The 144,179-nt window shown below is 45.7% G+C and overlaps 2 long non-coding RNA genes across 2 annotated transcripts; one reads left to right on the forward strand and one right to left on the reverse strand.

The window, feature by feature from the left end:
- The first annotated feature begins 1,001 nt into the window (after positions 1-1,001).
- Positions 1,002-66,786, forward strand: LOC141056200 (uncharacterized). The gene is made up of 3 exons (XR_012221593.1): positions 1,002-1,180; positions 60,504-60,631; positions 66,715-66,786. It is a non-coding gene; the product is annotated as an uncharacterized lncRNA (long non-coding RNA).
- Positions 66,787-128,530: 61,744 nt separating this feature from the next.
- LOC141056199 (uncharacterized) lies at positions 128,531-137,012 on the reverse strand. The gene is made up of 2 exons (XR_012221592.1): positions 131,173-137,012; positions 128,531-130,565 (listed from the first exon to the last, which is right to left on the reverse strand). It is a non-coding gene; the product is annotated as an uncharacterized lncRNA (long non-coding RNA).
- Between the last annotated feature and the right edge of the window lie 7,167 nt (positions 137,013-144,179).

Consider the following 144,179-nt stretch of genomic DNA (forward strand, 5'->3'; position numbering starts at 1 on the left):
ATCCAAGAGAGTAATACAAAACAATGGTGTAAAGCTACTTACTAAAGCATGATACTTACATACACACTTATATTTTTGCAGAATCTAAAGGCTTTTTTCAAGATTTGGGTGAATAAAGACAAAAAAAATTGAAAAAAAAGACTATGTCACTGATTCTCTGTTTGTAGCATGGCAGTTTGACTTTGTGTATGTCCTCAGGTCGGTATTCCAATTGGTCACCACCATGTGTCACAAACAACATCACTTTAGACAGCACTGTTAACTGAGGAAATTCATGAGTAGGTATATAAAGTTTTTTTCTGCCCTATTTTCAGTCAGAGTAACAGGTCCTATCAGAGGCCATGTTATTGAGGCTTTCTTCACTAAGGAAAATGCCTTTAAAAAAAGAAACTATCATATATGGATTTACTAAGGACCTTAAAATCACTGCTCACCTTTTAACACAAAATCACTCTTAGATTGAAAATTGTCAACTTAATGTCGTAATATCTTTACATTTTTTGATACAGTGATCAACATGTCTGCATAGCCATAGAATTGAAAGCTATGAACACCTTTAACATGTAAGAAAATGACTTTTCCATATGTTAGTGGTTGCATTTAGTTCTGTAAAATATTGCACAAATTTCAGTCTGCCATCTTCATTCCTTAATTGATGATATTTAGACACATTCAGTTTTCAGCTTGATCCAAGTTTAAGACCTTTCCTTTTCCTATCTAATGCACAAGATTTGGATATTTGCATAAATTTACAATAAGAAATATAATAAGGACAAAATTTTGGACTTGTATGTTCATTCATTCATTGCATTCACATTAAGCTTATTTTTCCTGGGCCACAAAGATACACTTTAAATAATCCTTCTACCATTATTTTTGACACCGTTCTTAGAATTCGTGCATGAGGAATGAGAAGTCCGACCCCTTTTCTAAATCGTAAAACCACGGAGGAAGTAGTGTTACAAAACAATTTGCGCACAAGTATGTATGAGACAGTTTCTTAGCTATTTAGGATCTCCACAATCTCCATCTAGTTGAGCCCATCAATATCATTGCATCTTTAGTTCATTTTGAAGGCTCACTTGAGCAGCCAATACAATAATTTCCTTGTAATTGGTGGCATCGATACTCTGCCTTAAGAAGAATTTCATCAGCCAAGATCAGCCAAGATCACATGAAGGTAATTTGTGTATTTGTTGTGGCGAGAATTGTACATGTTTGGGTTCATAAATATATATTAACTGCTGCAGAGAAAATGTTCAATACTTAGAATGATGCTGGACATAAATGTTGGTATATTAGTTAGTGGCCCAATCCTTTTATGAATGTTTCCTGATCCTGAATTGATTGGTTGGAACAATTAGATTGTGCTCATCACAACTTTTTTTTTAATTTTGGATTTGCAGAAAAAAATAAAAATCCACAAAAATTAGCACTTGTATTGTTCTTGCAGAATGCAAGTATAAAAGCCACATATTACCCTCATTGAATGGGGGCACTCCTTGTGAGCAACGAGCGATACATCAACTGGACATCCATGGCAGAAACCTAAGAAGATCTCTGCTGTGGATCCTCCAATAAACACACATTGGGTTCACCACAAGCAAATGCAATCATCTTGTCTGTTCTGTTTAGCAATCTTACTTTTTATTTTCATCACCCATGAAAAATGAATATAGTATGACATTTTATTCCATAAGAATAAGATAAAGAGAGAAAAGCGCTCCAGGTGTGTTACCCTCAATATAGGACACAGCGAGCAAAGGACTGTATACACTCACCTGACTGGGTTGTGACCTGGCACAAATCCGTAAGAATGAATGGCTTCTGCTCCGACCACTGACCCACATTAACAGTGGACAGAGCTCTTATTTCTGTTTGATTTAAATAAGAATAAGAGATTTCTTTCTTTGTCTTTGCCTGCTTTCTAAGAATCCACAGTTGTTGATGTATTGTTTTAGTCAATGGGAGTAATTTAGTTCTAAACGAAGCAATTTAAATTTAAAACTGTTTCTCTAGGAAAAGGTATACACAATAGATCACAAAGTCAGCTGAATCACTGAATTTTGGAGGCACCAGTTTGCCAATTTAATTCATATGAGAGTGTGCTTATGTCAGGGACGAGGTGAGATAAATTACCACCACCGATCCTTTTGTCTGTCAGGACAATAAGGCACTACATTGCTTAAGGCCCCCATACACAGAGGGGAAAATAAGCATTTGATACACTGCCGATTTTGCAATTTTTCACACCTACAAAAAATGTTGAGGTCTAATTTTTATTGCAGGTACACTTCAACTGTGAGACAGAATTTAAAAATGAAAAAAAAAAAAAAAACAGAAAATCACATTGTACAATTTTTAAATAATTAAATTGCATTTTATTTCATGAAATAAGTATTTCATCACCTACCAACCAGCAAAAATTCTAGCTCTCACAGACCTGTTAGTTTTTCTTTAAGAAGCCTCCTACTCTGCACTCATTACCTGTATTAATTGGACCTGCTTCGCAGAATCATAGAATGGTAGAGTTGGAAGGGACCTCCTGGGTCGTCTGGTCCAACCCCCTGCTCAAAGCAGGATTCGCTAAATCATCCCAGACAGATGTCTGTTCAGCCGCTGTTTGAAGACTTCCATTGAAGGAGACCTCATCACCTCTAGTGACAGCCTGTTCCACTCATTAATCATAACCTAACTGTCAAAAAGTTTTTTTCTAATATCTAATCTGTGTCTCCTCCCATTCAGTTTCATCCCATTGGTTCTAGTCTTTCCTTGTGCAAATGAGAATAAAGATGATCCATCTACAATGTGACAACCTTTGAGATATCTGTAGACAGCTATTAAGTCTCCTCTCTGTCTTCTTTTTTGCAAGCTAAACATTCCCAAATCCTGTAACCGTTCCTCATAGGATTTGGTTTGCAGACCAGTCACCATTCTGGTTGCTCTTCTCTGAACTTGCTCCAGTTTGTTGATGTCTTTTTTAAAATGTGGTGCCCAAAACGGGACACAGTATTCCAGATGAGGTCTGACCAAAGAGGAGTAGAGGACAATAATGACTTCATGTGATCTAGACTGTATGCTTCTGTTAATACATCCCAGAATTGTATTTGCCTTTTTTGCTGCTGCATCACACTGTTGACTCATATTCAGTCTGTGATCTATTAGTATACCCAAGTCTTTTTCACATGTGCTGTGGCTTAGCCCTATTCCTCCCATTCTGTATATGCTTTTTTCATTTTTTATTGCCCAGATGTAGTACTTTGCATTTTTCCCAGTTAAAAACCATTCTGTTAGTTGCTGCCCACTGCTCCAGTTTATTTATATAAACTCTTCTCTCTTCTCTAACACGTTTGAACGTGTTACCTGCATAAAAGACACCTTCCCACACACTCAGTCAATTACACTCCACCGTGACAAAGGAGAAATGTGGCACACCAAAAAGTAAAAATAATAAACTTTATTCGGCAATTAAGCCATGGTTAAAAGCATACAGAACCTGACGTGTTTCAGGTGCAAGAAGACGCACCCTTACTCATAGGATACAAAAGTAAAACAATAGTCACAATATATAAAAGGAAACAACCAATCAAAAATCATTAGTGATTACAAGAATATGCAAGAACATATGTAAAAGCACAACAATTGGAAAGCGCATTCAGTAGATGTAAAACAAATTGTTTCTTGAATTAACGCCTTTAGGAAACCTTGTGTCCAACTTCAGAATCCAATAGGCTTCTTTTGTAATGAAAATTTTCTGTTTATTACCCCCCCGTGTGGGACTGCAAATTTTTTCAAAAGCATAGAAAGAAATGTTAGTGACATCACCATGATGGACACTAACAAAATGCTTGGACGCACCTGAATAAAACGCATTTATATACTGAATATTAGAGATGTTCAGCAGTGCGTTTTTTGATTTTTCTTGTAGTGCACCCAATATACTGCATCTGACAAGGAACACAGCAAATGCAGAATATCACGTACTGAGTGTCACAATTCAAAAAGGAATTAATTGTTGCAGAAAAACCTCCAAAGAACTAACAAATTTAGTTTTGTCCATAGCAAAAATGCAAGCGTTACAACGATTATTGGCCCACTTAAAAAAACCTTTTACTGATAACCAAGTTCCAAGAACAGGCTGTCGTTTCAAAAGGCTCGGAGACAACGCATTGCCTAAAATATAATCTCTTCTAGCAACAAAATTGCAGCCATCAGAAACAATCATACGCAATTTTTCATCCTGGTTGACAATAGGAAGATATTTTTTCATGATATTTGTGATACGATTAAACTGCGGACTATAAGGAGTTGAAAAAACTAATGGAGAATGCCTGTTGGACAAAGACAATTTATTCTTTCCAATAGATCCAAAACGCGGCTCTTTTGAAACCTTATTAAAAGCAGCATCAATGTCGTACCGACTGTACCCGCTATCCAACAGACCTTGGCGAACAATTGTACTTTCTTTTATGAAAGAATCCCGTTTAGAGCATAGTTTATTCACAAAATATCAAGAAAGGGAATTTGATTACCAGAACCACTGATGATAAAAGATAAATTTAAATCGTTATGATTTAAATAATGATGGAAATCTTGCAACTTAGAAAGAGGACCCTGCCAGATAAAAATCAGGTCGTCTATGTATCTACCAAACCAAAAAATATCCTGTAAAAAGGGATTGACATCAGAAAAAAGAAATAATTCCTCCCACCATGCCATATAAATGATAGCGAGAGATGGAGAAAAATTAGAACCCATCGGTGCTCCAAGTACCTGCAAAAAATAAGAATTATCAAGCATGAAAAAATTATGCTTGAGTAGATATGTGAGCGACCTGATAATAAACTGTTTGAGCAAGTTGGAATAGTTGCTGTAACGATTCAAATGGTGATTAATAGCCTTAATTGCCAATGAGTGGGGAATAGAGGAGTACAGGTTGACAACATCACATGTACAAAAATGGTAATGTTCCAACGGACATTTTCCAAAGACATTAGAACAGAATTCTTGAGCCTCAGATTTGTGGATTGAACTGTTTTTAAGCACAACTTTTTGGTCATTGCTTTTTTCTTATTGCTGCATTATGTCCTCGTCGATAGACTCCAGGATGGCCAGGTTGGCCCAAGTATTTAATGATCCAGTGGACAATGTTACAGATGAATTTTCTAATGCCAAAAATCTATTTAAGAAACTTGACAAAATGTTGGGCAGGAATTACGGACATGGTGGGACCAAAATTCTTTAAAAAAATATTTAGAAAAAGAAATGATCCCACGAGGCTTACGCCTAACAAAGTGCCCACATACATTTTTTCTGATGAATTTCTTCTTAAAAGGAAATCCATTTTCTCGCAATGTTCCTTCAAATTAATGGAACTGATTATTTCCTATGAGGAGACTCATCTTGAGGAATTGAAAAATGAAATTGATGGCATTAATTTGGATTTAAATGGTTATAAAGTATGGTCTGAATATGATCTTAATATTAAAAAGATTCAGGATAATATTAAGAGCTTGGAAGATGTCATCAAGACAAAAAAATCCAAAACTGTGAGAGACACCCTTGATTATAAAAATAACAGGGTACACATAATTGGAATAGGGCATCGTTGCACAAATCTATTTTGAAAGATAAATCTTTTGACCTTCAAAATGCGCAACGACAGAATAAATCTGTGTCTTTTTCCTGTTCGGAGTTTCACAGTTCAGGAATGGACTCTGACAATTCTATGGGTGCACAAATGAACCATCCTAATGACCCCCGACACCTGTCCTCTACACCGGCAAAAAACGCAGGAGATGCAGGAGAGGAGGTAGGAGGAAGGAGTCATTTCACATGGAAAAGATGTCCAGTGATAAACAGACATATGAAGAATTAGCTTCTCCCTCGAATGTCATTGTTTTGTCTCCTGTAATCCCGTCTCAAAATCAATTGTATGTCCTACAAAAAGGACTTAATTTTGTGCCGACAAGAAAATTTTATTTTTTTCAAACTCTAAAAGACGTTAATAAATTCACCCAATTGTTAACTGTTAAAAGACATTTTTTTTCTGAATATTCTGTTTTGCCTCTTGGTAATCCTTCTCATTCTGCTATTACTAAATATTCAGCAACGTTCTTTTCCTTTAGGGAACAAAAAGCTATACTGGAATTATCTTCTTTACAGGATCATAGTCATGACCCGTTAGTTGTTTCTGATGGAGATATAGTGGTAGTACCCAAGAACCCTTCCTACTACCCCTTGCAATCTAGAGCTGCATCTTTGTACATTTTCGAATCATTAGTTGAAAATGATTTAAAATTGTTGGATCAGGAAACAAGTCAAGTCAATGGTTATTGTAATTTATCTGCTGGTCAATCTTTGGCTGTTAGTCTATTGCAGAAAAATTCAAATATTGTGATTAGACAGATAAAGCCGGCTGTACTGTTGTAATGAATACTTTATTGTATGTTGGTCTTGTTCATGCTGTTTCACATGACTCTACTATGTATTTACCGCTCAAATCTGACACCCACTTTGTCATACAAATTGGAGCTTTTTTCTGTCATTCAGGAGGGTATCTCAGTCGGTGTTCTTGATCCTAAAATTGGAAGATGGTTGATTCCGGACCATCCCGTAGTATATATTTTTCATGGTTTACCAAAAACCCACAAAAATGTTTTTCCTCCTCCTTTGCGGCCAATTTTTTCCAGTATAGGATCACTGAAAGAGAAACTTAGCTCGTGGGTCAATGATCATTTATATCCTTTAGTCTCCAGGGTTCCTGGATATTGAAAGGATTCTTCTTCTGTTCTAATGTCTTTGGAAAATGTCCGTTGGGAAGATAATTTTCATTTTTTTACATGTGATATTGTCAACCTGTACTCTATGCCCCACTCATTGGCAATTAAGGCTATTAATCACCATTTGAATCGCTACAGCAACTATTCTAACTTGCTCAAACAGTTTATTATCAGGTCGCTCACATATCTACGCAAGCATAATTTTTTCATGTTTGATCATTCTTATTTTTTCAGGTGCTTGGAGCACCGATGGGTTCTAATTTTTCTCCATCTCTCGCTATCCTTTATATGGCATGGTGGGAGGAATTATTTCTTTTTCTGATGTCAATCCCTTTTTACAGGATATATTTTGGTTTGGTAGATACGTGGACGACCTGATTTTTATCTGGCAGGGTCCTCTTTCTAAGCTGCAGGATTTCCATCATTATTTAAATCATAATGATTAAAATGTATCTTTTATCATCTTTGGTTCTGGTATTTAAATTCCCTTTCTTGATATTTTGTTGACTGGTGATGTTATTTTGCATAAAATTCATACTTCAGTTTATAGGAAGGATGTTGCCGGCAATTCCTTATTGCTGTCTTCCTCTTCCCAAGCCAAACACACTACTAAATCAATTCTACATGGTGAATTCAATAGAGTGAATAAACTATGCTCTAAACGGGATTCTTTCATAAAAGAAAGTACAATTGTTCGCCAACGTCTGTTGGATAGCGGGTTGCTTTTAATAAGGTTTCAAAAGAGCCGCGTTTTGGATCTATTGGAAACAATAAATTGTCTTTGTCCACCAGGGATTCTCCATTAGTTTTTTCAACTCCTTATAGTCCACAGTTTAATCGTATCACAAATATCAAGAAAAAATATCTTCCTATTGTCAACCAAGATGAAAAATTGCATATGATTGTTTCTGATGGCTGCAATTTTGTTGCTGGAAGAGGTTATATCTTAGGCAATGCGTTGTCTCCGAGCCTGTTGAAATGACAGCCTGTTCCTGGAACTTGGCTATCGACAAAAGGTTTTTTTTTAAGTGTGCCAATAATTGGCGTAACGCATGCATTTTTACTATGGACAAAGCTAAATTTGTTAGTTCTTTTGGAGGTTTTTCTGTAACAATTATTTCCTCTTTGAATTGTGACACTCAGTACGTGATATACTGCAATTGCTGTGTTCCTTGTCAGATGCAGTATATTGGGTGCACTATAAGAAAAATAAAAAAACACATTGCTGAACATATCTCTAATATTCAGTATAGAAATGCATCTTATTCAGGTGCGTCCAAGCATTTTGTTAATGTCCATCATGGTGATGTCACTAACTTTTCTTTCTATGCTTTTGAAAAAAATTGCAGTCTCATACGGGGGGGGGGTAATAAACAGAAAATTCTCACTACAAGAGAAGCCTATTGGATTCTGAAGTTGGACACAAGGTTTCCTAAAGGCATGAATTCAAGAAACGATTTGTTTTACATCTACTGAATGCGCTTTCCAATTGTTGTGCTTTTACACATGTTCATGCATATTCTTGTAATCACTAGTGATTTTTGATTGGTTGTTCCTTGTTATATATTGTGACTATTGTTTTACTTTTGTATCCTATGAGTAAGGGTGCGTCTTTTTGCACCTGAAATGCATCAGGTTCTGTATGCGTTTAACCATGGCTTAATTGCCGAAAAAAGTTTTTTATTTTTACTTTTTGGTGTGCCACTTTTCTCCTTTGTCTTGAAATGCTGTGCTTTCCAGCCTTTGTGTTCACCTACCTGCTCTGTTGATTTGGCTCTAACCTATGTGGTTTTCTATCTGGATCCCGTGGAAGCTTGCACACTTCTCTCTCCTACACTCCACCGTGGTCAAGACCAAAGGGCTGTCATCGGACATCAGGGGCAAAATTGTAGACATGAACAAGGCTGAGATGGGCTACAGGAAAATAGGCAAGAAGCTTGGTGAGAGGACAACTGTTGGCACAGTTATTAGAAAATGGAAGAAACATAAGATGACTGCCAATCTTTTTTGGCCTGTCGCTCCAAGCAAGTTCTCGCCTCATGGGGTTAAGGATGATTCTGAGAAAGGTGAGGAATCAGTTCAGAACTGTTAGCGTGGGTGGTCTGGAGCCGGAAACTCCGGGAGTGGACCCTCTGGACCGTGGCACTGAGGGGCCCCGGGCGAGCTGCCAGGTGGAACCGACCCCTATACAGGGACCGTTAGGAGCAGGCCCAGGGGTTCAAGTACCATGGTAGTGAGAGGGGCGGCTTAGGATGGACCAGAGTAGGACTGTGAGACTGAAGTATAGAATGACAGAACAGAGCTGGAACCAGGAGGCAGGAATGGAGTAAGACAGTAGACTGGAACGAGGAGGGATGACAGAAGTAGGAACACAGGAGAAAGGATGGGAGGAGGATGGAAGGACTGAAGCTGGATGGAACTGGAACACCGGAGGCAGGACTGGAGTAGGATGGTAGGACTGGAGCAGGATGAAGCAGGAACACTGAAGGCAGGACTGGAGTGGGACGGCAGGACTGGAGCAGGATGGAACAAGAACACTGGAGGCAGGACTGGAGTAGGACGGCAGGACTTGAGTAGGATGGAACCAGAACACTGGAGGCAGGACTGGAGTAGGACGGTAGGACTGGAGCAGGATGGAACAGGAACACTGGAGGCAGGACTGGAGTAGGATGGAACAGGAACACTGGAGGCAGGACTGGAGTAGGACAGCAGGAATACCGGAGGCAGGACTGCGGAAGAGAGCAAGGGACACGGGTAGCAGGACTGAGAGGCTGCAGCGGAGAGCAGACCAGAACGGAACTGCAGGAGCAGAGAGCACACAATGAAGCAAGGCCAGAATGCTAGGAAACACAACGATCAGGCACCTCCCTCAAGGGGAAGTGGCCTGATATGGCCCCATCTGGCCAGCCATTGGTCCGAAGGTGCTTCCGGGTCAGGGCACAGCCGGAGCATAAGAAGCAGGAGGGAGGCGCGGCCGCGGCCTATGGTGCATGTGCATTGCATGCAGGGATGGCATCGGCCGCGAGCCCGTCACAGGTGACCGCCGTGGCCGTCGGATGGGGAGAGGCTGCGGCGTGGGAGCAGAGGCCGACTGCGGCATGGGAACGGAGGCCGGGTGAGTATGATGGAGCGTTGTAACAAGAACTACATAGGACCTGGTCAATGACCTGAAAAGTGCTCGGACCACAATCTCAAACACAGTCATAGATTAAAATCCTGCAGGACACAAAAGGTCCCCAGGCTCACACCAGCACATGTCCATCTGGATGATCCAGAGGAGGCATGGGACAAGGTCATGTGGTCGGATGAGACCAAAATAAAAATTTTGGACATTAACTCCACTTGCTTTTTTTCAAGGAAGAATTAGGAGTACTACCTCAAGAACACCGTCCCAACCGGGAAGAAAGATGGGGTAAAAATTGTATTTTGGGTGTACTTTTCTGCAAGATGACTGCACTGTATTGAAGGGAGGATGGATGGGGTCACGTATCGCTAGATTTTGGCCAACAACCTCCTTCCCTCAGTAAGAGCACCTAAGATGGGCTGTGGCTGGTTCTTCTAGCATGACAATGACCCGAAACACACAGCCAGGGCAACTAAAGAGTGGCTTCGTAAGAAGTATTTCAAGGTCCTGGAGTAGCCAAGCCTGTCTCCAGACCTGAATCAAACAGAAAATCTTTGGAGGGAGCTGAAACTCGATGTTGCCCAATAGCAGCTCCGAAACCTGAAAGATATGAAGATCTGTATGGAGGAGGGGACCAAAATACCTACTGCAGTGTTTGCAAACTTGGTCAAGAACTACCTCTGTCATTTCAAACAAACGTTTCTGTACCAAGTATTATGTTCTGTTTTTCTATTGTATCAAATACTTATTTCATGCAATAAATTGCAAATTAATTTAAAAAAAAGTGCAATGTGATTTTCTGGATTTTTTTAAGATTCTGTGTCGCACAGTTGAAGTGTACCTACGATAAAAATTATAGACCTCTCTATTCTTTGTAGGTGGGAAAATCGTCAGTTTATCAAATACTTATTTTCCCCACTGTACATTTGACTAATGTCGTCTGAACCCACCAATATTGTCAATTTCAGCTAACAGTGTAATGTTTATGGTGGATCCTGACAACAGATGTTGCCGGGGGAAATAAAGAATCATAGAATCATAGAATCATAGAATCGTAGAGTTGGAAGGGACCTCCTGGGCCATCTGGTCCAACCCCCTGCTCAAAGCAGGATTCGCTAAATCATCCCAGTCAGATGTCTGTCCAGCCTCTGTTTGAAGACTTCCATTGAAGGAGAACTCACCACTTCTCGTGGCAGCCTGTTCCACTCATTGATCACTCTAACTGTCAAAAAGTTTTTTCTAATATCTAATCTGTGTCTCCTCCCATTCAGTTTCATCCCATTGCTTCTAGTCTTTCCTTGTGCAAATGAGAATAAAGTTGATCCTTCTACAATGTGACAGCCCTTTAGATATTTGTAGACAGCTATTAAGTCTCCTCTCAGTCTTCTCTTTTGCAAACTAAACATTCCCAAATCCTGCAACCTTTCCTCATAAGACAGGGTTTGCAGACCGGTCACCATTCTGGTCGCTCTTTTCTGAACTTGCTCCAGTTTGTTGATGTCTTTTTTAAAATGTGGTGCCCAAAACTGGACACAATATTCCAGATGAGGTCTGACCAAAGAGGAGTAGAGGGAAATAATGACTTCACGTGATCTAGACTGTATGCTTCTGTTAATACATCCTAGAATTGCATTTGCCTTTTTTGCTGCTGCATCACACTGTTGACTCATATTCAGTCTGTGATCTATTAGTATACCCAAGTCTTTTTCACATGTGCTGTCACTTAGCCCTATTCCTCCCATTCTGTATATGCTTTTTTCATTTTTATTGCCCAGATGTAGTACTTTGCATTTCTCCCTGTTAAAAACCATTCTGTTAGTTGCTGCCCACTTCTCCAGTTTATTTAAATCTTTTTGAATCCTCTCTCTCTCTTCTCTAGTATTAGCTATCCCTCCTAGCTTTGTGTCATCAGCAAATTTAATCACTTTACCCTCAATTCCTTCATCTAAATCGTTGATAAAGATGTTGAACAATACAGGGCCCAGGACAGAGCCCTGTGGTACCCCACTTGAGACATTCTTCCACTGGATGTGCAGCCATTTACGACCACTCTTTGGGTCCGATCACTAAGCCAGTTATGAATCCGCCTAACAGTTGCCTTGTCCATTCCATACTTAATCATTTTTCCAATAAGGATTGTATGAGAGACTTTGTCAAATGCTTTGCTGAAGTCAAGATATACTATATCTACAGCATTTCCTTGATCCACCCAATCAGTGATACCGTCATAGAAGGAAATTAAGTTAGTCTGACATGACTTATTAGTTACAAACCCATGCTGACTCTGTTTAATCACTTCATTCTTATCCAGGTATTGACATACATGCTGTTTAATAATTTGTTCAAAGATCTTCCCTGGTATAGAAGTCAGACTCACCGGCCTATAGTTGCCTGGGTCCACCTTCTTCCCCTTTTTGAAGATAGGAACAACATTTGCTCTTCTCCAGTCTTCTGGCACTTCTCCTGTTCTCCAAGAATTTTCAAAGATTATGGAGAGGTGTTCAAAAATTTCTTCTGCTATCTCCTTCAGTACTCTGGGGTGTAATTCATCTGAACCTGGAGACTTGAATTCATTTAGGTTAGCTAAGTGTTTCCTCACTATCTTTCTGTTTATAGATATCCTGGATTCTTCTATTCCCTTAATAGGACAGTGAAGAACAGTTGATGTTACATTTCCTTTCTGAGAGAAAACAGATGCAAAATAGGAATTTAAAAGTTCAGCCTTCTCAACATCCTGTCTTACCATTTCATCATTTTCATCCTGTAAAAATCCTATCGCATCTTTGACTTTTCTTTAACTTTTGACATATCCCCAAAATCCTTTATTATTGCTTTTGACAGCTCTTGCAAGCCTCAATTCATTTTCAGCTTTAGATAATCTGATTTGTGCCCTGCAGATCCAGTTTGTCCAGTTTCAGACTGCTGATCATCTCTGTTACATAGTTGCATAGGTTGGAAATAATACCTTGGTCCATCAAGTTCAACCTTTCTCCACCAATTGTACTTTTTGTCACTAATTTAATCTCACCCAGCCGCCTCCAATACTTCTCCCAAACTGCCCCTATTCTCTGGAATTCTTTACCCCAACAAGTCTGACTATCAACCACATTTGGATCCTTCAGACAGAACCTGAAAACCCACCTCTTCAAGAAAGCCTACAGCCTGCAATGACCCCGCTACCTCCTTCTCTCTCACCACTACCAGTGATATCACCTCAACCAACACCGGAACTGCTGCAACCCACCAACCTACTGTCTCCTTCCCTACCATCCTGTAGCATGTAAGCCCGAAAGGGCAGGGGGCTCTCTCCCCTCTGTATCAGTCTGGCATTGTTAGTTTGTTTACTGTAAGTGATATCTGTAATTTGTATGTAACCCCCTCTTCTCATGTACAGCACCATGGAATCAATGGTGCTATATAAATAAATAATAATAATAATTTACCTATAACCCACAATGTTATTTGTATCGAGAAAATCATCCAGCCCTTTTTTAAAAACTGTTATAGTGTCTGCCATTACTACCTCTTGTGATCAGTATTCCACAGCCTGACTGCTCTAACTGTAAAGAACATTTTCCTATTTAGCTGCCGGAATCGCCTTTCTTCCACCCATAATGAGTGTCCCCTGGTCCTTAACAGAGTCTTTGGAAGGAATAAGTCATGTGCTGTCCTCTGTACTGACCACACATAACATTATACATGTAAATGAGATCTCCTCTAAGGCATCTTTTTTCTAAGCTAAACCACCACAAATTTTCCAACTACTCATCATACAAGAGGCCTCCATTCCTTGTAACATAGGAGCAGCCTCCATCCCGTGTAATAATATAGTTGCAGCCTTTGAACTGATTTTAACTTCTGAATATTCTTTTCAAAATGTGGAGGCCAAAACTGGATCCCGTATTCTAGATGTGGCCTCACCAGTGATTTATAAAAGGGTAAGAGTACATTAAGATCACGTGATTTTATCTTTTTTTTTTTTTTCAAACATTTTATTGGATTTTTAGTAGAATAACAGGGGATAGGAAAAGGGGAGGGAAGGAAAATGAAAGAAAGGGAATAATAAAGGGAAACCAGGGCAAAAGGGCTAAGGGGATAAAAAATAGAGAACTCAAGTCTATTTGACCATACCTTACTAGTACATGAATATACAAAATTAAGTTATAGTAACCGCATACACAATGTATATATTTGAAGTCAAGCTAGCGATTTCAAACCAGACCAAATATGATTAAACGTTGCAAAATTTAGTATTCCAAACCTTCCATTTGTTGGAGCATTTGCTTATTCCGTCATTTACAATGACGTCATTTACAAGGAAATCTCTTTCACCTGTTTTGGAGTTGCCCAAAGATTAAAGATCTTTGGAACAGTGTGTCGCTGCATATTACTTCCTTTTACCAAAATTTCAAAATTACACCTCAAAGAGCTCTGTTATCTCTTGACCTGGAGCTAGTTGATCCATCTGGCAAATTTGTTATCATACATATTTTTCTAGTTATTAAAAATACAAATGCCTTTTGGTGGAAGAAACCCGACCCACCATTATTTTCTGAAATTCTGGATAAAATCCATCAGCACAGCTCCATAGAAAAGAGATTCGCAATTGTAAATGACTTTATTTCTTTTTAAACATCCTAAGTCTTGTTTGTTTTTTCTGCTGCCACTTGACATTGAGTGCTGCTGCTCAGCTTTCTTGTAACAAGAATCTCCCATCCTTGTCCTGTTTTGTATTCCAGAGTATACTCCTATTTAATGCAGCAATAGGTTTTCTCCGTCCTCGGTGCATTACTCTACATTTATCTATATTAAATCTCATTTGCTAACTGTTTTCCCATTCATCTTATCCAAATCATTTGCAATATTGTAATCTCAAGGTTAGATTTTAATATTCTACATAGTTTGGTGCCATCAGCAAAGGCTGACATTTTACTCTCAATCCCATCCACAATGTCATTAATAAAGAGGTTAAATAGAATTGGTCCCAGCACAGATCCCTGCGGGCCACAATGCTCCCAGTACAGATCCCTGCAGTACCCACTACTCCCAGTACTGATCCTTGTTGTTCCCACTGCTCCTAGTACAGATCCCTGTGGTCCCCACTGCTCCCAGTACAGATTCCTGCAGTACCCCACTGCTCCAAGTACTGATCCTTGTGGTCCCCAATGCTCCCAGTACAGATCCCTGCAGTACACACTACTCCCAGTACTGATCCTAGTTTATTGTGAGCTCATTTTCGGGTTTGCCTCTGGCTTCTGGTGAGGGTTATGGAGCTAGCTGTGCTGACAGAGGAGTAGTGAGTTCTCTATCTGGACTCCCTCTGTTGGTGAAGGGAGGTAATGAAGCTGATCTAAATGGCAGAGACCGGCCACCTGGGAGGAGGACTGCGATTGGATCAGGAGCTTCTGATTGGATTTAAGGCAGCCGACTCCCTAGTTTCTTGCTGGTGATTTTTCCTGACTGTGGCTCCTGGTTTCCAGTTTGGTTCCTGCCTTCCTAAAGCTAAGTTTTCTCTGCTATTGTTCATATGAGTTTTTGTCTGGTTTGCTTAGTTTTTGTGTTCAGCCAGCCCTGGCTGGGACTGGGCTGAATCCCCATTTTGTCTCTTTTGCTCTGTCTTCAGAATATACCTGAGTGCTGATATAGTGATTTGAAGTCTAGCGACTTCAGGGCCTTTTTCTATCAGACGTGTTTGACATTTTTTTTGGCAGGGTTTTTTGCGTGAATGCGGACAGCAGCTTTTCTTTCCTGTCCTTTCTAGTTAGCGAGGGCCCTATCGTTTGCTCAGCCTATGTTTCTACCTGTGTCTGTGTTTTCATCTTGCTTCAATGGGATGAAACTGAACGGGAGGAGACACAGATTAGATATTAGAAAAAACTTTTTGACAGTTAGAGTGATCAATGAGTGGAACAGGCTGCCACGAGAAGTGGTGAGTTCTCCTTCAATGGAAGTCTTCAAACAGAGGCTGGACAGACATCTGACTGGGATGATTTAGCGATCCTGCTTTGAGCAGGGGGTTGGACCAGATGGCCCAGGAGGTCCCTTCCAACTCTACGATTCTATGATTCTATGATTCTATGATTCACCGACAATAGATGTTGGGGGCTGTCTATTGCTTTGGGGTCTGCTCTGGGGCAGTTTAGATTTTCCCTTTCTTTCTTTAGGCTTATTTAGTTCTCCGGCCATGACGAGGCGTCTAGGACCACCGTAGGCACGCTCCACGGCTACTGCTAGTTGTTGTGGATAGGATCAGGGGTCTGCAATCCGCTAGTTACCAACCTCTCCGGTTTTCTAGGCTTAGCTTGCTTTTTGTTTTTTTCCTCCTCGGTGACTCATTCATAACAGAATCACCAGCCATACCGCAGATTCTAGGGTACTCAAAAGCAGGAGAGAATTGTAAAAAAAAAAAAAAATTTTTTTTTTATATATGTATATTTTCTCCTCTTTTTCTCTGGGGCCATAGGAGGATTCTTTTTTTTTTATTTTATTTTTCTCCTTGATGGAGATTAAGCAATTGTCTGATCGTGTGGAGCAGCTCTCTGGTAAAGTGAGGGGAATTTCCGCCTATCTCACTCATTCACATGCTGTTGAACCAAGGATCCCTGCTCCTGATGTGTTTTCTGGGGATCAGTCTAAATTTTTGAATTTTAAGAATAATTGTAAATTATTTCTTGCCTTGAAGCCTAACTCATCGGGGAGCTCTGCGCAGCAGGTTAAAATTGTTATCTCCTTGCTGCGCGGCGATCCCCAGGATTGGGCGTTTTCTTTGACACCTGAAGATCCTGTTTTGACTAATGTGGATGCATTTTTTCAAGCCTTGGGGTTGTTATATGATGAACCTAATGCTATAGATAAAGCTGAGAGAGCCCTATTGGCATTGAACCAGGGTCAGGATCCTGCAGAGCTATGCTGTCAGAAATTCCAAAAGTGGGCGGTCCTTAGTGCATGGAATGATAGTGCATTGGCAGCTCTCTATTGGAAGGGTTTGTCTGAGACTTTAAAAGATACTATGGTGGGATTTCCTGTTCCCTCTGGTCTTGACGATTCTATGTCATTAGCCATTCAAGTTGATCGGCGTTTACGTGAACGCAAGACTACATGGGAGGCGCTGCCACATTTTGAACAAATGTCTGAACCTATGCAATGTGATGGAGTTTTGTCTAGGGCGCAACGTCAGGAGTTTAGAAGGCGTAATAAGCTGTGTTTTTTCTGTGTAGATGCCTCTCATGTTATTTCTGTCTGCCCTAAACGAGAGAAACGTTTTGCACACACATTTGCTGTGGGTGGTGTACAACCTAAGTTTCTATTGGCAATTACTCTGATCTGCTCCTTATCCACATTTTCCGCGAAGGCTTTTGTGGATTCCGGAGCGGCCTTGAATCTAATGGACTTGGATTTTGCTTAACTTTGTGGTTTTCCTATGACACCTCTGCGGACGCCTATTCCTTTGAGGGGTATTGATGCTACTCCTTTGGCGAAGAATAAACCTCAGTTTTGGACCCAGGTGATAATGCGGGTCGCCCCAGACCACCAAGAAAATTGCAGATTTTTGGTGTTGCATAATTTACATGATACCATTGTTCTGGGTTTTCCCTGGTTGCAAATCCATAATCCGGTTTTGGATTGGAAATTGTGTCTGTGGTGAGTTGGGGTTGTCGGTATGCTCTTTGTGACACTCCTGTTTTCTCCACCTCTCCCCAGTCGCATGATGTTCCTGACTATTTGGCTGATTTTTATGATGTATTCAGTGAGAGCAAGTCTGCGTCTTTGCCTCCTCATAGGAGTTATGACTGTGCAATTGAGTTGAGACCTGGATGTAAATTTCCCAAGGGTCGACTTTTCAATTTATCTGTACCCGAACACGAGGCTATGCAATCTTATATTAAGGAGTCGCTGGAGAAGGGTCATATTAGACCATCCTCTTCACCCTTAGGTGCTGGGTTTTTTTTCATGGCCAAGAAGGATGGTTCACTAAGGCCTTGTATTGACTATCGTTCCCTCAACAAAATTACGGTTAATTTTCAGTATCCGTTACCCCTGATTTCTGATTTATTCTCCAGAGTTAAAGGTGCTTGCTGGTTTACTAAGCTTGACCTCAGGGGAGAGTATAATCTTATTCGCATCAAGCATGGGGATGAATGGAAGACGGTGTTTAATACTCCGGAGGGACATTTTGAGTACCTGGTGATGCCTTTTGGGCTCACTAATGCCCCTTCTGTCTTCCAATCCTTCATGAATGATATTTTCCGGGACTTTGTGGATAAGTTTTTGATCATCTATCTGGATGATAGTTTGATCTTTTCCAGGGATTGGGATTCTGATGTGGAACATGTTCGGACTGTGTTCCAGATTTTGAGGGAGAATTCCTTGTATGTTAAGGGATCGAAGTGCCTTTTTGGTGTACAGAGGATTTCATTTTTGGGATTTATTTTGTCTCCGTCAACTATTGAAATGGACCCGGCCAAGGTGCAGGCCATTTATGATTGGGTTCAACCCACTTCTTTGAAGGCTCTCAAGAAGTTTTTGGGTTTTGCTAATTTTTATCGTAAATTTGTAGCTAATTTTTCTGGTATTGCTAAACCACTGACTGATTTAACTAAGAAGGGTGCTGATGTGCTGAATTGGTCTTCAGAGGCTGTTTCGGCCTTTCAGGAGCTGAAGCGGAGGTTTACTTCTGCTCCGGTTTTGCGGCAACCTGATGTCTCACTTCCTTTTCAGGTGGAGGTAGATGCTTCAGAGATTGGTGCAGGAGCTGTTTTGTCCCAAAAAGATCCGGTGACGTCTAAAATGAATCCCTGTGCCTTCTTTTCCCGAAAGTTCTCCCCATCTGAACCCAACTATAATGTGGGGAATCGGGAATTGTTAGCCATGAAATAGGCATTTGAGGAGTGGAGACATTGGTTGGAGGGAGCTAGACATCAAGTTGTGGTCCTCACTGACCACAAGAATTTGATTTACCTTGAGTCGGCCAAACGCTTGAATCCTAGACAGGCTAGGTGGGCCTTGTTTTTTACACGTTTTGATTTTGTGGTCTCCTTTCTTCCAGGCACTAAGAATGTTAAGGCAGATGCCCTTTCTAGGAGTTTTTTTGCTGATTCTCCTATTGTGACCAGGCCTACTACCATCCTAGGTGAGGGGGTAGTTCTTTCTGCCATCTTGCCCGATTTGAGACGTGCCCAGGAAGAATTCCAGGAGGACAAACCTGAGCGTTGTCCTATGGGAAAATTGTATGTTCCTGACCAGTGGAGGAAGAGAGTGATGTCTGAAGTTCATTGCTCTGCATTTGCTGGTCATCCAGGTATTTTTGGTACCACAGATTTGGTGAGTCGGTCTTTTTGGTGGCCCGCCTTATCTCTTGATGTCAGGAATTTTGTGCAGTCCTGTGGGACTTGTTCCCGGTCTAAACCCTGTTCTCGCTCTAGTGGGTTGTTGATGCCCTTGCCGGTGCCTAAGAGGCCATGGACCCATATTTCAATGGATTTTATTTCTGATCTTCCTGTCTCTCAGAGAATGACTGTTATATGGGTGATTTGTGATAGATTCTCTAAGATGGTCCATCAAGTACCACTCCCAAAGTTGTCATCTTCCTCAGAGTTGGTACCCTTGTTTTTACAACAGGTGGTTCGGTTGCATGGGATTCCTGAGAACATTGTATCGGACAGAGGAGTTCAGTTTGATTCCAAATTCTGGAAAGCCTTTTGTTCCAAGCTGGGAATTCAGTTGTCCTTCCCTGCGTTTCACCCTCAGACCAATGGGCACATGGAGAGAACAAACCAGACTTTGGAGTCTTATTTGAGATGTTTTATATCTGCTGATCAGGATGATTGGGTTTCATTTTTGCCCTTGGCCGAATTCGCTTTAAAAAATAGAGCTAGTTCTGCCACCTTGATGTCGCCCTTTTTCTGTAACTTTTGGTTTCATCCTCGATTTTCTTCAGGGCAAGTGGAATCTTCAGCCTGCCCAGGTGTTGACACTGTGGTAGAGAGAATGCAGCAGATTTGGGACCAAGTAGTGGATAAGTTGTCTCTCTCCCAGGAAAAGGCCCAGCGTTTTTCTAACCGGCATAGGACCATTGGTCCCCGGTTTAAAGTGGGTGATATGGTTTGGCTGCCATCAAAGAATATCTCTATGAAGGTGGCTTCTCCAAAGTTCAAGCCAAGATTTATCGGACCTTACAAGATTTTGGAGATTCTTAATCCGGTTTCTTTTCGATTGACTCTTCCTGTTACGTTTAAGATCCATAACGTGTTTCATAAGTCGCTGTTGAAGAGATATGTTGAGCCAGTAGTTCCTATGGCTGCACCTCCTGACCCTGTATTGGTTGAAGGTACTGTGGAATATGAGGTAGAGAAAATACTGGATTCTCGTCTGGCTAGACGGAGACTCCAGTATTTGGTCAAGTGGAAGGGTTATGGCCTGGAGGACAATTCTTGGGTCTCTGACTCTGATATTCATGCCGATAGATTGGTTCGTTGTTTTCATCGGGCCCATCCTGATCGGCCCGGTGGCGTGGATGAGGGTTCGGTGACCCCTCCTCAAGGGGGGTACTGTTGTGAGCTCATTTTCGGGTTTGCCTCTGGCTTCTGGTGAGGGTTATGGAGCTAGCTGTGCTGACAGAGGAGTAGTGAGTTCTCTATCTGGACTCCCTCTGTTGGTGAAGGGAGGTAATGAAGCTGATCTAAATGGCAGAGACCGGCCACCTGAGGAAGAGGACTGCGATTGGACATCAGGAGTTTCTGATTGGATTTAAGACAGCTGACTCCCTAGTTTCTTGCTGGTGATTTTTCCTGACTGTGGCTCCTTGTTTCCAGTTTGGTTCCTGCCTTCCTAAAGCTAAGTTTTCTCTGCTATTGTTCATATGAGGTTTTGTCTGGTTTACTTAGTTTTTGTGTTCAGCCAGCCCTGGCTGGGACTGGGCTGAATCCCCATTTTGTCTCTGATCAGTTGATCTTTTTTGCTCTGTCTTCAGAATATACCTGAGTGCTGATATAGTGATTTGAAGTCTAGAAACTTCAGGGCCTTTTTCTATCAGACATGTTGGACATTCTTTTTGGCAGGATTTTTTGCATGATTGCAGACAGCAGCTTTTCTTTCCTGTCCTTTCTAGTTAGCGAGGGCCCCATCGTTTGCCCAGCCTATCTTTCTACCTGTGTCTGTGTTTTCATCTTGTTTCACCGACAATACATGTTAGGGGCTGTCTATTGCTTTGGGGTCTGCTCTGGGGCATTTTAGATTTTCCCTTTCTTTGTTTAGGCTTATTTAGTTCTACGGCCTTGACGAGGCATCTAGGACCACCGTAGGCACGCTCCATGGCTACTGCAAGTTGTTGTGGATAGGATCAGGGGTCTGCAATCCGCTAGTTACCAACCTCTCCGGTTTTCTGGGCTCAGCTTGCTTTTTGATTTTTCCTCCTCGGTGACTCATTCTTAACACTTGTTGTTCCCACTGCTCCCAGTACAGATTCCTGCAGTACCCCACTGCTCCGAGTACTGATCCTTGTGGTTCCCACTGCTCCCAGTACAGATTCCTGCAGTACCCCACTGCTCCGAGTACTGATCCTTGTGGTTCCCACTGCTCCCAGTATAGATCCCTGCGGTCCCCACTGTTGACTACATCCCATTTAGAGAATGTACCATTTATGACGACTAGAGTTGAGCGACTTTTGGTTTTTTAGGGTCGCGTTTCGTTTCGTGAAACCCGACTTTTCCAAAAGTCGGGTCGAGCAAGATCGTCCGATTATAGGGAAAAGTCGGGGTCGTCCCGAAACACGAAACCCAATGTAAGTCAATGGGGAATAAAAGTCGGCAGTGAGAGGAGGACAGGAAACACACCAACAGTGCTCATTTGAATGCCAAAAGCATCAATTCTTCTTACTTAAGCTTGTCAACCTTAATTAACTTCATAATACAAGTTACGCACTGAAAAATGGGGGTTATTTGGCTACAGACTGTGGGGGGGGAGGGCTGGCTTCAGGTTTTCATGTGCCCTGGGTGAAAGAGCGCCCCTATAACACATACCACAACTCATCATGCTCCGATACGGCAGAGAAATAGCGGTATAGTACAATGAAAAATACCTCACTTTTTACATCTCATGACGAGGCCCATCTATTTCTCCATACAGAATCATTGGTCCCATATAATGTTTGAAACAGTATATGATGAGCTCCACATAATGCTACAGTATATGTTGGTCCCCATGGTTGAAGCTCTACTGTCTTATGGGCCCAAATAATGCTCCAAACATAATGGGCCCCATTTCTAATGCTCTAGTGTATAATGGGCCCTGTAAATGCTGCTCCAGTGTCTGATGTCCACCTTTGGAATGTTCCAGTGTATGGTGGGCCCCATCTATCATTCTCAGACGGTGTTAGGCCCAGTATGGATTGCACGTGATTGCACAAAGGTTAGAAAGGGTACCGTATCCCCAGATAACATGTATGGATAGCGTACACATTCAAAATATATGTCTCAGGAGGCAGGCTCAGATGGTGTTAGGCCCAGTATGGATTGCACGTGATTGCACAAAGGTTAGAAAGGGTACCGTATCCCCGGATAACATGTATGGATAGCGTACACATTCAAAATATATGTCTCAGGAGGCAGGCTCAGACGGTGTTAGGCCCAGTATGGATTGCACGTGATTGCACAAAGGTTAGAAAGGGTACCGTATCCCCAGATAACATGTATGGATAGCGTACACATTCAAAATATATGTCTCAGGAGGCAGGCTCAGACGGTGTTAGGCCCAGTATGGATTGCACGTGATTGCACAAAGGTTAGAAAGGGTACCGTATCCCTGGATAACATGTATGGATAGCGTACACATTCAAAATATATGTCTCAGGAGGCAGGCCCAGATGGTGTTAGGCCCAGTATGGATTGAACGTGATTGCACAAAGGTTAGAAAGGGTACCGTATCCCCGGATAACATGTATGGATAGCGTACACATTCAAAATATATGTCTATACATCAGGAGGCAGGCTCAGACGGTGTCAGGCACAGTATGGATTTGACGGCCCAGATTACACAGCGGAGGAGCAGGGAGAGGTAAAGATTGCAAATGCTGGGGCCCTGCCCAAGCAAGGGGGACCCACTCGTGGGCGTCGGTACTGGCACTGGGCCCCTCATAGTACAGCGGTGTGTCTGATGGCGGGTGTGCACCACCACCGTCAGAGACACTTGATTGCACTATGAGGGACCCTGTGCCAGTGCCCGCGCCCAAGAGTCGGCCTACCCACCTGTCCAGGGCAACGGCACTCGCACGGTGTCGTGCGCTAGGTGGTGACCCCGGCCATGGGGGGGAGGCAGCACAGTTAGGGAGTTTTAGAAAGTGGCATATGTTGATGTTGGACATTCAGCTGATGCAAAAGGCAAAATAGGTGAAGTACCAGGAAGAGGTGGACCAAAGCAAGCCATTTTTCTGTCACCCTATGTGTCATCAGGGGAAGGTGGGACAAAATCCTTGGAAACCCATGCGTGGTTCATTTTAATGAAGGTTAGATCATCCACATTTTGGGTTGACAGACGGGTCCTTTTTTCTGTCAGGATTGATCCAGCTGCACTGAAGACTCTTTCCGATAGCACACTTGCAGCTGGGCAAGCGAGCTCCTGTAAAGCATATTGTGCCAATTCAGGCCAGGTGTCCAGTTTAGTGGCCCAATAGTCAAAGGGGAATGACCTGTGTGGGAGAACATCGATATGGGAGGAAAAGTAGTTTGTAACCATAGTTGACAACTGCTGTCTCCTGTCACTTTCCATCGATGCAGTATTACCAGTTGTGTGAGCGGTATTTGAAAAATCAGTCCACAACATTGTCATGAAACCCCTGTCTCCAACGCCACTTCTGCTGTGTGCACCACGAACACCTCTGCCAAGCTGCCCCCGGCCCGTACGGCTCGTGTGAGAACCATCACCGCTGCTGTGTGCTGGGAATGCCTCAAGCAACCGATTTACCAGAGTTGCTTGTTTATTAGCCAATATTAGGTCAAGGTTCTCCTGTGGCATGATGTTTTGTAATTTGCCTTTATAGCGTGGATCCAGGATGCTGGCCAACCAGTAGTCGTCATCGTTCATCATTTTGGCAATGCGGGGGTCCCTTTTTAGGATCCGCAAGGCATAATCTGACATGTGGGCCAAGGTTCCCGGTGTCAATGATGCACTGCGAGTGCTGGGTGGAGGAGCACTTTCTGGCAAATACACATCCCTCCAGTCACGCACAAACCCTGTACCAGACCTTGCCACGCCAACATTTTCACTTGCCCCACGAGATACATCCTCCTCCCCTAAGTAATCATCCCCATCATCATCCTCCTCCTCCTCTTCTTCCTCCACCTCGTCCAGGAGAGGTCCCTGAGCAGACAATGGCTGAATGTCATCAAGGATTCCCTCCTCCTCTTCCTCCTGATCAACATTGGCTGCAGACGCCTGCTCCTTAAGGTGCGTCAAAGTTTGCATGAGCAGACGCATAAGTGGGATGCTCATGCTTAGGATGGCGTCGTCTGCGCTTACCAGCCGTGTGCATTCCTCAAAACACTGAAGGACTTTACAGAGGTCTTTCAGCTTCGACCACTGCACACCTGTCAACTCCATGTCTGCTCTCAAAGTGCCTGGCCGTGTATCCTCCCACAAATGCATTATGGCCTGCCTCTGCTCGCACAGCCGCTCCACCATGTGCAGGGTGGAGTTCCACCTTGTTGCAATGTCGATAATGAGGCGGTGGTTGGGAAGGTGGAGCAATCGCTGCAGCTTCTGCATACGAACGGAGTGTACAGGCGACCGGCGGATGTGCGCGCACAGTCTTCGCACCTTCTGGAGCAGGGCTGTTAACTCCGGATAATTTTTGAGGAAGCACTGCACCACCAGGTTCAAGGTGTGAGCCAAGCAAGGTATGTGGCTGAGTTTTGAAAGGGCTATGGCTGCCACAAAATTACGGCCGTTATCACTAACTACCTTGCCTGCCTCAAGATGTACACTGCCCAGCCATGACTCAGTTTGTCGCTTCAAGTACTCGGCCAGCACCTCGGCGGTGTGTCTGTCGCCCAAACACATCATCTGCAACACAGCCTGCTGACGCTTTCCACTAGCTGCTCGATAGGGGGACACATCGTGTGCAACAGTGGCAGCTGCAGATGGAGTGCTCGTACGACTGCGCTCTGTGGACGAGCTTTCGCTTCTGGAGGAGGAGGAGGAGGAGGAGGGTCGAACGCCTACAGCCAACTGTTTCCTATACCGTGGGCTAGGCAGCACTGTCCCACCACCGCTGTCCCCTGTGGACCCTGCATCCACCACATTAACCCAGTGCGCAGTGATGGACACGTAACGGCCCTGGTCATGCCGACTGGACCATGCATCAGTTGTGAGGTGCACCTTTCCGCTCACTGACTGCTTGAGTGCATGGACAATGCGGTCTTTCACATGATGGTGGAGGGCTGGGATGGCTTTGCGAGAGAAGAAGTGGCGACTGGGTAGGTCATAGCGTGGTACTGCATAGGCCATGAGTTCGCAGAAAGCTGTGCTTTCCACCAACCGAAAGGGCATCATCTCAAACGAGATTAGTTTGGCAATGTGGGCGTTCAAACCAGTGTACGTGGATGAGAGACTGAGTACTTTCTTGACCTACTCATAGTGTCTGGGAGGGTGAGCTGGACTTGAGAGCTGCATATGGTGGAAGTAGCGGTGGACAGGGCGGACTGAGAGAGGGTTGATGATGGTGATGGAGTTGGTGTTCTTTCTGATGGCCTAGAATCAGTCTTTCGTTGATATAACAGTGGGATTCCCTGACTGCTGTGGTCTTGCAACGACACCTCAACATTTGCTGCTGTGCTAACCGGTGGGCTTACAGTGGGGGAAACAATGTAGCATTGCTGACTACCTTCGTTGTGATCAGTTGCACATGTGGCACTTGAGGTTTGGTGTTGTGTCCACGCTTGCAAGTGCATGCTGGTTAAATGTCTAAGCATGCAACTGGTATTCAAATTTTTCCCTCGGCTAAAGGTCTTTGCGCACTTCTTACAGATAACCTTGGCCTGATCATGAGGATTTTGTTCAAAAAAGTGCCACACTGCACTCTTCCTACTTTGGCAGACATTTTGCGGCCTAGCACGCTGTGATCTTTTGACCCTCTGGACAAGCTGTCCAGCAACTCTTTTGATGTTTGGAACCTGTCTTTGGAGTGCTCCGGGCCTGCCAGATAACAGCTGTTGCGATGTCGATGTCTGCTGTGGATGCTCCTCATCTGAGCTATTGGAAGCAGCACCCTCTTCCCCCAATGGATGCCAATCTGGGTCAACAACTGGGTCATCCATCACCTCCTCTTCTATGTCATGTGCACCTTCCTCTGTGTCACCGTGTATGGTGGTATAGTGTGCGGGAAGGGGCACCTGAGTCTCATCAGGGTCAGAATCTGGCTCTGTACACTGTGAGGACAATGTAGTGCTCTGAGTGAATGTACCAGCAGAATCATCCATCAGCGGCTGTGCATCAGTGCACTCCATGTCAGATTCATCTTGGCCTGGGTAATTCACCATTTCACTTGATAATCAAGGCATGGTATGTGAAAACAGCTCCATGGAGTAATCAGTAGTATGGCATGCGTCATCCTTCAATCTTGGTTGGGGTGAAGGACACAAGGAAAGGTGTGGTTCATGAACATGAGCCTCCAATGACGACTCAGTGCTTTTACTTTTTACAACTGAAGAAGAGGAGGCGATAGAGCTGGAGGCTGAGTCAGCAATGTAAGACAAAACTTTTTCCTGATGCTCTGGCTTTAAAAGCGGTTTGCCAACTCCTAGAAAACTAAGCGTTCGAGGCCTTATGTAGCCAGACGATGACGCAGGGTCAGCACCTCCTGCATTCGGTCCTATTTTGCTCTTGCCACTACCATCAGATCCACCACCAACACCATCATTACCAGCTGCCAACCCCCGCCCAATTCCACGGCCTCTTCCACCAGCCTTCCTCATTTTTGGTAGAAATGTAGACAAAATCCAACAAACTATATAGTAATGTAAAACAAGGTACAAGGTGTCTATAGGACAGGGGAGATTTTGAATTTCTGCAGACACTTGTGGACACTGAACACTTTTGGATTGTGTGAGGCCCACTGATATCTGAGCGCTATGTGACAGGCTCGATGGCACAGCTGTGACCAAAGTGACTAGAGGATAAGGGAGATTTTGAATCTCTGCACACACTTTTGGACACTGGACACTTTTGGATTGTGTGAGGCCCAATGAATACCTGAGCGCTATGTGACAGGCTCGATGGCACAGCTGTGACAAAAGTGACTAGAGGATAAGGGAGATTGGATTGCTTTTAAAAAAGCAGTTTGCGGAGCAGTGGGTAAACAGCAATGCAGGAATGTCAGGAAGCCTTAGAAGGCAGCCCAACAACCAACACCACTGATACACCACTATATAGCCTCCCCTTGCACTGCACACACAGTGACTGGTGTGTTGTGCAGGCCAAATTGCTAGCAGCAGAAGCAATTTTTTTGTCTTCTCAGCAGGACAAAAAAAAAAATTGGGATTGCTTTTAAAAAAGCAGTTTGCGGAGCAGTGGGTAAACAGCAATGCAGGAATGTCAGGAAGCCTTAGAAGGCAGCCCAACAACCAACACCACTGATACACCACTATATAGCCTCCCCTTGCACTGCACACACAGTGACTGGTGTGTTGTGCAGGCCAAATCGCTAGCAGCAGAAGCAGTTTTTTTGTCTTCTTCCCTGCCTAACGCTCTCCCTACAGAATCAGCAGCAACCTCTCCCTATACTAAGATCGGCAGAAGTAAGATGGCGGTCGGCGTGCACGCCCTTTTATACCCCCTGTGACGCCCACCAAAGCAAGCCAATCACTTGCATGCCCTTCTGAAAGATGGTGGTGACCCGTGCCTATGTCATCACGTTGCCCACAATGTCCGTGGATCCTGATTGGCTGAAAAAGAGCGCAAAACAAACTTTTGAAACGCGACTTTGGCGCGTAAGTCGCCGACCTCGTGGCCGACCTCATCCTAGGGTCGGGTTTCGTTTCATGAAACCCGACTTTGCCAAAAGTCGGCGACTTTTGAAATTTTTCGACCCGTTTCGCTCAACTCTAATGACGACTCTTTGTTTCCTATCATCTACCCAATTCCTTACCTAGTCCTTGCTTCTGTAGCTTCAGTATAAGTCTGTTATGTGGTACAGGATTAAATGCCTTTGTAACATCCAAATAAATCACATCAGCCACATTACCAACATCGAGATTTGCACTCGCCTCCTCCTAGAAGCCCAGCATGATAGACACTACCTATCTTTCATGAATCCACGCTGGTTGCCAGTTATTATATTATTCTCTGTAATATATTTCTTCAGGTTATCTCTTATAATGCCCTTGAAAACCTTGCACACTACTGATGTCAGACTTACCAGTTACCTAGATCCCAAAAAGGTTGACGTGTTATAGATCCTTAAGTAAAATCCAAACTTTATTCATTCCATGTAAAATGACATGCAGATGCTCCAGAGTCACATTTGCATAGGGGGAAAATAGCAACGCGTTTTGATCTCAGCTGTGATTTTTATCAAAGCTAATTCCCTTTAGTTTCCACAAAGATTTAATATATACTTGGACCAATCAAATGATCACATAACACCTGTCAGGTCCTGCATAACATGCAGACAAACTAAAATCAATTGTAGACACAATAAAATTACAAAATTTGCTTTGACCTTAGCTTCCCCCTCGCAAAGGCTTTGTTGATATGTTATATGCTGCATTTTTGTAATGATGCAATGCTACATGAGTGGTGAGTAATAAAGTGTTTTGCTGCTGCTGATATGTTACGATTTGCATTTGTGATATTTGAAATGTCATATAGATGCTCAGATATGCGTGTTTTAAGCTTCCATGAGATGCATCCCACATATGCTCTATTGCATACAGAGCAGTCAGTTTTTTATACAACATTAGTTGAGTTGCAGATAATAAATTGTTTTATATTGAAAAGAGGAGAATTATCAGAATTATTAAATGTTTTGGAATTTGCAGCCTGTTTACATGTTCTGCTATTAATATTACCACTAGAGATGAGCGACTTTGCCTTTTTTCGGGTCGAGCTCCACATAATGCTACAGTATATGTTGGTCCCCATGGATGAAGCTCCACTGTCTTATGGGCCCAAATAATGCTCCATACATAATGGGCCCCATTTCTAATGCTCTAGTGTATAATGGGCCCTGTAAATCCTGCTCCAGTGTCTGATGTCCACTTTTGGAATGTTCCAGTGTATGGTGGGCCCCATCTATCATTCTCCAGATTATAGTGCTCCCCAAAAATTGCTGTTCCAACATTGAAAACAATGAAATAAGTCTCCTCGCTAGGGAATCCCTGTACTAGTCTGGACTCCTCGTCGACCCATCTTCCATCTCACTGCACTTGGCTGTTTAGGCAGAGGGCGTACAGACGTGATGTCATTATGCTCTCTGATCAGAATATCAGTGTCAGGAAACGCGGAAGACGTCATGGTGGTGGAGCAGGGAGAGGTAAGTATTTCAACCTTGCAAGTGCTGTGATCCTGATCAAGCAGGGGGGCCCACTCGTTGGCGACGGCACTGGCACAGTTCCCCTGATAGTACGGCAGTGTGTCTGACGGCGGGTGGGCCGAAACTGCACTTTCATCTGCAGCTTCCTCTTTGTCACCGTGTAAGGTGGAACAGTATATGGGAAGGGTAACCTGAGTTTCATCAGGGTCAGATTCAGGCTGTGTAGAGTGCGAGGGGAAGGTAGTGGTCTGGGTCAATGTACCAGCAGGATCATCGAGCAGTGGCTGGGCATCAGTGCACTTATGGCGCCCCCAGGAGTACGGTCGCCACAGTGGCATTACCTTCCTCCTAGGGAGTGTGATGTCATGCTCGGGAGCAACGAAGGATCTCTCTAGCAGGTTAACTGATTGGGCGGCGTTATTCCCACGAGTCACGACCCTCCAAACAGCGTCCATGAAGGCAAAGTGTTTGTTTTACGTGGGCAGTATGGTTGCAAAGCTGAACATTAAAGGAATGTCCAGAATGGCACCACCAGGAGTGGAGCCTGTGGCGTAATTGGACTCAACACGGGCAACCTCAACCATCCAGCCACCGAAAAGATGCACACATTGCAAGCTTAATTCCGTTAATGAACGAGACTCCGTCATGCCCCCGCGGTCCGCGTCCAGCTTACTAGAGGGGCACACGAGATTGGCCAATAACTGGTGTGTCAAGGCCTTACATGTCGGTGTCTGCATGCGCGCTACACTGAAAGGGCCAGCGTGTGTCGCTTACAGGTGCAGATAACCCGCTGAATACCGTTAATGATGGGGATCTGGGATTACAATTATTACCCGCGAACAATGATTTCCCAGTAAGTGCAGGTCAAGCGCAGTTCCGCAATTAGGCCTAACCGTCATTCCTGAAAAAATGAAAAACTTACGTGTGCAAACCACAGGTGCTGTAGCTTGCTTAACAGCTTGCCAGCCGTTCTCAGGCCCAGTATGGGTTACACGTGATTGCACAAAGGTGAGAAAAGGTACCATATCACCGGATAACATGTATGGATAGCATAGTTTACACATTAAAAATATATGTCTATAGATCAGGAGGCAGGCTCAGACGGTGTCAGGCCCAGTATGGATTTGACAGCCCAGACTACACAGCAGAGGAGCATGGAGAGGTAAAGACTGCAAATGCTGGGGCCCTGCCCAAGCAAGGGGGGCCCACTCGTGGGCGTCGGTACTGGCACTGGGCCCCTCATAGTACGGCGGTGTGTCTGACGGTGGGATTGCACCCCCACCGTCAGAGACAGTTGATTGCACTATGAGAGACCCTGTGCCAGTGCCCGCGCCCAAGAGTAGGCCTACCCACCTGTCCAGGGCAACGGCACTCGCACGGTTGCTTGCGCTAGGTGGTGACCCCAGCCATGGGGGGGGGGCAGCCCAGTTAGGGAGGTTTACAAAGTGGCATATGTTGATGTTGGACATTCAGCTGATGCAAAAGGCAAAATTGGTCAAGTCCCAGGAAGAGGAGGACCAAAGCAAGCCATTTTTCTGTCAACCTATGTGTCATCAGGGGAAGGTGGGACAAAATCCTTGGAAGCCCATGCATGGTTCATTTTAATGAAGGTTAGATCATCCACATTTTGGGTCGACAGACGGGTCCTTTTTTCTGTCAGGATTGATCCAGCAGCACTGAAGACTCTTTCACACTTGCACACTTGCAGCTGGGCAAGCAAGCTCCTGTAATGCATATTGTGCCAATTCAGGCCAGGTGTCCAGTTTAGCGGCCCAATAGTCAAAGGGGAATGACCTGTGAGGGAGAACATCGACTTGGGATAAAAAGTAGTTTGTTACCATAGTTGTTTACAAGGGACCGTTCCTGTCAGACTAATCTGATAAGCTTTTATGAAGGGGTAAGTTCCGGACTGGACCAAGGGAATGCAGTGGACGTGGTGTACATGGACTTTTCAAAAGCTTTTGATACGGTGCCACACAAAAGGTTGATACATAAAATGAGAACAATGGGGATAGGGGAAAATATGTGTAGGTGGGTTAAGAGCTGGCTCAGGGATAGGAAACAAAGTGTGGTTATTAATGGAGCACACTCGGACTGGGTCACAGTGGGGTACCACAGGGGTCAGTTTTGGGCCCGCTTCTTTTTAACATATTTATTAATGACCTTGTAGGGGGCATAGAGAGTAGAATTTCAATATTTGCAGATGACACTAAACTCTGCAGGGTAATCAATACAGAGGAGGACAATTTTATATTACAGGAGGATTTATGTAAACTAGAAGCTTGGGCTGATAAATGGCAAATGAGCTTTAATGGGGATAAATGTAAGGTCATGCACTTGGGTAGAACGAAAAAGATGTATAATTATGTGCTTAATTGTAAAACACTGGGCAAAACTGTCACTGAAAAAGACCTGGGTGTATGGGTGGACGACAAACTCACATTTAGCAGCCAGTGTCAGGCAGCTGCTGCAAAGGCAAATAAAATAATGGGATGCATTAAAAGAGGCAAAGATGCTCATGAGGAGAACATAATTTTACCTCTATATACAGTAAGTCACTAGTGCGACCACACTTAGAATATTGTGTACAGTTCTGGTGTATAAGAAAGACATAGCTGAACTGGAGCGGGTGCAGAGAAGAGCGACCAAGGTTATTAGGGAACTAGGGGGTCTGCAATACCAAGACAGGTTATTACACTTGGGGTTATTTAGTTTGGAGAATCGAAGGCTTAGGGGTGATCTTATTACAATGTATAAATATATGCGGGGACAATACCAAGACCTTTCTAATGATCTTTTTACTCTTAGACCTGTGACGGGGACAAGGGGGCATCCTCTACGTCTGGAGGAAAGAAGGTTTAAGCATACTCACAGATGCGGATTCTTTACTGTAAGAGCAGTGAGACTATGGAACTCTCTCCCATATGATGTTGTAATGAGTGATTCCCTACTAAAATTTAAGAAGGGACTGGATGCCTTTCTTGGAAAGTATAATATTACAGGGTATATACACTAATTACCTTAATATTGCGTTGATCCAGGGAGCTAGTCTGATTGCCGTATGTGGAGTCGGGAAGGAATTTTTTTCCCCAATGTGAAGCATACTGTTGCCACATGGGTTTTTTTTGCCTTCCTCTGGATCAACATGTTAGGGCAAGTTAGGATAGGATATGGGTTGAACTAGATGGACTTAAAGTCTCCCTTCAACCTTAATAACTATGATAAGTGCTGTCTCCTGTCACTTTCCATCGACGCAGTATTACCAGTCGTTTGAGCGGGACTTGAAAAATCAGTCCACAACATGGTCATGAAACACCTTTCTCCAACGCCACTTCTGATGTGTGCACCACGAACACCTCTTCCAAGCTGCCCCCGGCCCCTACGGCTCGTGTGAGAACCATCACCGCTGCTGTGTGCTGGGAATGCCTCAACCAACCTGTTTACCAGAGTTGCTTGTTTGTTAGCCAATATTAGGTCAAGGTTCTCCTGTGGCATGATGTTTTGGAATTTGCCTTTATAGCATGGATCCAGGATGCTGGCCAACCAGTAGTCGTCATCGTTCATAATTTTGGCAATGCGGGGGTCCCTTTTTAGGATCTGCAAGGCATAATCTGACATGTGGGCCAATGTTCCCGGTGTCAATGATGCTGTAAAGCAAACTGACGGGGGCACCACCGAAATATTAAAAGGGGATCCAACCCTGGCCTACAAACTACATATGACCATCAAGAACAGAAAAGAATAGGCCATAAAACGGGGATCACCCTGAATAGGAATTAGCAAAAATATTATAATTTTTATTTTATTAAATTGAGCACAGCAAACAACAACAACAACACATTAAAAACATTTTAAAAATGGTCACACATGTGACACAGTCAAAAGATGTACATATCTCATAATAGAGAACCAGACCTGACAACCACTACCACTTGTTGGCGGAGAAAATGTCTTATACCCAAGGTCCATGTAAACTTATCCAATTAGAAGGTTTTGAAAACACACTAACACATTGTAGTAATCACAAATGAATCAGATATCAATAATGTGGATATAAATTAAGTGGATACTATCACAAGGTCAAATAATGTCCTGAGACAGTGCATACAATTATATAGCTCTGGCATACTCCTATTCACTATGCAGTACATAAAAAACAAAAGTTCCTGGAATGTATTGAATAAACCTCATTTGGAAATACCTCAGCCTGAAATCAGGCTCCAAGAGCAGAGTAGGTCGTCCAGACCAGTAATGGACTATAAGGAGTGCAAATAGCCAAAGGACATCTGCATGTCCACCTTCAAATGATATACACAGATACACAGAACCAAATACATCACATATAAAATGGAGTGGAGTGGGGCAGGCTGGACCAATGACCCGACACGTGTCGCCACTTTTGAAGGTGCGCCGTGTGCGCCAAAATGCAACATGCTGCGTTCGGCGCGCACGGCGCACCTTCAAAAGTGCGCAACGCACGCTGCATTCATACTTGCGCATGGCCTGCGCACCCTATGCTAAAGATAGGGTGCGCAGAATGCATGCAGCCCTGTGCGCTAGTAGTTGGCGATGACCGGAAGGGGCGGGCAGGGAGCCGGCAGGGGGCGTGGCTTAGTGGCGCCGAGTGCTGCGTCGAATAAACGCTAGTGTGAAACTAGCCTAAGCATGCAACTGGTATTCAAATTTTTCAGATTTTTCCCTCGGCTAAAGGTCTTTGCGCACTTCTTAGGCCTCTTTCACACATCAGGTTTTCGCCGTCAGGCGCGATCCGGCGCTTTTGACAGAAACCGGATCCGGCGAAATGCAATGCCGGATCCGGTTTCCCCCCCCATTGACTTGCATTTGCACCGGATCGCGACGTATGGCCATGCGTTTCATCCGGTTTTCGCCGGATCCGGCAATGTGTCGCGATCTGGCGTCTGGAAAAAACGGCTACTGTAACGTTTTTTGTCTCCGGCGAAAAAGCCGGACACGCCGGATCCGGCGTGTCCGGCTTTTTCATACAATGAAAGCCTATGAGCGCCGCAATGCGCCGGATCCGGCGGCCGGATCCGGTTTCTTTGGTCTGAGCATGCTCAGTAGCTCTGCCCACAAGACATATATAAAAGCAAGACAGTGGGACCCACAGCCACACCCAACATGCCACCCAAGAAAGCAACCAAGCGAAGCAGGAGAAGGCAGGAGACCACTGCAGCACCATCAGCACCACCACCACCCCAAATGGAGCAGCAAATGGAACATGCTGAGGAGGGGAGGCCAGCAGCAGATGAGAGACGGTAATTATCAAATCCCCCATTCCTCCAAACTAGGGCTATTGAATATCAAGATATTCATTGGCCCTTTGTTTCTCTTTATTCAACAGCCGCCCAATAGATGCAGCAGCAGCAGCAGCAATGGCAGCAGCTGGAACACCACCCACAGGCATGGAGTGTTGCCACCAGGAAGACAGCACATCATCCTCTGGGAGCCCTCCCTCGCATCGTCAGCGTTTGACGGTAAGTTTTTATTTCCAAAATCCATCATCTCTGTAATATATGTCTATTCATTGCCTTTTATTTCAAAACAGGATTCCCAAGATGAAGAGGAGCTCCCAGAAGAAGAAGGAAGGGGTGGACAGACACTTGGAGTGGGCTCACAATTGGTAAGTTTTTTGCATCAAACGCAGAAACACAACATCACACTACACACAACACATAGAAAACAATGTTCTGCAGACCACACACAGCAAACAAATGCCTACATCCAAAGACATAACATTTTTTGTTTTCTTCTCTAGTCTTCCCAATATGGTGCTCGGCCAAGAGGTCCTCGCAGTGCCTCCCAGGGTCGTCGGCGACACCAACGCGGCGGTCAACAGCATGTAAGTATAAATATTTTTGCTTTGTTTTTTTGCACTTTTTATTTCATTTCTTTTGTGGAGGCTAATTATGTTATTTTTGTCTTTTTCTTTAACAGCCTTCACAGCGTGCTCCCGACTCTGACGGTGAGGATGGAGGACTCGATGTGGACCACCTCATCGATCTCGTCAGAGAAAGGGAGCCGCTCTGGAATATGGCTGACCGCCGCCACGCTGACCTTATCGTTACCCGACGACTCTGGGAGGAAATCTGTTCGCTCCTTGTGGGCCGCTGGGAGGACCTCGATGTTCGGGACCAGATTAAAGAGCGAAAGTATATACAGTACCGGTTGCTTGATGTAAACCAGTGTTTCCCGAACTCCAGTCCTCGTGGTCCCCACGGATCATGTGTTCAGGATTTCTATTTACTATGGAAATCCTGAAAACATGACCCCTGGGGACCATGAGGACTGGAGTTTGGGAAACACTGATGTTGTATACTAACCACTTTGTCCTTTCTCGTTTCAGGGAACAGAATTGTGAATCGGTGGCGGTCTGTGAGGGATCGTTTCAAGAAGGAGTTCAATAAAGAGATGCGGGCCCCGAGTGGATCTGGAGGACGCAGGAGCAAGTACAAGTACACAGAAGCCCTGTCGTTCCTCCGGGAAACAATGGTCACTAGAAGGTAAATATTACACACCACATGTGAAAAAAAATGTTAGATGTAAATTTTTTTTTTCAGCCAGGGCCATACCATGTCAGTATTTTAATTGTTTTTTTTTTTTTCTATTTATTCCACAGCACGGTGAGCAGCACTCGGGAGCCTGCACGATTGGACCCTTCTGAGGCGATCCCTGAGGAGACCGGCACCGAGGGACACTTCGACCGCCCCGGTACATCTGCACCTTCCCAGCCTTCCCACACATTCGACCCATCTGTCCCATCCACCAGCACAGGAGCATTGTGGCCGCCTACATTACATGAAGCTGCTGGTGAAGAGATCGCTTTCCCTTTACCCCACCCTTCTGCCCCTGCCACCTCTAGTACACCTGCGGGTACTGGGCGGCAGCGGCAGAGGGGTCAGGAAAAGACTTATGCGCCAGAGTTCTTGCATCTGAATGCATCTTTCCAGAACTGTCTAAAAGTCTTGTCAGAGCAAATTTCCGCAGGCTATCAGCAGATCAACTCCAGCATTCTGGAGGTGAAGACACTTCTGCAAACCATGCATTCAGAAGCAAGATCTTCGCCAAACCACACCTTTTTCAGGTCTGTTGTGGAGCGCATGGAAACGCTCTCTCCTGCCCAGCAGATGCATGTAATGCATTCATGCCACGCTGCTCTCCAGCAAGTTACCTCCCAACCTCCTCCTCCCACCACAGTAGTTCCTCCACCTGCACCCCCTCCAGCCACTTTCCATCCTCCCCCTCCTATTACATCTACACCCCCTCCAGCCACTTTCCATCCTCCCCCTCCTATTACATCTACACCCCCTCCAGCCACTTTTCATCCTCCCCCTCCTATTACATACCATCCACCTCCCCAGCACCATCCACCTCCCCAGCACCATCCACCTCCCCAGCACCAGCAACCTCCCCAGCACCAGCAACCTCCCCAGCACCAGCAACCTCCCCAGTACCAGCAACCTCCCCAGTACCAGCAACCTCCCCAGTACCAGCAACCTCCCCAGTACCTGAAAACTCCCCAGTACCAGCAACCTCCCCAGTACCAGACATCTCCCCACTTCCAGCAACCTGCCCCGTACCAGACATCTCCCCACTTCCAGCAACCTGCCCCGTACCAGACATCTCCCCACTTCCAGCAACCTGCCCCGTACCAGACATCTCCCCACTTCCAGCAACCTGCCCCGTACCAAACTCCTTCCCCATACAACTTGCCATCAACATCATCTGCTCCTACAGTCCCTGCCCAACCCTCCACTCCACCACCCACCACCTCTTCTGCTTCCCACATGTCCACCCATTCTGTAGTTTTTTCCACACCTTCACCTCTAACTGTTCCTTCCCCACCACGATCCCAGTCCTCTCTCCACACTCCCAGTGTCGAAGTGTCCCGCAGCCCCTACAGCAGTATTTCCACCACACACTACACAGATTTATAATGTGTGTATTTAAATAAAAATGACCAGTTTTATGGTTTCAGTTTTATAGTTTCAAACAAGTTTATTAAAATTTTAAAAAAGTTTACTAAAAAAAACATTTTTCAATAAAAGTTAAATTATTTTACACTGGTTGTCTGTCATTTCTTTCTGCGGCGAAAAAAATTAAATACAGGGTATTTAAAATGTGAAATGGTATTCAAAACTAGGTATATAACTGTGGGTAAATTTTAGCTTTTTGCCACAGTTGTGTTCCTGGTTGTGTTTGAAGCAAAGTATTTCACCTAAAAAGTTGTGTTTATTGTTGGTGATTTCCTAACAATGTACACAACTTTTGTTAAAAGGTGAAATACTTTGCATAAAACACAACCAGGTACACACCTGTGGCCTAAAGCTAAAAATAGAGACCATGACAAGATAGCCAACTTTGGTTGGCAAAGGTATATACTGTTGGTACAGAAGGTACACAAGTTTGGTTGGGCACAAATCTTTCACACTCTGTCATCCTGCCAGTGTACTCTGCCTTGAGGTGACATAAAGTATAGTGCAAAATTGTCCCTCATTACTGAAACCGTCACAGAACTTCTAGTGGTAATGTCATGGTAATCTTGCAAGGTGGTTTCTTCAGAGGTGTCCTCAATGGAAATGGGTTCCTTGCAGATAACAAAATTGTGGAGTACCACGCACGCTTTGATCACCTCGTCCACAGTTTCTGTCTTGAGGTTGATCGCAGTCAATAGGACCCGCCATTTGGCTGTCAGAATACCAAAGGTACATTCAACCATTCTTCTTGCTCTTGTGAGGCGGTAATTAAAAATGCATTTTGGTCTTGTCAATCCTCTGCTAGAGTACGGTTTCAAAAGGTGTTCTGACAGCTGGAAGGCTTCATCCCCTACACAGACAAATGGCATAGGTGGATCAGATGTTTGCGGCAGCGGTCTAGGTGGTGGGAACTGGAAGGTGTTTCCATACAGTTTACGCCCCATGGCAGACAGTTTGAAAACTTGAGAGTCATTGGAGCGGCCATAGGCCCCAATATCAACCGCAATAAATTTGTATTCCGCGTCAGCGATGGCCATGAGGACAATTGAAAAATATTTCTTGCAATTGAAATATTCCGATCCCGATCCAGCTGGCTTTACAATGCGGATTTGTTTCCCGTCCACAGCGCCCAAGCAGTTTGGAAACTGACATATCTGTTGAAACTTGTCAGCAATTTCAATCCACCTCTCTGTTGTGGGCTCTGGTAAAAACTCTTCAGCTAAGGAGTCCCACAGTGCACGGCATGTGTACTTCACAATTCCAGATATGGTGGAAATCCCGAGTCTGTACTGGAAATGCAGTGACGAAAGGGATTCTCCAGTTGCAAGAAATCTGTGGGGAATTAAAAAACAATAAATTAGTTTTAAATCGCAGCATTACATACCAAAACTGACCTATAACACTTGGAGATACAAACTACCACCAACAAGATTGCAGTGAAAGTGTGCTCTGATGCGAGCATATCCAATAAATGTGGCTTACCTTAAAGTCACCATCAGACGCTCTGCGGGTGAAACAGAGAAGCGGCAATAGGTGTCCGCTTTTCTTATGAGGTGTGCAATGCGCTCCACCAAGTAATCAAAATTCTCCATTTTCATCCGCACATATCCAAAAAATTTATCCGGGTTTCGTCTAAGGTCCATGCAGACTGTAGAATAGACCCCACGCGTCATTCTCTTGGCTGTGATGGGGTGGATCCACAAACGTCGTCTACGATGCCTGATGCGCTGCTGTCTCGCTCTCTCCTTCTCCAGAACAATCACCCTCAAACGATTCGCCTCCGCTATAAAATCCGCCAAATTCTTCAAAATATTTCCAATGACAACATCCATCTTCGCCAGTAACTTGCTCTTCTCTCCAACCTGCACTTTCTCCTCTACAACCTGTCAAAGAAGGGCTGTAGGAACATGCTATATATAGTTTTCCAGTAGCCAATCCCGTTTGGAAGGCCACAAGGGTCAATTTTAAAAACCGGATCCGGCGTAATCCGTCGAAAAACGGATAGAAAAACGGATGAACCGGATGAGACGGATCCGGTTTTGTCTGTCAAGAAAAAGACGGATCCGGCAGAAAACCGGATCCGTCACATCCGGTTTTACGAAACATTTGCCGGATCCGGCGTTGCGGCACGACGCCGGATCGCGCCTGACGCCGAAAACCTGATGTGTGAAAGTAGCCTTACAGATAACCTTGGCCCGATCATTAGGATTTTGTTAAAAAAAGTGCCACACTGCACTCTTCCTACTATGGAAGAAATTTTGCGTCCTTGCACGCTGTGCTATTTTGACTGTCTTGCCAAGCAGTCCAGCAACTTTTTGGTTTTTTGTAACCCGGTTTTGGACTGCTCCGTGCCTGCCAGATAACAGCTGTTGCGATGTCGATGCCTGCTGCGGATGCTCCTCCTCCTCTTCTGAGCTATTGGCAGTGGCACCCTCTTCCCCCAATGGATGCCAATCTGGGTCAACAACTGGGTCATCCATCACCTCCTCTTCAATGTCATGTGCACCTTCCTCTGTGTCACCGTGTACGGTGGTATAGTATGCGGGAAGGGGCACCTGAGTTTCATCAGGGTCAGGATCTGGCTCAGTACACTGCGAGGACAATGTCGTGCTCTGAGTGAATGTACCAGCAGAATCATCTATCAGTGGCAGTGCATCAGTGCACTCCATGTAAGATTCATCTTGGCCTGGGTAATTCATCATTTCACTTGATAACCCAGGCATGGTATGTGAAAATAGCTCCATGGAGTAATCTGTAGTGTGGCCTGCCGCATCCTTCAATTTTGGTTGAGGTGAAGGACACAAAGAAATGTGTGGTTCATGACCATGAGCCTCCAAAGACGACTCAGTGCTTTTATTTTTTAAAAGTTCAGAGGCGATAGAGCTGGAGGCCGAGTCAGCAATGTAGGCCAAAACTTGTTCCTGATGCTCCGGCTTTAAAAGCGGTTTACCTACTCCCAGAAAAGGGAGCCTTCGAGGCCTTGTGGAGCCAGACGATGACGCAGGCTCAACACCTCCTGCATTAGGTGTTATTTTGCTTTTGCCACTACCAGCAGATCCAACTCCAACACCATCATTACCAGCTGGCAACCGCCGCCCACTAACACGGCCTCTTACACCACACGTCCTCATTTTTTTGAAAAATGTACTCACAAATCCACCAACGATATGGAACTGTAAAACAGGGTGCAAGGTGTATATAGAACAGGGGAGAATTTAATTCTCCTACCACTTCTGGACACTGATGTATTGTTTCAGGCCCAGTGTATATCACACCGCTGTATCACAGGCTGAATTTGGCTGGTGTGAAAAATGTTATATAGGACGGGAGAAATGTTATGTCATTACACACTTCTGGACACTGATGTATTGTGTCAGGCCCAGTGTATATCACACCGCTGTGTCACAGGCTGAATTTGGCTGGTGTGAAAAATGTTATATAGGTTGGGAGAAATGGAATGTCCTTACACACTTCTGGGCACTGATGTATTGTATCAGGCCCAGTGTATATCACACCGCTGTATCACAGGCTGAATTTGGCTGGTGTGAAAAATGTTATATAGGACAGGGCAGGATTGGAATCTCCCTAGAGTGTAGGTCTGTAAGAACGGAACAACTCCTCGACTTATCCTTACAGAGTCACACACAGATAGCTTCACTGTGGCCGTGATAACAGCCGTTACACGGTACTGAGAGAGGAGCGTGCACGTACACCGCTGTCGGTGTATGTAAAATTGTCAAGCTCCGTGTTTTAGTATACGGACTGACACATGCTGTCTCTCTATAGTTTTGAATGTAATCAAACAGCAAATATACTAAACTGTTTGAAAACCAGACAAAACTATAAGGTGGATGTCATGATCTGAATTTGATCTGACAGTCTTAAAAGCACAGAGTGAACTTTTTTCCTTTTGGCAAGTTGCCAAAGTTACTTGACTGTCCCCGGTGGTGGTTAGTGGTATCGCACCTTAGGTTTTCAGTTTAAAGTTCTCTGTAATTATGATTCAGGTGTGGGGCTCTATAAAGGAGTCTCAGGGTGTGTAATCACTGCTGGTGATACTGATTCATTCATTGATTCTGAGTTGGTGAGAGCCTGGTGGAAGGATGGAGCTGACGAGGAGTCCTGCGCAGCTTAGCCAGGGGGGACGTGTGTCAGCTATGGTGTCTGGACGAAGGGCTGGCATGGCGTGGTGGGGTCGCAGTGATGGTGTCGGCAGGAAGTGTCTGCATGGACTGGTGGAGTGGCGACTAGGGAGAGTGGCACTCACCATGTGGGACTTGGCTGCTGAGCTGGACTCAAGCATGCTTGCCTTCGTGGCAGAAGCTGAACTCATCTTTGGGACTCTGTTACTAAGCAGCAGCAACTGGTGGTGGACTCTGCTCCAAGGCTGCACTATGGTGAAGGGTCCTGTTATGGTGATGGATCCGGGTGGAGGAGAAGACGCACGCAGGTGGAGGGCTCTGTTGCAGGAGCATAAGCACAGAGCATAAAGCTAAGTGGTGTCCCCCTGTATTGTCTCTTTCCCTCATGTGTGTTATTAGTGCAGTGGTGGGATTAGTCTCCGCACCGCCCAATTCCCTAGTGAGGGTTTAGGGTCAGGGCGAGCAAGGGCTTTTCAGGTTCGCGTGCGGCGACAGGTGCGGAGTCTGTATAGGGAATGTGAGGAGTGCAGGGCCACTGGCTCAGGGGAGTGCAGGAGGTCTCCATGTCCCCATTCCCTATCGCAGGGCCCACCATTGTTAATGTTTCCCAGGTTCCCCCTTATTATTTAAATTCGCCGTACTGGAGGCGGGGTTTCCAGAATTTATATTAACGTGTAATACCTAAATTCGCCAGGTGGAGGCGGTGTATCCATCTGCACGTTTTATTATTTAAATTCGCCCCACTGGAGGCGCTGTATCCAGGGTCACGTGTGTTATGGGTTTGCCTTGCGGAAGCATCTGCGTCCAGACACGCGTGACCGTGACATTATCACCAGCCATACTTTTTTTCTGGTGAGCCTTGGCCATGTGGAGACCTGTGAGTAATTGCTGCCGGGCCTCACTGAGGTGAGTGAGGAGCGGCATGGTGTGTTAGAGCCGCTGCAGCAGCAGTTATCAGGGTCTGGGGCCTCTGCTCAGATAACCAGGAAATCAAAATGGCGGCTGTGGTCTGGCAAAAAGCCCCTAGAGTCGCTGCTGGGGAGCGGGACTTGTTCATACAGGCGGTCGTAACCAGACAGGTGGGTGGAGTTGGTGATCCCCATGGTGCTGTCTGGGGTTCCCCGATGGGGGTACGTCCCTGTAGTGAGCAGACTGGTGTTATAGTCCGCGGGGCTGACGCCAAATCTTCTATACCACCGAAGAGGCCGCCCCCCTCCTGGTCGTTTGGAGGAAGGCGACCAGCGAGTGTATATTTCCTCCATATTCCTGTCCCCTTCTCCTTCAGGTGTGAGCGGCAGGTGTGCTGCAGGGGAGTAGGGAAAAGTCTCACCCCTCGCCATTAGCCAACCCTGGGAGGGCAGACCTCATGGTGAAAGGGTTGGAGGGTGGTGTCCCTTGGTGAATAGCGGGGGTGTGAGTGTGGACACAGGGGGACGCCTCTATTGTCGAGTCCAGAATGAGTTCACCAAAATATGACAAACGAATGTGTGGCAATAAACGTTCAGGTCCGGACCTGTGTGTGAACGAGCATGTATGGGTGGCCACCAAAAAAACATCTTGTGGAAGTGTGTTGTGGAGCCTGATCAGCTCATAACAAACAAACATACACATACATAAACTCGTTCCCCAGGCCGGCACTGTGGAGATGAGTTCTGCCTCCAAAATGAACTGTATTGCCAATACCAGCGGTGCGTTTGTCATAAACCTGAGTTCAGGTAGTGGTGGAGTGAATTCAGGATCTGGGCATCCCCGCTGTAGGTGTTTCCCTAATGAGGGGTGGTCTTGAGGGTCCAGAGGCCCCTCATTAAGGAGGGGGTACTGTCATGATCTGAATTTGATCTGACAGTTTTAAAAGCACAGAGTGAACTTTTTTCCTTTTGGCAAGTTGCCAAAGTTACTTGACTGTCCCCGGTGGTGGTTAGTGGTATCGCACCTTAGGTTTTCAGTTTAAAGTTCTCTGTAATTATGAATCAGGTGTGGGGCTCTATAAAGGAGTCTCAGGGTGTGTAATCACTGCTGGTGATACTGATTCATTCATTGATTCTGAGTTGGTGAGAGCCTGGTGGAAGGATGGAGCTGACGAGGAGTCCTGCGCAGCTTAGCCAGGGGGGACGTGTGTCAGCTATGGTGTCTGGACGAAGGGCTGGCATGACGTGGTGGGGTCGCAGTGATGGTGTCGGCAGGAAGTGTCTGCATGGACTGGTGGAGTGGCGACTAGGGAGAGTGGCACTCACCATGTGGGACTTGGCTGCTGAGCTGGACTCAAGCATGCTTGCCTTCGTGGCAGAAGCTGAACTCATCTTTGGGACTCTGTTACTAAGCAGCAGCAACTGGTGGTGGACTCTGCTCCAAGGCTGCACTATGGTGAAGGGTCCTGTTATGGTGATGGATCCGGGTGGAGGAGAAGACGCACACAGGTGGAGGGCTCTGTTGCAGGAGCATAAGCACAGAGCATAAAGCTAAGTGGTGTCCCCCTGTATTGTCTCTTTCCCTCATGTGTGTTATTAGTGCAGTGGTGGGATTAGTCTCCGCACCGCCCAATTCCCTAGTGAGGGTTTAGGGTCAGGGCGAGCAAGGGCTTTTCAGGTTCGCGTGCGGCGACAGGTGCGGAGCCTGTATAGGGAATGTGAGGAGTGCAGGGCCACTGGCTCAGGGGAGTGCAGGAGGTCTCCATGTCCCCATTCCCTATCACAGGGCCCACCATTGTTAATGTTTCCCAGGTTCCCCCTTATTATTTAAATTCGCCCCACTGGAGGCGCTGTATCCAGGGTCACGTGTGTTATGGGTTCGCCTTGCGGAAACATCTGCGTCCAGACACGCGTGACCGTGACAGTGGAGGTCTGTAAGAACGGAACAACTCCTCGACTTATCCTTACAGAGACACACACAGATAGCTTCACTGTGGCCTTGATAACAGCCATTACACGGTACTGAGAGAGGAGCGTGCACGTACACCGCTGTCCGGCGTATTTAAAATTGTCAAGCTCCGTGTTTTAGTATACGGATTGACACACGCTGTCTCTCTATAGTTTTGAATGTAATCAAACAGCAAATATACTAAACTGTTTGAAAACCAGACAAAACTATAAGGTGGAGGTCTGTAAGAACGGAACAACTCCTCGACTTATCCTTACAGAGTCACACACAGATAGCTTCACTGTGGCCGTGATAACAGCCATTACACGTTACTGAGAGAGGAGCGTACTCCGCTGTACGGTGTGTGAAAAATGAACGCTCAGTAACTCACAAGGACAAAACAATAAAATCTTAAAAGGCAGCCTAATAACCAACAGAGCTGATGCACCAAAATATAGCCTCCCCTTGCACTGCATAGTGACTGGTGTGTTGTACAGGCAAAATCGCTAGCAGCAGAATCAGTTTTTATTATCTTCTTCCCTGCCTAACGCTCTCCCTACAGAATCATCATCAGCAGCAGCTCTCCCTATTCTGAGATCAGCATGAGTAACATGGCGGTCGGCGTCCCCACCCTTTTATACCCCCTGTGACGCCCCACAAAGCAAGCCAATCACTTGCATGCCCTTCTCCAAGATGGTGGTGACCCCTGCCTATGTCATCACGTTGCCCACAGTGTCCATTCTTCCTGATTGGCTGCAAAAAGGGCACTCAAGCATCTTTTGAAACGCGACTTTGGTGCTAAAGTCGCCGACCTCGTGGCCGACCTCACGCTAAGGTCGGGTTTCGTTTCATGAAACCCGACTTTGGCGAAAGTCGTCGACTTTTGAATTTTTTCGACCTGTTTCGCTCAACTCTAATTACCACACCATAAAAACCCTTGCATTCTAACAAGGTTTTCTGCGTTGTTTTGGGGGAGTGTTGTGAGTTTATTTTCCCCTTCACTACTGAGGCCCGAGGAACTCCCTCTTCTGGTGAAGAAAGGTAGTGAGCCTGATTGTCAAACACCTGGGGCTGATGATGATGAGTGGCTGAGTGGAGTTAATGACCGGATATAAGGCTGCCGACTCCCTTCTGGCCTGCACGTGATTTCTCTGTGGACTTCTAGGAAACCAGTCTGATTCCTGCTCATCTAAAGCTAAGATTTCTGCTTTGTCTTTTTGCATTAGTGTTTTGTTTTCCTTGCTTTTCTGGATTCTGCCATTCCCTGCTGGGGGGAGCTGAATCTCCTTTTGCCTGTTGCTCTGTCTTCAGAATATTCCTGAGTACTGACATAGCTTTTTTTGAAGCCTAGCGTCTTCAGGGCCTTTTTTACTGTCAGTTGTTGGCTCTTATTTTCATAGGGTTTTTCACAGATTGCAGACAGCAGCCTTCCTGTCCTTTCCTATCTAAGCTAGCTGGGGCCCCATCTTTGCTCAGTCTACCTTTCTGTCTGTGTTTTGTTCTTTCTTCACCGTCATTATATGTGGGGGGCTGCCTTTTGCTTTGGGGTCTGCTCTGGGGCAGTTTAGATTTCCCTTTCTGTCTTTAGGCAATGTAGTCCTCCGGCTGTGATCGAGGGGCCTAGGGCATCGTAGGAGCCCCCCATGGCTACTGCTAGTTGTGTTGATAGGTTCAGGGGTCTGCAATCCGATAGCTGCCAACTACTCTGGTTTTCTGGACTTAGCTAGCATTTCTATTTTTGCCTCCTACGGTGACTCAATCATAACAGAATCACCCGCCACACCGCAGATCCTAGGGTACTCAATTGCAGGAAAGAATTGTATAAAAAAAAAAAAAAAGTGTGTATATTTTTTCCTCTATATCTCTGAGGCCGTAGGGGGAATTTTTTTTTCTCTCAATGGAGATAAAGCAATTGTCTGATCGTGTGGAGCAGCTCGCTGCGGAAGTGTGGGGAATTTCCGCCTACCTTGCTCATTCACATGCTGCTGAACCAAAGATTCCTACACCTGATGTATTTTTTGGGGATCGGTCTAAATTTTTGAATTTCAAAAATAATTGTAAATTATTTTTTGCCTTGAAGCCTAACTCGTCAGGGAGCTCCGCGCAGCAGGTTAAAATTGTCATCTCTTTGCTGCATGGCGATCCCCAGGATTGGGCGTTTTCTTTGAAACCAGATGATCCTATTCTGACTAATGTGAACGCATTTTTTCAGGCCTTGGGGTTGTTGTATGACGAACCTAATGCCATTGATCAGGCTGAAAAGACCCTGCTGGCATTGAACCAGGGTCGTGATTCTGCAGAATTGTACTGTCAAAAATTCCGAAAGTGGGCAGTACTTACTACCTGGAATGATAATGCCTTGGCTGCTCTCTTTCGGAAGGGGTTGTCAGAAGCCGTAAAAGATACTATGGTGGGATTTCCTGTTCCCTCTGGTCTTGACGATTCTATGTCTTTAGCCATTCAGGTTGATCGGCGTTTGCGCGAACGCAGAGCTGCACGAGAGGTGTTGCCACCTGTTGAACAGATGACTGAACCTATGCAATGTGATAGAGTTTTTTCCAGAGAGCAGCGTCAGGAGTTCAGAAGGCGTAATAAGTAGAGTTGAGCGAAACGGGTCGAAAAAATTCAAAAGTCGCCGACTTTTGGCAAAGTCGGGTTTCATGAAACGAAACCCGACCCTAGGATGAGGTCGGCCACGAGGTCGGCGACTTACGCGCCAAAGTCGCGTTTCAAAAGTTTGTTTTGCGCTCTTTTTCAGCCAATCAGGATCCACGGACACTGTGGGCAACGTGATGACATAGGCACGGGTCACCACCATCTTTCAGAAGGGCATGCAAGTGATTGGCTTGCTTTGGTGGGCGTCACAGGGGGTATAAAAGGGCATGCACGCCGACCGCCATCTTACTTCTGACGATCTTAGTATAGGGAGAGGTTGCTGCTGATTCTGTAGGGAGAGCGTTAGGCAGGGAAGAAGACAAAAAAACTGCTTCTGCTGCTAGCGATTTGGCCTGCACAACACACCAGTCACTGTGTGTGCAGTGCAAGGGGAGGCTATATAGTGGTGTATCAGTGGTGTTGGTTGTTGGGCTGCCTTCTAAGGCTTCCTGACATTCCTGCATTGCTGTTTACCCACTGCTCCGCAAACTGCTATTTTAAAAGCAATCCAATCTCCCTTATCCTGTGCCATCGAGCCTGTCACATAGCGCTCAGATATCAGTGGGCCTCACACAATCCAAAAGTGTCCAGTGTCCAAAAGTGTGTGCAGAGATTCAAAATCTCCCTTATCCTCTAGTCACTTTTGTCACAGCTGTGCCATCGAGCCTGTCACATAGCGCTCAGATATTCATTGGGCCTCACACAATCCAAAAGTGTCCAGTGTCCAAAAGTGTGTGCAGAGATTCAAAATCTCCCTTATCCTCTAGTCACTTTTGTCACAGCTGTGCCATCGAGCCTGTCACATAGCGCTCAGAAATCAGTGGGCCTCACACAATCCAAAAGTGTCCAGTGTCCAAAAGTGTGTGCAGAAATTCAAAATCTCCCCTGTCCTATAGACACCTTGTACCTTGTTTTACATTACTATATAGTTTGTTGGATTTTGTCTACATTTCTACCAAAAATGAGGAAGGCTGGTGGAAGAGGCCGTGGAATTGGGCGGGGGTTGGCAGCTGGTAATGATGGTGTTGGTGGTGGATCTGATGGTAGTGGCAAGAGCAAAATAGGACCGAATGCAGGAGGTGCTGACCCTGCGTCATCGTCTGGCTACATAAGGCCTCAAACGCTTAGTTTTCTAGGAGTTGGCAAACCGCTTTTAAAGGCAGAGCATCAGGAAAAAGTTTTGTCTTACATTGCTGACTCAGCCTCCAGCTCTATCGCCTCCTCTTCTTCAGTTGTAAAAAGTAAAAGCACTGAGTCGTCATTGGAGGCTCATGTTCATGAACCACACCTTTCCTTGTGTCCTTCACCCCAACCAAGATTGAAGGATGACGCAGGCCATACTACTGATTACTCCATGGAGCTGTTTTCACATACCATGCCTGGATTATCAAGTGAAATGGTGAATTACCCAGGCCAAGATGAATCTGACATGGAGTGCACTGATGCACAGCCGCTGATGGATGATTCTGCTGGTACATTCACTCAGAGCACTACATTGTCCTCGCAGTGTACAGAGCCAGATTCTGACCCTGATGAGACTCAGGTGCCCCTTCCTGCACACTATACCACCATACACGGTGACACAGAGGAAGGTGCACATGACATAGAAGAGGAGGTGATGGATGACCCAGTTGTTGACCCAGATTGGCATCCATTGGGGAAGAGGGTGCTGCTTCCAATAGCTCAGATGAGGAGCATCCACAGCAGACATCGACATCGCAACAGCTGTTATCTGGCAGGCCCGGAGCACTCCAAAGACAGGTTCCAAACATCAAAAGAGTTGCTGGACAGCTTGTCCAGAGGGTCAAAAGATCACAGCGTGCTAGGCCGCAAAATGTCTGCCAAAGTAGGAAGAGTGCAGTGTGGCACTTTTTTGAACAAAATCCTCATGATCAGGCCAAGGTTATCTGTAAGAAGTGCGCAAAGACCTTTAGCCAAGGGAAAAATCTGAAAAATTTGAATACCAGTTGCATGCTTAGACATTTAACCAGCATGCACTTGCAAGCGTGGACACAACACCAAACCTCAAGTGCCACATGTGCAACTGATCACAACGAAGGTAGTCAGCAATGCTACATTGTTTCCCCCACTGTAAGCCCACCGGTTAGCACAGCAGCAAATGTTGAGGTGTCGTTGCAAGACCACAGCAGTCAGGGAATCCCACTGTTATATCAACGAAAGACTGATTCTAGGCCATCAGAAAGAACACCAACTCCATCACCATCATCAACCCTCTCTCAGTCCGCCCTGTCCACCGCTACTTCCACCATATGCAGCTCTCAAGTCCAGCTCACCCTCCCAGACACTATGAGTAGGTCAAGAAAGTACTCAGTCTCTCATCCGCGTACACTGGGTTTGAACGCCCACATTGCCAAACTAATCTCGTTTGAGATGATGCCCTTTCGGTTGGTGGAAAGCACAGCTTTCCGCGAACTCATGGCCTATGCAGTACCACGCTATGACCTACCCAGTCGCCACTTCTTCTCTCGCAAAGCCATCCCAGCCCTCCACCATCATGTGAAAGACCGCATTGTCCATGCACTCAAGCAGTCAGTGAGCGGAAAGGTGCACCTCACAACTGATGCATGGTCCAGTCGGCATGGCCAGGGCCGTTACGTGTCCATCACTGTGCACTGGGTTAATGTGGTGGATGCAGGGTCCACAGGGGACAGCGGTGGTGGGACAGTGCTGCCTAGCCCACGGTATAGGAAACAGTTGGCTGTAGGCGTTCGACCCTCCTCCTCCTGCTCCTCCTCCAGAAGCGAAAGCTCGTCCACAGAGCGCAGTCGTACGAGCACTCCATCTGCAGCTGCCACTGTTGCACACGATGTGTCCCCCTATCGAGCAGCTAGTGGAAAGCGTCAGCAGGCTGTGTTGCAGATGATGTGTTTGGGCGACAGACACACCGCCGAGGTGCTGGCCGAGTACTTGAAGCGACAAACTGAGTCATGGCTGGGCAGTGTACATCTTGAGGCAGGCAAGGTAGTTAGTGATAACGGCCGTAATTTTGTGGCAGCCATAGCCCTTTCAAAACTCAGCCACATACCTTGCTTGGCTCACACCTTGAACCTGGTGGTGCAGTGCTTCCTCAAAAATTATCCGGAGTTAACAACCCTGCTCCAGAAGGTGCGAAGACTGCTTGGCAGAGGTGTTCGTGGTGCACACAGCAGAAGTGGCGTTGGAGACAGGGGTTCCATGACAATGTTGTGGACTGATTTTTCAAATACTGCTCACACAACTGGTAATACTGCATCGATGGAAAGTGACAGGAGACAGCAGTTGTCAACTATGGTTACAAACTACTTTTCCTCCCATATCGATGTTCTCCCACACAGGTCATTCCCCTTTGACTATTGGGCCGCTAAACTGGACACCTGGCCTGAATTGGCACAATATGCCTTACAGGAGCTCGCTTGCCCAGCTGCAAGTGTGCTATCGGAAAGAGTCTTCAGTGCAGCTGGATCAATCCTGACAGAAAAAACGACCCGTCTGTCAACCCAAAATGTGGATGATCTAACCTTCATTAAAATGAACCACGCATGGGTTTCCAAGGATTTTGTCCCACCTTCCCCTGATGACACATAGGGTGACAGAAAAATGGCTTGCTTTGGTCCACCTCTTCCTGGTACTTCACCTATTTTGCCTTTTGCATCAGCTGAATGTCCAACATCAACATATGCCACTTTCTAAAACTCCCTAACTGTGCTGCCTCCCCCCCCATGGCCGGGGTCACCACCTACCGCACGACACCGTGTGAGTGCCGTTGCCCTGGACAGGTGGGTAGGCCGACTCTTGGGCGCGGGCACTGGCACAGGGTCCCTCATAGTGCAATCAAGTGTCTCTGACGGTGGTGGTGCACACCCGCCGTCAGACACACCGCTGTACTATGAGGGGCCCAGTGCCAGTACCGACGCCCACGAGTGGGCCCCCCTTGCTTGGGCAGGGCCCCAGCATTTGCAATCTTTACCTCTCCCTGCTCCTCCGCTGTGTAATCTGGGCCGTCAAATCCATACTGTGCCTGACACCGTCTGAGCCTGCCTCCTGAGACATATTTTGAATGTGTACGCTATCCATACATGTTATCCAGGGATACGGTACCCTTTCTAACCTTTGTGCAATCACGTGCAATCCATACTGGGCCTAACACCGTCTGAGCCTGCCTCATGCTGTATAGACATATATTTTGAATGTGTACGCTATCCATACATGTTATCCAGGGATACGGTACCCTTTCTAACCTTTGTGCAATCACGTGCAATCCATACTGGGCCTAACACCGTCTGAGCCTGCCTCCTGAGACATATATTTTGAATGTGTACGCTATCCATACATGTTATCCAGGGATACGGTACCCTTTCTAACCTTTGTGCAATCATGTGCAATCCATACTGGGCCTAACACCGTCTGAGCCTGCCTCCTGAGACATATATTTTGAATGTGTACGCTATCCATACATGTTATCCAGGGATACGGTACCCTTTCTAACCTTTGTGCAATCACGTGCAATCCATACTGGGCCTAACACCGTCTGAGCCTGCCTCATGCTGTATAGACATATATTTTGAATGTGTACGCTATCCATACATGTTATCCAGGGATACGGTACCCTTTCTAACCTTTGTGCAATCACGTGCAATCCATACTGGGCCTAACACCGTCTGAGCCTGCCTCCTGAGACATATATTTTGAATGTGTACGCTATCCATACATGTTATCCAGGGATACGGTACCCTTTCTAACCTTTGTGCAATCACGTGCAATCCATACTGGGCCTAACACCGTCTGAGCCTGCCTCCTGAGACATATATTTTGAATGTGTACGCTATCCATACATGTTATCCAGGGATACGGTACCCTTTCTAACCTTTGTGAAATCACGTGCAATCCATACTGGGCCTAACACCGTCTGAGCCTGCCTCATGCTGTATAGACATATATTTTGAATGTGTACGCTATCCATACATGTTATCCAGGGATACGGTACCCTTTCTAACCTTTGTGCAATCACGTGCAATCCATACTGGGCCTAACACCGTCTGAGCCTGCCTCCTGAGACATATATTTTGAATGTGTACGCTATCCATACATGTTATCCAGGGATACGGTACCCTTTCTAACCTTTGTGCAATCACGTGCAATCCATACTGGGCCTAACACCGTCTGAGCCTGCCTCCTGAGACGTATATTTTGAATGTGTACGCTATCCATACATGTTATCCGGGGATACGGTACCCTTTCTAACCTTTGTGCAATCACGTGCAATCCATACTGGGCCTAACACCGTCTGAGCCTGCCTCATGCTGTATAGACATATATTTTGAATGTGTACGCTATCCATACATGTTATCCAGGGATACGGTACCCTTTCTAACCTTTGTGCAATCACGTGCAATCCATACTGGGCCTAACTCCGTCTGAGCCTGCCTCCTGAGACATATATTTTGAATGTGTACGCTATCCATACATGTTATCCAGGGATACGGTACCCTTTCTAACCTTTGTGCAATCACGTGCAATCCATACTGGGCCTAACACCGTCTGAGCCTGCCTCCTGAGACATATATTTTGAATGTGTACGCTATCCATACATGTTATCCAGGGATACGGTACCCTTTCTAACCTTTGTGCAATCACGTGCAATCCATACTGGGCCTAACACCGTCTGAGCCTGCCTCCTGAGACATATATTTTGAATGTGTACGCTATCCATACATGTTATCTGTGGATACGGTACCCTTTCTCACCTTTGTGCAATCACGTGTAATCCATACTGGGCGTGAGAACGGCTGGCGAGCTGTTAAGCAAGCTACAGCACCTGTCCAGACAAGTACAGGGATTCCCTAGCGAGGAGACTTATTTGATTGTTTTCAATGTTGGGACAGCAATTTTTGGGGAGCACTATACTCTGGAGAATGATAGATGGGGCCCACCATACACTGGAACATTCCAAAGGTGGACATCAGGCACTGGAGCAGCATTTACAGGGCCCATTATACACTAGAGCATTAGAAATGGGGCCCATTATGTTTGGAGCATTATTTGGGCCCATAAGACAGTGGAGCTTCATCCATGGGGACCAACATATACTGTAGCATTATGTGGAGCTCATCATATACTGTTTCAAACATTATATGGGACCAATGATTCTGTATGGAGAAATAGATGGGCCTCGTCATGAGATGTAAAAAGTGAGGTATTTTTCATTGTACTATACCGCTATTTCTCTGCCGTATCGGAGCATGATGAGTTGTGGTATGTGTTAAAGGGGCGCTCTTTCGCCCAGGGCACATGAAAACCTGCAGCCAGCCCTCCCCCCCCACAACTTTAGCCAAATAACCCCCATTTTTCAGTGCGTAACTTGTATTATGAAGTTAATTAAGGTTGACAAGCTTAAGAAAGAAGAATTGATGCTTTTGGCATTCAAATGGGCACTGTAGGTGTGTTTCCTGTCCTCCTCTCACTGCCGACTTTTATTCCCCATTGACTTACATTGGGTTTCGTGTTTCGGGACGACCCCGACTTTTCCCCATAATCGGACGATCTTGCTCGACCCGACTTTTGGAAAAGTCGGGTTTCACGAAACGAAACGCGACCCTAAAAAACCAAAAGTTGCTCAACTCTAGTAATAAGTTGTGTTTTTTCTGTGGAGATGCCTCGCATATTATTTCTGTCTGTCCTAAACGCGAGAAACACCTTGCACACACGTTTTCTGTTGGTGGTGTTCAACCTAAGTTTCTTCTGGCTATTACTCTGATCTGCTCCCTGTCCACATTTTCCGCCAAGGCTTTTGTGGATTCGGGAGCAGCTCTAAACCTAATGGACTTGGATTTTGCTAAAAGTTTTGGATTTCCGATGACACCTCTGCAGACGCCTATCCCTTTGAGGGGGATTGATGCTTCTCCTTTGGCTAAAAATAAACCTCAGTTTTGGACCCAGGTGGCAATGTGGGTCGCCCCAGACCATCAAGAAAATTGCAGGTTTTTGGTGTTACATAATCTGCATGATACTATTGTTCTGGGGTTTCCCTGGTTACAAATTCATAATCCAGTTTTGGATTGGAAATCTGTGTCTGTGGTGAGTTGGGGTTGTCGGTGTGCCTTTAGTGAGGCTCCGGTGTTTTCCACCTCTCCTCAGTCGCATGATGTTCCTGATTATTTGGCGGACTTTTATGATGTATTTAGTGAGAATGAGTCTGCGTCTCTGCCTCCTCATAGGAGTTATGACTGTGCAATTGAACTGAGCCCGGGGTGTAAATTTCCCAAGGGTCAGCTCTTCAATTTATCTGTACCCGAGCACGAGGCTATGCGATCCTATATTAAGGAGGCATTGGAGAAGGGTCATATTAGACCATCCTCGTCACCCTTAGGTGCCGGTTTTTTTTTTGTAGCCAAAAAGGATGGATCATTAAGACCTTGTATTGATTATCGTGCTCTCAACAAAATTACTGTTAAATATCAGTATCCGTTACCCCTGATTTCTGATCTATTCTCCAGAGTTAAAGGTGCTTACTGGTTTACCAAGCTTGACCTCAGGGGGGCATATAATCTTATTCGCATTAAGCATGGGGATGAATGGAAGACGGCGTTTAATACTCCGGAGGGACATTTTGAGTACCTGGTGATGCCTTTTGGGCTCACTAATGCCCCTTCTGTCTTCCAGTGCTTCATGAACGATATTTTCCGAGATTTTGTCGATAAATTTTTGATTATCTATCTGGATGATATTTTGATCTTCTCCAAGGATTGGGATTCTCATGTGGAACATATTCGGACTGTGTTCCGGATCTTGAGGGAGAATTCCCTGTATGTCAAAGGATCTAAATGCCTTTTTGGAGTACAGAGGATTTCTTTTTTGGGATTTATTTTGTCCCCGTCAACTATTGAAATGGACCCGGCCAAGGTACAGGCCATTTACGATTGGGTTCAGCCCACTTCTTTGAAGGCCCTCAAGAAGTTTTTGGGTTTTGCTAATTTTTATCGGAAATTTATAGCAAAATTTTCTAGTATTACCAAGCCATTGACTGATTTGACTAAGAAGGGTGCTGATGTGTTAAATTGGTCTCCGAAGGCTGTTTCTTCCTTTCAGGAGCTGAAGCGAAGATTCACCTCCGCCCCGGTTTTGCGGCAACCTGATGTCTCACTTCCGTTCCAGGTAGAGGTGGATGCTTCTGAGATTGGTGCAGGAGCTGTTTTGTCCCAAAAGGATCCTGTAACATCTAAAATGAATCCCTGTGCTTTCTTTTCCCGAAAGTTCTCTCCATCTGAACGTAACTATGATGTGGGGAATCGGGAACTGTTAGCCATGAAATGGGCATTTGAGGAGTGGAGACGTTGGTTGGACGGAGCTAAACACCAAGTCGTGGTCCTCACTGACCACATGAATTTGATTTACCTAGAGTCGGCTAAGCGCTTGAACCCTAGACAGGCTAGGTGGGCCTTGTTTTTTACACGTTTTGATTTTGTGGTTTCTTTTCTTCCTGGAACTAAGAATGTCAAGGCTGACGCCCTCTCTAGGAGCTTCTTTGCTGATTCTCCTGTGGTGACCAAGCCTGCTACCATCTTAGGCGAAGGGGTAGTTCTTTCTGCCATCTCGCCCGATTTGAGACGTGCTCTGGAAGAGTTCCAGGAGGACAAACCTGAGCGTTGTCCCAGTGGAAAGTTGTATGTTCCTGACCAGTGGAAGAAGAGAGTGATGTCTGAAGTTCATTGCTCTGCTTTGGCTGGTCATCCAGGTATTTTTGGTACTAGAGATCTGGTGAGTCGGTCTTTTTGGTGGCCCTCCTTGTCTCGTGATGTCAGGAATTTTGTGCAGTCCTGTGGGACATGCTCCCGGTTTAAATCGTGTTCTCGCTCTAGTGGGTTGTTGATGCCTTTGCCTGTCCCCAAGAGGCCATGGACCCATATTTCAATGGATTTCATCTCTGATATGCCTGTCTCTCAAAGGATGACTATTATTTGGGTGATTTGTGATAGGTTCTCTAAGATGGTTCATCTTGTACCACTCCCTAAGTTGCCGTCTTCCTCTGAATTGGTGCCCTTGTTTTTACAACAGGTGGTTCGCTTGCACGGGATTCCTGAGAACATTGTATCTGACAGAGGAGTCCAGTTTGTGTCTAGATTTTGGAGAACTTTCTGTTCCAAGTTGGGAATTCAGTTGTCCTTCTCCTCTGCTTTTCACCCTCAGACCAATGGGCAGACAGAGAGAACAAACCAGACCTTGTAGTCATATTTGAGATGTTTTATTTCTGCTGATCAGGATGATTGGGTTTCATTTTTGCCCTTGGCCGAATTTGCTTTAAATAATAGAGCTAGTTCTTCCACTTTGATGTCACCTTTTTTTTGTAACTTTGGGTTTCATCCTCGATTTTCTTCAGGGCAGGTGGAGCCCTCTGCCTGCCCAGGTGTTGACACTGTGGTGGAGAGAATGCACCAGATCTGGGACCAAGTGGTGGATAAGTTATCTCTCTCCCAGGAAAAGGCCCAGCGGTTTTCCAACCGACATAGGACCATTGGTCCCCAGTTTAAGGTTGGTGATATGGTGTGGTTATCATCAAAAAATATTGCTATGAAGGTGGCTTCTCCTAAGTTTAAGCCTAGATTTATTGGACCTTACAAGATTTTGGAGATTATTAATCCGGTCTCTTTTCGTTTGGCTCTTCCTGTCACATTTAAAATCCATAATGTGTTCCATAAATCTTTGTTGAAGAGGTTTGTTGAACCTGTTGTTCCGGGAGTTGCACCTCCAGACCCTGTATTGGTTGAAGGTAACATGGAATATGAGGTAGAGAAAGTACTGGATTCCCGTCTGGCTAGACGGAGACTCCAGTATTTGGTTAAGTGGAAGGGTTATGGTCAGGAGGATAATTCCTGGGTCTCTGCCTCTGATATTCATGCCAAAAGATTGGTGCGTGCCTTTCATCGGGCTCACCCTGATCGCCCTGGTGGCATGGTTGAGGGTTCGGTGACCCCTCCTCAAGGGGGAGGTACTGTTGTGAGTTCATTTTCCCCTTCACTACTGAGGCCCGAGGGACTCCCTCTTCTGGTGAAGAAAGGTAGTGAGCCTGATTGTCAAACACCTGGGGCTGATGATGATGAGTGGCTGAGTGGAGTTAATGACTGGATATAAGGCTGCCGACGCCCTTCTGGCCTGCGGGTGATTTCTCTGTGGACTTCTAGGAAACCAGTCTGATTCCTGCTCATCTAAAGCTAAGATTTCTGCTTTGCCTTTTTGCATTAGTGTTTTGTTTTCCTTGCTTTTCTGGATTCTGCCATTCCCTGCTGGGGTGAGCTGAATCTCCTTTTGCCTGTTGCTCTGTCTTCAGAATATTCCTGAGTACTGAAATAGCCTTTTTTGAAGCCTAGCGTCTTCAGGGCCTTTTTTACTGTCAGTTGTTGGCTCTTATTTTCATAGGGTTTTTCACGGATTGCAGACAGCAGCCTTCCTGTCCTTTCCTATCTAAGCTAGCTGGGGCCCCATCTTTGCTCACTCTATCTTTCTGTCTGTGTTTTGTTTTTTCTTCTTGCTTCACCGTCATTATATGTGGGGGGCTGCCTTTTGCTTTGGGGTCTGCTCTGGGGCAGTTTAGATTTCCCTTTCTGTCTTTAGGCTATGTAGTCCTCTGGCTGTGATCGAGGGGCTTAGGGCTTCGTAGGAGCCCCCCACGGCTACTGCTAGTTGTGTTGATAGGTTCAGGGGTCTGCAATCCGATAGCTGCCAACTTCTCTGGTTTTCTGGACTTAGCTAGCATTTCTATTTTTGCCTCCTACGGTGACTCAATCATAACAGGGGAGAAAACTATATTGTATCCAAACTGTAAGACTGAGACTACAGTTTGATCCTCATGTAAGATTTGCAAAAAATTGTCAATGGAGTGTTTGATTTTAAAAAATTGTGGACTATAGTGAAGTCAAACAAAGCATTTTTGTTTAAATTATTGCTTTATGTTTGTATTTGCCTTTGTGCTTTTTGTGTTACAATATTTAGTACTCTGTTTAATGTCCAATTGGGATACTGCCCATCTTTTGGTTTCTTAGAGGACGGACGTAATTCTGCATTCAGATCCTCAATATTACTGCACTTCCTCTTAAGCCTTGTAAATTCCCCAACAGGGATCTCCCTAATAGTATTTTTTCGGTGGCTACTGTTGGCAAAGAGTATTGTATTGTCACAAGACAGTTTACAGTATGTTTTAGTAGATATTATTTTGGTCATGTAAACCACATAGATCCAAATACAAGCAGGATATATGTGCAGAATCATGTTTGTAAGTCAATCTGATAATATAACAAGATAATCCTTTAATCGTCCCACCATGGGGAAATTCAGAGCATTACAGCAGCAAGGCAGGAACAAGTACAGATACAGATGCATAAAGGCATTACATTGACAGTAGGTAGGTACATATACGAAAAAAAAAAAAAACTGCATGAAGTCTGGTATGGCAGATACATCATCACTCCAAATAATGAGGATGTCATCAATGTATTTGCCATACTACACATTAGATAATGCAAAGATGTTGGATGCAGAGAACATGTACTCAAATTCCCAAAAAGCCACTACCAAGTTTGCTAGCGATGGTTAAGTTTATTATGTCTATAATTGATTTTACTTTGTCAGAGTGATATGAATTTATGCATATATGCATGTCACATGCAGGACCTGACAGGTGTCAGATGATCTTATGTGATCATTGTTCCATGTGTATATTAAATCTTTGTGGAAACTAAAGTGATTTAGCTTTCAGAGATATCGCCGCTGCGATTGAAATGTGTTGCTTTTTTTCCCCTGTCCAAATGTGATTCTGGAGCATCTGTATTACATTTTATATGGATTGAATAAAGTTCGGATTTTACTTAAGGATCTGGAACACTTCAACCTTTTTTTGCATTGCTTATGACGTGTCATATGGACGGAGTTCCGTGATCCTGTGGTGGCTGTCGGCAAGCTAGCTTTTTCACTCTTTTCAGTTATCTGGATCCAGTTATTCTAAGAATATGAGATACAGTGGTCTGTCAATTACTGAACTCAACTCCCTCAATATCCATGGATTAATGCCATTTGGGCTGGGGGATTTGTCAATGTTTAATTTACTCATATGCAAGCATACTTATTTTTATGTTTAACTAGTTATGTCAGGTGGTGAACATGGATGAAAAGTGCCTGCTTAAGGCTAGTTTCACACTAGCATTTGGCAGAGCTGTGGAAGGGCTGGGGAGTTCCTCCGTGAAGCTCCACCCACGGCCTCACCTCCTCTGTTCAACTCCGCATACATCCACACGGACTGCGTACCTAATGTTAAAGATAGACGCATGCGGAGCTGACCGGAGGAGGTGCGGCAGTGGGCAGAGCTTCACGGAGGAAGTCCGTAGCCCTCCGCAGCTCTGCAGAACGCTAGTGTGAAACTATCTCAGCCTTTTCCTTGTCCTCTATAATTATCCAGTTATTCTCGTCTTTTAAAGGGCCAATGCCATCTGTTTTTTTTACTTTCGGCACTGGTGCATTTATGAATATTTATGGAATTCATTTTAATGTCGCTGGTGTTTTGTTTCTCTGTAGATATCTTTGCTAGCTTGATTTCTTTTTTACATTTCTTATATAGATCTTTTTACTCCTGAAATGCTATTTCTCTTTCCTCAGCCTTCAGGATTTTGAAGGTCCTTTAGTTTAATTTCAAGTTTTTTTAAGTTGCCAATTGGTATCCTAAAATAAATGCATGTGTTTACAGTTCATGTTTGTACAGTTATGGAGACACCAAATATAGGGGTTACATAAGTGTATTTGCATTCTATATTAAATATAGGGGTAATTTACAATACTTTGTATTTTTTCACTTTTTTAAATTTTGCTTTAACTTTGTTTAAATCATTTTTAGTGATATACTGCAACAATTTTGTATTGCAATGTACTGTAAAACTAATGATTTGTCAAAATTACTTGTCTGTGGGTCAGAAAACACAAAAAGCAGACATAGATGCAGTCAGTAGGCTACTATCACAACCCATAACTGCACTTACTCATATGTATTGGTTTTATAACAGAGCCAACATCTGCAATGTACCCATGAGCTCAGGAAGCCTTCGCTATATACTCTCTACCAATATGTGATCTCCAATATACTTTATGTAGGGTTTAATTATGATGATTATTTGTGTGGCAAAAGTGGAAAATGCATTGATATTGATATGCTGCTCATGTCCTAAAATATTTCAGCTTATAAAAATATACAACAAAAATTTCCATTCTCTTTAAGCGAGTGGATATCTGGAAAACAGCTCCAAATAATGGCACATACTAGAGTATATTTCAAAGTAGCATAGACTACCATCAGAAGATAATATGAGAATAGGCAAGTTTATTAGTCATTCGTTATATCTAGCTTGCTTGCATCAATTTGTTAATGAACAATATCTGTTCTGTTTTTTTTAGAAACCATACTGTCACATCTATAAAGTGCATACTAACACTCGGGAAAAATATGGAGCAGGTTACCTATTCCAAACTAAACCTCAAGAAAGGTCATGGACATCCACCCAAGACATGTTCTGCTGAGGAAGGTAAGATGTGGAAATATATAGTGACAGGTGATATAGTAAGTATCAAGGACGAGGGGTGTCATTAAGCAGGATCCCTGAATTCAGTTTTCCCATTCATGGGCAGTTTCCTTTCCTTAACTAATCAAGTATAAATTCTACAAGAATAAAGGGAATCTGTCAGCAGATTTTTTTAATGTAATCCACGAGAAACATGACGTAGGGGAAGAGAGCCTGATTCCAATGAGTTACTTACTAGGCTGTGTTTTACTGGGTCTATACAATCACTGTTTTATCAGCAGGAGATTATCACTACATGCTTTGTGCCTTTTTGTCCTTCTGCTCTGTTTAACCCCCACCCCACCACAGTTTTGCAGCTTTCTGTCAATGTACAGTGTACACAGAAAGTTGCCAGTCAGTGATGTGGGCAGGGCCATATGCAGATCAGCATTTCGAGCACTGCAATATCTGCAGCAGAGAACACTCTTGGTGGTCACTAACCTCCAGTGCAAGAACTCTGACAAACTACTCCTCCTATCTCAGTTTCCTGAACCCCTGTGAGCGTTACACTATAATAAATAGCTAGTTACAGATTTATAATTTCACATTATGATTTTCCTCATTTCACATATCTTATGGTTATATCAAAATGTGTTATAAATTATTTTGCCAGTGCAAATGCAAACAAAATTCAACTCTATTGTATTTTAACATGGTTCAGTATTAGAGCTCATTCAGACATATGTTTTTTCGTACAAGTCCTATCCATGTTTTTCACAGATGCAACTCATACCCAGGGCCTGTTTTATGCAAAGTGGGGCACTAGGCAAAAGTTTAAAATGGGGCCCCAAATGCTAACATATTGCACATCACACAGAAGCATTTCTGTTGTATTTACGTGCACTGAGTTCAGGACGCTAAATGAGTGTGATCGACAATATTGAAGTTGTTCGACGTTTGTTTCCCGGGCTCTTTACACCAACTATAGTATAATACAATCCCCATAGTCCTCCATATAGTATAATACACTCCCCATAATCCTCCATATAGTATAATACACTCCCCATAGTCCTCCATATAGTATAATACACTCCCTATAGTCCTCCATATATTAAAATACACTCCTCAGTCCTCCATATAGTATAATACACTCCTCATAGCCCTCCATTTATTAAAATACATTGCTCAGTCTTCCATATAGTATAATACACTCCTCAATGTTCCATATAGTATAATGCACAGCCATAGTCATCCATGTAGTACAATTCATTTCCCATAGTATAATGCACCCCATAGTTCTTCATCTAGTATAATGTATTTCCCATAGTCCTCGATACAGTATAGTGTAGCCCACATATACTGTAGTATAATGCAGCCACCCCACAGAGTATAATGCAGCCACTGCACAGAGTATAATGCAGCCACCCCACAGAATATAAAGTAGCCCCCTGAGAGTATAATGCAGCCCCGCCATACAATATAATGTAACCTCTATAGAATATAATTCAGCCCCACTCATAGTATAAGGGAGCCCCTCCATAGAATATATGGTAGCCCTCCACAGAATATAATACAGCTCCTCCATAGAATATAATGCAGCCTCCTTATATAGTATAATGTAGCCCTTCCATAGAATACAATGTAGCCCTCCTCATATAGTATAATACAGTCCCCCATAGAATACATTGTAGCCCTCCTCATATAGTATAATACAGTCCCCCATAGAATATAATGTAGCCTCCTCATAGAACATAATGAAGCCCCCATCTATAATAATAAATGCCCTAACCAGCTTCCGGTTGTAACAACTTCCGTCCAGTTGTAACCGGTGACGTCACCACACACACACACACACGCACATATTAACCCTCAACACACCACACCGCCTCAACACACACTCCTCTCACCTTTCACCTCCACTCATGTCCACTCACTCTTTCACTCCACATACGTTCCTTTCTCTCACTCCGTTTCTCATACTCACACCGTCATCGTCGCTGCCCCGACATCTTCCTCCGCCGCCGCGATCCAGGATCCAGACGTTCTCCAGGCCGCCGACATGTTCTTGCGGGACGCCATCTTGGATGTCGTGAAATCCCGCGAGATTCAAGATGGCGTCGCCGCAACAATATGTCGCTGGCGTGGACGACATCGGGATCCAAAAAGATGGCGTCGGCGAAATCTCGCGAGATTACGCTGACGCCATTTTGGATCCCGATGTCGCCCATGCCAGCGACATGTTGTTGCGGCGACGCCATCTTGAATATTGCGGGACTTCACGACATCCAAGATGGCGTCCCGCAAGAATATGGCGTTCCGCAAGAATATGTCGCTGGCGTGGGCGACATCGGGATCCAAAATGGCGTCGGCGTAATCTCGCGAGATTTCGCCGACGCCATCTTTTTGGATCCCGATGTCGTCCACGCCAGCGACATGTTGTTGCGGCGACGCTATCTTGAATATCGCGGGATTTCACGAAATCCAAGATGGCCTCCCGCAAGAACATGTCGGCGGCCTGGAGAACGTCTGGATCCTGGATCGCGGCGGCGGAGGAAGATGTCGGGGCAGCGACGATGACGGTGTGAGTATGAGAAACGGAGTGAGAGAAAGGAACGTATGTGGAGTGAAAGAGTGAGTGGACATGAGTGGAGGTGAAAGGTGAGAGGAGTGTGTGTTGAGGCGGTGTGGTGTGTTGAGGGTTAACATGGCAAGAGGTGTTAACGACGTCCGCCGACGCCATCTTGCATTCGTGAAATTGCGTCATTTACCTCACGCCGACTTGCTGTGCGGATGCTTGGCATTGCCTGTACCACCATAACTACTGCTGCCTTGGTCCTATGCCTGTTTACTGCCGGTGTCTAATTACTGGACCAATTTGCCTGTACCGCCATAACTACTGCTGCCTTTGTCCTCTGCCGGTGTCTAATTACAGGGCCAATTTGCCTCTATCGCCATAACTACTGCTGCCTTGCTCCTCTGCCGGTGTCTAATTACAGGGCTAATTTGCCTCTACCGCCATAACTACTGCTGCCTTGCTCCTCTGCCGGTGTCTAATTACAGAGCTAATTTGCCTCTACCGCCATAACTACTGCTGCCTTGCTCCTCTGCCGGTGTCTAATTACAGGGCTAATTTGCCTCTACCGCCATAACTACTGCTGCCTTGCTCCTCTGCCGGTGTCTAATTACAGGATCAATTTGCCTCTACCGCCATAAGTACTGCTGCCTTGCTCCTCTGACTGTTCACTGCCTGTGTCTAATTACAGGGCCAATTTGCCTCTACCGCCGTAAGTACTGCTGCCTTGCTCCTCTGACTGTTCACTGCCTGTGTCTAATTACAGGGCCAATTTGCCTCTACCGCCATAACTACTGCTGCCTTGCTCCTCTGCTGGTGTCTAATTACAGGGCCAATTTGCCTCTACCGCCATAACTACTGCTGCCTTGCTCCTCTGCCGGTGTCTAATTACAGGGCCAATTTGCCTCTACCGCCATAACTACTGCTGCCTTGCTCCTCTGCCGGTGTCTAATTTCAGGGCCAATTTGCCTCTACCGCCATAACTACTGCTGCCTTGCTCCTCTGCCGGTGTCTAACTACAGGGCCAATTTGCCACTACCACTTCATAACTACTGCTGGGCAATTACAGGGTCAATTAGTATCTGTTTACTCTACAATACTCCAGGACGCCTTCTTCACTGCCAGATAACTGCCAAATAGACTCCTTTACCTGTGCCAACATGAGTCATAACAAAAAGTATGCCAATGCCAGTGAAAGGAAAGCAGCTTTAGCACTACGACAAAAACAACGCCGTGCTAATGAGACTCCTGAGGAAAAACAGCATCGACTTGACAAGATTAAGGCTTATAAACGCCGTCGTCTCACACACGAATCCCCTAACTCTAAATCTATTACATTGGCTGAAGAAGCCTCTACACGCCATCACCGCCAACAACAGACGGCCTCTTCCTCATCATCTATAATAATAAATGCCCTAACCAGCTTCCGGTTGTAACAACTTCCGTCCAGTTGTAACCGGTGACGTCACCACACACACACGCACGTTAACCCTCAACACACCACACCGCCTCAACACACACTCCTCTCACCTTTCACCTCCACTCACGTCCACTCACTCTTTCACTCCACATACGTTCCTTTCTCTCACTCCGTTTCTCATACTCACACCGTCATCGTCGCTGCCCCGACATCTTCCTCCGCCGCCGCGATCCTGGATCCAGACGTTCTCCAGGCCGCCGACATGTTCTTGCGGTGACGCCATCTTGGATTTCGTGAAATCCCGCGAGATTCAAGATGGCGTTGCCGCAAGAACATGTCGCTGGCGTGGACGACTCGGGATCCAAAAAGATGGCGTCGGCGAAATCTCGCGAGATTACGCCGACGCCATTTTGGATCCCGAAGTCGTCCACGCCGGCGACATGTTCTTGCGGCGACGCCATTTTGGATCGGCGAAATCCCGCGATAGTCAAGATGGCGTCGCCGCAAGAACATGTCGCCGGCGAGGACGACGTCGGGATCCAAAATGGCGTCGCCGAAAACTCGCGAGATTTCGCAGACGCCATTTTGGATCCCGACGTCGTCCACGCCGGCGACATGTTCTTCCGGCGACGCTATCTTGACTATCGCGGGATTTCACGATACTCAAGATGGCGTCGCCGCAAGAACATGTCGCCGGCGTGGACAACGTCTGTATCCAGGATGGCGCCGGCGGAAGAAGATGTCGGGGATCGTGGAGCAGCGGCGATGACGGCGTGAGTATGAGAGACGGAGTGAGAGAAGGTGTCGTATGTGGAGTGAAAGAGTGAGTGGAGATGGTGAAAGATGAGAGGAGTGTGTGTTGAGGAGTGTGTGTGTTGAGGGTTAACATGGCAAGAGGTGTGATGCTATCGCATCCTCCCGATGCGATAGCATCGGGCCATAATCTAGTACAATATAATCTAGTCCCCCATAGAATATAATGTAGCCTCCATATAGAGTATGATGCAATTACCCCCATAGAATATAATAAATATAATACAGCCCCCACAGAATATAATGTAGCCTCCATAGAATATAATACAGCCCACCTCCCCATAGCATATAATGTAGCCCTATCAAAGAGTATGATGCAATCCTCTCTCATAGAATATAATACAGCCCCCATAGAATATAATGTAGCCCCCAATAAAATATAATACAGTCCACCTCCCCATAGAAAATAATGCAGCCCATCAAAGAGTATGATGCAATCCTCCATCATAGAGCATAATACAGCCCCCATAGAATATAATATAGCCCCCCATAGAATATAATACAGCCCACCTCCCCATAGAATATAATGTACCCTCCGTGAATGACTCCACAGTCCAGTACTCACTGATATATTAAAAAAAACAAAAAAAAACCCACAATCCTCACCTCTCCTCGTGCCCTGTGCTGCGCTGCTCCAGGCTCTCCTCCGGACTCAGCGGTTGCACTGCCCGGGCCCGGCACACAGCGGGTGCACGATGAAGTGACATCATCGCGCACCCGCAGTGTCAGAGGCAGAGGGGAATGATGGGAGAGGGAGCGTCATCTGACGCTCTCTCCTCCATCATTGCTTTGGTATAGTTCAATGCGGCGGCGGGGGGAGTCGGCGCAAGCAGCAGGCGGGCCCCTCTGACCACAGGCACGCCACTGGTTGGGGGACCCTGGGGAAGTGGGAGCCCTAGGTAGCTGCCTGGTCTGCCTGCTGCTAACGCCTTCCCTGCTCATACCTTGTATAGTCTATGGGCTGATCACATGTCTGATTTCAATTTATGGTCACTTGTCCAATATTGACACGAGTTTTGGATCAAAATTGGTAATGCAAGTCTACGGGTCTGTGAAAAAATTGCCACCTGAGTACTGTTCGTTTTTCACGGACTGCTGAATAGGAGAAGGTATAAAAACTTCCATTTTTCCTCATGTGAGAAAAACTGATGAAACTCGGATGACACTCCAATGATGGTAAATGTAGGATCATTTTTACAGCATGGGAATAAATGCAGTGTAGAACACTCAGTCTTTGCCTACAGCACCTCAAATTCGCAAATGGTAATGTTCTGATAACCATTGACCATTAACTTTACACAGATGTCCCCAGTGTTGTTTATGCTGATATTAGGACAGCTGCATCCCAGAGTCATTTACCAGCTGAGGACCCAGTACCAGGTAAGATCATATACGCAGTATTGATTCTGGTGGAGCACCATCTTTAGAAGGTTGGTAAGGCATTACTTTAAGTAAATGATCCTTTAGAGAACAAAAATTATTTTTTCGCTAAATATGTTCCAACTTCTCTATCCCTTGCTGATTTCTGGTTTGACATGTACTGTATGTCTGATTAACTTGTAATATAGACTTATAACACTTTTCAGCTGCATAGGATTTGGAAAGATGCAAATACTTGTGAAATTTTAGGACCAAGCATTAAACACTAGATAACTGTACTATTAATGAAACCACTGGAACATTAGGAATATAATATTTAAAGAATTAGAAAAAATGGATTTCTTAAAAAATTAGAACCCATGAGAACACCTCTAGCCATCCCAGATCCAGCAGATCAATTTCAGATTTAGGCCTCTTTCAGTTTTTTGCCGTCAGGCGCGATCCGGCTTTTTTTTGTAAAACCGGATCCGGCAAAATGCAATGCCGGATCCAGTTTTTCCCCATTGACTTGCATTAGCGCTGGATCGCGCCGGATGGCATTGCGTTTCATCCGTTTTTTGCCGGATCCGGCTACTTGTCTCATTCCGGCGTCTGGAAAAAACGGCTACTGTAACGTTTTTTGTCTCCGGCGAAAAAGCCGGAAGCGCCGGATCCGGCGCTTCCGGCTTTTTGCTACAATGAAAGTCTATGGGCGCCGGATCCAGAAAAAGACGGATCCAGCCACCGGATCCGTTTTTTTAAGTCTGCGCATGCTCAGATCCAATTGGCCAGCCCCCAGGAAACAGATATAACCTGCTAGACGGATCCAGCAAAAAAACGGATCCGTTTCTACAGTTCTCCAAAATTTATGCCGGATCCGTTTTTTCTAAAAATAGCCGGATCCTGCCTGACGGCAAAAAACTGATGTGTGAAAGTAGCCTTAGGGAGCTGTCCTGTAGTTGCAGAAGGCCCAGGGTGTCTCCCAACTTCAACTTTACCTGTGTCCTCAGGACTAAGACAAAGTTGAATATAATGATGGAGCAGGGAGTGATCACATCCTTGCTTCACTATTCCGTGTAGGTAGAGCCTGAAGGACATTTAAGTCACGTGACATTTACAGGTCATGTCACTGGCAGCAGATCCCTCAGTAACAGAGGAGCAGGACATAAAAGTGGGTGGTCATCATGATGATATTCCCCAAAGTGTCCCCAATACTTGGTCTGAAGGAATGTACTGTGAACACCTCATACTGTGTGTGAGGGTATGTACTGTAAATACATCATACTGTGTGTGGGGTGAATGTACTATGCAGATATTATTCTGTGTGTGGTGGAATGTACTGTGGGGACATCATACTGAGTGTGAGGAATGTACTGTGAGTACATTTTACTGTGTGGGGGGAATGTACTGTGTGGTCGTCATACTGTATTGGGGAGAATGTACTGTGTGGTCATCATACTATATGTGGGGGAATGCACAGTGGAAACATCCTACTATGTGTGGGTGAATATACTGCAGAGACATCATACTGCATGTGGGAACAATGTACTGCAGGGGCATTATACAGTGGGTGGGGTAATGTATTAAATGGCCATTATACTGTGTCTGCAGGAGTGCAGTGTGATAACACCCTACTATGTGTGGGGGAATGTACCATGGAGACATCGTACTGTTTGTGAGGGAATTTACTGTAGGGACATCATATTGTGTGGAGGGAATGTACTTTGGGGACATTATGCTGTGTGTGAATTTACTGTAGGGACATCATATTGCGTGTGGGAGAATGTACTGTGGGGACAATATACTGTGTGTGGGGGAATGTACTATGAGGACTTCAAACTGTGTCTGGAAGAATGTACTGTGGGGACAATATACTGTGTGTGGGGGAATGTACTAGGTGACCATCATACTGTGTATGTGGGAATGCACTGTGGAAATAACATACTATGTGTGGGGGAATGAAACATGGAGACATCATACTGTGTGTGTGTGTGTATTTACTGTTGGAACATCATACTGTGTGTGGGGTGAATGTACGGTCGGGATATACTGTGTGTGGAGAAATGTAGTGTGTTGATATCATACTGTGTGTGGGGGAATGTACTGTGATTACATCATTCTGCATGTGGAGGAATGTATGGTATGGACATTAAATTGTGTGTGGGGGAATATACTGTGGTGGCATCACACTGTGTGGTGGTGATGTACTGTGGGGACATTATGAGCAGGTTGTTGGATGCAGTAACGAACAGGAGACAAAGCAAGAGCTAACATAACGTAATTTACTTGAACAGGAGTGTACTCCATAAAGGGAGGAGACAGGGCAAACAGGGGTATAACAGTTGGTATACAGGATGAGGTAAAGAATATAATGGAGATAGCAACAGTTCTCAAGGGTTAACTTATCAGTCTGACAGCTACCTGACTGGAGACTCCACGGTGTGAAGAGTGGCGCCAACACAGTCAGAGCATGGTAGATCCGGTGTCATCCTGAAGGCGTCGTTGAGCCGTTTTCCGACGGCAGCGATTTGTCCTCGACGTCTTTGTTCTGCCTTCTTACACGTTAACGCAGTGTGCACTCTAGCATACAGCATATACCACCTTCTATCTTCCAAAATAAGATATCCAACAAAAAAATATATATATGTATGTATGATTAAAATTTAATAATAAGGGGAGGCCAATGCCGAAACGCGCGTCGGGGCTGGCACATCCTGGGGACAGAAGCAGCTGAAAGGTATCTACACTGTGTTCACAATTCTGGTTTATTATTTTTATGCTATAAGCACTGATTTACTGCATCATTGCGGCACATTGCACTTTATTTGTGGCAGCTTATTTATTATTAATTATCTCAGCACTTTGTTTGTGATTTCACATATATGTGTATATATATATATTTATATAGAAACTTTTTTGCACACGTTTTTTGTCCACATCATTGTGGCACCTTGCACTTTATTTGTGGTAATATATTTATTATTAATTATCTCAGTATTTTATTTTGGTTTTTATATATATATATATATATATATATATATATATATATTCTTATTTTTTACACAGTTCTTTCTTGCCTGCACTTGTTATATGTAGTTTTGCACTTAATATATTATATTAGCACCAGTATCTTTTATATATGTTTTTATATATATTTTTTATTTATTTTTTACTTTTTGTTTTCACTTGACATTGTGTGATATTATTGCGGGTGCATCTAATTGAGCGATTATTGCTGTCCCCAGGCTGTGCCTTTATTTTGGCATTAGAATGAAACTAAGGAAAGAAAAAGCGCAATAGGGTCTTATCTGGGTGGAAAGTAGAATAAATTCAGATGGAATCTACTCACCTTTTCCAGAAGGGATAAAAGCATGTAAATCAATGTCAGCCTGCTGCACGCCTGAAGGTTCACGACCGTGACCGCCAATATAACTCCTTTTTGGATAAATTAGGCTTACTGTGCGCTGCTGAAACCAGGATGAAATCACCACATGAGAAGTTTAACTATTTATTCCCAACGCGTTTCAAAGTGTAGAACCACTTCTTCCTCAGGGGATGACATGTAGTCTACATGTCATCCCCTGAGGAAGAAGTGGTTCTACACTTTGAAACGCGTTGGGAATAAATAGTTAAACTTCTCATGTGGTGATTTCATCCTGGTTTCAGCAGCGCACAGTAAGCCTAATTTATCCAAAAAGGAGTTTTATTTTGGCATTGGCCTCCCCTTATTATTAAATTTTAATCATACATACATATATATATTTTTTTTTGTTGGATATCTAATAAAATAAAGACATTTCTATTATTGGACATTGTCCTCGGTTCTTTTCGTCTGTTTTATCTTATTTGTCCGAGTTGTCTCCTTATATATATTTTTCCATGGGTGCATAATTATGATTGCTAGGTGAATTTTATACTGCACTTTCCTTGAGTTATCTCATTTTAATCTTCCAAAATAAGCAGACTGTTCTGTGTAGTCTAACTTGTTTATTGGTGAAGAGTATAGAACATGCGGTAAAACTAGAAAGAATACAAACATCACGGGTAAGTATTGGGCAGATGATCACACAGCTAACACAATTACAGGAAGTATACTGTGTGATGCAAACTTTACATGGAATACACAGGTGTCTAATTACATCTACTGAGCACTGGCTGCCATACAGTCAATAACATCTCTGTACAACACTGCATTGCAAGAAAAGATATTAATCTTACCAGATATGCTTTACCAGGATAACGAACTCAAATAGTGGAATTACAGGAGGACAAATAAACACATGCATCCCATGAAATACACAGAAGAAAATGGCATCTTCCTCATCCCAGATACATTGCTTCAATCCCACAATGCAACACTCTGTTAAAGACACAGGCTGTAAATGCTATTAAAGACACAGCTACAAATTCAGCCACAACTAGATGGTGCTAAACCAGCACATAATACAAACATATTTACCCTATATTCAGGGGGCAAAACAGTCTTTAACAGGTTCCTTGGTCCAGGGTTTGCTGTGTGGGGTGAGGTACAGTCCACAACACATGGGAACCTAACGTGGCATGACAGATGTACACTGGGGAGTAAGAGCACAGTTCACGGTGAGTCACCAGGTCCTTCTTAAACGGTATGCGCGCATTACTTGCGGGCCCGGAGCGTCTGGCACGTCGCGTTGCAGGAGACAGTGAGCATGTGGCAGGATACTGGTTACAGTCTCTGTGAGTTGTCACAGGAAAGCTCGAGCGCGGACCTGTGCTATTCTGGTGCTCAAGAGACGGCGCACTAACCATGCACTGCTGCGCGTTGCTAGTTCCTGCCAAGTCTGTCTGCTTCCATGCGCTGTGGCCTTCCTAGCTTAGCCACACCCCCTGCTGTACAGTGCAAAGGTCGATCTGGGTCCCTAAGCTTTCCCCCGGACAACAGAGGAGACAGCCCCAACAGTTCCGGACTCGGCGCAAGACAGGTACCCCCGGTCCGGTCTTTCTTCTTACAACATCATAGAGTGTGCAGGGGAATGTACTCTGGGGACATCATACTGTGTGTGGGGGAACGTACTGTGTTGGGCATTATGCTACGTGTAGGGAAATATACTGTAGGGACATCATGCTGTATGTGTGGTAATGTACTGTGAGTACATCATACTGTGTGTGGGAGAATGCATTGTGGGGGGCATTATACTTTGTGAGGGGAAATGTACTGTTTTCAAGTGGAGACTGCATCAGGAAACGTTCCTTCATTTGGGAATATCATGGTTATGTCTGATGTATGTCAATCATTCTGTTCTGAAAACCTTCTGTATATGTAACTTCTTCTTGCACCTAGATATAATAATATATTAAGGGCCTATGTTTTGTTACATCAAGGTAAGGACGTCTTAATACACATTAGCTACAACTGTCATTATTATTATTATTATTTATTGTTATAGCGCCATTTATTCCATGGCGCTTTACATGTGAGGAGGGGTATACATAAAAACAAGTACAATAATCTTAAACAATACAAGTCATAACTGGTACAGGAGGAGAGAGGACCCTGCCCGCGAGGGCTCACAATCTTCAAGGGATGGGTGATAATACAGTAGGCGAGGGTAGAGCTGGTCGTGCAGCGGTTTGGTCGATCGGTGGTTACTGCAGGTTATAGGCTTGTCGGAAGAGGTGGGTCTTCAGGCTCTTTTTGAAGGTTTCGATGGTAGGTGAGAGTCTGATATGTTGTGGTAGAGAGTTCCAGAGTAGGGGTGATGCGCGAGAGAAATCTTGTATGCGATTGTGGGAAGAGGAGATAAGAGGGGAGTAAAGAAGGAGATCTTGTGAGGATCGGAGGTTGCGTGCAGGAAAGTACCGGGAGACGAGGTCACAGATGTATGGAGGAGACAGGTTGTGGATTGCTTTGTATGTCATGGTTAGGGTTTTGTAATGGAGTCTCTGGGCAATTGGGAGCCAGTGAAGGGATTGACAGAGGGGAGAAGCTGGGGAATAGCGGGGGGACAGGTGGATTAGTCGGGCAGCAGAGTTTAGAATAGATTGGAGGGGTGCGAGAGTGTTTGAGGGGAGGCCACAGAGCATGAGGTTGCAGTAGTCAAGGCGAGAGATGATGAGGGCATGGACTAGGGTTTTTGCAGATTCTTGGGTGAGGAATGAACGGATGCGTGAAATATTTTTGAGTTGAAGTCGGCAGGAAGTGGAAAGGGTTTGGATATGTGGTTTGAAGGAGAGATCAGCGTCAAGGATTACTCCGAGGCAGCGAGCTTGTGGGACTGGGGAGAGTGGGCAGTCATTTACTGTAATTGATAGGTTTGTAGGGGGGGTCACGTGAGATGGGGGAAAGATGATGAATTCTGTTTTGTCCATGTTGAGTTTCAGATATCTAGTGGAGAAGAAGGATGAAATAGTGGACAGACATTGAGGGATTCTGGTTAGTAGGGAGGTGATATCTGGTCCAGAGATGTAGATCTGTGTGTCATCAGCATAAAGATGATACTGAAAGCCATGAGATTCTATGAGCTGTCCCAGGCCAAAGGTGTAAATAGAGAACAGCAGGGGCCCAAGGACTGAACCTTGTGGGACTCCGACAGATAGGGGGCGAGGTGAGGAGGTGGTGTGTGAGTGGGAGACGCTGAATGTCCGGTCTGTTAGGTATGATGAGATCCAGGAGAGGGCCAAGTCTGTGATGCCGAGGGATGAGAGGGTCTGTAATAATAGGGAATGGTCCACTGTGTCAAAGGCAGCCGACAGGTCCAGGAGGAGGAGGACAGAGTAGTGTCGCTTGCTCTTGGCAGTTAAGAGGTCATTGGTGACCTTAGTAAGGGCAGTTTCAGTGGAGTGGTGTGACCGGAAGCCAGATTGTAAGCGGTCGAAGAGGGAGCAAGAAGAGAGATGGGAGGACAGTTCAAGGTAGACGTGTTGTTCCAGTAGCTTGGAGGCGTATGGGAGAAGTGATATAGGGCGATAGCTAGATACAGAGGATGGGTCAAGAGAGGGCTTTTTGAGGATAGGTGTGATGGAGGCATGTTTAAAGCTTGAGGGGAAAACACCAGTTGTTAGTGACAGGTTGAAGAGATGGGTTAGGGTTGGGATGAAGACTGTGGTGAGGTTTGGGATGAAGTGGGATGGGATCGGGTCGAGTGCACAGGTGGTGAGATGTGATCTTGAGAGTAGAGTGGAGAGTCGATCTTCTGTAATGGTGGAGAAGTTGGTTTTGAAGGTGGAGGGCTGGGAAGTCGGGAGGAAGGGCTCTGGGGGTTGTTGACCAAAACTGTCCCTGATGTTATCAATTTTCTGCTTGAAAAATGAGGCAAAGTCTTCAGCTGAGATGAGTGGGGAGGGAGGAGGTGCTGGGGGGCGGAGGAGAGAATTGAAGGTGTTGAATAACTGTTTAGGGTTGTGAGACAGGGAGGATATGAGAGATGAGAAGTAGGTTTGTTTAGCTGTGGCGAGTGTGGTCTTGAAAGTAGTGAGGGACTGTTTGAATGCGATGAAGTGCTTGTTGGAGTGGGATCTTTTCCATCTGCGCTCAGCAGCCCTGGAAGCTCGCCTCAGCTCTTTGGTCAGGCTGGTGTGCCAGGGCTGTCTGTTGATTTTGCGAGTTTTGGTATGTGTAAGTGGGGCAGCGGATTCCAAAGCTACAGCTATTGTGGTGTTATATAGAGCGGCAGCGTCATCCGCATTGTGTAAGGAACTTATATCTGTAAGAGGGAGGAGGGATTCAGAGAATGAGTGTAGGTCAAGGTGTTTAAGATTCCTGCGAGGGTGTGAAAGTTTGTGGGGTGGGGATTGTAGACATGGAGTGAAGAGGGAAGAGAATGTGAGCAGGTTGTGGTCAGAGAGAGGAAGAGGTGAGTTAGAGAGGTTAGATAGGGAGCAGAGGCGGGTGAAGATGAGGTCCAGTGTGTGGCCATCTTTGTGGGTGGCTGTAGAAGACCATTGAGTGAGGCCGAAGGAGGAAGTGAGAGATAGAAGTTTAGTGGCAGCTGAGAGGGAAGTGTCGATGGGGATGTTGAAGTCGCCCATGATGATAGTAGGGATGTCCGCGGAAAGGAAATGAAGTAACCAGGTGGTGAAGTGGTCAAAGAAGGTGGTGGCTGGCCCTGGGGGGCGATAGATGACAGCCAGTTGGAGGTTGGAGGGGGAGTAGATGCGCACAGAGTGCACCTCAAAGGAAGGGAGGGTAACAGAGGGTGGCAGTGGGATTGGGGTGAAGGAGCAGGTATCTGACAGGAGAAAACCAACTCCTCCACCATGTTTGCTGCTGGGGCGGGGGGTGTGAGAAAAGTGGAAGCCGCCATACGAAAGTGCAGCAGGAGAGGCTGTGTCAGAAGGGGTGAGCCAGGTTCATTCAACCCCCTTGTGGTACATTTTGAAATTACTTTTCACATAAAAAAAAAAAAGACCCCATATTGCTGCGTTGATGCAAAAATAAAAAGTTAGTTATTACTTCTGGGCTAAATCAACATAAACATCAATGTCCTTCAAATGTGCACACTTAATTGCCAGTATACAAGCTAATTAGATATTGATAGAGATATGAATGTACACAAGATCTCTACAGATGAATGTCTTTACAATGTCCCAGTAGTGCATTTCAAATTTTTTTTTAAATAGCTTCTCCTTTGTGAAAAGAATCTTCCATTTAATGTCTTCAAGATTAGCCTGCAGCGTCTTATCACTATTGCTGTTTTAGTATGTGCGGATTTCTAACACCTTCTTCTATATTTATTTACAGAAGTTCAGAAAAAAATTCTGAAGAGATGCGATCACAAAACTCTCATCATAGTTCTCCTCATTGTCCTCCTTTGTTGCGCTGTTGGATACATTGGTACGCAATATTATACATAGATCGTGTAAAATTGTTGCATGTGAATACCAAAGAAATTAGCCATGTCTCAATGTGCACAATGTCAGGGCTTAGCCCAGTACTAATAGATTTACTATGAGACACAATGCAAAGCATAAATGAATGAAGTAAATAATGGAGATGAGCAAATCACTTTGATGTGAATGGTCTTCAGCTCCAGTTTAAATCATCAGAATTTGATATATAGACTTTTTTTTGTGATTTGCATTTTGCAGGATTCAGAAAGAACGGGAAGGGTTAGAATTATTTAAAAATTAAAACTCAACTCTCTAAGGCCATTACCTTGTTCGCACAGATCTCCACTTGGTCCTTCTGGTCCGGTCTTCATTCACAGGATTCCTGTTTTCTTCACGTCACGGGTCCCATCAGGACACCATATCGCTACTAGTGGGCGATGAAGGCTCTGAAGACACAATGGGTCCTGTAGCGTGAAGAACACCAGTGGACAGCGAATTATGTTAGACCAGAATGTCCATGCAGGAAATCAAATGAACTAAGTTAGAGGAGAGATGAGTATTCATATTTTTTAACCCCTATGTTTATTACACTCCAGGGTCTGCAGAGAAGTCATAGCATGATAACACACAAACAACTCACATTGAATAAATCTATTGCAAATTGAATTTCCTGGTCAAAGTCAAGTGAATCTGCTGAATTTGAATTTCATCAGATTCACTCATCATTATGGCTCATACCCATATGTGTGAAACACAAGTCCTAAGTCCTGATTTTGGTCCAGAAAAGAAGGACTAGTACCATGCAAGTGTCATGCGATTTTCATGCAAGTACAATCCAATTTTTCAGACCTAGCATCCGATTTACATCCAAATGCAATGCGATTTTTAACATGAGCTTTTACATAGAGCAATTCTCTATGTCATTTACACATAGTTTTCAAATTAAATATTCTTCCAAACACATAGATAGATAGATAGATAGATAGATAGATAATAGATGGATAATCCTATATAATAATTGTCTAATTCTGTCTGTTTGTAACGGAAATCCCGTGGCACTGATTGGTCGCGCCCAGCCGGCTGCGGCCAATCAACGCATTTGAACGACGCACGCCTCCGTCGGGAGGTGTGCGGGGGGGTGAGAGAGAGAATAAAACAAAACTACATACATATTCTAGAATACTAGATCGATACGTTGCACAATGGGCCATTAAAAAGAGCCTTTTTGCAATAAAGGAATGGTGTGCTGTTTCCTCATTTTTACTCTGTATTATTCAAGGACTGGAATGTACCGATGAAGCTTTGCACCCTATTATTTTTTCAAGTGATGTTCCTTTTTTGTTTCTTTTTCTAGATAGCTAGATAAATAGCCGGCAAATCAGCAACCACGGACAGTAAATTCACAGTGTGACCCGACAGGATAGAATAGATGGATTACATACAGTATATACACATGCAACAGATAGATATACAGATGTCAGTGACATATATAATTAGTAAAGTGTGTGTGCAGCTTACTGTACATGTATTTAATTATTAAAAGATTATTCTGGCGCTTAGCCGTCACTCTTCCCACTTGCCCTGCCACTGTACAACATGAACTATACTGCTGTCACGAAACGACACGGTTAACCTACGGCAGACGGCACAACAAATACAACAACGGGATGGAATGAGAAGAGGAAGGCCCTCACAGTAGGGAACAAGGGATGGGGCACCTCTTGAGCTCCAACCTCTGCCTGTCCCTAAACTCCCCTAACGCCCTAAGTGGGTCCTTCCCCCCGCCGCCGTCACATGCTTAGTGCCTGATTGTCACCTAAATACTGCCTGGCTGTCAGGAACACCGCAATGCACTTGCTCACTTAGCCAGTGCGGGTGTCCTGAGTACAAAGACTGTACTCAAAGATACCTGTGGAGCAGGGCAGCAGCGGTGACCATGCATGCTTCAGAGTATCAGGACCTGAAGCACATGACTGCTGGGGGCGTGGCCTAAGCTCCACAGATCTAGGAGCTGCAGGGAAACTCCTAGAAAGGTAACTATGGGACAATGTTACCAAGGGGCATAGACAGAGACAGAAACCAGACGAAGCCAGGGTCAAAGCACCAGATAGCAATACAGTACCACAGGGTTTAGACAGAAAGGATAGTCAGGACGTAGCAATAGGTCAGAAAACCAGAACATGCAATAGACGGTACAATCGGGACAAACTGTAACGGAGTAACGATAGCCAAGCCAGGAGGTCAGAACCGGAGAAGACAGTAGTACCAAAGTGAGAGACGGAGTACAGAGTGATGGAACAGGCTGGGTCATACACGGGAAGCAAACAAGCAAAGCAGAATACATGCACACCAGGGGTCAGACACACCAGAACAACAGTATAGCTGACAGAGAACCCTGGTAAAGAGTGAGTAAAAATACCCCTCCCAGATCCAGAAAGAGGCCACGAACACTTAATCCTGCAAGTGCAGGGCAAGAACCCTGCTCAAACCATGACACTGGCTAGTGCACTGGCCAGCAAGGACGCTAGCTTCATCACTGCAGATAGTGAACAAAACAGGGAGAGGGACAACAACAAGGCAAACAAAAAAGGGGAAATAGTACATAACTTTGTCCCTGAGGTAAAGCACCACACAACAGAGGATAAGGCACCCGGACCACGAACTCCAAAAACACAGCAGAAGCACCACTGAAACCAGAGCGCTCTTTATTCCAGGCTTGATCAACATGGCAAACTCGATCACCGACAGTCAGCTGATGGTGTCACGGTCACGTGTGTCTGGACGCAGCGGTTACCGCAAGGCGAACCCATATGACACATGTGACGCTGGATACACCGCCTGCAGTGGGGCGAATTTAAATAATAAGACGTGCAGCTGGTTACGCCACCTCCAACTGGCGAATTTCAATAATAAACGTATATATATAATAGTCAGGAAACCCCGCCTCCAGTAAGGCGAATTTAAATAATAAAGGGGAACCTGGGTAACATTAACAATGGTGGGCCCTGCGATTGGAAATAGGGACGTGGAGACCTCCTGTGCTCCCCTGAGCCAGTGTCCCTGCACTCCTAATGTTCCCTATGACGGTTCCGCACCGGGCGACGCACAGGAACCTAATAACCCTAGCTCGCCCTGCACCTAACCCCTCACTAGGGAATGGGTCAGTGCAGAAACTAATCCCACCACTGCACTAAAACACACATGAGGAAAGAAGATGAAACAGGGGAAACACCACTTAGCTTTGCTCTGTTGCGTACGCTCCTAGCAACAGAGCCCACCACCTGCGTGCTTCTTCTCCTCCACCCGGATCCATCACCATAACCGGATCCATCACCATAGTGCAGCCTTGGAGCAGAGTCCACCACCAGTTGCAGCTGCCCAGTAAACAGAGTCCCAAGAATGAGTCCAGCTTCTGCCAAAAAGTCCAGCATGCTCGAGTCCAAGTTTTCTGCCAAGAAGTCAAGCATGCTTGAGTCCAGCTTTCAGCAACCAAGTTCAGCATGCTGAGTGCAACTCTCACCATAGCCGCCACTCCACCAAGCCATGCAAGCACTTCCTGCCGACACCATAAACTGTGACTCCACCACGCCATGCCAGCCCTTCTTGCAGACACCAACGATGAACTCCACCAATCCATGCCAGCACTCCTTGCAGACTCCATAGCTGACTCAACCCCTCTGGCTGCGCTGCACAGGACTCATGTTCAGCTCCTTCCTTCACCCAGGCTTACTTGAAAATGACTCACAATCAATATCACCAACAATCATTGAACACCCCTGAGACTCATTTATAGAGCCTAACACCTGATTTATAATTGCGTGCATATTAAACCTAAAGTGTGATACCACTCACCACCACCGGGGCAACTGAATGAAACACCACGTGTAATAATTCCAATGGCCACCGGGGGCAATCACACCACTTTGGCACCAAGCCAAAGGAAAAAAAGTTCATTTTGTGCATTTAAAACTGTCAGATCCACTTTGAATCATGACAGATGGGTTATATGTTGGAATGTTGGAAGTGGTCACCACCCACATCAGCTGACTAGCAACAAAACAGCTGCCAGCAAGGAAAACAGACATTAACCTTTGCTGGCCCGAAAAGGAAAAAAGCTACATTTAAATTACAGTGGAACCAGAGCTGCCACGAATCCAAAAATGAATTGTGACAACTACTCTCTAACCGTACAATATGCACTGTACTGCTCACTACCTGTACTATATGTACTGTACTTTTTTCTAACTGTACAGCATGCAATTTACTACTCTAACTGTACATGAACCGTACTGCTCTCTAACTGTATTACATGTAATGTACTGCTCCCTACCTGTACTATATATACTGTACTACTCTCTAACTGTACTACATTTACTATATGGATTTTTGATTACTGCTTTTCATCTGTGCTACATGTACTCCAGTACTATATACCTGTGCTAAAGGTTTTCTATATTTATTATATATACTGTACAGCTCTCTACCTGCAATACATGTTCTGTACTACATAGTACCACTGCTGCATATACTGTATTGCTGTCTACTTGTAATACATCTATATTACTGATCTCAATCAAAATTACTTGCACAGTACGAATCGTCGCTAAAGATGATCAAAAAGATTCAAAGAATCCAGTTGGTAGTCCACGGTCTCCAGACCATGGCTCTGTGAATCTTCTACCTGTAGACATTCTTAGCTCTTTGATTAGTCAGCCCCTTTGATATTATGTAACGGGATCCTGCAAATCTTTTTTTCTGTAATATTACCAGATGTACGGCAGCTACAATACTTTCCACTCCTCCTTGTCCAGTAGATACTTAATAACTATTATCACTTATTCATATGAATTGGACATTTGCGGAGATTTCTGCAGCAAATCTGCTTCTTGAAAATATATCTGTACGATGTTTGAGAACCAGACCTTTTTTCACTCCTTTTCATTTAGATGAACTTTGTTTCTTTCAGGTTGTAAATATACAAATGACGAAAGCAAACAAAAAATCAATCAACTAAGCCAAGAACTCTGTATTAACAAGACTGACAATTCTTCAGGTGGGAAAATAATTATCTCTGTGATAGCTTTTAAATATTCATAATAAGGTAGTTGGCCGGCCATTGAAAATATATAGAAAAAATACCTTTGAAGGTCATAAAATAAACAATTTATACTCACCTTACTGATCCATCATTGCTCTGGATCCAATGCTTCTTATGTTTCTGCTTTCAGCATAGTCTTACATCATGCCATTACATTGGACGTGACACACGTTATTGACACTACTGCTCGTCAGTTAAACTGCACAAGCCACTGAGCTCAGTGATTGGCTACAGCGGTGATGTGAGCTTTCAAAGTGATGTCACCACTGCAACTAAAACACAGAGCCCTGCGCAGCAGTGGAGAGACAGCACCAACCTATCCCGTGCAAGCAGGATCTATATTAGGAAGCTCCACTCACTACTCTAGTCCCGAATATTGGTTCCTAGTCAGTTTGTCTGTTAGTGTCCTGCTCGTGCATATCTGTATTTGATTTCTCCTGTTATTGACCCAGCTTGTATACCTGTCCTGTCTGACCTTTCCGCTCCTGACCTGGGGTACATATCCTGAACCTGTGATGCCTGTTCCGATTTCTTACCATCTGACTTTGTCTTTTTCTTCGCCCTCCTGTACTTGATACCCACGCCTCTGACCCTCCAGTTAGCTGCTGCAGTCCTGAGGTACCTGATGTCTACCGGCATCACATCCTATCCTCACCAACAGAAGTGTTATGAGCTCATTTTCTCCTTCACCTCTGATGTCCGATGAACTCCCTCTGCTGGTGAAGGGAGGTAGTAAAACTGATCTGGATGGGAGAGACTTGTCATCGGATCAGGTGGAGTGTGATTGGACATCCGGAATCTCTGAGTGGATATAGGGCTGCCGATGCCCTGCTGGGTTGCTGGTGATACTTCTCTGTTCAGAGCTCTGGCCTCCAGTTTATTCCAGTCTGCTAAAGCTAAGTTTTGCTTTTCTGTTTTTTCCATGAGATTTTGTCTGTTTGCTTAGTGTATGTGTTCAGCCTGCCCTGGCTAGGACTGGCTGAACTCCATTTTTGTCTCTGATCAGTTGCTCTCTTTTGCTCTGTTTTTCAGAATATACCTGATTGCTGATATAGTGATTTTGAAGTCTAGTGACTTCAGGGCCTGTTTTTATCAGATGTGTTGGACATTATTTTTGACAGGGTTTTTCGCGTGATTGCAGACAGCAGCTTTTCTGTCCTGTCCTATCTAGTTAGTGAGGGCCCCATCGTTTGCTCAGCTTGTCTTTCTGTCTGTGTTTGTGCTTTCATCTGTTTTCACTGTCAATACATGTTGGGGGCTGCCTATTGCTTTGGGGTCTGCTCTGGGGCAGTTTAGATTTCCCCTTTCCTTCTTTAGGTTTATTTAGATCTCCGGCTGTGATCGAGGGGTCTAGGACCACCGTAGGAACCCCCCACGGCTACTGTTAGTTGTGGTGTATAGGATCAGGGGTCTGCAATCCGCTAGCTACCAACCTCTCAGTTTTCTGGACTTAGCTTGTATTTTTGTTTTTTCCTCCTCCGGTGACCCATTCATAACAGAATCACCAGCCATACTGCAGATTCTAGGGTACTCAATAGCAGGAAAAAATTGTGTAAAAAAAAAAAAAAAGAAAAAGTGTCAGAATTTTTTTTTTTGTATATTTTTTCCTCTTTTTCTCTGGGGCCGTAGGAGGAATTTTTCTTAATGGAGATTAAGCAATTGTCTGATCGTGTGGAGCAGCTGACTGCTGAAGTGCAGGGAATTTCCGCCTATCTTGCTCATTCACACGCTGCTGAACCAAAGATTCCTACTCCTGATGTGTTTTTTGGGGATCGGTCTAAATTTTTGAATTTGAAGAATAATTGTAAATTATTTTTTGCCTTGAAGTCTAACTCATCGGGGAGCTCTGCGCAGCAGGTTAAGATTGTCATCTCTTTGCTGCGCGGCGATCCCCAGGATTGGGCGTTTTCTTTGACACCTGATGATCCTATTCTAACTAATGTGGATGCATTTTTTTGAGTCTTGGGGTTGTTGAACCTAATGCTATTGATCAAGCTGAGAAAGCCCTGTTGGCATTGAGCCAGGGTCAGGATTCTGCAGAGATATACTGTCAAAAATTCTGAAAGTGGGCGGTCCTTACGACCTGGAATGATGGTGCCTTGGCAGCTCTCTTTCAGAGGGGGTTGTCAGAAACCGTAAAAGATACTATGGCGGGATTTCCTGTTCCCTCTGGTCGTGACGATTCTATGTCATTAGCCATTCAGGTTGATCGGTGTCTACGTGAATGTAAAAATACACGAGAAATGTTGCCACCTGTTGAACAAATGTCTGAACCTATGCATTGTGATAGAGTTTTGTCTAGGGCGCAACGTCAGGAGTTTAGAAGGCGTAATAAGCTGTGTTTTTTCTGTGGAGATGCCTCTCATATGATTTCTGTCTGCACACACATTTGCTGTGGGTGGTGTTCAACCTAAGTTTCTTCTGGCAATTACTCTGATCTGCTCCCTGTCCACATTTTCCGCTAAGGCTTTTGTGGATTCGGGAGCGGCTCTGAACCTGATGGACTTGGATTTTGCTAAACATTGTGGGTTTCCTATTACACCTCTGCGGACACCTATCCCTTTGAGGGGTATTGATGCTACTCCTTTGGCGAAAAATAAACCTCAGTTTTGGACCCAGGTGGTGATGTGGGTCGCCCCAGACCATCAAGAGAATTGCAGATTTTTGGAGTTGCATAATTTGCATGATACCATTGTTCTGGGATTTCCCTGGTTGCAAATTCATAATCCAGTTTTGGATTGGAAATCTGTGTCTGTGGTGAGTTGGGGTTGTCGGTGTGCTATTGGTGACGCTCCTGTCTTCTCCACCTCTCCCCAGTCGCATTATTTTCCTGACTATTTGGCTGATTTTTATGATGCATTTAGTGAGAATAAGTCTGCGTCTTTGCCTCCTCATAGGAGTTATGACAATTGAGTTGAGCCCTGGGTGTAAATTTCCCAAGGGTCGACTTTTCAATTTATCTGTACCCGAGCACGAGGCTATGCGATCTTATGTTAAGGAGTCATTGGAGAAGGGTCATATTAGACCATCCTCTTCACCCTTGGGTGCTGTTTTTTTTTTCGTGGCCAAGAAAGATGATTCATTAAGGCCTTGTATTGACTATCGTTCCCTCAACAAAATTACTGTTAAATATCAGTATCCGTTACCCCTGATATCTGATCTATTCTCCAGAGTTAAAGGTGCTTGCTGGTTTACCAAGCTTGACCTCAGAGGGGCGTATAATCTTATTCGCATTAAGCAGGGGGATGAATGGAAGACGGCGTTTAATACTCCGGAGGGACATTTTGAGTACCTGGTGATGCCTTTTGGGCTCACTAATGCCCCTTCTGTCTTCCAGTGCTTCATGAATGATATTTTCCGGGACTTTGTGGATAAATTTCTGATCATCTATCTGGATGATATTTTGATCTTTTCCAGGGATTGGGACTCTCATGTGGAACATGTTTGGACTGTGTTCCGGATTTTGAGGGAGAATTCCCTGTGTGTTAAGGGATCGAAATGCCTTTTTGGTGTACAGAGGATTTCATTTTTGGGATTTATTTTGTCTCCGTCAACTATTGAAATGGACCCTGCCAAGGTACAGGCTATTTATGATTGGGTTCAGCCCACTTCTTTGAAGGCCCTCCAGAAGTTTTTGGGTTTTGCTAAATTTTATCATAAATTTATAGCTAATTTTTCTGGTATTGCCAAACCATTGACTGATTTGACTAAGAAGGGTGCTGATGTACTGAATTGGTCTCCAGAGGCTGTTTCTTCCTTTCAGGAGTTGAAGCAGAGGTTCACTTCTGCTCCGGTTTTGCGGCAACCTGATGTCTCACTCCCGTTTCAGGTAGAGGTGGACGCTTCTGAGATTGGTGCAGGAGCTGTTTTGTCCCAAAAGGATCCGGTGACATCTAAAATGAATCCCTGTGCTTTCTTTTCCCGAAAGTTCTCCCCATCCGAACGCAACTATGATGTGGGGAATCGGGAACTATTAGCCATGAAATGGGCATTTGAGGAGTGGAGACATTGGTTGGAGGGAGCTAAACATCAAGTCGTGGTCCTTACTGACCACAAAAATTTGATTTACCTTGAGTCGGCCAAACGCTTGAATCCTAGACAGGCGAGGTGGGCCTTGTTTTTCACACGTTTTGATTTTGTGGTCTCTTTCCTTCCGGGCACTAAGAATGTCAAGGCAGACGCCCTCTCTAGGAGTTTCTTTGCTGATTCTCCTGTTGTGACCAAGCCTGCTACCATCTTAGGTGAGGGGGTAGTTCTTTCTGCCATCTCGCCCGATTTGAGACGTGCTCTGGAAGAGTTTCAGGAGGACAAACCTGAGCGTTGTCCCATTGGAAAATTGTATGTTCCTGACCAGTGGAGGAAGAGAGTAATGTCTGAAGTTCATTGCTCCGCATTGGCTGGTCATCCCGGTATTTTTGGTACTAGAGATTTGGTGAGTCGGTCTTTTTGGTGGCCCGCCTTGTCTCGCGATGTCAGGAATTTTGTGCAGTCCTGTGGGACTTGCTCCCGGTCTAAACCTTGCTCTCATTCTAGTGGGATGTTGATGCCTTTGCCGGTGCCCAGGAGGCCATGGACCCATATTTCAATGGATTTTATTTCTGATATGCCTGTCTCTCAGAGAATGACTGCTATTTGGGTGATTTGCGATAGCTTCTCTAAGATGGTCCATCTTGTACCACTCCCTAAGTTGCCATCTTCCTCAGAGTTGGTGCCCTTGTTTTTGCAGCAGGTGGTTCGCTTGCATGGGATTCCTGAGAACATTGTATCTGACAGAGGAGTTCAGTTTGTTTCTAGATTTTGGAGGACTTTTTGTTCCAAGCTGGGAATTCAGTTGTCCTTCTCCTCTGCGTTTCACCCTCAGACCAATGGGCAGACGGAGAGAACAAACCAGACTTTGGAGTCTTATTTGAGATGTTTTATTTCTGCTGATCAGGATGATTGGGTTTCATTTTTGCCCTTGGCCGAATTTGCTTTAAATAATAGAGCTAGTTCTGCCACTTTGACGTCACCTTTTTTTTGTAACTATGGATTTCATCCTCGATTCTCTTCAGGGCAGGTGGAGTCTTCTGCCTGCCCAGGTGTTGACACTGTGGTGGAGAGAATGCACCAGATCTGGGACCAAGTGGTGGATAAGTTGTCTCTCTCCCAGGAAAAGGCCCAGCGGTTTTCCAACCGGCATAGGACCATTGGTCCCCGGTTTAAGGTGGGTGATATGGTTTGGTTGTCATCAAAGAATATCTCTATGAAGGTGGCTTCTCCAAAGTTTAAACCTAGATTTATTGGACCTTACAAGATTTTGGAGATTCTTAATCCGGTCTCTTTTCGATTGGCTCTTCCTGTTACATTTAAGGTCTATAACGTGTTTCATAAGTCTCTGTTAAAGAGGTTTGTTGAGCCAGTGGTTCCTGTGGTGGCATCTCCTGACCCTGTATTGGTTGATGGTAATATGGAATACGAGGTTGAGAAGATACTGGATTCTCGTCTGGCTAGACGGAGACTCCAGTATTTGGTTAAGTGGAAGGGTTATGGCCAGGAGGATAATTCTTGGGTCTCTGCATCCAATATTCATGCCGAAAGATTGGTTCGTGCTTTTCATCGGGCCCATCCTGATCGCCCTGGTGGTGTGGATGAGGGTTCGGTGATCCCTCCTCAAGGGTGAGGTACTGTTATGAGCTCATTTTCTCCTTCACCTCTGATGTCCGATGAACTCCCTCTGCTGGTGAAGGGAGGTAGTAAAACTGATCTGGATGGGAGAGACCTGTCATCGGATCAGGTGGAGTGTGATTGGACATCCGGAATCTCTGAGTGGATATAAGGCTGCCGACGCCCTGCTGGGTTGCTGGTGATTCCTCTCTGCTCAGAGCTCTGGCCTCCAGTTTATTCCAGTCCTCTAAAGCTAAGTTTTGCTCTTCTGTTGTTCCATGAGATTTTGTCTGTTTGCTTAGTGTATGTGTTCAGCCAGCCCTGGCTAGGACTGGCTGAACTCCATTTTTGTCTCTGATCAGTTGCTCTCTTTTGCTCTGTTTTCAGAATATACCTGAGTGCTGATATAGTGATTTTGAAGTCTAGTGACTTCAGGGCCTTTTCTATCAGACGCGTTGGACATTATTTTTGGCAGGGTTTTTGCGTGATTGCAGACAGCAGCTTTTCTGTCCTGTCCTATCTAGTTAGTGAGGGCCCCATCGTTTGCTCAGCCTGTCTTTCTATCTGTGTTTGTGTTTTCATCTGTTTTCACCGTCAATACATGTTGGGGGCTGCCTATTGCTTTGGGGGTCTGCTCTGGGGCAGTTTAGATTTCCCCTTTCTTTCTTTACGTTTATTTAGCTCTCTGGCTGTGATCGAGGGGTCTAGGACCACCGTAGGAAACCCCCACGGCTACTGTTAGTTGTGGTGTATAGGATCAGGGGTCTGCAATCCGCTAGCTACCAACCTCTCAGTTTTCTGGACTTAGCTTGTATTTTTGTTTTTTTCCTCCTCCGGTGACCCATTCATAACAGTTGGGTATGGTCAACCCAGTAGTGTTCTTAGTGAACACCTTTCTTAAGGCCAATATTTCCAACCTCTGGCTAGGGAGGGCTCCTCCATGGGTATTCAGGGGTTGGTTTTGGCCCTTCTTCCAGGAATGGGAGACAGGAGGGCAAGTGAAGACCCTCCGTACACCTCATGGACATCTCCCGGCTTACACTACCCCGGTTCTGAAGGTGATCCGCCGGTGGGGTCTGGGAATGTGGGAAATCAGGACCATGTCGATGCAATGCCTTGACAGGAGGGTTCTGTTCACCCATTTCCAGAAGCACCTGGTCCTCAAGGATTGCCCAGGCTGGGATCTGGAGGTGGGGCTCGTGCTTTAAATTCGAAGCGGATCCCCACGAAGTTTTGGGACTTGACCTGGCGCTGCTTTCATTGGAGACTGTATGTAAGGGACAACCTGAAGTACAGGAACTCCAATGATCGGGGTTGTCCCCGTGAGGAATGCGGCGACATGCTGGAAAGCATGGAGCACTTCCTCCTTCGGTGTCCCTTTAATACAGAGGTTTCCAAAGGGTGGGTGCTTCCATACGTTGGCCGCGGCTGGCGTCCTTTTCCTACGCCAAGTGGGTCTATGGGGCCTTCAGATCTCTGGGTGGCCGAGAACGGAGCACTTTATTCCTAGTTAGCTTAGTGGTCAGGTTTTACACGTGGAATGCACGGTGTTTAGTTTCGACCCAAAAGAAAGCCCTCCCCCGGGACGAGGTGTTAGTAACATCTTGGGTGACCTGGGGAAGGTGCGTTCTTTGGAGTTCGAGAGGCTGGGTGCGAGGAGGGCCTCTTGGCTTTGGAGGGGTCTCTCCTTTTAAAAATGAACTCTAGGGGGAGCTGGTAGTATGTGTGAATGTGGGTAGGGACAGCATAAGGTGGTGTGGGTGTTGAGGGAAAGAAGTAGGGGCAGATAGGGACAGGGAGGGACAGATTTGAGGGACAGATAGAGAGTTAGCAAAGTTAAGTTGGGTAGAGCAGGGACAGGTAGGGATAGGTAAGGACAGCTTCTTTAGGGACAGAAGTAGGGACAGCTTTAGTTGATGAGGGACAGGGTGAATGTGTTGGAGGTGAGGGATGGGGCCTCTTAGGACTCCAGTCTCGTGGTGGTGGGCTAATGCATGACACTTGTAGCTTTTTGTTTTGGAAGAATCGGAAGATATGGATATTGGGCTTGCAGGCACTGAACTTGGGCCTTGCAAGTTATGTTGGAAGCACTGGTCTAGTAGTTAACATGGTAGGATATGTGTTAGGTATAAGTTAGTGATAATGAAATATTGTATATGTATTGTATGTATTATATGCATTGTGTGTATTATTAGTAGTATATATATGTATGTTAGGAGTGTTTGATAGGATTGTATGTAGTCATAATGGATGAGCAGTATAAATGTCATATGTATATTATGTAAATTGTTAGTAATTGGGGGGGTACAGTTAGGTTGGGTGGGGGTTTTCAGGGGGGAGGGAAATAAAAAGGACCCTGGAAAAGGCAAGGGCCAAAGGACCGGTGGCCAAGGAACGGACCAAGGGCCACTTGGAGGAAAGGCAGGCCATAAACTTTTGTGGACCCTGGTTTGTTGTGATTTTGGGAGGGCCATAAACTTTCATGGACCCGAACTTGGGTTGCTAAGAAAGGCTATGAACTTGTGGACCTGTGGTGTGGGGGTGGGAAAAGGCTACGAACTTGTGGACCTGTGTGGTGGCGGAAAAAAAAAAATTTCTGGTGTGGTTATAGTTAAGTATTTTTGGCCAAGGAGGCCTCTGTTTTTGGTTTTGGGCAGAAGGGGCCAGATTTTTGTTCCTTTTTTATGTAAATAAACAGACGTGAGTGAGGCGTGAGTGGGTGTGAGTGGGTGTGAATGGGGATAAATGTGTGAGTTATTTTCTTTTTAAGTTGCGGTGAGTTCCTGCTGGGGGTTTCTGAAGAGCTGAAAAGCTCAAAAATTGACTCAAGGACATCAGAGACTCTACTGGGAAGCAGCCTAAAGGCCCCTTTACACTTAGCGATGCACCAGCGATCCCAACAACGATACGACCCGGTCAAGATCGCTGGTGCATCGCTAAATGGTCGCTAGTGAACTGCCACACAGATCTCACAGCGATGTAGCGACGCAGCAGCGGTCGTTACTTACCTTTCAGACGCGGCGATCCTGACGTCCTCCGGCCAGCGTCCACGCGTCGCTCTTCGGCGCCAGCAGGAAGCCCAGCAGGAAGCGCCCGACAAGAAATGGAGCTGCACGATCTTGCGCGATCAGCAACAGACAGTGGGGGAGGCGGTCGGAGGTAGGTATCACAAATAGCTAGCGATATCGCTGCTGCTGTGTCACAAAATTGGTGACGCTTTAGCGATATCGCTAGCGAGGCCCCTTTACACTTTGGTTGCTATTTTGTTAATTTACAGTCTTATGATTTATGCAATGTTTTATTCCATGTAATGTCTGTGTTTTAAATTTTTTACAATAAAAGAGTTCCAGTCTAGGGGTAATTGTAAATTTCCGTCTACACTTCCGGAGTCAGACGCAGACACTCACAGGCTCAGTATGTATTACACCAGAATTTAAAAAGTAGAAAAAGGGAAAGGTATTTGAGGCATACACCAGTATACAGTGTTGTGGTACTTTTAAATCTTCGTATATATTTCAATCTCAGTAAGCCAGTCCAGACTCTCCGCTACTGAAAAGTACATGGATAAAAGTACAGACGGAAAGTCGAGTGTTTGCAGAAATTTGGGAATTACTCATCGCGGGAAAACCTTCCGGTAGATGTTGCAGAGGCGATGCAGACCCTCAATTACTGTGTCTGTGGAGACAGCGAAAACGGCTCTTTGTGAAGAAAGGATTGCTTTATCGCAGTAGCGTGGATCACATCACCGTTACTCGTCTGAAATCAAATTGTGATCACAGGAAGAGATGTAGACATGGTCCTCACTGCCTATCATGATGTGTCTGGTCATTTTGGAGGGCAAAAGACAGAAGCCACAGGCCGTAGGCGATTCTATTGGATTGGCATGAGAGGAAACATTGAAAAGTTGTGGCAGGAATGTCACACGCCTGTGACTATCACAACTTGAAATGGGTCAACTGTGAAAGGTGATCATAAAGCACCACTGCATCCGCTTGTAAGTTGACGTCCATTACAAATGGTAGCCATTGATCATCTGAAGGTAGAGGCCAGCAGGACAGGCCATAGCTGCATCTTAACCATCATCGATCAATACACCAAATTTCTAGTGGCCGTCCCTGTGAAGGATTTAACTGCCCAGACTACACAGCAGTGGAGCACGGAGAGGTAAGTATTGCAACTTGCAAGTGCTGTGGCCATGACCAAGCAGGGGGGGCAAACTCGTGAGCGACGGTACTGGCACAGGGCCCCTCATAGTACGCTGGTGTGTCTGACGGCGAGTGGGCCCCCCACTGTCAGAGACACTGTGTTGTACTATGAGGGGCCCTGTGCCATTGCAGTCGACCATCAGTGGGCCCATCCACCTGTTCAGAGCAACGGCACTTGCCTGGGTGGGCCAGGTGTTGACCCCAGCCATTGGGGGGGGCAGCCCAGTTAGGGAGGTTTAAAAAATGGCATATGTTGATGTGTAGGCTGGACATTCAGCAGCTGTAAATGGCGGAATTGGGCAAGTCTGAGGAAGAGGAGAACAAAAGCGAGGCAGTTTTCTGGCAACATATGTGTCATCAGGGGAAGGTGGGACAAAATCCTTTGAAACCCATGCATGGTTCATTTTAACCCCTTAAGCCCCAAGGGTGGTTTGCAGGTTCATGGCCGGGCCAATTTTTACAATTCTGACCACTGTCCCTTTATGAGGTTATAACTCTGAAACGCTTCCATGGATCCCGGTGATTCTGACAATGTTTTCTCGTGACATATTGTACTTCATGTTAGTGGTAACATTTCATTCATATAACTTGCGTTTATTTGTGAAAAAAACGGAAATTTGGCGAAAATTTGGAAAATTTCTCCATTTTTCAAATTTGAATTTTTATGCCCTTAAATCACAGAAATACGGCACACAAAAAACTTAATAACATTTCCCACATGTTTACTTTACATCAGCACAATTTTGGAACCAAAATTTTTTTTTGTTAGGAAGTTATAAGGGTTAAAAATTGACCAGCGATTTCTCATTTTTGCAACACCATTTTATTTTTACGGACCACATCACATTTGAAGCCACTTTGAGGGGTCTATATGATAGAAAATACCCAAAAGTGACACCATTCTAAAAACTGCACCCCTTAATGTGCTCAAAACCACATTCAAGAAGTTTATTAACCCTTTAGGTGTGTGACAGGAATTTTTTGAATATTTAAAAAAAAATGAACATTTAACTTTTTTTCACAAAAAAAATACTTCAGGTTCAATTTTTTTATTTTACCAAGGGTAACAGGAGAAATTGGACCGCAAATGTTATTGTGCAATTTGTCCTGAGTTCGCTGATATCTGATATGTGGGGGGAACCACTGTTTCGGCGCATGGCAGACCTCAGAAGGGAAGGAGCGCCGTTTGACTTTTTCAGTGCAAAATTGGCTGGAATTGAGATCGGACGCCATGTCGCGTTTGGAGAGCCCCTGATGTACCTAAACAGTGGAAACCCCCCACAAGTGACCCCATTTTGGAAACTAGACCCCCCATGGAACTTATCTAGATATGTGGTGAGAACATTGAACCCACAAGGGCTTCACAGAAGTTTATAACGTACAGCGGTACAATTAAAAAATCATATTTTTTCCACAAAAATGATCTTTTCACCCCCAATTTTTATTTTTCCAAGGGTAACAGGACCCTAAAAGATATTGTGCAATTTGTCCTGAGTACGCTGATACCCCACATGTGGGTGTAAATGACTATTTGGGTGCATGGCAGAGCTCGGAAGGGAAGCAGCGCCATTTGACGTTTTTGGCTGGAATTGAGATCAGACACCATGTTGCTTCACAGAAGTTTATAATGACCGGGCGTGAAAATAAAAATATCGTATTTTTTCAACAAACATCATCATTTAGTCCCCATTTTTTTTTTTTCCCAAGGGTAACAGGAGAAATTGGACCCCAAAAGTTGTTGTCCAATTTGTCCTGAGTACGCTGACACCCCATATGTGGGAGAAAACTACTGTATGGGCACATGTCGGGGCTCGGAAGGGAAGTAGTGACGTTTTGGAATGCAGACTTTGGTAGAATGGTCTGCAGGTGTCATGTTGCCTTTGGAGAGCCCCTAATGTACCTAAACAGTGGGAACCCCCACAAATGACCCCATTTTGGAAGCTAGACCCCCTAAGGAACTTATCTAGATGTGTGGTGAGCACTTTGAACCCCCAAGGGCTTCACAGAAGTTTATAATGCCCAGACATGAAAATAAAAAAATCGTATTTTTTCCACAAACATGATCAATAAGTCTCCAATTTTTTTATTTTCCCAGGGGTAACAGGAGAAATTGGACCCCAAAAGTTGTTGTCCAATTTGTCCTGAGTACTCTGAAACCTCATATGTGGGAGAAAACTACTGTATGGGGACACGTCGGGGCTCGGAAGGGAAGTAGTGACGTTTTGGAATGCAGACTTTGATGGATTGGTCTGCGGGTGTCATGTGCGTTTGGAGAGCCCCTGATGTACCTAAACTATTGAAACTCCCCACAAGTGACCCCATTTTGGAAACTAGACTCCCCACGGAACTTATCTAGATGTGTGGTGAGCACTTTGAACCCCCAAGTGCTTCCACAAAAATGATATTTTTGCCCCCAATTTTTTATTTTCCTAAGGGTAACAGGAGAAATTGGACCCCAAAAGTTGTTTTGCAATTTGTCCTGAGTATGCTGATACCCTATATGTAGGGGTAAAACACTGTTTGGGTGCATGGCAGAGCTTGGAAGGGAAGGGGCAACATTTGACTTTTTCAACGCAGAATTGGCTGGAATTGAGATCAGACGCCTTGTTGCATTTGGAGAGTCCTTGATGTGCCCAAACAGTGGAAACCCCCAATTCTAACTCCAACCCTAACCCCAACACACCCCTAACCCTAATCTCAGCCCTAACCCTAGTCCTAGCCCTAACCCTAGCCCTAACCCTAATGGGAAAATGGAAATAAATACATTTTTTTTATTTTATTATTTTTCCCTAACTAAGGGGGTGATAACGGGGGGTTTGATTTACTATTTATGTCACAGATCACTGTGACAGATCAGCGATCAACAATCAACTGACACCCGGCCGCGATCAGCGGCGCTTACCACGTGGGCGCCGCTGATCTTTATGACGTACTATCCCGTCCCTGGGAATTAAGTCCCAGGGCACATGGACAGGATAGTACGTCTAATGGCAGAAAAGGGTTAATGAAGGCTAGATCATCAACATTTTGGGTCGACAGACGGGTCCTTTTTTCTGTCAGGATTGATCCAGCAGCACTGAAGACTCTTTCAGATAACACACTAGCAGCAGGGCAAGCGAGCTCCTGTAAGGCATATTGTGCCAATTCAGGCCAGGTGTCCAGTTTAGAGAAAATGGGCTAAAAAAGCCCTAGCCAGCTCAGCAGCCACAGGAACAGCATGGAACCTCGTCTGCACCAAACGATAGTTGATAGTAGACAAAACATAAGGGGCGTTCCAGCTGATAAAATTTTCTTGCTTTATTGAAAAAATTAAAATGGTACAGCGGCTAACTCCTCAAAAATACATGGATGTGCTGTGAGGCACTAGAATAACAGCTGCGCGTTTCGACCCTACATGGGCCAATTTTCTGAAGATGCTACAGATGTAAAGAAACTAGGGGTTACCATATCACCAATAGTGGGGGCTCATCTGGCAAAAGCATTGGTACCAGCATCTAATATTCTTGCTAATGTTTCATCCTCATAGAGGTTTGGTAGGCATTTGAAAAAAAAACGTTCTTCATTTTGTCAAATTGCAGACTATATTCAAGACTGACAAATATTTTTTTATTCACATCTTTCTTTTTTTTATAGTTCACATTAGTTTTTGGTTCCAATAAGTCTTTTCTATCCCTATTGTCTGCCCTGATTTTAGCTCTTTCCAACATCCAATTTGCATAGCCTCGTATTTTCAATTTTTTGTGCAGCGCATCAAATTCTTTGTTTTTCACCTGTTCCTCCGTACAATTTTTTTTTAACCTTATGTGTTTCCCAATGGAAATAGATTTAATTACATGCCTAGGATATCCACTTCAGGCATGCGATATGGTGTTCCCTGTAATAGGTTTACAGTGAATATTAGATATAATTTCCTGTCCTACATTTCCCCGTAGTTCTAGATCTAAAAATGATATTTGAGTTTTATTGAATTTGTGAGTAAATCTGATATTGTAAGTATTAGAATTAATGTAATCCACAAATGCTGGTATGGTAGATACATCACCCTCCCAAATAATGAGGGTATCATCGATGTATCTACCATACCAGTGGATACACTGCACATAAGGATTATTCACTGAATAAATGAATTGTTTTTCCCAAAATGCCATTGTCAAATTAGCCAAGGATGGGGAATATTTAGCTCCCATTGGGACGCCAGACCTCTGTAAATAAATAGTACCATCAAATGCAAAAAAATTGTGTTTAAGAAGAAAAAACACAACCTGCAGCAAAAAATTGATCACATCTTCTGAATATTCATTGTAACTCCGTAAGAAATACTCCAGAGCTTCCATAGCCAGATTGTGCGGGATGCATGTATATAGTGATATAACATCACAACTCAGCCATACAAAGTTTTCTCGCCATGTTTTATCAGAAAAAGTGGCTAAAACATCCCTAGAATCTTTAAGGTAGCCTGGTAGGCTCCGTACCACTGGCTGAAGAAGAGAATCAGCCCATTCACAAAGATGCTCATTTGAAGACCCAATACCCGATACAACCTCAATAAACCTCATTGTCAGATAAAAGTTTTAACATTTGATTTTTATAATCTTCAGCGTCAAGGACTACCACTATACCTCCCTTATCACTGTTTTTAATTACTATATCTGTCATGTTTTTCAGGTCTGTCAGTGCAGCTTTTTGTTTTTTACTGAAGTTTTTCTTGACACGAGTGTCAACAAAAATTTCATTTTTCAGTTGTTTTACTTCTCTCTCTAGAACGTCCTGAAATTTATCCATGCACTCCCCTCTACTTTGTATCGGATAAAAATAAGGATTTTTTACATTTAACTGTTGAGACTGATTAACTTTATTCATATCACCAGCACCATTCTCAGATTCTAGAGCAGGGTTTCCCAACTCCAGTCCTCAAGGCACACCAACAGATCATGTTTTCAGGATTTCCTTTGTATTGCACAGGTGAAGCAATTATCACCTGAGCAATACTAAGGAAATCCTGAAAACATGATCTGTTGGTGTGCCTTGAGGACTGGAGTTGGGAAACCCTGTTCTAGAGACTGTAAATTTAGAATAGATAACTGTTCTCTATAGTCTAATTTCCGATAAATATTTGTTTCCTGTGAAATTTCACATTCTTTTATTTCTTCTTTATCAGTCTCAGCAAAAAAATGATTTTTAATTGTCAGATTTCTAATAAATTTATTGAAATCTAAAATTGTCAAAAAAGGTCAAAATTTTGATCAGGTGCATAATTAAGTCCCAAAGCCAGAATGTCCAGATGATCTTGTGTAAGAGCCCGTGAAGATAGATTCAGCACATTTAATACTTCATTTTTTTTTCCCTGTGCCTGGTAATTGCTCCTTGCGATTCTCCGGAGTTTCCTACCGTCGCGCCTCCTACGTTTTTTGAATGTCCCAAAAAATTGTTTTCGTTTCTATTTGCACTGTTACCAGAGCATATCAGAGATGTAGAGAATAATAGTAGTAGTACACGCAATATTTCTATGGTGTCCAAACATTTTCTAATGCAGCATAATAGGGATTTGGAGGCGATGTCAGTTGCAGGAATTGAATGGGTTAAAAATTCAAAGCGTGGTGGGGATGGAAAAAGACATCTTCTTACAAGAGAGGCTTTTTGGATATTCTGTCTGGGGTCTAGATATCCAAATGGGTTAAATAAGAGAACAGAGATCATGTATCACTATTGATGGTTATTGCTATATTTCAACATATTTTAAATATTTGTATATATGTTTATCAATTAGTTTTTATGTGGTATTATTTTGCAAACCCAGAGAGTGTGGAGTTTTGTACACAGGACTTTTCTATTAGAACATATGATAGAATGTGATAACGTCATTGGTCTATATGGAACTTAGGCATCTAGCAATGCTCACAGGACCTTTGGCTTGCTCATGTGATTCACATTGCATTTCTCATTGGTTAACATGAAGTATAAGGTTTACAGTATGTCAGTAATTTGCAGCTGTGATAAAGACCCATGTAGGGTCGAAACGCGTAGCTATTATTCCAGTGCCTCACAGCACATCCAAGTTAGCCGCTATACCATTTTAATTTTTTCAATAAAGCAAGAAAATTTTATCAGCTGGAACGCCCCTTATGTTTTGTCCAGTTTAGAGGCCCAATAGTCAAAGGGGAATGACCTGTGAGGAAGAACATCGATATGGGAGGAGAAGAAGATTGTAACCATAGTTGCCAACTGCTGTCTCCTGTCACTTTTAATCGATGCAGTATTAGCAGTCGTGTGAGCGGTACTTGAGGAATCAGTCGACAACATGGTCATGAAACCCCTGTCTCAAACGCCACTTCGGCTGTGTGCACCAGGAACACCTCTTCCATTGTGCCCACTACGGTTCGTGGGAGAAACAGCACCGCTGCTGTGTTCTGGGAAAGCCTCAAACAAACGGTTTACCAGAGTTGCTTGTTTGTTAGCCAATATTATCTCTAGGTTCTCCTGTGGCACGATGTTGTGTAATTTGCCTTTGTAGCATAGATCAAGGATGCTGGCCAGCCAGTAGTCGTCATCCTTCATCATTTTGGCAATGCGGGGGTCCCTTTTTAGGATCCACAAGGCATAATCGCACATGTGGGCCAATGTTCCAGGTGTCAATAATACACTGCCACTGCTGGGTGGAGGAGCACTTTCTGGCAAATCCACATCCCTACAGCCACGCGCAAACCCTGTACCTGATCTTGGAACACCAACATTTTCTCTTGCCCCCTGAGAAGCATCCTCCTGCCCAAAATAACATCCTTCTCTTCCTCATCCTCCTCCTCTTCCTCTTCTTCCTCCACCTTGTCCAGTACAGTTCCCTGAACAGACAATGGCTGACTGTCAGCATGGCTTCCCTCCTTCTCCTCCTCCTCCTGCTCCTCCTCCGCTGCAGATGGCATCATCTGCGCTTACCAGCCATGTGCATTCCTCAAAGCACTGAAGGACTTTACAGAGGTCTTTCAGCTTTGACCACTGCACACCCAACAATTTCATGTCTGCCCTCAAACTGCCTGCCCATGTATCCTCCCACAAATGCATTACAGCCTGCCTCTGCTCACACAGCCTCTCAACCATGTGCAGGGTGGAGTTCCACCTTGTTGCAACCTCTATAATTAGGCGGTGCTTGGGAAGGTGGAGCAATCGCTGCAGCTTCTGCATATGACTGGAGTGTACGGCCGAGCGACGGATGTGCGAGCACAGTCTTCGCACCTTATGGAGCAGGGATGTTAACTCAGGATAATTATTAAGGAAGCACTGCACCACCTGGTTCAAAGTGTGAGCCAGGCAAGGTATGTGTGTGAGTTTTGCAAGGCCTATGGCTGCCACAAAATTACGGCCGTTATCAATAACTACCTTGCCTGGCTCAAGATGTAGACTGCCCAGCCATGACTCAGTTTGTCGCTGCACGTAGTCGGCCAGTACCTCCGCGGTGTGTCTGTTGTCGCCCAAAGACATCATCTTTAACACAGCCTGCTGACGCTTACCACTAGCTGTTCGATAGTGGGACACCTCGTGTGCAACACTGCCAGCTGTGGATGGAGTGCTCGCGCGACTGCGCTCTGTGGACGAGCTTTCACTTGAGGAGGAGGAGGAGGGTCGAAAGCCTACAGGCAACTGTTTTCTATACCGTGGGCTAGGCAGCACTGTTCCACCTCCGCTGTCCCCTGTGGAGCCTGCATCCACCACATTAACCCAGTGCGCAGTGATGGACACGTAACGGCCCTGGCCATGCCTACTGGACCATGCATCTGTTGTGAGGTGCACTTTTCCACTCACTGATTGCTTGAGTGCATGGACAATGCGGTCTTTCACATGCAGGTGGAGGGCTGGGATGGCTTTTCGAGAAAAGAAGTGCCGACTGGGTAGGTCATAGCGTGGGACTGCGTAGGCCATGAGCTCGCGGAAAGCTTCGCTTTCAACCAAACGGTAGGGCATCGTCTCTAATGAGATTAGTTTGGCAACAGAGATGAGCGACTTTGCCTTTTTTCGGGTCGAGTCAGGTTTCGCGAAACCCGACTTTCGCACAAGTCGGGTCGAACGAAATCGGCCGACTATAGGGAAAAGTCGGGGGTCGTTCCGACTGAAACACGAAACCCAATGTAAGTCAATGGGGAAGAAAAGTCGGCAGTGAGAAGAGGACAGGAAACACACTTACAGTGCCCATTTGAATGCCAAAAGCATAAATTCTTATTACTGAAGCTTGTCACCCTTTATTTACTTCATAATACTAGTTATGCATTGAAAAATGGGGGTTATTTGGCTAAAGTTGTGGGGGGGTAGGGCTGGCTCCAGGTTTTCATGTGCCCTGGGCCAAAGAGCGCCCCTTTAACACATACCACAACTCATGATGCTCCGATACGGCAGAGAAATAGTGGTATACTACAATGAAAAATACTTCACTTGTTACATCTCATGACTGACATCCATTTTAAATTCTCCAATAGCTCCAACAGTATATTACTCCATACAGTATTATGGCCAACGCATAGTGCGCTATACAGAGTAATGAGGCCCATCTATTTCTCCATACAGAATCATTGGTCCCATATAATGTTTGAAACAGTATATGATGAGCTCCACATAATGCTACAGTATATGTTGGTCCCCATGGATGAAGCTCCACTGTCTTATGGGCCCAAATAATGCTCCATACATAATGGGCCCCATTTCTAATGCTCTAGTGTATAATGGGCCCTGTAAATGCTGCTCCAGTGTCTGATGTCCACCTTTGGAATGTTCCAGGGTATGATGGGCCCCATCTATCATTCTCCAGAGTATAGTGCTCCCCAAAAATTGCTGTCCCAACATTGAAAAGAATGAAATAAGTCTCCTCGCTAGGGAATTCCTGTACTAATCTGGACTCCTCGTCATCCCCATCTTCTATCTCACTGTACTTGGCTGTTTAGGCAGAGGGCGTACAGACGTGATGTCATTGCGTTCTCTGATCAGAATATCAGTGTAAGGAAATGCGGAAGTCGTCATGGCGGTGGAGCAGGGAGAGGTAAGTATTTCAACCTTGCAAGTGCTGTGATCCTGAGCAAGCAGGGGGGCCCACTCGTTGGCAACGGCACTGGCACAGGGCCCCTGATAGTATGGCGGTGTGTCTGACGGCGGGTGGGCCGAACCTGCACTTTCATCTGCAGCTTCCTCTTTGTCGTGTAAGGTGGAACAGTATATGGGAAGGGTAACCTGAGTTTCATCAGGGTCAGATTCAGGCTGTGTAGAGTGCAAGGGGAATGTAGTGGTCTGGGTCAATGTACCAGCAGAATCATCGAGCAGTGGCTGGGCATCAGTGCACTTGTGGTGCCCCCAGGAGTACGGTCGCCACAGTGGCATTACCTTCCTCCTAGGGAGTGTGATGTCATGCTTGGGAGCAACGAAGGATCTCTCTAGCAGGTTAACTGATTGGGCGGCATTATTCCCACGAGTCACGACCCTCTAAACAGCGTCCTTGAAGGCTAAGTGTTTGTTTTACGTGGGCAGTATGGTTGCAAAGCTGAACCTTAAAGGAATGTCCAGAAGGGCACCACCAGGAGTGGAGCCTGCGGCGTAATTGGACTCAACACGGGGAACCTCAACCATCCAGCCACCGAAAAGATGCACACATTGGAAGCTTAATTCCGTTAACGAACGAGACTCCGTCATGCCCCCACAGTCCGCGTCCAGCTTACTAGAGGGACACGCGAGGCTCTGGCACACGAGATTGGCCAATAACTGGTGTGTCAAGGCCTTACATGTCCGTGGCTGCATGAGCGCTACACTGAAAGGGCCAGCGTGTGTCGCTTACAGGTGCAGATAACCCGCTGAACACCATTAGTGATGGGGATCTGGGATTACAATTATTACCCGCGAACGATGATTTCCCAGTAAGTGCAGGTCAACCGCAGTTCTGGAATTAGGCCTAACCGTCTTTCCTGAAAAAATGAAAAACTTACGTGTGCAAAGCACAGGTGCTGTAGCTTGCTTAACAGCTCACCAGCCGTTCTCAGGCCCAGTATGGATTACACGTAATTGCACAAAGGTGAGAAAGGGTACCGTATCACCGGATAACATGTATGGATAGCATAGTTTACACATTAAAAATATATGTCTATAGATCAGGAGGCAGGCTCAGACGGTGTCAGGCCCAGTATGGATTTGACAGCCCAGACTACACAGCGGAGGAGCAGGGAGAGGTAAAGATTGCAAATGCTGGGGCCCTGCCCAAGCAGGGGGGGCCCAATCGTGGGCGTCGGTACTGGCACTGAGCCCCTCATAGTACGGCGGTGTGTCTGACGGTGGTTGTGCACCCTCACCGTCAGAGACACTTGATTGCACTATGAGAGACCCTGTGCCAGTGCCCGCGCCCAAGAGTAGGCCTACCCACCTGTCCAGGGCAACGGCACTCGCACGGTTGCGTGCGCTAGGGGTGACCCCGGCCATGGGGGGGGAGGCAGCCCAGTTAGGGAGGTTTACAAAGTGTCATATGTTGATGTTGGACATTCAGCTGATGCAAAATTGGTCAAGTCCCAGGAAGAGGAGGACCAAAGCAAGCCATTTTTCTGTCAACCTATGTGTCATCAGGGGAAGGTGGGACAAAATCCTTGGAAACCCATGCATGGTTCATTTTAATGAAGGTTAGATCATCCACATTTTGGGTCGACAGACGGGTCCTTTTTTCTGTCAGGATTGATCCAGCAGCACTGAAGAATCTTTCCGATAGCACACTTGCAGCTGGGCAAGCGAGCTCCTGTAACGCATATTGTGCCAATTCAGGCCAGGTGTCCAGTTTAGCGGCCCAATAGTCAAAGGGGAATGACCTGTGAGGGAGAACATCGACATGGGAGGAAAAGTAGTTTGTAACCATAGTTGACAAGTGCTGTCTCCTGTCACTTTCCATCGATGCAGTATTACCAGTCGTTTGAGCGGGACTTGAAAAATCAGTCCACAACATGGTCATGAAACCCCTTCCTCCAACGCCACTTCTGATGTGTGCACCACGAACACCTCTTCCAAGCTGCCCCCGGCCCCTACGGCTCGTGTGAGAACCATCACCGCTGCTGTGTGCTGGGAATGCCTCAACCAACCTGTTTACCAGAGTTGCTTGTTTGTTAGCCAATATTAGGTCAAGGTTCTTCTGTGGCATGATGTTTTGAAATTTGCCTTTATAGTGTGGATCCAGGATGCTGGCCAACCAGTAGTCGTCATCGTTCATCATTTTGGCAATGCAGGGGTCCCTTTTTAGGATCTGCAAGGCATAATCTGACATGTGGGCCAATGTTCCCGGTGTCAATGATGCAGTGCGACTGCTGGGTGGAGGAGCACTTTCTGGCAAATCCACATCCCTCCAGTCACGCACAAACCCTGTACCAGACCTTGCCACGCCAACATTTTCTCTGGACACACGAGAAGCATCCCCCTCCCCTAAATAATCATCCCCATCATCATCCTCCTCCTCTTCCTCTTCTTCCTCCACCTCGTCCAGGAGAGTTCCCGGAGCAGACAATGGCTGACTGTCATCAAGGCTTCCCTCCTCCTCTTCCTCATCATCCTCAGCTGCAGATGCCTGCTCCTTAATGTGCGTCAAAGTTTGCATGAGCAGACGCATAAGTGGGATGCTCATGCTTATGATGGCGTCGTCTGCGCTTACCAGCCATGTGCATTCCTCAAAACACTGAAGGACTTTACAGAGGTCTTTCAGCTTTGACCACTGCACACCGGTCAACTCCATGTCTGCCCTCAAAGTGCCTGTCCGGGTATCCTCCCACAAATGCATTACGGCCTGCCTCTGTTCGCACAGCCGCTCAACCATGTGCAGGGCGGATTCCACCTTGCTGTAAGGTCGATAACTAGCCGGTGCTTGGGAAGGTGTAGCAATCGCTGCAGCTTCTGCATATGACTGGAGTGTACGGGCGACCGGCGGATGTGCGAGCACAGTTTTCGAACCTCTGGAGCAGGCCTGTTAACTCCGGATAATTATTGAGGAAGCACTGCACCACCAGGTCCAAGGTGTGAGCCAAGGAAGGTATGTGTCTGAGTTTTGAAAGGGCTATGGCAGCCACAAAATTACGGCCGTTATCACTAACTACCTTGCCTGCCTCAAGATGTAGACTGCCCAGCCATGACTCAGTTTGTTGCTGAAAGTAGTCTGCGACTGCGCTCTGGGGACGAGCTTTCGCTTCTGGAGGAGTAGGAGGGTCGAACGCCTACAGCCAACTGTTTCCTATACCGTGGGCTAGGCAGCACTGTCCCACCACCGCTGTCCCCTGTGGACCCTGCATCCACCACATTAACCCAGTGCGCAGTGATGGACACATAACGGCCCTGGCCATGCCTACTGGACCATGCATCAGTTGTGAGGTGCACCTTTCCACTCGCTGATTGCTTGAGTGCATGGACAATGCTGTCCTTCACATGAAGGTAGAGGGCTGGGATGGCTTTGCGAGAAAAGAAGTGATGACTGGGTAGTTCATAGCGTGGTACTGCGTAGGCAATGAGTTCGCAGAAAGCTGCGCTTTCCACCAACCGATAGGGCATCATCTCTAACGAGATTAGTTTGGCTATGTGGGCGTTCAAACCCAGTGTACGTGGATGCGAGGATGAATACTTTCTTGTCCTACTCATAGTCTCTGGCAGGGTGAGCTGGACTTGAGAGCTGCCTATGGTGGAACTAGCGGTGGACAGGGCAGACTGAGAGACGGTTGATGATGGTGATTGAGTTGGTGTTGTTTCTGATGGCCTAGATTCAGTCTTTCGTTGATATAACATTGTGATTCCCTGACAGCTTTGGCCTTGCAACGACACCTCAACATTTGCTGCTGTGCTAACCGGTGGGCTTACAGTGGGGGAAACAATGTAGCGTTGCTGACTACCTTCTTTGGGAGCATTTGCACATGTGGTACTTGAGGTTTGGTGTTCCGTCCATGCTTGCAAGTGCATGGTGGCTTAGCGGCGCCGAGCGCTGCGTCGAATAAACGCTAGTGTGAAACTAGCCTAAGCATGCAACTGGTATTAAAATTTTTCAGATTTTTCCCTCGGCTAAAGGTCTTTGCGCACTTCTTACAGATAACCTTGGCCTGATCATTAGGATTTTGTTCAAAAAAGTGCCACACTGCACTCTTCCTACTATGGAAGACATTTTGCGTCCTTGCACGCTGTGCTATTTTGACCGTCTGGCCAAGCAGTCCAGCAACTTTTTGGCTTTTTGAAACCCGGTTTTGGACTGCTCCGTGCCTGCCAGATAACAGCTGTTGCGATGTCGATGCCTGCTACGGATGCTCATTCTCCTCTTCTGAGCTATTGGCAGCGGCACCCTCTTCCCCCAATGGATGCCAATCTGGGTCAACAACTGGGTCATCCATCACCTCCTCTTCAGTGTCATGTGCACCTTCCTCTGTGTCACCGTGTACGGTGGTATAGTATGCGGGAAGGGGCACCTGAGTTTCATCAGGGTCAGAATCTGGCTCAGTACACTGCGAGGACAATGTCGTGCTCTGAGTGAATGTACCAGCAGAATCATCTATCAGTGGCTGTGCATCAGAGAACTCCATGTCAGATTCATCTTGGCCTGGGTAATTCACCATTTCACTTGATAACCCAGGCATGGTATGTGAAAACAGCTCCATGGAGTAATCTGTAGTGTGGCCTGCCGCATCCTTCAATTTTGGTTGGGGTGAAGGACACAAAGAAATATGTGGTTCATGACCATGAGCCTCCAAAGACATCTCAGTGCTTTTACTTTTTAAAAGTTCAGAAGAGGAGGTGATAGAGCTGGAGGCCAAGTCAGCAATGTAGGCAAAACTTGTTCCTGATGCTCCGGCTTTAAAAGCGGTTTACCTACTCCCAGAAAAGGGAGCCTTCGAGGCCTTGTGGAGCCAGACGATGAAGCAGGCTCAACACCTCCTGCATTAGGTGTTATTTTGCTTTTGCCACTACCAGCAGATCCAACACCAACACCATCATTACCAGCTGGCAACCGCCGCCCACTAACACGGCCTCTTACACCACACTTCCTCATTTTTTTGAAAAATGTACTCACAATTAGAGTTGAGCGAAACGGGTCGAAAAAATTCAAAAGTCGCTGACTTTTGGCAAAGTCGGGTTTCATGAAACGAAACCCGACCCTAGGATGAGGTCGGCCACGAGGTCGGCGACTTACACGCCAAAGTCGCGTTTCAAAAGTTTGTTTTGCGCTCTTTTTCAGCCAATCAGGATCCACGGACACTGTGGGCAACGTGATGACCTAGGCACGGGTCACCACCATCTTTCAGAAGGGCATGCAAGTGATTGGCTTGCTTTGGTGGGCGTCACAGGGGGTATAAAAGGGCGTGCACGCCGACCGCCATCTTACTTCTGCCGATCTTAGTATAGGGAGAGGTTGCTGCTGATTCTGTAGGGAGACCGTTAGGCAGGGAAGAAGACAAAAAAACTGCTTCTGCTGCTAGCGATTTGGCCTGCACAACACACAAGTCACTGTGTATGCAGTGCAAGGGGAGGCTATATTGTGGTGTATCAGTGGTGTTGGTTGTTGGGCTGCCTTTTAAGGCTTCCTGACATGCTGGCATTGCTGTTTACCCACTGCTCCGCAAACTGCTTTTTTAAAAGCAATCCAATCTCCCTTATCCTCTAGTCACTTTTGTCACAGCTGTGCCATCGAGCCTGTCACATAGCGCTCAGATATCAGTGGGCCTCACACAATCCACAAGTGTCCAGTGTCCAAAAGTGTGCGCAGAGATTCAAAATCTCCATTATCCTCTCGTCACTTTGGTCACAGCTGTGCCATCGAGCCTGTCACATAGCGCTCAGATATCAGTGGGCCTCACACAATCCACAAGTGTCCAGTGTCCAAAAGTGTGCGCAGAGATTCAAAATCTCCATTATCCTCTCGTCACTTTTGTCACAGGCAGCTGTGCCATCGAGCCTGTCACATAGCGCTCAGATATCAGTGGGCCTCACACAATCCACAAGTGTCCAGTGTCCAAAAGTGTGCGCAGAGATTCAAAATCTCCATTATCCTCTCGTCACTTTGGTCACAGGCAGCTGTGCCATCGAGCGTGTCACATAGCGCTCAGATATCAGTGGGCCTCACACAATCCACAAGTGTCCAGTGTCCAAAAGTGTGCGCAGAGATTCAAAATCTCCATTATCCTCTCGTCACTTTGGTCACAGGCAGCTGTGCCATCGAGCGTGTCACATAGCGCTCAGATATCAGTGGGCTTCACACAATCCACAAGTGTCCAGTGTCCAAAAGTGTGCGCAGAGATTTAAAATCTCCATTATCCGCTCGTCACTTTGGTCACAGGCAGCTGTGCCATCGAGCGTGTCACATAGCGCTCAGATATCAGTGGGCCTCACACAATCCACAAGTGTCCAGTGTCCAAAAGTGTGCGCAGAGATTCAAAATCTCCATTATCCTCTCGTCACTTTGGTCACAGGCAGCTGTGCCATCGAGCGTGTCACATAGCGCTCAGATATCAGTGGGCCTCACACAATCCACAAGTGTCCAGTGTCCAAAAGTGTGCGCAGAGATTCAAAATCTCCATTATCCTCTCGTCACTTTGGTCACAGGCAGCTGTGCCATCGAGCGTGTCACATAGCGCTCAGATATCAGTGGGCCTCACACAATCCACAAGTGTCCAGTGTCCAAAAGTGTGCGCAGAGATTCAAAATCTCCATTATCCTCTCGTCACTTTGGTCACAGGCAGCTGTGCCATCGAGCGTGTCACTTAGCGCTCAGATATCAGTGGGCCTCACACAATCCACAAGTGTCCAGTGTCCAAAAGTGTGCGCAGAGATTCAAAATCTCCATTATCCTCTCGTCACTTTGGTCACAGGCAGCTGTGCCATCGAGCGTGTCACATAGCGCTCAGATATCAGTGGGCCTCACACAATCCACAAGTGTCCAGTGTCCAAAAGTGTGCGCAGAGATTCAAAATCTCCATTATCCTCTCGTCACTTTGGTCACAGGCAGCTGTGCCATCGAGCCTGTCACATAGCGCTCAGATATCAGTGGGCCTCACACAATCCAAAAGTGTCCACTGTCCACAAGTGTGTGCAGAAATTCTAAATCTCCCCTGTCCTATAGACACCTTGTACCTTGTTTTACATTACTATATAGTTTGTTGGATTTTGTCTACATTTCTACCAAAAATGAGGAAGGCTGGTGGAAGAGGCCGTGGAATTGGGCGGGGGTTGGCAGCTGGTAATGATGGTGTTGGTGGTGGATCTGATGGTAGTGGCAAGAGCAAAATAGGACCAAATGCAGGAGGTGCTGACCCTGCGTCATCGTCTGGCTACATAAGGCCTCGAACGCTTAGTTTTCTAGGAGTTGGCAAACCGCTTTTAAAGGCAGAGCATCAGGAAAAAGTTTTGTCTTACATTGCTGACTCAGCCTCCAGCTCTATCGCCTCCTCTTCTTCAGTTGTAAAAAGTAAAAGCACTGAGTCGTCATTGGAGGCTCATGTTCATGAACCACACCTTTCCTTGTGTCCTTCACCCCAACCAAGATTGAAGGATGACGCAGGCCATACTACTGATTACTTTATGGAGCTGTTTTCACATACCATGCCTGGATTATCAAGTGAAATGGTGAATCAACTTTAGCCAAATAACCCCCATTTTTCAGTGCGTAACTTGTATTATGAAGTTAATTAAGGTTGACAAGCTTAAGTAAGAAGAATTGATGCTTTTGGCATTCAAATGGGCACTGTAGGTGTGTTTCCTGTCCTCCTCTCACTGCCGACTTTTATTCCCCATTGACTTACATTGGGTTTCGTGTTTCGGGACGACCCCGACTTTTCCCTATAATAGGACGATCTTTCTCGACCCGACTTTTGGAAAAGTCGGGTTTCACGAAACGAAACGCGACCCTAAAAAACCAAAAGTCGCTCAACTCTACTCACAATTCCACTAATGATATGGAACTGTAAAACAAGGTACAAGGTGTATATAGGACAGGGGAGAATTTAATTCTCCTACCACTTCTGGACACTGATGTATTGTGTCAGGCCCAGTGTATATCACACCTCTGTATCACAGGCTGAATTTTTCTGGTGTGAAAAATGTTATATAGGATGGGAGAAATGGTATGTCCTTACACATTTCTGGACACTGATGTATTGTGTCAGGCCCAGTGTATATCACACCGCTGTATCACAGGCTGAATTTGGCTGGTGTGAAAAATGTTATATAGGACGGGAGAAATGGAATGTCCTTACACACTTCTGGGCACTGATGTATTGTGTCAGGCCCAGTGTATATCACACTGCTGTATCACATGCTGAATTTGGCTGGTGTGAAAAATGTTATATAGGACAGGGCAGGATTGGAATCTCCCTAGAGTGTAGGTCTGTAAGAACGGAGAAACTCCTCGACTTACCCTTACAGAGTTACACACTTAGCTTCAATTTGGCCGTGATGAAAGCCGTTACACGGTACTGAGAGAGGAGCGTGCATGTACACCGCTGTCCGGTGTATGTAAAATTGTCAAGCTCCGTGTTTTAGTATACGGACTGACACACGCTGTCTCTCTATAGTTTTGAATGTAATCAAACAGCAAATATACTAAAATGTTTGAAAACCAGACAAAACTATAAGGTGGAGGTCTGTAAGAACGGAACAACTCCTCGACTTATCCTTACAGAGTCACACACAGACTGTGGCCGCGATAACAGCCGTTACATGGTACTGAGAGAGGAGCGTGCACATACACCGCTGTCCGGTGTTTGTAAAATTGTCAAGCTCCGTGTTTTAGTATACAGACTGACACACGCTGTCTCTCTATAGTTTTGAATGTAATCAAACAGCAAATATACTAAACTGTTTGAAAACCAGACAAAACTATAAAGTGGAGGTCTGTAAGAACGGAACAACTCCTCGACTTATCCTTACAGAGTCACACACAGATAGCTTCACTGTGGCCGTGATAACAGCTGTTACACGGTACTGAGAGAGGAGCGTGCACGTACACCGCGGTCCGGTGTATGTAAAATTGTCAAGCTCTGTGTTTTAGTATACGGACTGACACACGCTGTCGCTCTATAGTTTTGAATGTAATCAAACAGCAAATATACTAAACTGTTTGAAAACCAGACAAAACTATAAGGTGGAGGTCTGTAAGAACGGAATAACTCCTCAACTTATCCTTACAGAGTCACACACAGATAGCTTCACCGTGGCCGTGATAACAGCCATTACACTGTACTGTGTGAGAAGCGTACACCGCTGTACGGTGTGTGAAAAATGAATGCTCAGTAACTCACAAGGACAAAACAATAAAACTGGATTGCTTTGAAAAAAGCAGTTTCCTCAGCAGTGTGCACACAGCAATGCAGCTACCACGTAGCCTTAAAAGGCAGCCTAATAACCAACAGATGCACCAAAATATAGCCTCCCCTTGCACTGCACAGTGACGGGTGTGTTGTACAGGCAAAATCGCTAGCAGCAGAAGCAGTTTTTGGTGTCTTCTTCCCTGCCTAACGCTCTCCCTACAGAATCATCAGCAGCAGCTCTCCCTATTCTGAGATCAGCATGAGTAACATGGCGGTCGGCATCCCCGCCCTTTTATACCCCCTGTGACGCCCCACAAAGCAAGCCAATCACTTGCATGCCCTTCTCCAAGATGGTGGTGACCCCTGCCTATGTCATCACGTTGCCCACAGTGTCCTTCTTCCTGATTGGCTGCAAAAAGGGCGCTCAAGCATCTTTTGAAACGCGACTTTGGCGCTAAAGTCGCCGACCATGTGGCCGACCTCACGCTAAGGTCGGGTTTCGTTTCAGGAAACCCGACTTTGGAGAAAGCCGGCGACTTTTGAATTTTTTGACCCGTTTCGCTCAACTCTATTTGGCAAGGTAGGCATTCAAACAGTGTACGCGGATGAGAGGATGAGTACTTTCTTGTCCTACTCAGTGTCTGGTAGGGTGAGCTGGACTGGAGAGCTGCATATGGGGGAACTAGCGGTGGACCGTGTGAGGAACTGATATACTTTCCCAGCACAGATGACTAGTTACTTCAATTTATAAAACACACTATGATGGCCACGAACGTGAACTCACCATAAAGAAGCGAACAGATGACTAGTTACTTCAATTTATGTTGTATTTACATGCACTGACCTTATCTGGTGGGGGAATATGTGCCTTTCTTTCTCTCGGCAGGGGGGCCACTTGGGTTCACACCACTCCAGACTGGCCGGAGACCACTGGCTGTGAACTCAATGTACATTGGTGAAGGGGGTTGGAATGTTGGATTTGGTTAGGGGGTTGGGAGGACAGTTGAGCGACTTGATGGGGGGAGAGCAGTTGTGTCCGGGGATCTGAAGCGAAAGGAACAGAGCTAAGGCCGCTCCTGGAACCCATGAATGGACCATAGAACTTGGAACTAAGTTTTTTTTCTCGGGCTTCGGTCGTGGGATGTTGCTGATCTCGTGGACTGGGGCATTATATTGGGGTCATCTACCTGACTTGTTAAACAGACTTGTATGGATACAAATAAAACTTTTTGCATCGTTAACCTGCCTAGGTGATTACTAACACCCACAACTCTAGATCTTCACAATTGGTGGCAGCAGTGGGATCACCTATCTCTGAACAGCGTAACAGAGAAAGTTACTGACGGTGACTTGGCAGAAGAGATGGCAGACTCCATCTACAAGAGACTCCAGAAGGAGCAGCTGAGAGCCCTGTGCACTGGGAGGGAGCTGGAGTGGTCGATGGCGGACAACCGGATGGCCCTAATACAACGCTTGGACGAGTGGGATTGAGAACCCCCACAGGAGGAGACCAGTTCAGATGTAGAAGAGGACAGCCCAGTGGACGGACAACAGCCGCGGGCAAACATTCCGATGGCAGCGGATCGATCGACCGAGTTGGGGCGGGTGCTGGCTGTACTGGGAGAGCGGGCCACAGACAGAGAACAGGCAGCTGTGATAAGCAAATATCTGGGTGTCCATGTCGCCGTAACCCCACCACCCTCTGCGCAGATGACAATGGATAACGGGAGAGAGGGACCCGCATCTTTGAGGTACCGGGACATACCACAGTTTAATGAAGACACGACGAGTATTGATGACCATCTTCGATTGTTTGAGAACCTCTGCCTACTTCATGAGGTGTCCATGGAGGACTGGCCGAGATTTTTGAGTGTTGGCCTGACCGGGAAAGCCAGGGAAGCTTTTAATAACTTGTCTTCTGGGGATTGGAGGTGTTACGCTACCATTCGCAGCGCATTACTGGAGAGGTATGCCGTCACACCTGAAACATACCGGAGGAAGTTTCGGGAGATTGAGGGGCCCAATGCACATGCACACCGGGAGTTTGCCAGCATATTGTGTACAGCATGTGCTCGGTGGATTGAGGGACTGGGAGCTCGGGAGGCTGAACATGTCTTGGATGTATTCATGCTGGAGCAATTTGTGTCCGGGCTTCCCCGTGACATAAAGGAATGGGTGGCAGATAGAAAACCACTCAGTCTGGATGAGGCTCCAAGACTGACTGATGACTGGTCTGCTAATCGACCAGGGCTGTGTGGGAGAACAGCTTCGGCAAGCCGGGAACAGGGGCTTACAGCGAGGCCAGCGAGGCCTATGGTCCAGCGAGAGGAGGAACTGCGAGGATTTCGTACTTTCCAAAGAGGGGGAGGTCTCCCAAAACCCCAAGTAGGGCCCGCATCAGGGCGAGGTGGATTAAGCTGCCATACCTGTGGATGCATGGGACACTTCGCCAGGGAATGCCGGGCACATTCGGGTCCACATCATCCGCATTCCCAACCTGTGAACAGTGTACTGCAATGGGGCTGGAATGCTGGGGGCGAGAGGATCACACTACCCCGGCCGGAAGAAGAAGAGGCTTATGTGGTGCAAGGTGAAGTGTCACGGACTAAGTGGGACACTGCAGCGACCATGAAACAGCATCTACAGCCGGTCTGGGTTGAGGGGGTGGAGGCTGTGGGGCTCCGTGACTCTGGAGCCTCAGTCACATTGATCAAAGACCATCTTGTACCAGATCAATGTATTGTCCCCACCAGTCGAATGTTAGTCCACGTAGCTGGAGGAGAATCTCTGAACATTCGGACGGCCCGACTACATTTAGACTGGGGACACAGCAAGGGAATGGTGGATGTGGGGGTAGTGCGACATCTACCTGTGGATGTGTTGCTGGGCAACAACCTAGGGGCAGGGTTGGTGTGCCAGTGGGCTAGCGTCGTGACCCGAAGCCAAGGACCCATTCCCGCTGCATCAGAAGACCTCGACATGCCAAATAACCTCCCGCCAGTGGGGAGAGATCACAGCAATGCTGATGGACTATCGAGACAAACTGAGGAAGCCACGAACTCTGGTAATTGTCGTCAGAAGAAGGATAGTCAATTTCATGAATTGGAGTCCAATGCTTGCCGTGCTGGAAAAGTGGGGGAGGAATGTGAGGAACTGATATACTTTCCCAGCACAGATGACTAGTTACTTCAATTTATGTTGTATTTACATGCATTGACCTTATCTGGTGGGGGAATATGTGCCTTTCTTTCTCTCAGCAGGGGGGCCACTTGGGTTCACACCACTCCAGACCGGCCGGAGACCACTGGCTGTGAACTCAATGTACATTGGTGAAGGGGGTTGGAATGTTGGATTTGGTTAGGGGGTTGGGAGGAGAGTTGAGCGACTTGAAGGGGGGAGAGCAGTTGTGTCCGGGGATCTGAAGCGAAAGGAGCAGAGCTAAGGCCGCTCCTGGAACCCATGAATGGACCATAGAACTTGGAACTAAGTTTTTTTTCTCGTGCTTCGGTCGTGGGATCTACATTCTCCTAGGAGTTATCCAATGGACTAATTTTACCGACTTGTTGCTGATCTCGTGGACTGGGGCATTACATTGGGGTCATCTACCTGACTTGTTAAAAAGACTTGTATGGATACAAATAAAACTTGTTGCATCGTTAACCTGCCTAGGTGATTACTAACACCCACAACTCTAGATCTTCACAGACCGTATTGAGTGAGAGGGGGTTGGTGATAGTATTGGTGGTGATGGCCTAGATTCTGTGTTGTGTTGCAAAACCATTGTGATTCCCAGAGTGCTTTGGCCTTGCGACGACACCTCAACACTTAGTGCTGGTGGTGTGCTTAACGATGGCGGTGGTCTTACAGTGGGGAAGTGATGGAGCATTGCTGGCTACCTTCAGTCGGAGCAGGTGCACATGTGCTACCTGAGGTTTAATAGTCCGTCCACGCTTGCAAGTGCATGTTGGTTAAATGTCTAAGCTTGCAACTGGTATTCAAATTTCTGAGTTGTTTACCTTGGCTAAAGTTCCTTCCGCACTTCTTACAGGTAACCTTTGCCTCATCAGTAGGATTTTAGACAAAGACGTGCCATACTGCACTCTTCCTACTATGGTATACATTTTCTGGCCTTGCACACTGTGCTAAGTTGACCGTCTGGCCAAGCTGTCCTGCAACTCTTTTATTTTTTGGTCCACGTTTTTGGACCGCTACGGGCCTGCTAGATAACCGCTGCTGCAATGTCAATGTCTGCTGCGGATCCTTCTCCTTATCTGAACTATTGCCAGCGCCACCCTCCTCCCCCAATGGATGCCAATCCGGGTCAAGAACTGGGTCATCCATCACCTCCTCTTCAAAGTCATCTGCATCTTCCTCTTTACCTTCCTCTGTGTCACCGTGTAAGGTGGTACAATATGCGGGAAGGGGCACCTGAGTTTCATCAGGGTCAGATTCTGGCTCAGTAGACTGCAAGGGCAATGTAGTGCTCTGGGTCAATGTACCAGCAGAATCACCTAGCAGTGGCTGTTAATCAGTGCACTCCATGTCAGATTCATCTTGGACTGGGGAACTCAGGATTTGACTGGATAACACAGGCATGGTATGTGAAAAGAGCTCCATAAAGTAATCTGAACTGTCAGCTGCTGCATCCTTAACTTTTGGTGTGGGTGAAGGACACAAGGAAAGGTGTTTTTCCTGACCAGAACTCTGCACTGATGACTCCGTGCTTGCAGGTTTCGAATGTTCAGAAGAGGAGGCAATAGAGCTGGTGGCTGTTTCAGCAATGTACGCCAAAACCTGTTCCTGATGCTCTGGCTTTAAAAGCGGTTTTCCTACTCCAAGAAAAGGGAACCTTACAGGCCTTCTTGGGCCACATGATGATGCAGGCTCAACACCTCCTGCCTTAGCTGCTATTGTGCTTTTGCCAGAACCAGCCGATGCACCACCACCATCAGTACCAGCGGCGCCCCCCTGCCCACGTCCGCGGCCTTTTCCACCATGCTTCCTCATGTTTGGGAAAATGTACCCAAAATATCAGCAGAGAGATGGTACTGTATGAGGAGCGTCCAGCTGTGTAAGATGTATTAAAAAAATTAAATCTATGTATATATTTTGTTAGTCACAGACTGTAACAACCCTGCTGGCGTCAATGAATGGCCTCCCATCCCCTGCACATCAACTTACTCACTGCTCCGGGTCATGCTGTGAATTCTGTCTGTTGCCAGTCCTGTGCTCTGTGCTCTGTGCCTCTGCTCTCCTGTATGTTTCCTGGCTATGTGTGTATAGGGGGGCGGCACAAGAACTCTCTGGTTCTTATGCAGTCAGGGTGCACCTGTCTAATCTGTCCCTGACCAATCACCTAGAGCCCTTGACTATTTAGATCCGTCACACCCACTGAAACATTGCCTGTGCAATGTCTAATCTCAGTTAGTATCTTGCTGCTGAGGAAGCCAGGCCCTGTCCTGTGTATTTCATCCTTCTCTGGAGGAATACTTCTTGTATTGCTTTGTACCTTGTCTGCCTGCCAGGAGGCTGAATATCCTGGCCCTTGAGTCTTGGTCCCAGTACCTTCTCTGTACTCTGTCCAACCTTAGTCTCCCTTTCTCCTTGTCTGTGGCTTCCTTCCCTGCTGTGTCTTTCCTTGTGTCCTCTCTGTCTGTGCATCTGCACCCTTGCTGCTCTGTCTGTGCATCTGCACCCTTGCAGCTCTGTCTGTGCATATGCACCCTTGCAGCTCTGTCTGTGCATCTGCACCCTTGCAGCTCTGTCTGTGCATCTGCACCCTTGCAGCTCTGACTGTGCGTCTGCACCCTTGCAGCTCTGACTGTGCGTCTGCACCTTTGCAGCTTTGTCTGTGCGTCTGCACCCTTGCAGCTCTGTCTGTGCATCTGCACCCTTGCAGCTCTGCCTGCTCAGCTCACTAGCCGCTCTGCCTGCTTGGCTCCCTAGCCACTCTGCCTGCTCAGCTCCCTAGCCACTCTGCCTGCCCGGCTCCCTAGCCGCTCTGCCTGCCCGGCTCCCTAGCCGCTCTGCCTGCCCGGCTCCCTTGCCGCTCTGCCTGTCTGGCTCCCTTGCCTCCCAGCCTGCTCCACACTCCTGCGGCTCTGCCTACTCCTCACTCCTGCCTATATCCATACCTGCACCTCCTGTGTGAACAGGTCCAAATCCTGTTCCAACATACACCACTCCCTCCTGCCTACACCTGCTGTGTGAACAGGTCCCTACCTGTCCCTTCTCATACCACACCAGTCTGTCCAGTGTCTCAAGCCGTGCCAGTCTGTCCTGTGTCTCAAGCCGTTCCCGCCAGTCCATTGTCTCAATCCGTGCCCACCTGTCCAGTGTCTCCAAGCCATGCCTGCCTGCCCTGTGTCTCCAAGCCGTGCCCGCCTGCCCTGTGTCTCCAAGCCGTGCCCGCCTGCCCTGTGTCTCCAAGCCGTGCCCGCCTGCCCTGTGTCTCCAAGCCGTGTCCGCCTGCCCTGTGTCTCCAAGCCACGCCTGCTTGCCCAGTGTCTCAGCCTGCCTGTTAGTTACACCTGTCCAAGTGACTTGTCCCCGAGTGGGATCAGCAGCCACAGCCAGAAACCACCCTGGAGTGGCACCCGACAGCTACTGTACCTGCCGCACAAGCCTGACCTCACCATCAGAGGCTCCAGTGAAGACCAAAGTAGCTGTCTTTAGTCACGCCCCTTCCAGGGTAGTCTGGTTTGTGGCCACAACCCCCCAGCTCGCGCCATTCAGCCAAGGCGCGAGCGTCACACAGACGCTCTCCCAGTATGTATTTGACCGTAATACAACCAGCAGATATACGGTACTGTATCAGAAGTGTACAGCTCTATACGTTTTTTGTGTAACTAACAGTCTCCGTACATGTGTTTACGGAGTGTCTCACACTCACGCTGACTCTGTATAGATGTGACTGTAATGCGAACAGCAAATATACAATACTGTTTGAGAATCGGACAGCTCAATACGGTGTAGGTCTGGAAAAATGGAAAATCTCCTCTGTTTGTTTTTCCAGAGTCACACACAGCTTGCATTTGTCCGTTATACCCGCCAGTACACGGTAGTGTGTGAGGAGCGTACACCGCTATACAGTGTCTGTATGGAAAATTGTAAATCTCCGTCTAGTTTGATACGGAGTGACACATGCTGTCTCTGTATAGTTTTGACCGTTATCAAACAGCAGATATACTAAACTGTTTGAAAAGCGGACAGCTCTATAGGGTGTAGGTCTGGAAAAATGGAAAATATCCTCTGTTTGTTTTTCCAGAGTCACACACAGATAGCTTGTATTTGTCTGTGATACCAGCCGGTACATGGTAGTGTGTGAGGAGTGTACGCCGCTATACGGTGTGTGAAAAAATGAACGCTCAGTAACTGAGCAGAACAAAATAATAAAAGTTGGAGTGCTTTGAAAAAAGCAGTTTGAACAGCAGTGTGCACACACCAATGCAGCTATCAGGTAGCCTGAAAAGGCAGCCTAATCACCACCAGCACTGCTGCACACAACAAAAATCCTCCCCTTTCACTGCACACTAACTGTACAGTGAAAAGCGCTATCAGTAGAAGCTATTTTTTTTTCTTCTTCCCTGCTTAACGCTCTCCCTATTCAGAATCAGCAGCAGCAGCTCTCCCTACTCTAAGATCGGCAGAAGTCACGCCTTTTTATAGCCCCTGTGATGCCACACAAAGCCAGCCAATCACTTCAATGCCCTTCTCTAAGATGGTGGTGGCTGCTGCCCATGTCATCGCATTGCCCACAGTGTGCATCCTCCATCATTGGCTGAAAAAAGACGCTGGAAGCTTTATTTGAAACGCGACATTGGTGCTCGGGTCGCCGACCTCACGCTATGGTCGGGTTTCGTTTCATGAAACCCGACTTTGGTGAAAGTCGGAGATTTTTGAATTTCACCGACCCGTTTCGCTCAACTCTACGCACCACTATCAATAATATCTGAACATATCAAAATGGGGTGCAAAGCCTAGTCTGTATACAGAATAGACACATCAAAAGAGAAAAGACTAGACTAATAATAGTATGCACATCCACACAGTAGTAAAAATAGAAAAACCTTTATTGCACCTCAAACAACACAAAATTAAAAACATTTAAAACACATACAAAAAATGACAAATGACTAGTAATGAGAGAACGTGCTCGCCACTACTCGTTACTCGCTCGAGTATCACTGTACTCGGCGAGCACCGGGTCTCCACTCTGAATTTTTGGCGGCCTTTAGAGACCCAATCACCATGCAGGGATTGTCTGCCCGGCATTGTAATGCCACAGTCATCTTTGTTCGCATAGCATCATCAGGGGTATAAGAGACTGAATGCCGCCCTGCTCGCTGCATTCAGCTCCGGATTGAGATAGTGTAGGGAGAGCTGCTGCCGAGATAGGGACAGATTTGGGGATTTATTAGTCAGTGTAGGGTCTACCATCCTATACTACTCAAATCCAGCTTAACCAACAGTCCTTCTAAGGACTAATTCTGGAGTACATAGGTTGCAATGTTAGGTAGGCAGGGGAGTGTACGTCGCTCTATACATATCAGTGCAAGGCCTGCAGGCACTGTATGTGTGTATATACTGTAGATATCATTGCATACATCAAGAAGGTCGATTATATTACTGTCTGCTTCTGCTGCTACCTATAGGATATATTGACCGTATATACCTAGCCCAAGTATAATTGGCTAGGAAAATTTTTTTTGCCAGGTTAATAGAAATTGTTTTATTGCAAAGCAATCCAGAGCCTTTTTTTTCTCCATTTGCTTTTTGACACTGCACAAAACAGCCAGATCCTTTTCCTAGTACTGCATGAAAATTCAGCAATTTTAAAGGGGTCCTAAAAATCACTTTTGAGTGCACAGAGAAATCTTTCATTTTTATGTGGTATGGTAGAGTAGAATTTTTTTGAGTGTCTTACATAATTTCTTGAAACCATTTTGCTGAACCCCCAAAAAATACATATACAGCACTATTTTGCATTTAAAAAAACAAGACCACATATTTTACAGTGTGGTATATCTGTGACACACCTCATACATCCGTGTGCTAAAAGTTTGGGCATTTTAGGCCTAAATTCCATTTTTTTGCTGTCTGTCACTCTAGTTATATACAGCACTATTTTGCATAAGAAAAAAAAAATACAGGGCACATATTTGGCAGTGTGGTATCTCCATGCCAGGCCTCATATATCTGGGCAGTTCCATGTAGAGAAGGAATATTTTCATAATTTTCAAATATTTTGGAAATAGTTAATTTTTTGTAAGTTGGTACTTCATTACAAATGGCATAAGGTGGCAACACTGTTTCTTTCAAATTCTATATATTTCCAAGATGGCAGAGGGTTGCATGTGAACACCTACTGTTCTTACTGGAATCATACAGTAACAGGCTATATTGGTAAGTGGATTACTATTAACTAGCAACATGCATAACTTAAGTTCAGTAAATATAAAAGAAGTACTGTTAGGAAACCAAAATACTATAATATCTTTGGTTCTGTAAGATTATTGTTTACCAGAAATTTTGCACATATCCATTTTAGACATTTTCTCAGTAACGTAAGTTACCAAAAAAATAAAAAGTTTTTGTAGGATTGAGAACTAAGCATAAATTAAGTTGTAACTTGCAGAGTTCTTACATTGCATAATGTATTAACTATTCACTAAGTTTCATGTTGGTGCTAAACGTTTCACAGTTTACGTATGAAGTAAACTTATTGTAATGTAAGTTACCATCAGCTTTGAACGTAAGTTACTTCAGCTTTTCAATGTACCTGCCTTTCAATTTTTGGACAACACTTACAGTCAACTTTTTGAAATAATTAAATACTATCATAATTTTGATGTTCATTTTACTTTATATTACAAGGTCATTCTTTGCATTTTTAGAGTCACAATGCCATTAATACCTGCGGAAAAGATGAAGAGACGACAGTATAAAATGTAGGATGTGCTGTAAATATTTTCAAAAGAATTTGGGAAAGCTATGAAATGTCCTATAAATGTCTGTTCTGTCCCTGATCTGAGGATCTCGGCTTTTAGTGGAGATGAATCTGTGCTGCACTTTATGTACGTGCTCAGTAGTGACCAGTGCTGTGGAGTCATAGTTGAGATGAATCTGTGCTGCACTTTATCACTTTATGTACATGCTCAGTAGTGATCAGTGCTGTGGAGGCGTAGCTGATGAATCTGTGCCGCACTTTATGTACATGCTCAGTAGTAACCAGTGCTGTGGGGTTGTAGCTGAGATGAATCTGTGCTGCACTTTATGCACATGCTCAGTAGTAACCCATGCTGTGGAGTCGTAGTTGAGATGAATCTGTGCTGCACTTTATGTACGTGCTCAGTAGTGACCAGTGCTGTGGAGTCATAGTTGAGATGAATCTGTGCTGCACTTTATCACTTTATGTACATGCTCAGTAGTGACCAGTGCTGTGGAGTCATAGTTGAGATGAACCTGTGCTGCACTTTATGTACATGCTCAGTAGTGACCAGGGCTGTGGAGTCATAGTTGAGATGAACCTGTGCTGCACTTTATGTACATGTTCAGTAGTGACCAGTGCTGTGGGGTTGTAGTTGAGATGAATCTGTGCTGCACTTTATGTACGTGCTGAGTAGTGACCAGTAGAGTTGAGCGAAACGGGTCGGTCATATTCAAAAGTCGGCGACTTTCGCTGAAGTCGGGTTTCATGAAACGAAACCCGACCATAGCATGAGGTCAGCAATGAGGTCGGCAACCAGAGCACCAAAGTCGCGTTTCAAAAGATGCTTCCAGCGCCCTTTTTCAGCCAATGATGGAGGATGCACACTGTGGGCAATGCAATGACATAGGCATCGGTCACCACCATCTTTGAGAAGGGCATGCAAGTGATTGGATTGCTTTGTGTGGCGTCACAGGGGCTATAAAAGGGCGTGAATGCCGACCGCCATCTTACTTCTACCGATCTTAGCATTAGGGAGAGGTTGCTGGCTGCTGCTGATTCAGAATAAGGGAGAGCGTTAGGCAGGGAAGAAGAGCCCAAAAACTGCTTCTGCTGTTAGCGATTTCCACTTACAACACAACAGTTTGCGTGCAGTGACAGGGGAAGCTATATTTTTGTGCATCAGCTCTGTTGGTTATTAGGCTGCCTTATAAGGCTCCCTGATAGCTGCATTGCTGTTTGCACACTGCTGTGCAAACTGCTTTTTTAAAAGCAAAAATACTTTTCTTCCTCTTTTCTGCACAGTTACCAAGCGTTCATTTTTCCTCCCTTTTGTGTGCAGCAGTCCTGCTTATTAGGCTGCCTGCTGCCATACTTGGACTGAGAGCATCATTGTAAGCATCATCAAATCTCTATTGAGATCCAAATTCTCACCAATCCTATAGACACCCTCCACCTTGTCATACACCATCCAATTTCAGCCTGTTACATTGAGGTGTAATCTCTACTGGGCCTGAGACAATAGTTCAGCGTCATCAAATCTATAGTGAGATTCAAATTCTCACCAATCTTATAGACACCCTCCACCTTGTCATACACCATCCAATTTCAGCCTGTTACATTGAGGTGTAATCTCTCCTTGGCCTGAGACAATAGTTCAGCTTCCTCAAATCTATAGTGAGATTCAAATTCTCACCAATACTATATACACCCTCCACCTTGTCATACACCATCCAATTTCAGCCTGTTGCATTGAGGTGAAATCTCTACTGGGCCTGAGACAATAGTTCAGCGTCCTCAAATCTATAGTGAGATTCAAATTCTCACAAATCCTATAGACACACTCCACCTTGTCATACACCATCCAATTTCAGCCTGTTACATTGAGGTGTAATCTCTACTGGGCCTGAGAAAATAGTTCAGCGTCCTCAAATCTCTAGTGAGATCCAAATTCTCACCAATCCTATAGACACCCTCCACCTTGTCATACACCATCCAATTTCAGCCTGTTACATTGAGGTGTAATCTCTACTGGGCCTGAGACAATAGTTCAGCGTCCTCAAATCTATAGTGAGATTCAAATTCTCACCAATAGTAGATACACCTTCTACCTTGTTTTACAGTACCATATAGCTGGTGGTATTTTGAGTACATTTTCACAAAAATGAGGAAGTATAGTGGAAGACGCCACGGAAGTGGGCAGGGGTTGCCAGCTGGTCCCGATGGTGGTGGTGGTGGTGTTGCATCTGTTGGTAGTGGCAAAAGCACAATAGCACCTAAGGCAGGAGGTGTTGAGCCTGCGTCATCGCCTGGCTCCACAAGGCCTTGAAGGCTCCCTTTTCTGGGAGTAGGTAAACCACTTTTAAAGCCTGAGCTTCAGGAACAAGTTTTGGCTTGCATTGCTGACACAGCCTGCAGCTCTCTGCCTCCTCTTCTGAAGTTTCAAAAAATAAAAGCACTGAGTCGTCAGTGGAGGCTCCTGGTCAGGAACAACACCTTTCCTTGTGTCCTTCACCCCTACCAAAAGTGAAGGATGTGGCAGGCCACACTACCGATTACTCCATGGAGCTCTTTTCACATACCATGCCTGGGTTAGCAAATCAAATCATGAATTCCCCAGTCCAAGATCAATCTGACATGAAGTGCACTGCCACTGCTAGATTTTTCTGCTGGTACATTCACTCAGAGCACTACATTGTCCTCGCAGTGTACTGAGGCAGAATCAGACCCTGATGAAACTCAGGTGCCCCTTCCCGCATACTATACCTCCTTACACGGTGACACAGAGGAAGGTGCACATGAAATTGAAGAGGAGGTGATGGATGACCCAGTTGTTGACCCAGATTGGCATCCATTGGGGGAAGAGGGTGCCACTGCCAATAGCTCAAAAGAGGAGGAGGAGGATCCGCAGCAGGCAACGACATCGCACCAGCTGTTATCTGGCATGATCGTAGCAGTCCAAAAACGTGTTAAAAACCAAAAGAGTTGCAGGACAGCTTGGCCAGATGGTCAAATTAGCACAGCGTGCCAGGTCTCAAATTGTCTTCCATAGTAGGAAGAGTGCAGTGTGGCACTTTTTTGAACAAAATCATAATGATCAGGCAAATGTTATCTGTAAGAAGTGCGCAAAGACCTTTAGCCGAGGGAAAAATCTGAGAAATTTGAATACCAGTTGCATGCTTAGACATTTAACCACCATGCACTTGCAAGCGTGGACGGACTACCCAACCTCACGTACCACATGTGCACCTGCTCCGAATGAAGATAGTCAGCAACGCTACATCGCTTCCCCCACTGTAAGCCCACTGGTTAGCACACCACCAGCAGCAAATGTCGAGGTGTCATCGCAAGGGCAAAGCAGTCATGGAATCACAATGTTATTGCTATGAAAGACTGAATCTAGGCCATCAGCAACACCACCAACACCATCACCAACCCCCTCTCAGTCCGCCATGTCCACCGCTAGTTCCACCATATGCAGTTCTCAAGTCCAGCTCACCCTACCAGAGACTCTGAGTAGGACAAGAAAGTACTCATCCTCTCATCTGCGTACACTGGCTTTGAACACCCACATTGCCAAACTAATCTCTTTAGAGATGATGCCCTACCGGTTGGTTGAAAGCAAAGCTTTCTGCGAGCTCATGGCCTATGCAGCACCACGCTATGACCTACCCAGTCGGCACTTCTTTTCGCAAAAAGCCATCCCAGCCCTCCATGTGCATGTGAAAGACCGCATTGTCCATGCACTCAAGCAATTAGTGAGTGGAAAGGTGCACCTCACAACAGATGCATGGTCCAGTAGGCATGGCCAGGGCCGTTACGTGTCCATCACTGCGCACTGGGTTAATGTGGTGGATGCAGGATCCACAGGGGACAGCGGCGGTGGGACAGTGCTGCCTAGCCCACGGTATAGGAAACAGTTGGCTGTAGGCGTTCGACCCTCCTCCTCCTCCAGAAGCGAAAGCTCGTCCACAGAACACAGTTGCACGAGCACTCCATCCGCAGCTGCCAGTGTTGCACACGAGGTGTCCCACTATCGAACAGCTAGTGGTAAGCATCAGCAGGCTGTGTTGAAGATGATGTGTTTGGGCGACAACAGACACACCGCAGAGGTACTGGCCGACTACTTGCAGCGACAAACTGAGTCATGATTGGGCAGTCTACATCTTGAGGAAGGCAAGGTAGTTAGTGATAACGGCCGGAATTTTGTGTCAGCCATAGCCCTTTCAAAACTCAGACACATACCTTGCCTGGCTTACACCTTGAACCTGGTGGTGCAGTGCTTCCTCAATAATTATCCGGAGTTAGCAACCCTGCTACATAAGGTGCGAAGACTGTGCTCGCACATCCGCCAGTCGCCCGTACACTCCAGTCGTATGCAGAAGCTGCAGCGATTGCTCCACCTTCCCAAGCACCGCCTAATTATCGACGTTGCAACAAGGTGGAACTCCACCCTGCACATGGTTCAAAAGCTGTGCGAACAGAGACAGGCTGTAATTCATTTGTGGGAGAATACACGGGCAGGCAGTTTGCAGGCAGACATGGAGTTGTCTGGTGTGAAGTGGTCGAAGCTGGAAGACCTCTGTAAAGTCCTTCATTGTTTTGAGGAACGCACACGGCTGGTAAGCGCAGATGACGCCATAATTAGCATGAGAATCCTACTTATGCGTCTGCTCATGCAAACTTTGACGCACATTAAGGAGCGGGCGTCTGCAGCCAAGGAGGAAGAGGAGGAGGGAAGCCTTGATGCCAGTCAGCCATTGTCTGCTCAGGGAAGTCTCGTGGACGAGGTGGAGGAAGAAGAGGAAGAGGAGAAGGAGGAGGAGGATGATGGGGATGATTATTTTGGGAAGGGGATGCTTCTCAAGGGGCAAGAAAAAATGTTGGCGTGGCAAGGTCAGGTACAGGGTTTGTGCATGACTGGAGCGATGTTGATTTGCCAGAAAGTGCTCCTCCACCCAGCACTCGCAGTGCATCATTGACACCTGGAACATTGGCCCACATGTCTGATTATGCCTTGCAGATCCTAAAAAGGGACCCCCGCATTGCCAAAATTATGAACGATGACGACTACTGGTTGGCCAGCATCCTGGATCCACGCTATAAAGGCAAATTCCAAAACATTATGCCACAGGAGAACCTTGACCTAATATTGGCTAACAAACAAGCAACTCTGGTAAACCGTTTGTTTGAGGCATTCCCAGCACACAGCGGCAGTGATGTTTTTCCAACGAGCCATATGGGGCAACATGGAAGAGGTGTTCGTGGTGCACACAGCCGAAGTGGCGTTGGACTCAGGGGTTTCATGACCATTTTGTGGAGTGATTTTTCAAGTACCACTCACACGACTGATAATACTGCATCGATCGAAAGTGAAAGGAGACAGCAGTTGTCAACTATGGTAACAAACTACTTCTCCTCCCATATCGAAGTTCTCCCTCACCGGCCATTCCCCTTTGACTATTGGGCCAATAAACTTGACACCTGGCCTGAATTGGCACAATATGCCTTACAGAAGCTCGCTTGCCCTGCTGCTAGTGTGTTATCTGAACGAGTCTTCAGTGCTGCTGGATCAATCCTGACAGAAAAAAGGACCCGTCTGTCGACACAAAATGTTGATGATCTAACCTTCCTTAAAATGAACCATGCATGGGTTTCAAAGGATTTTGTCCCACCCTCCCCTGCTGACAAGTAGGTTGCCAGAAAAATGGCTTGCATTTGTCCTCCTCTTCCACGGACTTCTCCAATTACTCCATTTGCAGCTGCTGAATGTCCAACATCAACATATGCCAATTTTTCCACCTCCCTAACTGGGCTGCCTCCTCTCACAGGGCCGGCGTCACCACCTGGTGCCCGGACCCGTGCGAGTGCCGTTGCCATGGACAGGTGGGTGTGCACACTTTTTGGCAACGGCACTGGCACAAGGTCCCTCATAGTAGAATCAAGTGTCTCGGATGGTGGGGTGCACACCCACCATCAGACACACCGGCGTACTATGAGGGGCCCTGTGCCAGTACCGCCGCCCACGAGTGGGCCCCCCTGCTTGCTCAGGGCACCAGCACTTGCAATACTTACCTCTCCCTGCTCCACCACTGTGTAGTCTGGCCTGTTAAAAACTTCACTGGGACTGCCAATGCAAATTTGGTGAAATGATAGATGATGGTTAAGACGTAGCTATGCCCTGTCCTGCTGGGCTCTATCTTCAGATGATCAATGGCTTCCATTTGTTATGGATGTCGACTCACAGTGAGATGCAGTGGTGGTTTATCATCAGCTTTCACGGTTTTCCGACTCACAGGCGTGTGACATTCCTGCCCACATTTTTATATGTGTCCTCTCATGCCAATCCAATAGAATCGCCTACGGCCTGTGGCTTGTGTCTTTTGCACTCCAAAGTTATCTGACAGATCATGATAGGCAGTGAGGACAATGTCTACATCTGTCCCTGCGATCACAATTTGATGGAGATGAGTAACGGTGATGGGTTCCACGGTACTGCGATACAGCAAACCTTTCTTCACAAGAACTGTTTTCGCTGTCTCCACAGACAAAGTAATTGAGGGTCAGCATCACCTCCCGGGAGTTTTTACCGTGATTAGTAATTCCAAAATTTCAGCAATCAGTCGACTTTCCGTCTGTACTTGTATCCATCTCGTTTCCTCTTGCGGAGAGTCTGGACTGTCTTACTGAGACTGAAATATATATGAAGATTGAAAAATACCCCAACAGTGTATACTAGTGTACGCTTCGAATACATAACCCTTTTTCTACTTTTTAGATTCTTGTCTAATCCATACTGAGGCTGTGAGTGTCTTTGTCGGACTCCGGAAATATACACGCAGATTTTTAATGTTTAAACTATGCTATATATACCTGTTATCCAGTGATACTGTACCCTTTCTCAACTTTGTACAATCACGTCAAATCCATACTGGGCCTGAGACCCTCTGAGTCTGCCTCCTGTTATATAGACATAGGTTTTTCAGGTGTACACTATGCTACATATATACCTGTTATCTGGTGATACTGTACCCTTTCTCAACTTTCTACAATCTTGTCGAATCCATACTGGGCCTGAGAACGTCTGAGTCTGCCTCCTGATTAGAGATGAGCGGTGTTCGAGTCGACCTGTTCGCCAAGTTAAAGTTCCAGCTGTTTTGGGCGGTGTTCGAGCGGTTCGTCGAATTCGAACACTTTGCTTAAAATTCGGCTGTTCGAGGTTCCGTTCGACTACGGTTCATTCACCAAAAGCGTAACTTCATTTTCACATTAATAATGGTTTTCAATGTTAATAGACAGTTTCATGGCATAGTAGCGGTGTGTGATAGCAAGCGGCGTAGTACACCTGTCAAGGAGCTACACCGTGTGTGTTTCTAATTATTTTTTACCGCATCTTGTCCAGAAAATCCTTTTGGGCCTTGTAGCACTGTCTGCTACTCAGCATAGGAGCCCACCAGTGAACCAAGTTATGCCGCCTGTTTATGTAAGAACTGCATGCTACTCAGCATAGGAGCCCAGCTGTTAAGCAAGCTACAGCACCTGTGGTTTGAACACTTAATTTTTTTCATTTTTTCTGGAATGCCATTTAGGCCTAATTCCGGAATTCAGGTTGACCTGCACTTACTGGGAAATCCTCGTTCGTGGGGAAGAATTGGAATCCCAGATCCCCATCACTAACGGTGTTCAGCGGGTTATCTGCACCTGTAAGCGACACACGCTGGACCTTTCAGTGTAGCGCGCATGCAGCCCCGGACATGTAAGGGCATGACAGACCTGTTATTGATCCATCTCGCGTGCCAGAGCCTCGCGTGTCCCTCTAGTAAGCTTGACGCGTACCGCGGGGGCATGCCGGAGTCTTGTTCGTTAACGGAATTAAGCTGACAAATCACTAGCACAACTAAAAGCGGACATCCACCACCACCCACAGAATCAACAAAGCTTGCAATCTGTCAATCTTTTCTGTAGCTGGCATGGTTGAGGTTTCCCGGGTGGAGTCGAATTAAGCCGCAGGCTCCACTCCTGGTGGTGCCCTTCTGGACATTCCTTTAAGGTTCAGCTTTGCAACCATACTGCCCCCAGAAACCAAACACTTTGCCTTCATGGACGTTGTTCGGAGGTTCGTGGGAATATCGCCGCCCGATCGGCAGTTGGCCTAATTTATGGTGGGAAGTCAGACGGTACAGTGGGGCAAAAAAGTATTTAGTCAGTCAGCAATAGTGCAAGTTCCACCACTTAAAAAGATGAGAGGCGTCTGTAATTTACATCATAGGTAGACCTCAACTATGGGAGACAAACTGAGAAAAAAAAATCCAGAAAATCACATTGTCTGTTTTTTTTTCATTTTATTTGCATATTATGGTGGAAAATAAGTATTTGGTCAGAAACAAGCAATCAAGATTTCTGGCTCTCACAGACCTGTAACTTCTTCTTTAAGAGTCTCCTCTTTCCTCCACTCATTACCTGTAGTAATGGCACCTGTTTAAACTTGTTATCAGTATAAAAAGACACCTGTGCACACCCTCAAACAGTCTGACTCCAAACTCCACTATGGTGAAGACCAAAGAGCTGTCAAAGGACACCAGAAACAAAATTGTAGCCCTGCACCAGGCTGGGAAGACTGAATCTGCAATAGCCAACCAGCTTGGAGTGAAGAAATCAACTGTGGGAGCAATAATTAGAAAATGGAAGACATACAAGACCACTGATAATCTCCCTCAATCTGGTGCTCCACGCAAAATCCCACCCCGTGGGGTCAGAATGATCACAAGGACGGTGAGCAAAAATCCCAGAACCACGCGGGGGGACTTAGTGAATGAACTGCAGAGAGCTGGGTCCAATGTAACAAGGCCTACCATAAGTAACACACTACGCCACCATGGACTCAGATCCTGCAGTGCCAGACGTGTCCCACTGCTTAAGCCTGTACACTTCCGGGCCCGTCTGAAGTTTGCTAGAGAGCATTTGGATGATCCAGAGGAGTTTTGGGAGAATGACCTATGGTCTGATGAAACCAAACTGGAACTGTTTGGTAGAAACACAACTTGTCGTGTTTGGAGGAAAAAGAATACTGAGTTGCATCCATCAAACACCATACCTACTGTAAAGCATGGTGGTGGAAACATCATGCTTTGGGGCTGTTTCTCTGCAAAGGGGCCAGGACGACTGATCCGGGTACATGAAAGAATGAATGGGGCCATGTATCGTGAGATTTTGAGTGCAAACCTCCTTCCATCAGCAAGGGCATTGAAGATGAAACGTGGCTGGGTCTTTCAACATGACAATGATCCAAAGCACACCGCCAGGGCAACGAAGGAGTGGCTTCGTAAGAAGCATTTCAAGGTCCTGGAGTGGCCTAGCCAGTCTCCAGATCTCAACCCTATAGAAAACCTTTGGAGGGAGTTGAAAGTCCGTGTTACCAAGAGAAAAGCCAAAAACATCACTGCTCTAGAGGAGATCTGCATGGAGGAATGGGCCAACATACCAACAACAGTGTGTGGCAACCTTGTGAAGACTTACAGAAAACGTTTGACCTCTGTCATTGCCAACAAAGGATATATCACAAAGTATTGAGATGAAATTTTGTTTCTGACCAAATACTTATTTTCCACCATAATATGCAAATAAAATGAAAAAAAAACAGACAATGTGATTTTCTGGATTTTTTTTTCTCAGTTTGTCTCCCATAGTTGAGGTCTACCTATGATGTTGTCGGGGTCGTAAACGACAATGAATCCTCATTCACCAGTCATTCCAAATCATTGTGCGAGCGCAAAACATCTGGTACCGATTAAGAATGACTCAGACACGTAGCTGATTCAATCTTAGCTAATGTCCTGCATCCACACCTGTCAGGAGCAGTACAACAACTGGCTTTTATTTAAAAATACACAATACTATATTGAGTGTTAGGGGAAGGCGTGCACTAGGCGGGGTTTATGCAGTATACATCTAGTGTCCAGTCTCTCTCTGATTCGTCAAACGTCTCCCGATGGTTACTCTTTCTTCACATTCCTGAGTTATCTTTTTTTAGGAGAAATGAAACTTAGGAGAAATGAAACTTAACTTAACTCTTTAGACACTGAATTTAAGTGAAAGTGAACACTGGCAGCCATCTTTAATACAGTTACATTTGCATTAGCAAGCAATTAGGAAAAACTTATTGTTTCACAGTATAAAAATATAAAAGTTATATAAGAAAATATATTTTCACCTTGACAATCCCCCCTAAACACTAAGTTTTTCCCTTAATGAAAGATCCTTCGAGACTGTCCATGTGATGGGAAAAGGGGAGGTGGATTTCTTCATCCAGACACCTCAGAAGCTCTCCCCTAGCGAGAGGCCTCCAGGCAGCTGAACCCTTCACTAACCTCACATGGAGTTCTCCTGCTGTCCCTAAACTAAGTCTCTTAACATCATCTGAGAATGGGGGGTTTTGTCTACTCTCTTGAGGGGAATATACTTAGGGATCTCCCCTAGATCAGTACCATCGTACTCTGGTGGGTCTACTTCTTGATTGAGGAAGGTGCCAGTCGGAGTTGCTTTGGCAATAACCTTTTTATACAAGGGAATAACACAACAAAGAGTTATTGATCCAATTACAAGGAGGGCAATCAGTACTATACAAGCTTGTTGAAGGAATCCCTTGAGTCCACCCAACCAGCCGGAAAAGAAAGATGTGTCTACTCCAGCATTAGTTTTCAATTCTGCTGCTAACCCAGTTATCTTTTTAAGGGCTATCATGTTTTTCCATTCACTCCAGAGTTCTGAGGGATATAGGTACAACACTCCTCTCCCACCATCCCACAAACTCCTCCTTTCTCAGCTAATATCATATCAAGGGCTAGTCGATTTTGGAGTGTCATTCTAGTGTTAGGGCCCAATTCTTCAACTATACCTTGGAAGGCATCTTGGCTGAAATTGACAAACCTTTGTTCACTGTAATATATGTAATTGATCCATTCAACATTTTTATTAATCTGCACCTGTGGGATTATAGAAGCAAAGCCAGCATAGATCTGGTTCTGGGCTTTAAATTGGTCAGGCACCCCCCTTGGCACTCCAATAGCATCAATATATACTAGTGGATCTTCTTCATAACTCATATGGAGCTGATCGAGGCTTCTCCTTTTCCTGGTAGGTTCATCAGGTATCTTTGGATCCCAGGGTAGAATCTTGAACTGCATAGCTAGTTTAACAAGGGTGCATTGGCCTGTCCAGGCATTTGGCAACCTAGGACGGAGCTTACCATCTCCACATAACCAATAAATGTCATACATATATTGTGTATGTTTGATTAACAAGTCAGTATCCAGAGAACTATTCTCTTTGCAGAAACCTGTCTCGAAGATCCCTACTGGTGTAGCTGTGGTGTCGTGGGAATTATAGCAGGTGTAATTGTCAACTAATACAGTTACTTCTCCTGGGACCTTTAGTTTGGGTTCCTTATGAATTAGTGGGACGTAATCTGGGCAATCAGTGGGCTTCAAACCTTTCAACAAATTCATGACACAGGCAGTGGTGTTTAGGTATGCTCTGAGTATTCAACTGGTCATTCGGAATAACAAAGGTAGCTGGAGTCAAACGACCCAGAGTACAAGCACCTTTTACCCCTACTGGCAACCATTTATATGCATTGTCTCCACATACCCAGTACATGTCACTAGGTAGGTCCCATAGGGCTGAATGTTGTAATACCAGTCTATGAACTAAATCTATGAACGCAGATACATTCTGAAGCATACACCAATTTGGAAGTTGTCCTAAAGGGCTACAATACCCTACATCGGGATTTCCACAGGTGGGAGTTCCTTTCTCATATCCAGATAACTCGTTGCAAGGTATATTACCTGAAATATTAAAACAAGTTTCATTATTGCCCTGGGGAAATAAATTGGAATACTCCCAGGACGTATTATGCAACCTTCTTTCTAGCAGTATTGGTTTGAAGGCATCAGTAGAGTGGGAAGTTACATTAAAACTAACTTGTAGGCCATACATTGGAATTTGCCCCAGGTAGGTTAATCGAGTTCTATTCCTGGGTACCCAAGCCCCCCCTTTATATGCCAGATATTGAAGGTATGTATTACTTCCTGAAAGATTACCCTGCCACCAAGGGTATCCTACCTATCCCACAATAGGTATACCAACAGTTGTGTTCCATAACTTCACATTATTTGTGGCATTATTAGCAAGTGTATCAGAACTGGTCCAGGCAAATAATTCCTCGGGTGGCACAGGAATAACAAGGAACGGAATACTAGTGGCCGATATTGGTGAATGTGTGCAGATCCAGCAATCTGCTGGAGATTGAGTGTCTTTTTGACCTATCATTCAGTATTTTTTTCATGATGTTGTAGAAACTTATTATTCAAGGACATTGGAGAATTTAGATTGTCCCACGCAGCTACCATTATTACAGAAAATGCAACAAAACCAAACCAAAACATTATGCACTCTTATGCTTTGTTAATTCCTGTGGCTAGTTTGCAATGCGATGCGTGGATCCAGGTTGGTCGTCCTTCCAACTTAACAGAAGTAGGCGTTGTCAGGAGTACTTGGTAAGGTCCTTGATATCGGGGTTCAAGGGTCTTTCTGGAGTGTTTCTTGACATATACGTAATCACCAGGTTGTAGACAGTGAGTTCCTTCCACACTATCTGGATCTGGAATGGAAGAGAAAACTAGAGAATGCATTTGAGTTAAATGCTTTTGCAACTGGATTACATAACTTGTCAAATTATCCACATTGAGTGTTAAGACCTGTGGGTAGTACAACCCTGTGTTCGGTGATCTTCCAAACAGTATCTCGAAGGGTGACAGTTTAGTTTTCCCCGTGGGTGTGTACCTTACTGAGAATAATGTTAATGGGAGACACTCTGGCCATGGTCTATGGGTCTGCTCCATGGTTTTCTGTATTTTCAATTTTAGTGTCCCGTTCATTCTCTCTACCTTCCCTGAACTCTGTGGGTGGTAGGGTGTATGAAATGCTTGTTCTACACCTATCATTTGCATTACATTTTGCATTACCTCAGCAGTAAAGTGTGTACCTCTGTCTGATTCAATTGTTTCAGGGACACCGAATCGTGGTACTAGTTCCATCACCAGTTTCTTTGCAGTAGCTCGAGCTGTAGCCGTTTTCACCGGGTAGGCCTCTGGCCATCCAGAGAAGAGATCTACACATACTAGGATATTTGCATACACTCCTACCTTGGTAGCTGTATGTCGTCAATCTGCCGTCTCTGAAACGGGTAGAGAGGCCTAGGTGTCGCTTTCTTAGGGACTTTTACTGTTTTACCTGGGTTGTGCTGTGCACAGATGAGGCATGATTGTACAAGTTTCGCGGCTGCGCAACTGAAGCCAGGAGCGATCCAGAAGGCATCTACCATGGCACACATGTGACTTTTTGAGGTGTGATTGGGGCCATGTGCTGCTTGCGCCATGATTGGGAACAGGGACTTTGGTGGGCACATTTTATCCTTATTCTCCCATACTCCATTTGAGTTCAGCTCAGCTCCCAGTCTCCCTCGGTGTACCTTCTCTGTTTGGGCAGCCTTTTGCTGGAGGGATTTCAGGACATCTAGACCCAATGTGGCTGGAATACGCTGACTCCCCGCCACCGTCCACTGCTCTCTCTAGGCCGCCTTGTGCTATTTTAGCAGCCTCGTTCGCCCTTCTATTGCCCTCTACCTCCACGGAGTCACCTTTGTGTGTGCTTTTACCTTGACAATGCCAACCTGGACTGGTAACATCAATGCCTCCATCAATTGTTTCACCAGCTCTGCATTTTTAATGGGCTTCGAATCTGTGAAAATATTAGCGACTTTACCTGCAGCGGCTCTACACGCCTCAGTGAGTGCCTTCAACTCTGCCTCCTGCGCCGACATGTGAGGAGAGAGTGGTTCCGCTCGGATTACCTCATGTGAGGATACTACTGCATATCCAGTGTAGAATCGTCCATCCTGGTGGTATCTGGGGCCATCTACAAAAAAGAAACTCAAAGTCTGCATTAGGAACAGGTTTTTCATGAACGTGTGCAAACCCAACTGTCTCCTGACTCATCAGTTCTATGCAGACATGTTCATGCGTCATGTCAAAGTATCCTTCCTCACTTGCCAATACGGTCACCAATTCCCCCTTTTCTGAATCCACAGGCAGGAGGGTGGCTGGATTCAGAACGTTACATCTTTTGAGGAGTGACATACTCAGGAATTAGTAGAGCACACTCAAGTCGGAGCTGTCTGGCCATAGACAGATGTTTTGGTTGAACTTGTAGGAGTATGGCATGGATGTCATGTGGGGAATAGATTGTCAAAAGAAACGTCAGTGTCATCTCACATGCCTTTCCTATTACGTCTCCACTTTTTTCCTTGTGCTCCAGCATACATGACAGGTCGTTTTATTGTCCTTGTTTGCTCAATTTCTTTAGCTACCTTAAGGAGGTCTTTCGGATCTACATGTCTCCATTCAGGTCTGGCTGTCTGTACTGCGTTTCGTAAGTCTTTGTTCATACCGTCAATGAATGCATTCACCAGTATTCTAACATCAAGTGGGTTTATGCAAATGTACCCCATGTCTGCCCATTTCAGCTGTAACCGTCCAAGGTATATCTCTACTCTCTCTCCTCTTTGCTGTGTCACATTAGTCAGGAGTACAGACTGCTCTGATTGTTCCACTGCAGTCCATTGTCTTAGTGACTCACAGTACGTCTCCCCAGATCGTGCAGATTTATCATCCATGCCCCAAGCCTGATTCTTTGTCACATCTGTGTGTCTTAATTATATGATCTAGTGCGTCACCTGCCTTTAAACTCACCAACCTCTCTAAGTCTGCCCAGGTACACTTATATGTCTGCTGTACTTCCTTTATGTGTCTGTAAAACGGGAATGGTTGGTCTTCAGGGGCAGGCAGCTGCTTCAGCAAAGCTAGCTGATCAGAGGGGCTCCAGGGATAATACACCTGTATCTTTCTTATTCTAGTCACACTTCTAGGTCCTGCTGGGGTTGGCCGTCTGATGTCTACTGTCAGCTTACTCCTCAAGGGCCAATGTCCCACTACCCACTATCCACACTATTATGTCAGCTTCTTATGATCTTGTCTGGATAAGATTTAGTGCAATTCTCTTAGGTCAGTAGCACAGGTCACACTAGTAGCTATTCAGTCTGGGTTTGTCTGAGTCTGACCACAGTGTTTACAAGTCCATCTGTTTTGTCTGGGTCTCTGGTTACACTTTGTCAATCAAACATTCATAATACACCTTCCATACTGCTGCACATTCTCAAGCATCATTTATTCACTTGCTATTTTCTTCCCTTGTCTGTGCCTTTTTGTACATCCAAACATTCACACTCTGGTATTTTTGCCTTTTTCAATGTTTGTCCCAATTGTTTTACTGCTTCCTTCCTTCTCTGTCTCTTGTAATTTGACACAATTTGCTATACAAATCAATCACACAACTAGAAGCAGGTTCAAACACATTAATGACCAAGCAATCACTTACAATTCCCTTCTAAATTAGGCACCATATCTTACTTTTAACTTCCAATCTTCAATTAAGTACTGTTGCTTTAAAATGCACAAATCTTTCAGCGTGTACCTTACGGATAGAATTACAGAGGATTTTGAGCACAGCTCACACTCAGCAGAGATAAGAGCGAAGGGAGAAGAAAAACTACGCAGCTCCATCCTTCACCCCTCCCGTCAGAATGCAGCGTCGTCCTTCACAGAATTCTGTAGTTCTTTAGACTTATCAAAATCAATTTCTACAAAGAAACTCAAAATCACTGTAAGGGCAGATAACTGTATAATGAGATTAACCATGCCTTGCCCTTTTTCTGGCCAAATGCATTCAGGAAACTTTACAATGTAATGCCACATATAACACGAACTATATCATTACTCAATTCATTCAGTCTCAGATGTAGATTTGAAATATCTATAACGCATCTGTCCGGGATTCCACCACAACTAGAAAGGTCACAAATCTCTTGACACAAAAATGATGTGTGATGATTCATTCATACGTGCTCATTCACTGATTTTTTTTTTTTTTTTATACTCAATTACTCATCTCTCATCTTATTCAGAGGTTCTCATAGACATATATACAAGGATTCACACAGCCTGCCTATCTTGCACTTTGGATTTGATTAATACTTCTTCCAGGTTCTTTGCTGCACTACTTCCATATCTATCCTCAATTATATCACATAACCGATTTCCTTCTTCAGGTATCTTTCCCTGACTGTTCCCCATCAATCTCTTTCCATCCTTCATTCTTCAAGCCTCGCGCAACTCGCAGATGAGCTTGTGCTTGTTCTAACAATCCTTTATCTTTCAACATGCCTCGTTTGTTCTCTATGAGATTATGCCACATAGCCGGCTGTAATCTCCCTGACGAGGGCAATCCTACATGCTTATACAATCTCTCAACATTCTTGACTGCCTTCTTGCCTTCCCGTGACGCTACTATTGCCTTGACCTCCACAGCATCCTCATCTAACTTGTGGGGCACAGACTTCTTCTGCTTTAAGATACGCAGCATGACTCTTACAGAATACTATGGTTCTCTGCAGAAAAACCACTGGTAGCGATATCAACACTGATGTTCCACAGTACGGAGCCTCACGTTCGACGTACTAGGAAAAGAGCCTCGCGCTCAATACTTCCTTTCCCTAACCTTGAACAGCAGTGATTAACAGACTATCCTGCCACGATATTCCAACAGTCGGGAGGCGGTCTCCTAGTGAGAGCCCTCCACAGAAATACAGGTGGTCCCTTCTCGGGACGTCTTAATTACCTAGCTGGTACAATATCACAGAGGCTGCGTCTCCTATCCCTTCCTCTAGGTTGCCCCACAATCTGCAACTAGCTCAATTTATCACTCCACTTCACTACTAGACAATAGTCACGGGTAGGGTGGTTGAATGGAGTACAATGACCGGTGGAGGAGGTGTGGTGTACACGAGGACGCGCAGAATGCAACGTCTCTCAGTTGCTGGTTCAGAGCGTGGCACAGGATCGCACTCGGTCTCACCACTCGACCGGTCACCCCTCAGACCCAAGGAGACCACAGACAAACCAATAACGGCTGAGACACTAGCAAGTGTGACACATACAGTGTATATGATCTCACTTACCGTGTTTTGGAGGGTGATCAGTCCTCGAGGTCAGCCACTACAGGTATCATCCACAGACATCCAAGCATGGGTCCAGAGGAGCCTCGGATCACTGTCCACGCCCCCCGTTGGGCTCCAAATTGTCGGGGTCGTAAACGACAATGAATCCTCATTCACCAGTCATTCCAAATCATTGTGCGAGCGCAAAACATCTGGTACCGATTAAGAATGACTCAGACACGTAGCTGATTCAATCTTAGCTAATGTCCTGCATCCACACCTGTCAGGAGCAGTACAACAACTGGCTTTTATTTAAAAATACACAATACTATATTGAGTGTTAGGGGAAGGCGTGCACTAGGCGGGGTTTATGCAGTATACATCTAGTGTCCAGTCTCTCTCTGATTCGTCAAACGTCTCCCGATGGTTACTCTTTCTTCACATTCCTGAGTTATCTTTTTTTAGGAGAAATGAAACTTAGGAGAAATGAAACTTAACTTAACTCTTTAGACACTGAATTTAAGTGAAAGTGAACACTGGCAGCCATCTTTAATACAGTTACATTTGCATTAGCAAGCAATTAGGAAAAACTTATTGTTTCACAGTATAAAAATATAAAAGTTATATAAGAAAATATATTTTCACCTTGACAATGTAAATTACAGACGCCTCTCATCTTTTTAAGTGGTGGAACTTGCACTATTGCTGACTGACGAAATACTTTTTTGCCCCACTGTATATGATCGTCTTCGATTTCAGATTTTTAATGTTTTTTGGTATTTTACATTTTTATTCCAGCCTTTCTTGACTTCATAAGGGCATGACATGACTATATCTGTGTCCCCTCCTCCTCCTTTTACTCCTGCACCTCTTTTCTATATGTAGTTGCCGTTTTCCATATGTTATTTTTGTATTCCGAGAATTTTGTCTGCTTTGGGACACCTTTTAAGGTGTTTTGTAATTGTTTTCTATGTGTTTGTATGTGTTTGTGTTTGCCTGCCATTGTTTTCAATGGTGTTCGACGTTGTTCGTCGAACGTTCGACAAACATTCGAAGAACTTGCCTCGTGTTCGACGAACGAAAACGAACTGGAACACTAGGGGGGTGGCTCAACACTACTTCTGAATATATAGACATACATTTTTAATGTTTAAACTATGCTACTGTATATATACCTGGTATCTGGTGATACTGTACCCTTTCTGCCAGGAAGTCCTCCTCCACCCACCACTCTAAGTGTATCATTGACACCTGGAACATTGTGTTAGGAATCTGGTTTCTATAAAGAGAGCACGGCACTCAGGAATAGTTTGGTTGTTGGTGCTCAAGTCGGGTATCCAACCCATCAATCAAAAATGACAAAAATCTTGGCACTCAATATGTGAAATATTCAGACACTTTTATTTTGTGCATCCAGACAGAAAGGTTTAAACGTTTTCGGTCCAGCATAGGACCTTCATCAGAAAAATCTCGTTTACTGAAACACAGGGCAGCCAGACCACAGACCAGGGCTTCACAAGCGCAATTCAATTCTAGAGGTTGTATACCCACTGCTATCAGCGCTGTCTTCACTTCTTATTTTAGTGACCCTAGAGGTCCCTTTTCTGAAGCCCTATGCTGTACAGCTGCCTGTTCTAATTTTGGACGGCTCAGTCCACATACGCTTTCCAGATGCCAGCCATTTAACATTTCCACTGGCCATCCAGACTCTCTACTTTGTCCTTCTTTTGGCTACCATTGCAAGGATTTATTTATTTCAGTAAACGAGATTTTTCTGATGAAGGTCCTATGCTGGACCGAAAACATTTAAACCTTTCTGTCTGGATGCACAAAATAAAAGTGTCTGAATATTTCATATATTGAGTGCCAAGATTTTTGTCATTTAGGAATCTGGTTTCTGACACGTCTATACAGAAACCCAGATTCTCACATGCTGCAGTCTCTTGCCCATCTGCTGCAGCAGAAGGGATTGCTGAGGAGATTGTCTCACAACAACTGTCTCCAGAGGCTAAGTCCTTTATTCCATCTATTGGGCATGCTCACAGGACGAGCTCCTATTGGACTTCGGGAGTCAGGTGCTCAGGTCCCGCTCCGGATCCTATTGGCTCTTCCTGGACTCCTGGAGATTTCCGGAAGGTCCGTGCGCTATAAAAAGTGTACATGGCCGTTCCGCCATGCGCTAGTGTAGCATATTATGCTGTGTGTGTATGGTGATGGATGCATGGACTGGTGACTGACTTATTATGAAACCCCTTCCCTCGGTTATTATGAATGGTGACAGTGTGTCGGTCTTAGTCAGTTACAGCGCCAGCGCGCCATTTGCATCCTTGCCTCAGCAGCCTAGCGTCCATATTGCGCTTGCCTGATAGCAGCGTTTTTTTAGCAGTTGCGTTGCCGCGCTGCTGTAGCAGCACAGTGTACGTTCGCAGTTGCGACGTCTCTGTCACAAACGAATACGGTAGGTCTAGACGGAGTTGGTGCCGTCAGCTCACGCCTCTCCTGTGACCAGTTACCGCATCTGTGTAGCTGAGCCTCTGTGAGTTAAACAGACTCAGCACTTTTGCATTTCTGTTTATCCTGGCAGCTCTGTGAGCTAAACTGAGCTTGCCCAGTGCACCAGGGTGACGTTAACCCCGTGCAACTCTACCGCCTCGTATTCTGCCATCTCCTAGCAGCGGTCTTACCATCTGCCGCACGGTGGACCCCGGGTGGCGAAGGCACTTTATTTATAATTTTTATTTAGTGCCTTTCGCCACTCCTAACATTACACTAGCGCCAGGGTCTGGCTAGGGATGGCAGATCAGCAGCAATTGTTGCAATGTGTTAAGCAGCTCGGCGACCGGGTTGCCTCTCTTGAGAAGTCTCTCTTAGCTGCACAAGCTACTGATGCTGCTGTACAGGCATTATCGGATGCAGTAGCGCGTTTGCCCGTGTCCACCCTTGCGCCGACAGTTACCCGCCTTCCGTTGCCCGATAAGTTTTCCGGGGATGGCGCCTCCTGTAGGGGTTTTATCAGCCAGTGCTCGATCCATCTGGAGCTGCTGGCTGCACAATTCCCTACGGAACGGGCCAAGGTGGCATTCAAACAGACTCAGCACTTTTGCATTTCTGTTTATCCTGGCAGCTCTGTGAGCTAAACTGAGCTTGCCCAGTGCACCAGGGTGACGTTAACCCCGTGCACTCTATCGCCTCATATTCTGCCATCTCCTAGCAGCGGTCTTACCATCTGCCGCACGGTGGACCCCGGGTGGCGAAGGCACTTTATAATTTTTATTTAGTGCCTTCCGCCACTCCTAACACATTGTCCCACATGTGTGATTATTTCTTGCGGATCTACTTGTTATATTGTGGTGTGATCCATCCTGAGCGTGTGACAGTCTGTGGGTTACTCCTGCAATTTAGATGTACATTTAAAAATTACCCCAGCATTAGTGTATGCAGCTCTACGCTTGTGATACATTACCCATTTACTACTTTTTATATTCTGGTCTAATCCAAACTGACCAAGTGAGAGTTATTTTCTGACTGTGGAAATAAATACTGAGATTGACAACAATGACCCCTACAATGTGTACAGCTGTACTCTTCAGATCCCTTACCGTTTTACGGCTTTTTATATTGTGTTGTAATCCATACTGAGCCTGAGAGCGCCTGTGTCTGCCTCCTGAAATATCTACTGAGATTTAGAATGTTTAAACTATACTATATATACCTGCTATCTGATGATACTGTACACTTTTTCTACTTTTTATATTATTGTCTAATCCATACTGAGCCTGTGAGCGTCTCTGTGTGACTGATGGTATATATAGGGAGATTGACAATCATCCTTTGACTGTATAGAGCTGTACGCTTCTGATACAGTACCATATATCTGATGTTATTTTGGGTTCATTTTCTGCAACATTTTTAAGTTTGGTGGAAGAGGCCGCGGACGGGGGCGTGGGGGGGCCAGCTGGTGCTGATGGTGGTGGTGCATCTGCTGGTAGTGGCAAAAGCACAATAGCAGCTAAGGCAGGAGGTGTTGAGCCTGCGTCATGGTCTGGCTCCAGAACGCCTGGAAGGCTACCTTTTCTGGGAGTAGGTTAACCGCTTTTAAAGCCGGAGCATCAGGAACTGGTTTTGGCTTACATTGCCGAAACAGACTCCTGCTAATATGCCCTCCTCTTCTGAAGTTTCAAAAAATGCAAGCACTGAGTCGTCAAGTGCTGGCTCCTGGTCAGGAAGAACCCCTTTCCTTGTGTCCTTCACCCCCACCAAAAGTGAATGATGCAGCAGGCCACACTTCACATTAGTCCATGTAGCTCTTTCTATCATACCATGCCTGGGTTATCAAGTCAAATCGTGAATTCCCCAGTCCAAGATAAATCTGACATGGAGTGTGGGTGGCCAGCCAGGGCAGTGGGGTTAATCGGTACCGGGCCGGTGTCTCAGAGGGATGTGTCAGGTTGGTGGTGATGACCCGTTCCGTGGCCCTGGGCGTCCATGCAAAGGGGTGAATAACGTTTATAGGTGAATGATACATGACGACACCTGTGGTTTCTGATCAGATTGATCCGCGCTGCAGTGTCGCTTCTCTGGGACAGATGTTGTGGTGCAGCTAAGATGTAGAAGCCCTGCACAGGTAGGGCCGTAGTCACAGGGTAGATGAAAGAGTTGGTAGATGGTGTGCAGTGCAAGATGTAGCAGAGCCGTGCTCCAGGCACAGGAGAAAGATGACAGACACAGTCGTGCAGTTCTTTTACCTGTACTTGGTAAGTGCCGTCCAGGACCCAGAGTACAGATGGAGAAGGAGTTGGTCAGCCTGGAAGCAAATTTGGAATTCTCTCTCTGCAGATAGGTAGTGTGGCCTCTGTTCTAGCGCTTATCTGAAGTACTCGCAGTACTAAGTTCACTGAAGTTCCCCCTGTTGACTCTCTTTTGGAACTTTCTCGTATGGCAGGCAGCCATAGCCTTTTCCTTCTGGCTCACACACGTCGCTGCTGGGGCCTCCGAGCCTTAGTTGGGAACAGAGCATTTACAGCTGCTACTTCCTCCTGTTTCTGCTGCAGGACCATCAGTGTCCCTACAAACTCGGAGACCGGAATCCCAACCATGCGCTCCAGCTGGGAGTGAGCCTTAACTCTGCTCATCCTCCAGCTCCCCTTCTCATGTCCACACACTTATCCTTCCCTTCACAGACTGCCCTAACTTCCCTCCTCCCGACCACAGAGAGCAGCTCCTCAGCAGGCAGGTTCAGAGGTCTCCCTGCTGGCCTGGAGTGGGAACTGTGTTGTGTGTTGGTTTAACTGCAAGAGAGATCCTTCATTGCTCCCAAGCATGACATCACACTCCCTAGGAGGAAGGTAATGCCACTGTGGCGACCGTACTCCTGGGGGTGCCACAAGTGCACTGATGCCCAGCCACTGCTAGGTACATTGACCCAGACCACTACATTCCCCTCGCACTCTACACAGCCAGAATCTGACCCTGATGAAACTCAGGTTCCCCTTCCCGCATACTATACCACCTTACACGGTGACAAAGAGGAAGGTGCAGATGAAAGTGCAGGTTCCTTGAGCAGGTGGGGGGGGCATACTCATGGGTGATGGCACTGGCGCAGGGCCCCTCATAGTACGCAAAAGTGTCTCTGCCATCAGACACACCGCCGTACTATGTGGGGCCTTTTGCCAGTGCCATTGCCAACGAGTGGGCCCCCCGCTGCTTGCTCAGGATCACAGCACTTGCAAAGTTGAAATACTTACCTCTCCCTGCTCCACCGCTGTGACGTCTTCCACATTTCCTGACAGTGACATTCTGGTCAGAGAGCGCGATGACATCACGTCTGTACGCTTTCTGCCTAAACAGTCCAAGTGAGATGGAAGATGGAGACGACGAGGAGTCCAGACTAGCACAGGGATTCCCTAGCGAGGAGACTTATTTCATTGTTTTCAATGTTGGGACAGCTATTTTTGGGGAGCACTATACTCTGGAGAATGATATATGAGGCCCACCATACACTGGAGCATTCCAAAGGTGGACATCAGACACTGGAGCAGCATTTACAGGGCCCATTATGCACTGGAGTGTTAGAAATGGGGCCCATTATATATGGAGCATTATTTGGGCCCATAAGACAGTGGGGCTTCATCCATGGGGACCAACATATACTGTAGCATTATGTGGAGCTCATCATATACTGTTTCAAACATTATATGGGACCAATGATTCTGTATGGAGAAATATATGGGCGTCATTACTCTGTATAGCGCACTATGCAGTGGCATAATACTGTATGGAGGAATATACTGTCCGTTTTTGGAGCTATTGGAGAATTTAAAATGGATATCAGTCATGAGATGTAAGAAGTGAAGTATTTTTCGTTGTACTGTACTGCTAACTGTTGAACGGGGCATTAGAGTTCAATTCTTCCACTCTGATTGTGGAGGTTTGCGTGGACTCTGGGGCGGAGGGCAATTTCATGCCGTCTGCCTTCGCCCAACAACACACAATCCCCCTGGTCCTGCTACCTCAACCAGTCACTATCAGAGTGGTGAATGGTGCGACACTCCCATCCCGAATCACCCACCAGACAGCTGCACTGAGACTCTCACTGTCTCCTCATCAGGAGATGCTGTCTCTTCTTGTTATGCCCGAAGGTATCGACCAGGTCCTCCTAGAGGTTCCCTGGCTACGATTTCACTCTCCTCACATAGAGTGGTCCTCGGGAAAAATCCTCGGTTGGAGCAAGTCCTGCGAGGGTAGGTGTCTGAGGGACTGCGTACAGGTCGCTATCTCTGAGGTTCCCACAGATCTCTCCTCGCTTCCCAAGCCGTATCAGCAGTATGCAGACGTTTTCTCCAAGAAGGCGGCAGAGACCCTTCCGCCACATCGCCCTTACGACTGTCCTATTGACCTCTTGCCCGGTGCTCAGCCTCCTCGGGGTCGAGTCTACCCTCTATCTCTCCCGGAGACAGAGGCCATGTCTCAGTATATCAGGGAGAATCTGGCAAGAGGATTCATTAGGAAGTCGGTGTCCCCGGCGGGAGCGGGATTCTTCTTTGTCCAAAAGAAGAATGGAGAATTACGTCCGTGCATCGATTACGGAGGTCTTAACGCCATAACCGTTAAGAACAAATATCCTCTGCCCCTGATATCGGAATTGTTTGATAGGCTACGGGGAGTGAGAGTGTCTACTAAGCTTGATCTGCGGGGAGCCTATAACCTGATTCGCATCCGTGATGGGGACAAATGGAAGACGGCATTTAACACCAGAGATGGGCACTATGAATACCTGGTGATGCCCTTCGGGCTATGTAATGCTCGAGCAGTCTTCCAAGACTTTGTGAATTATATCTTCCGGGATATGCTTACCACCTCGGTAGTAGTCTATCTGGACGATATTCTCATTTACTCTCCAGATATTGACTCCCACCGGAGAGATGTTTGCAAAGTTTTCGATCTCCTGCGGGCAAACTCCCTTTATGCAGAGTTGGAGAAATGTGTGTTTGAGCAGGGCTACATCATCTCTGCCCAGGGTTTGGCCATGGATCCTTCCAAACTACAGGCAGTGATGGGTTGGCAAGAACCCCATTCTCTCAAAGTGGTGCAAGGCTTTATGGGGTTCATAAATTACTATCACCAATTCATTCCCCATTTCTCAACTTTGGTAGTGCTCTTGGTAGCCCTCACCAAGAAGGGTGTAAACCGCAAACTGTGGTCGGAAACTGTCTCCAATGCCTTCGCTTCTATTAAATCCCTCTTCACTAGCGCTCCCATTCTACATCGCCCCGATGTAGATAAGCCCTTCATTCTGGAGGTGGATGCCTCTTCTGTTGGTGCTGGAGCGGTCCTGTTCCAGAAGGACTCGCAAGGTCGGAAGCATCCATGCTTCTTCTCTAAGACCTTCACACCAGCGGAGAGGAATTATTGCATCGGGGACAGGGAGTTTCTAGCAATGAAGCCTGCCTTCTCAGAGTGGAGACACCTCCTGGAGGGGGCTCGCCACCCTTTCGAGGTGTTCACCGTCCACAAAAATTTGGTCTATCTACAGACAGCCCTGCGGCTGAATTCTCGCCAGGCCAGATGGTCCTTGTTCTTCTCCCGATTCCATTTCACCCTGCATTTTCTCTCCGGGGAGCAGAACGTCCGGGCCGATGCTCTTTCTCGCTCCGTGGTGTCATCGGAGGAGGAGGAGCCTCGGCTGATAGTCCCATCGGAGAGCCTGAGGACCGTGGCTGCAGTTGCTCTCGAGTCAGTACCTCCAGGCAAGACTTTTGTCCCTGCCCATCTGCGACCGGAGGTCCTCTCTTGGGCTCATTCGTCCAGGATGGGACATTTTGGGACCAAACGGACCTCTGATCTCCTG

The sequence above is a fragment of the Dendrobates tinctorius genome, unplaced genomic scaffold (genome assembly GCF_039654945.1).
Source record: "Dendrobates tinctorius isolate UK_male_01 unplaced genomic scaffold, ASM3965494v1 ptg000196l, whole genome shotgun sequence".
NCBI lineage: Eukaryota > Metazoa > Chordata > Amphibia > Anura > Dendrobatidae > Dendrobates > Dendrobates tinctorius.